The 111,042-nt window shown below is 42.5% G+C and overlaps 1 protein-coding gene across 2 annotated transcripts; it reads left to right on the top strand.

Annotated features, from left to right (window-relative positions):
* The first annotated feature begins 11,774 nt into the window (after nt 1-11,774).
* ssc4d (scavenger receptor cysteine rich family member with 4 domains) lies at nt 11,775-74,689 on the top strand. 2 transcript variants are annotated; one of them, XM_033045967.1, is made up of 13 exons: nt 11,775-11,929; nt 27,931-28,050; nt 38,405-38,598; nt 48,197-48,229; nt 51,623-51,652; nt 52,950-53,255; nt 54,749-54,811; nt 55,792-56,106; nt 57,832-57,924; nt 61,525-61,584; nt 66,233-66,544; nt 68,553-68,642; nt 70,282-74,689. In XM_033045967.1, the coding sequence occupies exons 3-13, from the start codon at nt 38,484-38,486 to the stop codon at nt 70,596-70,598; spliced, it is 1,734 nt and encodes a 577-aa protein (XP_032901858.1). In that variant the 5' UTR covers nt 11,775-11,929; nt 27,931-28,050; nt 38,405-38,483; the 3' UTR covers nt 70,599-74,689. The 2 variants fall into 2 exon arrangements, with proteins under 2 accessions (XP_032901858.1, XP_032901859.1); XM_033045968.1 differs by lacking the exon at nt 27,931-28,050.
* Nucleotides 74,690-111,042: the final 36,353 nt, after the last annotated feature.

The following is a 111,042-nucleotide window of genomic DNA, read 5'->3' as shown; positions in this document are numbered from 1 at the left end:
ACCGAGATGAGAAAAACATTTTTCACACAGAGAGTGGTGAATCTCTGGAACTCTCTGCCACAGAAGGTAGTTGAGGCCAGTTCATTGGCTTTATTTAAGAGGGAGTTAGATGTGGCCCTTGTGGCTAAAGGGATCAGGGGTTATGGAGAGAAGGCAGGTACAGGATACTGAGTTGGATGATCAGCCATGATCAGGCTCGAAGTGCCGAATGGCTTACTCCTGCACCTATTTTCTATGTTTCTATGTTTCTATGATCCGTGTTTAATTGCAATAACTTTACCCCTACATTCAAATCCTCTTATAATAAAGGCCAACATACCATTTGCCCTTCAAATCCCTTACTCCACCTGCATATTGGCTTTCATGTACTTGTTTACAAGGACATTGAAATCCCTTTGACCAGCAGCTTTACTCAAACTATCACCCATCTAGTTTTGCATCATTTGCAAACTTGGAAATGTAGCAATTGGCCCATTTGGCCAAAATGATGACATATATTTAGGTTGCAATTATCCATAATGGATAGGGGAACAGACATTCCATGGTTAACAAAGAACGTGAATACTCCTGAAGCTTTCTCTTATGTACCTAATATGCCCCCTTAATTCAATGTATTCAATGTATAGATATTTCCATTAGAGTTAGTTATGAAATCACAAGGTGTAAGATTTAGAGATACAGCTTGGAAACATGAATTTTGGACCATCGATTCCACGTTGACCATTGATCACCTGTTCACACTAGTTCTATGTTATGCCACTTTCTCATCCACTCTCTACACACTGGGGGCAATTTTACAGAGGCCAATTAATCTACAAACCTGCGCATATGGGAGGAAACTGGAACACCCTGAAGAAACCCACGTGGTCCTAGGGAGAACATGCAAACTCCACATTGACAGCATCCATGGTCAGGATCAAAATTGAGTCTCTGGCACAGCAGCTCTACCGCTGTGCCACCCTTGTGTAAACAAAGACCATTTTCTATTAGAACAGTGGCTGCCATGTTTCACAAGCAGGGAGCCACTAGACATAAGTGCTCTGGGGACTAGTCACAGCGACTCTCCACTGAAGACATCAAGTTTATTTTGTTCATTGAATCGCATTTAAAAAAAAGGGAATGTTTACATTTGTATGCGTTCCAACTCATTTGGAAGCATTCCCAATTTTTTATGGAGGGGCTCATAGTTTCTGAAAATATTCAAGATGTACCCTGGCAGAGACCTGGGAAACTTTGGAATAAAAGTCAAGTCAAGTGGTCCAGTTAATTATCATATGAACAAGTGCAGTGAGGTACAGTACAATGAAATTATTGCTTGCAGTAGCGTCGCAGGCACATAGACAGACAACACAGTAATTATAAATTATATATCAAACAAATAATTGTCCAAGACAGCACAAATAAAGACTGCTCAAAAACACAATTACAAAACCAGTCTATGATCGTGCCAGAGGTGATCATGATGTTGTGATGTTGAGGTAGGGTTAGGGTTGTGCAGGTTGGTTAAAGAATCTTACAGATCCATGTACAGACAATTGATGCATTATGAGTGTAGATTTAAATAGCTGGAGCCCAAGCATTGATCCCTGCAGTACCCCGAAACTCAGCTTGTCAACCTGAGAAAGATTAACCTGTTCCCACTCTTTATCTTCTGTCTATTAACAATTCTCAATCCACGGCTGTAGATTTCGCCCTACTCCATATGTTCTGGCCTTGTATAGCAACCTCTTTTGTGAGACACATCAAAAGCTTTGGAAACCCAAATACATTATGTCCATTGATTGCTCTTTATCTATTCTACTAGTCAGATCAATTCAAATAGATTAATGAAACATGACATCAATTTCAAACACTAATGTTACTAAATCAAGTTATTCTTTTCAAGATGCTCTGTTAATAGATCTTTTTGTACAAATGCCAGTACTATCCCTACCACTGAGAGGCTAAACCATCAGTTGTTTCATGTTTTTCTCTCTCCATCTTTTCTTAAATAATGTGGTTGCATTTGCTTTTCTTCCATCCACAGGAAAAATTCACAACCTATCAAATTTTAAAAGGCAATAATCAGCTGCTATCTCTTTAACCTCTTTCAACATTTTGGGAGAGAGATCAATGGGCCGTCAGGATTTATCATCTTTTATTCTCTTCGGCTTCTCTGTGCTTCAGAGTTTAGATATGGTGGTTAGGAGGGCATGTCAAGGGAGCAAGCACAGACCAGCTGGCCAAATGGGATTTTTCTGTATTGAATATCAGATGTAATTGATATACTCTCACATTAGGCTGCTGTCATGGGATTCTCAGCTACACTTCAAATAATAAGAACACCCTCCCAATTACCATGCTGCCAAAGCATCCAGCTGCACACCTACGTCAGAATCCTATCTGTTTCAATGAGAACACGTCTCATTCTTTCAACTCTAGTCTACTAAACCTATCCTCAGATAGAAATCTCTTCTCTTCCCCTCCCCCTCACAATCCCACCCATTCCAGGAATCAATCTTTGTTGCGCTTTCTCTATTGCAAGCATGTTTTTCACGTTGTAGGGAGACTAGACTAGAATGTTTAGTAACTGCTGTAGATTTGGGAGCAACAGCAGCAGGAGTTTAGCAAGAGATACGACTGATTGGCTCTAGCCCGAGTGGGAGGAGAGAAGTGAGTCAGAGGGGTGAAAACAGTTGAAAAGTAGAAGCCAAGCACAGGCAGACTTTACTCAGAACTGCTGTAGTTATGGGAGCAACAGCAGCAGGAGTTTAGCAAGAGATACGACTGATTGGCTCTAGCCCGAGTGGGAGGAGAGAAGTGAGTCAGTGCCGGGAAACCAGTTGAAAACTGAGGAATTTGTAAACTGAGGTTTGTAAATCAGGCAATTTATCAGTCAATTTAAGCAAGACGGCTCTTAGCGAGCGGCAGTGAGTGAGCGGCCTTCTGAGGGGAGTTCCCTGTGAGAAAAGTGTGAGTCTTTGGCTTGAGAGTCTTCGGAGAGGAGACCACGCAATACGCTTGAGAGGTAGAGACGAAAGAAGGAGATGTCAGGCAAGCTGATTCAGTGCGATGCTTGCAGTATGTGGGAGGTCAAGGACACCGCTGGTGCCTCTGGCTGCTACAAATGCGAGAAGTGCACCCAGGTAGAGCTCCTGAAGGGCCGTGTTGGGGAACTGGTGAAGCAAGTGGATGACCTCCGGTTCGTCCGAGAAACTGAGTCGTTCCTTGACAAGTCCTACAGTACGATTGTTACACCTAAGGTACTGGAAGAGAGAAGGTGGGAGACAGTGAGAAAGGGAGGGAAGCATGGAATGCCAACGTCCCCGGGTGTTGTACCTCTTGTGAACAGGTTCGCCCACTTAGAAGCTGTCGGGACAGAAGACGTGTTTACACTGGGCGGCGGACTGGCTTGTGATGCGAATAGGGCTGTTGAGCCAAAACCAAAAAGGCCTAAGGCAGGCAACGCCATTGTAGTGGGAGACTCCATTGTGAGAGGTACGGACAGGGGTTTCTGCGGCAACAGACGGGATGCGAGGATGGTGTGCTGCCTTCCTGGTGCCAGGATCCAGGATGTCACGGACAGAGTGCAGAAAATCCTCAAGGGCGAAGGTGAACATCCGGAAGTGGTAGTGCATGTCGGCACAAACGATGTCGGAAAGAAGGGGATGAATATTCTGCAGCGTGACTTTAGAGAGCTCGGAAAAATGCTGAAAAGCAGGACCTCCAGGGTTGTTATCTCCGGTTTGCTTCCAGTTCCTCGTGCTGGCGAGAGCAGGAACAGGGAGATACGGGACCTGAACGTGTGGCTGAGGAACTGGTGCACGGGGTAGGGATTTAGATTCTTAGATCACTGGGATCTGTTTTGGGGTAAGGGGGAACTGTACAAAAGGGACGGATTGCATCTTAACAGGTGTGGGACCAGCATTCTGGCAGGCAGGTTTGCCACTGCTACACGGGTGGTTTTAAACTGAATAAGGGGGGTGGGGTGTCGAATGGGATAGTGGAGGATGGAGTTAAAGGGAAAGGGCTTCTTAAATGTGTGAGCGTAGAGACAGAGGGGTGTAAAATGAGGGTAGAAGCAATAGGTAGCAAGGTGAAAAGTAAAAGTGGCAGACCAGCAAATCCAGGGCAAAAATCAAAAAGGGCCACTTTTCAGCATAATAGTATAAGGGGTAAGAGTGTTGTAAAAACAAGCCTGAAGGCTTTGTGTCTCAATGCAAGGAGCATTCGTAATAAGGTGGATGAGTTGAATGTGCAGATAGCTATTAACGGCTATGATATAGTTGGGATCACAGAGACATGGCTCCAGGATGACCAAGGCTGGGAGCTCAACATCCAGGGATATTCAATATTCAGGAGGGATAGACAGAAAGGGAAAGGAGGTGGGGTAGCGTTGCTGGTTAGAGAGCAGATTAACGGAATAGAAAGGAAGGACATTAGCTTTGAGGATGTGGAATCGATATGGGTAGAGCTGCGAAACACTAAGGGGCAGAAAACGCTAGTGGGAGTTGTGTACAGGCCACCTAACAGTAGTAGTGGAGTTGGGGATGGTATCAAACAGGAAATTAGAAATGCGTGCAACAAAGGTAAAACAGTTATAATGGGTGACTTCAATCTACATATAGATTGGGTGAATCAAATTGGCAAGGGTGCTGAGGAAGAGGATTTCTTGGAATGTATGCGGGATAGTTTTCTAAACCAACATGTAGAGGAACCAACGAGAGAGCAGGCTATTCTAGACTGGGTTTTGAGTAATGAGGAAGGGTTAGTTAGCAGTCTTGTTGTGCGTGGCCCCTTGGGCAAGAGTGACCATAATATGGTTGAGTTCTTCATTAGGATGGAGAGTGACATTGTTAATTCAGAAACAAGGGTCCTGAACTTAAAGGTAACTTTGAGGGTATGAGACGTGAATTGGCCAAGATAGACTGGCGATTGATTCTTAATGGGTTGACGGTGGATATGCAATGGAAGGCATTTAAAGACTGCATGGATGAACTACAAAAATTGTTCATCCCAGTTTGGCAAAAAAATAAATCAGGGAAGGTAGTGCATCCGTGGATAACAAGGGAAATCAGGGATAGTATCAAAACAAAAGATGAAGTGTACAAATTAGCCAGAAAAAGCAGCCTACCAGAGGACTGGGAGAAATTCAGAGACCAGCAGAGGAGGACAAAGGGCTTAATTAGGAAAGGGAAAATAGATTATGAAAGAAAACTGGCAGGGAACATAAAAACTGATTGCAAAAGCTTTTATAGATATGTGACGAGAAAAAGATTAGTTAAAACAAATGTAGGTCCCTTGCAGTCAGAAACGGGTGAATTGATCATGGGGAACAAGGACATGGCAGACCAATTGAATAACTACTTTGGTTCTGTCTTCACTGAGGAAGACATAAATAATCTGCCGGAAATAGCAGGGGACCGGGAGTCAAATGAGATGGAGGAACTGAGTGAAATCCAGGTTAGCCGGGAAGTGGTGTTAGGTAAATTGAATGGATTAAAGGCCGATAAATCCCCAGGGCCAGATAGACTGCATCCCAGAGTACTTAAGGAAGTAGCCCCAGAAATAGTGGATGCATTAGTGATAATTTTTCAAAACTCTTTAGATTCTGGAGTAGTTCCTGAGGATTGGAGGGTATGTAATGTAACACCACTTTTTAAAAAGGGAGGGAGAGAGAAAACGGGGAATTACAGATCAGTTAGTCTAATGTCGGTAGTGGGGAAACTGCTAGAATCAGTTATTAAAGATGGGATAGCAGCACATTTGGAAAGTGGTGAAATCATTGGACAAAGTCAGCATGGATTTATGAAGGGTAAATCATGTCTGACGAATCTTATAGAATTTTTCGAGGATGTAACTAGCAGAGTGGATAAGGGAGAACCAGTGGATGTGTTATATCTGGACTTTCAGAAGGCTTTCGACAAGGTCCCACATAAGAGATTAGTATACAAACTTAAAGCATACGGTATTGGGGGTTCAGTATTGATGTGGATAGAGAACTGGCTGGCAGACAGGAAGCAAAGAGTAGGAGTAAACGGGTCCTTTTCACAATGGCAGGCAGTGACTAGTGGGGTACCACAAGGCTCAGTTCTGGGACCCCAGCTATTTACGATATATATTAATGATTTGGACGAGGGAATTGAATGCAACATCTCCAAGTTAGCGGATGACACGAAGCTGGGGGGCAGTGTTAGCTGTGAGGAGGATGCTAGGAGGCTGCAAGGTGACTTGGATAGGCTGGGTGAGTGGGCAAATGCATGGCAGATGCAGTATAATGTGGATAAATGTGAGGTTATCCACTTTGGTGGCAAAAACAGGAAAGTAGATTATTATCTGAATGGTGGCCGATTAGGAAAGGGGGAGATGCAACGAGACCTGGGTGTCATGGTACACCAGTCATTAAAAGTAGGCATGCAGGTGCAGCAGGCAGTGAAGAAGGCGAATGGTATGTTAGCATTCATAGCAAAAGGATTTGAGTATAGGAGCAGGGAGGTTCTACTGCAGTTGTACAGGGTCTTGGTGAGACCACACCTGGAGTAATGCGTACAGTTTTGGTCTCCTAATCTGAGGAAAGACATTCTTGCCATAGAGGGAGTACAGACAAGGTTCACCAGACTGATTCCTGGGATGTCAGGACTTTCATATGAAGAAAGACTGGATAGACTCGGTTTGTACTCGCTAGAATTTAGAAGATTGAGGGGGGATCTTATAGAAACTTACAAAATTCTTAAGGGGTTGGACAGGCTAGATGCAGGAAGATTGTTCCCGATGTTGGGGAAGTCCAGAACAAGGGGTCACAGTTTAAGGATAAAGGGGAAATCTTTTAGGACCGAGATGAGGAAAACTTTTTTCACACAGAGAGTGGTGAATCTGTGGAATTCTCTCCCGCAGAAGGTAGTTGAGGCCAGTTCATTGGCTATATTTAAGAGGGAGTTAGATGTGGCCCTTGTGGCTAAAGGGATCAGGGGGTATGGAGAGAAGGCAGGTACAGGATACTGAGTTGGATGATCAGCCATGATCATATTGAATGGTGGTGCAGGCTCGAAGGGCCGAATGGCCTACTCCTGCACCTATTTTCTATGTTTCTATGTTTCTATGTTTCATCATTCTAATCTAATCTTCCTACATATTTATTTTTCATAATAATTTTTATAGAGATATGCTGGTTTTTCCCAGCATACCTCGATAAAAAAGAACATACACCTTTAGTCCTATATTCAAATCCTCTTACAATAAAGGCCAGCATAGTTGTTACCTTCCTAATCACTTGATGTGCCTACATGTTAACATACAGCGATTTCTGTACAAGGACACTCGTGTCCCTTTGAACACTATATTTGAAAAAATGAACCACTTTTCTATTTTTTCTCTACTAAAGTGGATGATCACTTGTTTGTTCCACATTATATTCTGTCTGCCATGTACTTGTGCACTCCTTAAACCCCAAAGACTCCTTGCATCCTCCTCACAACCCACACTGAGTACACTATTCCCCATTCCGCTGTAATTAACTACTTTACATTTGAAACTATCCATTACTTGCAGTGCAAAAGAGAATATGTGATGTGCAGTGTAAGTGCAGAATGCCATCAATCAGGGTATCATATTGCCATTATAACACAGAACATTTTCTCAAAGTCAATATAAATCTGAGTAAGTGAAGATGATAGCCTTGTGGACAAAGTAATACATGTATATATAGAATGCCATATTAAAGCATGACGACATCTGTAGATCTCCCCTGGGATGGAAAGCAAGAGCTATTCACAATAGGTTTCAGATACAGGTTTCAATAACTGTGCAAAATCCACTTGTTTTGTGTTTTGCTGTGTTTAAAATAATTAATTGTCCTGTTCAAAAGTAAACAAAGGATTTGTGCGTTTAGATTTATCTTCTTCCTTTCTATATCCACGTTTGCTTGAAAAAGGGTAAATGGACAAGGATAAGATCATGTTGGTTGGTGAATGTGAGGAAGGTGTGAGAATTGGGACTTCATATTTTGCCAAATGCAAACATTAAAAATAATATTTTTTGAAAGAAATTCCAAAAGAAATAAACAAATTTTGTCCTTTACAATCCAGTCGTGATACTTGTAGAGTTTGGCCGTATGCTAAAGCCAGAATTGTATGCTAATTTTAAAAGTTAAATGCAGTAAATTCTGTTAATTGAAGTTTGAAAGAGATATTTTTTATATTCAAAGCTAATGTACAATATCAAAGGATCTGTTGTTAAGTAGGTCAAGAAGACTGCTTTTCAAGTCTTTTATTGAATGACATCAAGGCTTTAGGTGATGCTATTCTTATTTATTGGATAAGTATCATATGTCACAGGTTTATCACGTAACATGATATTAAAGTAGATTTCTAGACTTAATCTCAGGCACCACCTTTAAAAATCATGTCAGCTGATTTTACATGATCTCTGTTTCATCTTTTCCTCCGTTCCAAAGTTAAAATGAATCCTGTGGCAGCAAGTATTTAAGCTAGATGCTTGGGCCAGTTATGAATGACAGTGGGTTATTTCCTTGCAGGTATATCATAGTTGAGCTCAATTCTCTTGCCTCGCACTCCAAATGTGAGCACCGAGTGGAATAGTCACTAAGTAAACCAATCGGATATTCCCATCTAAATGACTAGCCTGGTTATCAAATGAATAATATCATTTCCATTGCCATTATTCTGCCCAAATTGAGGCTTCATGGTTTATTGACTCATTTTACTTTTTGGCTTTATCAATATAGAATATGTGATCTTTGAGTCCGTAGAAGGGTCTCGTCCCGAAACATCGCCTCTCCATGTTCTCCAGAGATGCTACCAGGTCAAATGAGTCAATCCAGCACTTTGTGCACTTTAATCTGATCTTTCAACCACTTCCTGGTCCCCAGAATAATTACTGATTCTCAATATATTAAGGAATACATTATTTATTTTAGGAAGCATCCCTTCTATTTTCCATTGCATTAGACTTGTTGCCAAATTAGCCGTCGGGAAGCCCTCAGGAAGCTTGGGGGCAACAGTATTTGTGCCCCCCACAGGTCTGGTTCCCTTCTAACCTATTCAGTTAATCAGCTGCCCAACGGCTCAGTGGTGGGGTTGCTGCCTTTCAGCACCAGAGATCAGGTTTCAATTCTGACTACGGGTGCTGTCTGTACGAAATTTGCACATTCTCCTTGTGACCGTGTGGGTTTTCTACAGGTGCTCTGGTTTCCTCCCACATTCCAAAGACGTGCGGGTTTGTAGATTAATTGGCTTCTGTAAAATTGTCCCTAGTGTGTAGGATGGAACTAGTGTACACGTGATCATTGGTCGGCGTATACCGGGTGAACCGAAAGGGCTGTGTCCATGCTATGTCTCTCTAAACTAAAACCACCACCTGTTTGTTAACGGTGCTATAGGATCTACATCATTTATCTAGATAAGATAGTAAATGTTTAATTTTAATCAAATTTTCAAGGTCATTATTGTGCTAAAGTATTGTTCTGAATTATGAACTCAGGATTTCAAAGAAACAAGAGTCTTGCCGCAGAACAGTGACTGGCAGCTCAGTGGTCTGTTTCAATCCTTACTAATTCCAGACTGGCTTGCTGTGATTGTTCCTTTGACGCCAACACGAATGGCACCAAGGGTGATTAGTTCCACCGTCTCCACTGTCGGTAAATTCATTTTCTTGTCAGTGAAATAATTAGTTTGGTTTCAATGTCATTTTTTGCTGCAGAGGTACGTAGCAGTGAAAATATAACGCTGCTCAATTTTTCATCAAGGTTTTTATGTTATTTCAGGATCACAGTGACGGTGGATGGTTATTTTTCAGACTGGAAGAACATAGACAGTGGTGTATCCTAAGAATTGTGATTAGGACCTTCTTCTTAGTCAGTCCCTGAGGATTGAAGACTTAATTACTCCATTTGTTTTTTTGTGAACTCCCAACTGCTTAATGTAGACAATGTGGTAACTGGAGACTCTTCCATAGACAGCCAGGTAGTGACCAATGGGTGGCAGGTGGATGGGTTATGGGGACTGTTCTGTATATCTGAAAGGTTGGTGTAAACATATACAATAGCATTAATTGATAAGACCGGTGAAAAATACAGTCCCGTGGAAGAATGAGGGATGTGAGATTAAGTGGATCGAAGTAATTTCTAGAATTTTTCCAACACTAAGCTGAAGGGTCTCCTTAACGTTGGTTCATTTTTTTTGATTCTATGGTAGAAATCAGTGTTTCCCAGCCCTCATTTATGGTGGATGAACAAGGGAATGTTGATGTAAATGACATGAGAGTGAGGGGGAGAAAGTCGGAAAGAGAGGTGAGGGCAGGACAAAACGTCCAGCAGATAGATGGATACATGTGAGGAGGTTTTAATTGACAGATGGGTGGAGTAAGAGACTGGAAGTACAAAGGAGACAAATGAGTGTCCAATAAGGAGAGATATGAGTGAAATGTAATGCTGGAGGGTGAGATATGGATGGAAGGTGACTGGTGGGAAGGCGAAAGAGAGGGTATAACTAGGTTAATTCCCGGGATGGCTGGACTGACATATGATGAAAGAATGGGTTGACTGGACTTGTATTCACTGGAATTTAGAAAGATCTTGTAAAAACATATAAAATTCTTGAAGGATTGAACAAGCTAGATGTAGGAAAAATGTTCCCAATGTTGGGGGAATCCAGAACCGGGGGTCATAGTTTAAGAATTAGGGGTAGGTAATTTAGGATTGAGATGAGGAAAAACGTTTTCACCCAGAGGGTTGTGAATCTGTGGAATTCTCTGTCACAGAAGGCATTGGAGGCCACTTCACTGGAAGCTTTCTAGGGAGAGTTAGACTTAGTTTAGGGCTAAAGGAATCAAGGGTTATGGGGAAAAAGCAGGAAAGGGGTACTGATTTTAGATGATCAGCCATGATCATATTGGCTCGAAGGGCCGAATGGCCTACAGCTATGTTTCACATCAGATGTGACCCTCAAGTTGTTGAGAATGTGAGATTTGATGAGGTTAGACTATATTTCACGTTTTAAATTGTCTGCCAGATTACTAATTCGGTACTCCTGCAGACATCGTCTTAATCTCACTCACAAACTGGGCTCTGCCATCTTCAAGCATTAAGTACTGTATGGTAGCATTATTCGGTCCTCCTACTGCTGATATGTTTTATTGTCCATCACCATTCATCACAGGAGGTGACTCAGATCAAGAATCTGCAGTTCTACTACTAGTTGTGGAATCATTTAATCTTTTACATACTGCATCCATGAGTAGGCTGGCATGTAACCTCTTATTGTTGGCCTACCAGGTCTACCTTATTTTTAGATGCAGTTGGTGTTGGGGGGTCCCGAACCAAAACATCACTTGTCCATGTACTCCAATGTGACCCGCCAAGTTATTCCAACTCTGTGTCTTTTTTTGTAAACCAGCATCTGCAGTTCCTAATGTCTGCATATTCTCTGCTTTTGCTGTCCTAGGCCAACTGATTTCCTCAGCTGCTGTAGATTGCCACTGCTTTGATCTGTTTTATTCTTTATTTTTAACCAAATCTGCTCCACCCTAAAAATCGAGTAATTGTTATAAAACTTCTGCACTTAATTGTTTCGAAATTCAAAGATAATCCATGAAAGGTGTGTCTAATATATAGGATAACGATTTTAATGTTGACCTGATATCATGTTTCAGAAAGACAAAAACATATGTTAATCAGATGTTTTTAAAGTTCAGACTGATATTGTAGGAGGGGATGAGGATATCAGGTCTTGGCTCTTTACGTTGCCGGATGTTACTCTCCTTTAGAGTGCATTAAGTTACCCGTCAGTCCTTCTCTGGAACTGGATCACCGAACAGCTTCTCCATGTAAATCCGTCATTTGACTTCAATAAGTGTCATTTTAAATCAATTGGATACATTTTGGTGAATCAACAATAAATGGTCTAGGGGACGTTGAAATTAAATTCAAATTCAGGTATGTGGATCTCTACAATGATCTCTTCTATAGCTATGAAAAAGTTTAAGAGTAAATGTTTGGTTAGAATATTACGTTGGATAAAAATTTAACAAAGAAAGTAAAGAATACCTTCATTCTTTAACTCTGTGATGTTTTGCTTTCTCAATAGCTGAAAATCAGAACTTAACACAAATTTGGTAAATTGAAAGGTTACATTTATTGTGTGACTAGGATTTAGTATTCAAAGTAAACCTGAGGTATTAAGATACTGCTTTATATCGTGACGGAGTAGCAGCAATCCAATTTCATATGGTTGTATTTTGAACCGCAAAAATCCTTAGCAAAGGTCTCCACTCACTTTTTCCCTTTTTCCCCATTTAGATCACAAAGGTCCAAGATTAATACATTTCATTTATTATTATTTTTTTCAATTTAAAAAAAATTGTTTTCAATTTGTTTCATTTTGAAGTTTCATGTCCTTCAACTGGCATTCTATAATATTCTGCACCATGTTCAGAAGCATCAAATTATAATTGTACTAAACGTTTAAGGAGCAGTTCCGCATCAAACCACCTTGTGATGAGTGAAAAGTAAATGAACTTTCAAAACTTTTTGTGCAAAATAGATGTGGAAGTATTGTTTGCAGAGCAATAAAGTTTAGTTTTTAGACTTTGTTCATCCGTAAGCAGAATGCTAAATCACTCTGCGGCATGATATAGTTTCCATTCGAGTGCAAATTGGACTGTTGGGGTATAACACTATGGGTACAATTATTTAAGATGTCATAGTTTTGGTGTGCATTCTATATAGAGCTGACGAGAAGCCAACAATAAAGTAAAACTGAACCTTGAGAACATCAGACATTGTTAGTTTTGATTATCATTTCTTTTTTGTGAAAAATGGGTTTTTTTTGCACTTATTTATCTATTTAAGTACTATTTCTGGTTGTCTGGAAGCCTGTGGGTATCTCCTTCAGCCTTTCAGACATTCTTAGCTAAAGATTTTGGTCGTGGCAGAAAGAAAAGGGTGGGGAAGCTACAAAACACAAAAGAGAACATTATTCCCCCCAGGAGTCCTGCTACAAGACATATGAATGGAGTATTGAAAAGTGCAGCAATTGAGACCAGATTAATTTTCATCCTTCATAACTAAGCCATTTGTGTATCAGAGCCCAAAGAGTTTGTTAAAATCAGTTGCAAATGTGAAGGGTTTGCTTGGCTTCTGTTGTCCATCAAGTAACACATTTCTCAGAGTACAGTGCTAATCCTATCTCTTTCTGATTTGGAATGATCACATCTGATTAAATATTATAATAAATGCTGATGTCATGGTGATCCAATAATCTGCTACACATAACCTGCCTGCCTTTCCCATTTCTTCTGCATGTTTTTATTATGAAGTGGCCTGATGCGGACAAACAGATTGATCCAGGAATGACAGATTAACCCTGCAAATAGGACAAATGTAAAAATGGGCACTGAGCAAATTTAAGTATTGGATAATATATTTGATTTACATACCTATTAATCAATCAATATCATTATACAGAGACAGAAAAATCTACATGATTTATTAACACTACTCAGTATAATTATGTTCCGTCTGTATTCGTACCAAAGATAATCACATGCTACGTGTGACTTAATTAACAAGTCGGTACTTAATTACTATCTGAAACTGAACCAATGGCCATGTAATTCCCCCACTCCTTTCAAAATTAGGATTGCAGGTGTCTAATTCATCAAGAATGCCAAGTTTTCCTCAATATATAATCTTTTGAAAATTTGTGCTTCAAATTCCCAGGATGATTGATCTCAATCTCTACACTTATGTTGTCCATCTCCCAACCGGAGCAACTACTCTACAACTCTCACTTTTATGCTGACTGACCTGTGGTGACTCCTCGCTCTTATATTCTGACCCCTCTGTGTTTATGCTATCCTTATCTCTTAACTTCTTCCAGATTTACAAATTTACCAAGTACACAATGAACGACTATTTTGCCCATCTCCCACTTTTTCACACTGTTGATAGCTGTGCTGTCAATGGCCCACACCTAAGTTCTGGAATTGCTTCCTTAAACATCATGTGATCTCTCTACTTTGAAACCACTGTCATCTTTATCTGGCCTGTACAATCCACTAAGGTAATCTAATTTTACGACCAAATTTTAGGTTGTATGTCCGAATGTCTGCTTCTGTGAGTTAACGTCCATTATAATCTGAATTAATTGATATGATGCACTTTGGGAAATTTTACCACTTTAAGTTAAAGGAAAACGGAATTTATCATTGATGTTATCTGTGGTGAATAGGGGGTATGGGAGGAGATTATCATCTTCTTCTTCTTAAGCCCTTTGCTCCTCTTGGGAGCATAGGTCATTGACAAATGTCCTCCACCTCACTCGGTTGTTGGCAGTTCTTTCGAGACTTCCCCAGTTGAGCCCACTCTCAGACATTTCTGTCTGGACACCTCTTCTCCAGCTGTTCCAGGGGCAACCTCTTTTCCTTATTCCTTGAGGGTTCCATTTCAGGGCTTGCCGGGTGATGTTTGTGGCAGGTTTCCTGAGGGTGTGTCCAATCCAACTCCATTTTCTCCTTTGAATTTGTCAGTCAATGGGCTCCTGGCTTGTTCTTTTCCACGGGTCCACATTGCTTACTTTGTCTCTCCAGCAGATGTTAAGTTTTCTCCTGGCAATTGTTAATGAATGTTTGCAGCCTGTTTGTAGTGCATTTTGTTGTTTTCCCATGTCTCTGATCCATACAGCGTCACCTGTTTCACATTTGAGTTAAAGATGCGCATTTTGGTGTTGATTGAGATGTGTTTTGAGCTCCCTTGAGATCTTCCTGAGCATGTTAAACACCACCGTAGCCTTATGTATTATGGTAATTTATAGAAATGATTTCGAAGAGATTTTACTACCTGTTGTTTTAAGAACACTCTATTCAAAGAGATTGAGTGGTCTTGGAAGTTAGAGCACTCCTTCAGTAGCAGGTAGATTGTGGTGATTTAGGATAGGAATTTGAAAAATATGCATTCTAAACAGAAAAAGTTTGAAATGCTGAGCAGGTCAGGAAGCAACAGAGTTAAGGTTTCAGAGCAGCAACCATTCCTGAGAGCGTGCAGGACATCCATATTGTTACTGGATGAGATTTCATCGGCTGATTGTTTTGTGCATGGGCAATGGAAGGGAACAAAGAGTGTAATGATTGCGAGGGTCTAAATGCTGAAATGTGTGCCACCATTTGCATAGATTATAGTCAACAGGTTGAATGGCCTAATTTTGCTCCCATGGCTTATGGTCTTATTATAGTCTGGCAAGTTACATAATATCATAATGAGGAGCTCCAAGCAATGGGTTTGAGCATAAACAGCTAATGTAATAAGGGGTGAATGTTCTGTTTAAGTGATGATAGTTGAGGGAAAACTATTGAGGTGACATGATTCTCAATATAGCATGTGCTTTGTGTTCACTTCCCATTGTAACTGCACTTATTTTTGATGCCTGCTTGCCTTCCAATGCCCTGGAGGTCTCGCTGCTATAGCTGTTTCGTGAAACAAAGCAGTGTGAAAGTGATAGGGAGGCCACAAGCTGCGGAGGCTACATCCACATATCACTTAATGAGTTGATAACTCTGAGCTGTCAAAATAACCTTTCTACTGTTCACGGCTCCTCCATCTTGAAAAACACTTGGGGTGAAGAAAACCCACTGAACATAGCAAGGGTACAGAATATACCCTAAGGAAGGTGGGGAATCTTCAATGTCCATCACAAGAAGTAGCTTGTTAGCACCTTAAATGAGTGAACCAAAATGAAGGACAAAACAATTTGACCTTGTTTTCATCAACCTACCTTTGTTAGAAGTGACCACTGAATAGACTTTTTGGAGACAAGGTTTGCAATAAGGACCCTCCATTGTGTGTGTAAAGGTACAAATATGCTAAATGGGATAGTCAGAATGGATCTAACAGCTCTAAATTGTACATTTGTGAAGCGCTGTGGACCATTAGCATCAGAAGACATGTATGCAAGCACAATCTGTAACCTCATGTACATCCCTTACTCAAACTTGGGTATCAATGGGTATCAATGGAGAGTGCATATATAACACCCATGAGATAGATAGTGATACATGTCGTCTTCAACAGTGCTATTACATGCATGCTAAACAGTAAAAACAACGTGATGAACAGAGATAACTGATCAGATCAAAGCTCTCCAATTGTTCCACATTAGGTTATGATTGGTGATGGATAATTAGACAGCTAATGAAAAGAGGAGGGTCCATCTTTAATGATGGTTGAGCCTAGCGTATGTTTGCTAAAGAAAAGATGTGCAACCCCATATTGTGCCAGAAGGGCTGAGTGGATGATCCATCTCATCTTGCTCCTGAGATCTCCACCATCACATATGCCAATCTCCTGCAAATTAGATTTAGTGCAGTTGATACTGAGAAATGGTTGAAAGCATTGGATACAGCAAAGATTGCAGGGTCAGGCAAAAGCTCCAGAACAAGCTGTAAGCTCTTCCATTACTGTTGCAAGACTGGTGTCTACCAAAGTCATATCCAATCTGATTATTTATTGCCCATTCAGCCAACAACAAAGTGATAGATGCCATTTTTCAACACTGCTATTATCCACCTTTTCTCACCTAAATCTGCTCACCAACCCAGCTAAGTCTACCAGTACTACTCCGCAGCAGACTTTCACTCAGCCTTGGTCTGAGCGTGCATCAAAGAACTGAATTCCAGAGTTGAGATGAGGGAGACTGCGCTTGACATCAAGACACTATTTAACCAAAGCAAGGAATCCCAGTAACATCCTAATCAGTAGGCAACAAAGGGTTGGAATCATACCTTACACAGAGGAAGTCAAATAAGGACAAGGAAACAAATAGCTATCTGCATTTATTCATCCCATCACTGCATGTCCTTGACCCAACCATCTTTAGTTGCTTTTTCACTGAACTTCCTTCCATCAGAAGTAGGCATGACAGCGTGTTTAAGAAGGAACTGCAGATGCTGGAAAATCGAAGGTACACAAAAAAGCTGGAGAAACTCAGCGGGTACAGCAGAATCTATGGAGCGAAGGAAATAGGCAACATTTCGGGCCGAAACGTCTGAGGAAGGGTTTCGGCCCGAAACGTTGCCTATTTCCTTTGCTCCATAGATGCTGCTGCACCCGTTGAGTTTCTCCAGCGTTTTTGTGTACCGTAGGCATGACAGCACAAGATTCAATTCCATTCACCACTCCGGAGTGAATGAAGCAGTCAGTGTCTGCTTCCTCCCCAGGTTGCTCCCATTCCAGTTCACAGCCAATCCAATTTACTCGGTTATCAAAGTATGGGTATTGGTATACGTGTACCAATACAGTGGAAAATGTTGTTTTGGGTGCTATGCAGGCCAATCATACTATACATGAGTACAACAGGAAGTGCAAAAAAGAGAAAGGAAACAGAGTGTAGAATATAATGTTACAGTTACAGGGAAAATGCAGATTAAAAAAATGCAAGGACAGCAACAAGGTAGATTGAATGATCAGAAATATTATTTATTGATGAACAATTAGAAGAACAAATATGCCGGGAGATTACAGGTAGCTGCAAGATGAGTATTGTCATAGTAGGGGATTTTAACTTTCACAATATTGACTGGGGATTCATAGTACTGCCGTGTTAACTGCCCTTGAATAATCTGTGCTCCTCTAAATGCTGGTTGATGTTGTTCCTCGGATCCGGTGTTAGGTTGAGGGGAGACTCAGTGTAACCATTCCTCCTTTTATTCAAAAGATCATTAATAGTTTTCTAGTCCTTCATAACCATACCCTTAGGTGAAGAAGATACAAAAGTGGAAATTAGAGACAATATTATTTCTTTTCTTGTTACTTTTACAAGCCTGAGTCGTACTGTATTATAGCACAGGATGTGTCTCATTCAGGTTTGGTGTTTTATCAATGTTCAAGGTACTGGACTTTATAATGTGTCATCCCTCATTTTCACATTCCTTAACATCAACATTTATTATACCATTTTCCTTTTTCATCAAGGCAGATGCCACTTAGAATCCACTTAGAATTATATTCATGTCTTTGGATCACTTTTTTGGTATCTAATAGGACCTATTCTTTACTCTTTTCTTTTTTTTAATTTATGTAAGTATTTACTAAACAATGAGACTATTCATTGATCTACCTCCCAATAATTTTCCACACAGACTCTATTCTCTTCACTTTGTGAAGTTCCTTTGTGAATTTCACCTGGGCATCTCCAGATAGAGTCATACAGCATGGAAACAGGCCCTTCGGGCCAACGTCCATGCAGACTAAGATGCCTCATCTAAGCTAGTCCTAAATGCATGGGTTGGGCCCATATCCCTTTATTCCTTATCTATCCATGTACATATCCAACTATCTTTAAAATGTTGTTATTCACCTGCCTCCATTACTTTGTCTGGCCGCTCGTTCCATATACCCACTACTGTCTGTGTCATAAAGTTGCCCCTCAGGTTTATATTAAATCTTTCCCCTCTCACTTTAAACCTATGCCCTCTAGTTTTCGGTTACCCTGGGAGAAAGACTCTGTGCATTCACCCTATCTATTCCCCTGATGGTTGTATACATCTGTATAAAATCATCCCTCAGACTCCTGAGCTCCAAGGATGAAAGTCCTAGTCTGCCACACCCTGTAGCGCAGGCCCTTGTATTCTGGCAACATCCTTGTAAATCTTATCTGCACTCTTTCCAGCTTAATGCCATATTTCCTATAGCAGCATGAGCAAATCTGAACACAATACGAATATCACTGTAATACGAATATCACTGCACCTTAATTGGTGCACGTGGCAATAAAAGACCTCTGAAACGTTGAATACTCCTCATGTCCCCACCGACGTCTTGTGCAACTTTGTACCAAAATTGATTTTTCCTAGACCTTTCAGTATTTATCAAAACGTGTTTTTTAGGCTTACCGTACCTTGTTTAGTTCTTGACATCTACATATCTGATATCTCACTCTGATAAAATTAACCTTCCTCAGATTATAACCTTTATGCTTGACCTTTCTTTATCTAATTCCTTTACTATACCAAATCTAATGGAATTATCATTACTATCCCCAAAACACCCTCCAACAATCATGCTTCCTATTTACCCAGGTTCATTCCCAATAAACCCAATACTGTCCCATGTTTAGTGTGGCTTGTTACGTACTGATTAAAACATGTTCAAAACATATTTCAAGAACCCCACTCTTTCCATACCCTTTACTCTATTACTGTGTCAGGTAGTTTAGATGGCTTATTATTATTCTTTTGCTTGGTCTCCCTCACCAGGTCACATAGTAAATTCCCAGCAATACATTTTTTAAATTCAACTCATCTGGCCTCATTTGTTATAGAAAGGGATAATGCTATAAACACTCTGTCAGTCGGACAACATCTGTGAATAGAGAATGAGAGTTAACATCTCAGGTCAGTGACCTGTCATCAGAACAGCTAAATGTAGCAATCAAACATATTTTATGCTGCAGAGAAATGGGGAGAGTAGAGAGAACAAGGGGAATCACTGACAGAGTGGAGACCAACAGTGAGTGATTGACGAAAATGGTAGTCGTGAAAGCTGAGAGAAGCTTGTTAATTGCAGCTGATCTATCTGGAGGTGACACAGAAAGAAAGAGAGAAACGAGAAGTGATCAGTCTGAATGCTGGAACAGTGAGATACAAAACACTGCAGTTGCTGAAAATCCGAACTAAAAAAGAATGCAGCAAATATTAAGCAGGTTGGGCAGGATTTATGTAGAGAGTAAAATGATGTTAACATTGTAAGTTGATGACCTTTCCTTCAGACTGAGAGGTTCTGATATGAACTCTGGTTGTTTGAAATTGTGGAATTCAATATTGAGTCCCAAAGGCTGTAACACGCCCAGAGGGAAAATTAAATCTGATTTCTTGAGCTCATCAGAGCCTCGTTATCGTCACTAGTTGATCTTTCTAGGAACCAAGGTAATCTCCAAAGTCCTGGACCTGGAGTTCAGCAGCCCCATCTGCCACAGGATTCTTGATTTCCTGACCCATAGACCGCAATCAGGGAGGATAAGTGACAAAACATTTCCCACGTTAATTCTCAATACCTTGCCCTGAAGGATGCATCTTACAACTGTGCAGTCAAATTCTGTGCTGACTCCACTTACTAGTCTGCAGATGACATCACGATAGAGAGCTGGATCTTGAACCATGACAAGATGGCGTACAGGAAGGAGATAGAGAGCTCAGTAACAAGATGTCAAGACAAAAACCTCTTCCTCAATATTAGAAAGACGAAGGAGCTATAATTGACTTAAGAAAACAACATGGAGTACATGCACCAGCTGCTAAAGTGGAGATGGTGATGGTTTCTAGTTCCAAGGTGTAAATATCACCAATTTGTTCTGGACCAAGCACATAAAGCTACTACTTAATCACACCAACGCCTTTATTTCCCAAGATGGCTAAGTAAGTTTGGCAAAAGAATCCTATTGGGATGTGGCATTGGAATGGGTTCCATGTTTTGTCGATTTAGTGGCACCTACTTACAACTTATTCCTGTGAAGTGGAAGACATCCTGCGTGGTTCCTGTAGCAAACAGGACGAATGCCAGCTCCTCCGATGATTGCAGACCGGTGGTGCTGACTTCACACATCATGAAGTCCCTGGAGAGGCTGGTGCTCACTCACCTGTAACCCCTGGTTAAACCCTACATGGACCCCCTGCAGTTCGCTTAGCAATCAAAATGGGTGTTGGGGATGCAATCATCCACCTGCTCCATCGTTCCAATGCTCACCTGGATAAGCTGGGAAGCACTGTGACAGTCATGTTTTTGGACTTCTCCAGTGCTTTTAACACCATCCAGCCTGCACTGCGGAGCAAACCGATGAAGATTTGGGTGGATGCTCCATTGGTGACTTGGATTATCAACTACCTGACTAGACAACATCAATATGTCATGGTATAGAACTATGTCTCGGACATGGTAGTGAGCGACACAGGGGCACGACTGGGGACGGTCCTCTCTCCCATCCTGTTCACCATCTACACCTCGGACTTCAGATTTAACTCGGACTCCTGCAACCTGCAGAAGTTTTCAGATGGCTCTGCAATTGTGGGCTGCATCAGTGAGGAGAGGGAAGCTGAATACAGACATGTTGTCAACGACTTTGTTGAGTGTTGTGGGTTGAATCACCTGCAGTTCAACAGCGACAAGATTAAGGAGTTAATGGTGGACTTTAGGAGGAATGGAACACCTCTGTCCCCTGTCCACATCAATGGTGTGAATGTGCAGTTTGCCAAGGACTACAAATACCTTGGAGTGTACTTGGACTAAACGACAAGCGACAGAGCCAGCTGTACTTTATGAGAAGGCTCCGCTCCTTCAACATCTGCAGTAAGATGCTGCAGATGTTTTACTAATCGGTGGTAGCCCGTGCCATCTTCTTTGCTGTCATGTGCTGGGGCAGCAGGGCAATGGCCACAGACGGCAACAGGATTAATAAAATCATCATGAAGGCTGGCTCTCTCCTGGCAGTGGAGTTGGATTCATGGAAGGTGGTCTTGGGGGGAGAATGCTCTTCAAACTACGGAGCATCTTGGATGATACAGCTCACCCACTCCATGAACACTAGTCAACCTGCGGAGTACCTTCAGTAACAGATTGGTTCCACCAAGATGCAGTACAGAATGCCACAGGAGATCCTTCTTCCCTGTGGCTATCAAACTGTGCAACTCTTTCCCCCTTCTGTCATGAGGTAAACTGATTCCCCTCCCCCCTCCCCTCCCCAAATCTTTGCACATCCCCAATCCTTTCCACTCGTCACTTTAATTTCATGTTTCATGTCTCTTGTGTTTCAATACTGTTGGCAGATCAATTTCTCTCCTTGGATAAATAAAGCTCTAGCATATCATATCGTATCATATTCTGTTTTGTGTCTTTAGAATATTTCTGTAATATAATGATTTGTAGCAATATTATTGGAATGGATTTCCTAAAGTGCTGATTTGGAGCATAACCTTAAATGAATTCCAAGCTTTATTGAGATTGAGTATTGTGACAAGAATGAATAACACACAGATTTATGCAAGAGTACTTGAACGATTCTATAGTAGTGAATTCAACACCGTGTAAAACCTTTCTAGTTACACCGCTCTGAAGCACCACTCTTTCCGTGATGTGTGAAAACCATGACATCAGTTTTGATTCTTGAAGGCAATGCTCCCCAAATTCTACCAGCATGTTAAATGTGCTACAAGAGGAGCTAACACACTGGACAAGGTCTACTCCAACATCAAGCTGGGCTACAGGGCTAGACCACTACCACACCTGGGCCAGTCTGACCATATGTCCCTGCTTTTAATTCCTGCATATGTCCCCCTCAGGAAAATTGCTCCTACCATCACAAAGACCATCACAACTTGGCCTGATGGTGCCTCTCAGCAGCTGCAGGACTGCTTCGACAGGACCAACTGGGATGTGTTTGAACACCAGGACCTGGAGGTGTTCACAGACAGTGTACTGTGTTACATTAAAAACTGCATGGACACTGTCACAGTGGACAAACGCATCCGGGTCTACCCCAACCAGAAGCCCTGGATGGCCCGGGAGGTCCAGCGGCTGTTAAAAGAGAGGAACTGGTGATAGGGCTTTATACAGCACGGCCCGAGCTAACCTGAAGAGAGGCATCAGAGAGGCCATATTAGACTACAGGAGGAGGATAGAGGAGCACCTGGACAGTAATAACAGCAGGCAGGTGTGGCAGGGGATGCAGTATCTCACCAACTACAAGACCAACCTTGGAGCTGCTGAAGGTGACGCCTCGTTGGTAGAGGAGCTGAACCTCTTCTTTGCTCGCTTTGAAGTGGAGCCACCAGAGACAGCCACATCACACCACATGGTCCACAGCAGCTTAACCCTCAAAATAGAGGAGCATGAGGTGAGGCGCACGCTGCGGGCCATCAATCCGAGGAAGGCTACTGGACCCGACGGCGTCTCTGGACGCGTGCTGAAGGACTGCGCAGACTAGCTGGCTGGAGTCTTTACGAGGATTTTCAACCAGTCTCTGGCCCAGTCCACTGTCCCACCCTGTCTGAAGTCCTCCATCATAGTCCCCTTGCCCAAAAAAACCCACATCTCCAGCCTCACCGACTACCGGCCAGTCGCACTCACACCAGTGGTGATGAAGTGCTTTGAAAAACTGGTCCGGGGTCACATCACATCACTCCTGCCCCGAAGCTTTGACCCCCACCAGTTTGCGTACAGAGCGAACAGATCCACAGAGGACGCTGTAGCCACAGCTCTCCATGCTGCACTGTCCCACCTGGAGCAGCGGGGGAGCTACGTGCGGATGCTCTTTGTGGACCACAGCTCTGCTTTTAACACCATCCTTCCCCACAAACTGGTGGACAAACTGGGGGGACTTGGGACTTCCACACTCCACCTGCATGTGGATAAATAGCTTCCTGTCGGGTCGCAGCCAGAGAGTCAGAGTGGGCCATCACACATCCACGGCCCTCAGCCTCAGTACCGGCTCTCCACAGGGCTGCGTGCTGAGCCCCCTGCTCTACACCATCTACACATATGACTGCACCCCTGCCCACCACAGTAACACCATTGTCAAATTCGTGGATGACACCACGGTGGTGGGGCTCATCTCTGGGGGGGATGAGTACGCCTACAGGGATGAGGTGGAGCAGCTGACAGTGTGGTGTGGAGAGAATAACCTGCTCCTCAACACCTCAAAGACCAAGGAGCTCATAATAGACTACAGGAAGAAGAAAACGGACATTACACCATTAATCATCAGAGGGGACTGTGTGGAGAGGGTGGCGGATTTCCGCTTCCTGGGAATCCACATTGAGGAGGACCTGACATGGAGCGTGAACACCTCTGCGCTGCTGAAAAAGGTCCAGCAGAGACTGCACTTCCTGAGGGTGCTCAGGAAGAACAACATCACTCAGAGACTGCTGCTGTCCTTTTATCGGTGCTCCATAGAGAGCATCCTAACATACTGTGTATGCGTGTGGTACACCAGCTGCACAGCGGCCAAGAGGAAAGCGCTCCAGAGGGCTATTGACAACGCCCAGAGGATTGTCGGCTGCCCTCTCCTCACCTTGGAGGACCTACACAGTTCCCACTGTCTCAAGAAATCCCAGAACATTATAAAGGACATTTCCCACCCCGGACACTCCCTGTTTGAACTGTTGCCGTCAGGCAGACGGTACAGATCAATGAGGACAAGGACAAACAGACTCAAAAACAGTTTTTATCCCACAGCAATAACTACACTTAATATAGCCACCAAATGAGAGCAGGTGCGCTACATACCAAAGGGATTGTGCAATCGACAGAAGAATGTATGGTTGTGTGTTTATGCTTGTTTTTTTCATGTTATTATTTTAGTTGTTTATTTCAGATATTCTCTTTTACGTATCGTTAGCTTTTAGATAATGTGTGAATGGTGCACTGACTGGTTGGCATTTTTAATTTTTAATTTTGTTGTACATGTTTACATGTTATAATGAAAATAAAGAACCTATCTTACATCTAAAGCTATGACTTATCATAGTGTTATTAGAATAGAGGCTGTAGTGTGATGATTTCAAGCAATATTATTAGAATGGACCTGATGGTTATGCCGGTTCGAGACAAATCACTACAATGAATTCTCTGGACAGGTCTCTTTGATCTGTATTGTTGAGGTGATTTACCATTGTGATGAGTCGTGTGGGTATAATGGATTATGTAGTATGAAGATAGACAGCAATCTCACAAGAATGGACTCCAAAGATTGATGGTTTAGAGCAGTATTATTACATTGGAATCCTGATTCAGTGAAGTAGGAATCAAAATGATTCCATACTTGGATTTAACCATGAATGATTGTCTGATATGTTCCACTAATCCAGGTGTCATTAGAATGAATTATTTTTAGTTGTAATTACAAACATGGTCATTGGAATGAATCAGTAATTTGATGAATGAAAGCAATGTAATTAGAAGAAATTCCATGGTGCGATAATTTCCAATTGTAGCATGAAAATGAATTCTTCAAATTGATGATTTTGAGCAGGATCATAATTATGGATTCTGAATCATGCTAAACAGACAGTTGTTAGTGAGTTTGAGCGGTATCAATAAATTGGATTCTGCACTGTGAGTTTAAGCATTTCCATTTGAATTATTGGAGAGGATGCTACACTGTGGTATATCAAAGAGTTTATATTTGAAGGGTTTAAAATGTGATGAGTTGGAACAATGTCAGGAATGTTTCTTCATTTGAACTGTCACTAGTGAATTGATTCTATGCAGCTCCGATTTGGAGCTGTGGCTTTCGAAAAGATTTAGTTGTTATGTTGAGAGTTATAGTCAAACAATGCTGTTTGGTGTGCATATATTGCAAATTCATCAGGTTAGCACCTAATTTTAAGTCTGCCATGTGTACTCCCTTCATTAGCTTCCAAACTCAGTTTACTTAAAACATTGTCATTTGAATGGATTGTATTATTTGACAACATAGCGCACTAGCATTGAAATAGTCTGCATTGTATGAAATTAGAATTTTGATTTTTGAAAGTATTTCATCACGTGATTCTTTAGAACGGATCCTACTATGTAATGTAGAACTCTTGTGTAAGAATATATATTTTAAAGTAACTGGAATACTTAATGTGCGATTTACAACCTAGTCAAAAGTGTGGTGAATTAGATTGGATTCCACTGTGTTGTGGTTTAGTGCAGTGTGGTTAGAATGGACTGTACACCATAATGAACGTATTGTTTGAATGGACTCTATCATGTGATGGTTGAAAGCAGTGTGATTATCATGCATTCTGTCTTGAAATATTTGAAAGCTGAGACTTTCAAACTACAGTGCATTCAGAAAGTATTCAGACCCTTCACTTTTTCTACATTTTGTTACGTTACAACATTATTTTAAAATTGATTAAATCCTTTTTTTTTTAAATCATCAATCTACACACAATACCCCAGAATGAAGAAGCAAAATCAGGTTTAGAAATTTTTGCAAAGTAATAAAAAAAAAATAACTTAAATATCACATTCACATATGTATTCTGACCCTTTACTATGACACTAAAAATTGAGCTTAGGTTCATCCTGTTTCCATTGTTTCTCCTTGAGATGTTTCTACAACTTTGTTGCCGTCCACCAGTGGTAAATTAAATTGATTGGACATGATTTGGAAAGGCACACACCTGTCTATATGAGGTCCTACAGTTGAAACCAAGCCATGAAGATGAAGGAATTGTCCGTGGACCTCAGAGACAGGGTTGTGTTGAGGCACAGATCTGGGGAAGGGTATAAAACAATTTTTGCAGCATTGCAGGTCATTAAGAGCACAGTGGTCTCCATCATTCTTAATTGGAAGAACTTTGGAACCACCAGGACTCTTCATAGAGCTGGCCGCCCGGCCAAACTGAGCAATCGGGGGAGAAGGGCCTTGGTCAGGGAGGTGACCAAGAACCCGATGGTCACTGACAGAGCTCCAGAGTTCTTCTGTGGAGATGGGAGAACCTTCCAGAAGGACAACTTTATCTGCAGCTCTCCACCAATCGGGCCTTTATGGTAGAGTGGCCAGAAGGAAGCCACTGTTCAGTAAAGGGCACATGACAGCCCTATTGGAGTTTGCCAAAAGGCACCTAAAGGACTCTCAGAGCATGAGAAACAAGATTCTCTGGTCTGATGAAACCAAGATTGATCACTTTGGCCTGAATGTCAAGCGTCAGTCACGTCTGGAGGAAACCAGGCACCGCTCATCATCTGGCCAATACCACACCTACGGTGAAGCATGGTGGTGGCAGCATCATGCTGTGGGGATGTTTTTCAGAGGCAGGAACTGGGAGACTAGTCAGGATTGAGGGAAAGATGAACGGAGCAAAGTACAGAGAGATCCTTGATAAAAAAACCTGCTCCAGAGCATTCTGGACCTCAGACTGGGGAGGAGATTCACCTTCCAACAGGACAACGACCCTAAGCACACAGCCAAGACAATGCAAGAGTGGCTTCGTGACAAGTTTGTGAATGTCCTTGAGTGGCCCAGCCAAAGCCCGGACTTGAACCCGATTGAACATCTCTGGAGGAACCTTAAAATAGCTGTGCATCGACGCTCCCCATCCGACCTGACAGAACTTGAGAGGATCTGCAGAGAAGAATGGGAGAAATTACCCAAATACAGGTGTGCCAAGCTTGTAGCATCATACCCAAGAAGACTTGAAGCTGTAATCGCTGCCAAAGGTGCCTCAACAAATTACTGAGTAAAGGCTCTGAATACTTATGTAAATGTGATATTTCGGTTATTTATTTATAATTACTTTGCAAACATTTCTAAGCACCTGGGTTTAAATTTTTTACTATGGGGTATTGTGTGTAGATTGATGATTTAAAAAATGAATTTAATCCCTTTTAGAATAAGGCTGTAACGTAACAAAATGTGGAAAAAGTGAAGGGGTCTGAATACTTTCTGAATGCACTGTACTTCCATGATGTGGTAAGTTAAAACCTAATCATCAGGTTGAATGGCATTGTTTGATGTTTGACACACGGAACCGCTTCTACAATAGATGAGGGAAGTATTGCAGAAAAGTGTTATCTTGACACCATACTAAATCATGTTATTATCCCAAATTAGTAGTTATCAATTCCACATCATCACAAGCCCTTACTTAACAAAATGTGTAGATTCACCAATGTACAGAATCTATTGGCAGTGTTTTAACTCACTTAAGCCTATGTGCTCTGATTCATTAAAAGTCTTGCGACAATACCTTGCTAAACTTACCCTAATCTCTTCTAATGACAGTATTCCAACTCATCACATACCAAAACCTCTTTCACCACCCCAATCACCAGAAACTTTTCTCAACAGTCTTAATGTGCAGTCCCTTCTAAAGATAACGATCACCTTAATCCTCTCCGAATAGTGCTCAAAATGGCTCCATCTCACTCATTATAATTTTTTTTATGCACTCTTTCAGGATTCAGGATTATGTCTTATTTCATCCATGATATTCTGGGTTCTGAAGTAGCCAATGAGGCCAATATGGGAATTGCAGACTCTTTTACAGAGGGGACAGGGTGAGTGTGCAGTTTGTGAGGTAAGACTCATTCTGTCATGTGTGCTTCCAATGCACGGACTTGCCAAAGCTCCCGATTGCTCCTTCCTTACTTTGAGTGGTAATGGTTCAGAGATAACCAGGGGTCAGAGAATTTGAGCACATCCTTGAATCTTTTCATTCACTTGGATGGTATCTGTTTTCTAAGAAAACAACATGATCTTCATCCTCCAACTCCCCATAACCCCAAGACTAATAATGGTGTTCATACTAACCACAATGTTCTGACAACAATGCTCTGACTCACTATAAAATCCATTCCATGCAGCACTCTAAGTCACCACAAACCCCTTCCTCATGACATCACAAATTCTCTTCTAATGATACTCCTCCAATTTGCCACAAATGCCTTATGCTCTTAAATTCAATTATCTGCAGTATTGTCTTATTCTTCCATTTATACTGTTCTAGATCACCAAGTGATTCTAAATTGATTAGAAACCAATTCAATAACATGCTCTATTGAATCCATTCCAATAATACTTCTTAAAATCCCATTATGGAATCCATTCCAGACTCAGAGAGCAAAGAGCAACATTCCATAATCCATTTTAATAAAGCTATTCAATGTCACTACAATATCACATCCATTCTGAGAACACCGCTCTCATCGCTACATTTTTTATTCTACTTTTACCATAATCTGCTTTTTCATAAATTATGAGAACTTTTCTAATGACATAATTCTAATTCCTTACACTGAAACCAAATCTAATGGCAATACTCTGAATCACCACTGTATACAAGTCAAGAGAGGGAGAGAGTCTAGATTGTTTTATTGTCATTTGCCCGAACAATGAAATTCTTACTTTCAGCAGCGCAACAGAATATGTAAATATAGTAAACAATATTATAAACTAGAGAGAGAAAAGTTCAGTGCACACACACGCACGCGCACACACACACACACACACACTATATATATGTATGTATATATGTATGTATGTATGTATGTATGTATGTATGTATACATACAAACATACATACATACATACATACATACATACATACATATATATATATATATATATATATATATATATATATATATATATATATGCATGTATGAGTGTGTATATATATATGTGTATATATATATATATATATATATATATATACATACTCATACATACATACATACATACACACAAAAACAAACAATAATAGTGCAATAATAACAATAATAGTCTATGTAGTTCAGAGCTTATTTGAGGTTGCAATGTTTAATAGCCGAATGGCTGTAAGGGAGTAGTTGTTCCTGAACCTGTACAACCCATTCAAATAAAAGTGCTCTAAGTAATGACCTTGTGAATTAATGAAAGTGTTTAAATAATGAAAGTGCTTTAAAACACTACCCTATTGTATCCGTTCAATTGATGTTTCTAGATCTCACCACATTCGAGGATCCCTTGTTTGACAAAATTCTAGAACAGATCCATTTTAAAACTTCTAAATCGCCACAGTGTGGAAGACATTCTAATCATATTCTGCAACTCATCACCCTAGCAAATACATTCAAATGATAATACTTTAAATCACCAAAATGTGGAATCTATTCTAAACAGACTCTGACGAGCCGCATTACAGAGTTCATTTTACAGTCAGTGCTCACTATTCCACAATACATAATACATTCTGACAACAATGCTCCAATTCATTATGGCCTCGATTCTAATCATACTGCTCCAACCTTTCCCCTTTGGAATCCATTTTATTGACAGTCTCTAACACACTTTATTAACGGCAACCTCATCATTCTGGAATCAATTCTAATATTGCTGGCATCAATGCACTAATTCACACAATACATTCCAGTCACACTACTCCAGATCACTTAAACTATGAAATCCAGTCAAATTACATTCTGCAACATCCGCACTCTATGAAAAATATTGTAAAGACACTCCTCAAAATATTCACAATAAGTAATACAAAAAAATTAAAATGTTCCTAAGCACCTGACTACAGACTCCTGATTGATATCTGAAATGGGTGGAATGCTTTATGAGGAACAAAGAAACATACTGAAGGAATTCAGTGAACATGTCTCTCCATTGATGCTGCCTGACCTGCTGAATTCCTCCAGCAGTCTCTTTATTGTGCTAAATTCCAACATCTTGTGTCTCTGCTTTATGAGGAACTTGGGACAGGATATGTTTGTATCTGCTGGAACTTAGAACAGTAAAGGATGATATAATTTAAACATTTAAGTTCCTGTGGAGTCTCAATAGTGGGAATGTGAAGGGAATGTTTCATCATGTAGGAGAATCATAACTAGGGATCACATTACTAGTGATTAAAGTAAGAGGTATATTATTTTATAGAGATAAGGCAAGTATTTTTCTCTCGGGCTCATGAGCATTCGGCATTCTCTTTCTCAGGTTTGAATATATTGAAGGCAGAGGTGGATTGTTTCTTGATAAGTAAGGCAGCGAAATGTTATCACAGGGAGATGGAATGCAGAGTGGGGTTGCAATCAGGTCTAACAATGAAAGCAAAATTGTTGATCTGGCACCACTCAACCAGACTGTCAAACTCCCTCCTGCTTTCCAACTCATAGTTACCCATTATTTGTCCAATGACTGTGGTATCGTCGACAAATCTAAAGATGGCTTTGGAGCTGTGTCTGGCTACACAAATCATAGGTATAGAGAGAGTAGAGCTGGGGAATGAGCACACAGACATGAGTTGCCCCAATGCTGATGGTCTGTGAGGAGTCGGTGTAGTTGCCAATCGATACACTTTGAGGTTTGCCGATGATAAAGTCGAGGATTCATTGGTATCAGGAGGAGCAGAGACCTACGTAGTTCCCCAAGTCTGGCGTTATGATTGATGTGATTGTCACCAAATTGTGCTTCTAATCTATTGGGTTTCATGACGTTCAATGTTTTTCAGCACCCCTGTCTTGGTTTGTTTAGAGAGCAGGTTCCTATTGAGCAGGAAACCAGGTGTTAGAAGAGAATTGTGATGAATCAATGCACTCGTTGGAAGAGAATTATCCTGAGTTGGAGAAATAAAGTTTGAAACTATTTGCGGTGAGCTAGAGCACTGTCATTAGCAGAAGGCAAGTTGGAGCATTGGCTTGAGCCAAGTTAAGTCAAGAATGCACTTCATTTCGTATCAACCACTGTCATTAGTAATAGATTTTGCAGTAATTGTGCGGGTATAGTACCACAGTTTCACTTGACAAGTTTGTACTGAGGAAAGTATAAACATCAGAACAGGGAGTGTGCTGAATTAGAAGGTGCAATTTTGAGGGATTTGTGGTGAGCTGAAGCACTGTCAATAGAACTACATTTATGGTGATTTGGTAAACCTTCGTAAGGATGGGTTAATGGTGAGTTAGAACACTATTCATTCGAAGCACATTGTGGTCAACTCAAGTACTGTCATCAATGCGATTTGTCATAGAATCACAGTGTGGAAACAGGCCCTTCGTCCCAACTTGCCCACACTGGCCAACTACACTAGCCTCACCTGCCTGCACTTGGTCCATATCCCTTCAAACCTGTCCTATCCATGTGCCTGTCTAACTGTTTCTTAAACGCTGGGATAGTCCCAGCCTCAACTACCTCATCTGGCAGCTTGTTCCATACACCCACCACCCCTTCTGTGAAAAAGTTACCCCTCAGATTCCAATTAAATCTTTCTTCTTCACCTTGAATCTATATCCTCTGGTCCTCGATTCCCCTACCCTGGGCAAGAGATTATGTGCATCTACCCAATCTATTCCTCTCATGATTTTATACACCTCTATAAAATCACCCCTCATCCTCCTGCCCTCCAATAGAAACCCAGCCTACTCAACCTCTCCTTATAGCTCAGACCTTCTAGTCCTGGCAACATCCTCATAAATCTTCTCTGAACCCTTTCAAGCTTGACATTATCTTTCCTATAACATGGTGCCCAGAACAGGACATAATACTCTAAATGTGGTCTCACCAACATCTTATACAACTGCAACATGACCTCCCAACTTCTATACTCAATACTCTGAAATATGAAGGCCAATGTGCCAAATGCCTTTCTGACCACCTTATCTAGCTGCAACTCGACCTTACACCTGCACTCCAGGATCCCTCTGCTCTACAACGCTCCCCAGAGGCCTACCATTCACTGTGTAGGTCCTGCCCCTGTTAGACATCCCAAAATGCAACACCTCACACTTCTCTGTATTAAATTCCATCAACCAATCCTCAGCCCACCTGGCCAATCGATCCAGATCCTGCTGCAATCTTTCACAACCATCTTCATTATCTGCAAAACCACTCATGTTTGTATCAGTTTTGTATCACTTTTGTTTCACTTTTGTATCACTTTTGTACTGCAAAATCTACCCACTTTTGCATCATCAGCAAACTTGCTAATCTTGCCCTGTATGTTCTCATCCTGGTGAAAGATGGCAGTCATTAGAAGAGATTCATAGTGAGTTGGAGCCTTGTGATTAAATCAGAGCCTGTGGGGAATTGACTCCACATCATGAAGAGGAATTTGTAGAGTTTGTGTTAGAACATCTCATTCAAACTCATTTGTGGTGATTTAAAACATCATCATTAGAAGGAAGTTATGGTGAGCTAAAGAGTTATGATTAGAAGGGATTTCTGGTGAAATGAGACATTGTTTTTCGAAGAGGAAGTAATTAGTCAGTTAGAACACCATCATTCAGAAATGTTAATGGTGAGCTGGAGCTGTGATTAGGAGGGATTTGTTGTGAATTAGTGTATTGGCATGACAAGACATTTAGAGTGCTGAAGTTTAGTCTTCTGCATAAATAAAGTTTTTCCATTAGGCATCGTTTGTGGTGAGTTAGACCACAGTTCATAGAAAGTGTTTATCGTCAATAAATACAAGTAGAGCAGTTTTTGGAGAATTATTATAATTAAAAGATGAATTCAACGTGAATCATAATCCTGCCATTCAAAATTATTTTTGGTCAGAAGGAATCCTAGAAAGGGTTAGTGATTAATAGCATTGTCGTTAGACAGGTACAGTAATGGGTTTGCAGTGATTGACATATTGTCATTGGAGGACAATTGTGAATCTGAGGCTCAAAGTTCAGAGCTGTTTATGATAAGTGAGAGCACAGGCTTTAGAAGATTTTGCATGGAGGTAGCACACTGTCACCGGAAGGCCTTGTGTTAAATTGAAGCAATCATTATAAGGAAATCTAGAACAATTATGATTTTAATAGCTGGAGTTTGTGGTGTGAAAGAGGTGTGATTATAACTGCTTTGTGGTGAACTGGGGCACTGATATCAGAAAGAGTTTTGTAGTGTTTGAACACTGTCAATTGAAGGGATATTGTGATGAGTCTAAAGAAGGGTCCCAACCCAAAACGTCACCTATCCATGTTTTCCAGAGATGTTGCCTCACTCACTAAGCCACTCCAACACTTTGTGAATTTTTTTGAAAAAAAATCAGCATCTATTCCGTGTTTCTACAGCTAACGTTAAATGTGTTTGGCGTGAATTGAAATAATCATTAGAGAGGATTTGTAGTGAGTTATTGAAAGGGTGCCATGGCCAGTTAAATAAATGCCATCGGATGTGTTTTGTGCAGAGTTGGAACATGTTATTTAGGCTGGTTTTGAGGCAAACTAGATCATTGTCATTTGAAGGTGTTTTTTTGTATTTAGTGTTTTTTGGGAATTTACAGTGAGTTAGGGAGCTGTTGCACGAGGCTGTCTGGTGATGTAGTGAGCTGACATTGAAAGGGGATTTGGAGCACTGTAATTGGAAGAAAATTGTCATGATTTTGCTGAAAATCAGACCAGGTTTTGGTGAGTTGGAGGAATGATATTAGAAAATATTTGTGGAGAGTAAGCGCATTGTCATTAGGAAGAGTTTGTGTTGAATTACAACACTGTTACTAGACATACTCTGCAATGAGTTAGAAAACTGTCCTTAAAAATGAAATTTACATTCCACTTGGGAGCAGTCGTTAAATTTAAACCCCCCAGTAATTTAGAGAAGTGAAATTAGAAGTTATTTGTGATGTCATCTGTCTCCTCAGATTCTGGTGAACTTCTACCGCTGCACCATCGAGAGCATCCTTACCAACTGTATCACAGTATGGTATGGCAATTGCTCTGTCTCGACCGGAAAGCACTGCAGAGGGTGGTGAAAATTACCCAAAGCCTCACCGGTTCCTCACTCCCCTCCATTGAGTCTGTCCAAAGCAAGCGATGTCTGTGAAGGGCGCGCAGCATCGTCAAGGACTGCTCTCACCCCAGCCACAGTCTGTTTACCCTCCTACCATCCGGGAGTCACTACAGGTCTCTCCGTTGCCAGACCAGCAGGTCCAGGAACAGCTTCTTCCCTGCGGCTGTTACATTACTTAACTCTGTACCTCGGTGATTGCCAGTCACCCCCCCCCCCCCCGGATACTCCTTCCCCCGAAAAAAATTTGCACTGTATGTACGTATATATATTTATTGCTCATATTCTATGTTCGCTCTTCTGGGGAGATGCTAACTGCATTTCGTTGCCTCTGTACTGTACACTGCACAATGACAATAAAGTTTGAATCTGATGAGAGAGCTCAGTCTTTTGCTAGGCTTTGTTGTGAACTCAGTCAGAAGGGAGCATAGAGAGAGAGAGAGCATTGACTTTAAAAAAGGTTTGTGATCAGATAGAACACTATCATTAGAAGTGCAGTGTGATGCGTTGTTGAACCATCACCAGAAATAGATTGTCAGGATTTTTAAAACTGAAATTAGAAGTTCTTCCTGGTGAGTTAGAACAGTGATATTAGAAAGGGTTTATAGTGAGTTAGACCACTCTCATCATGAGGGAGTTTTGGTGAAATCGAACTTTCCTTAGAGCAAATTTATGATGATTAAGTGTACTATCATTAGGAGGGAATTTACTAGATAGAAAACAATAATTAGAACGTTTTATGGTGAATCAGAACCATGTCATCAGAGAACAGCTGTGGTAAGTTGGAACGTTGTGATTTGGAGAGCTGGAATATTGTTATTGGAGGGGAAATTACAATGATCAAGGGATTAGCTTGATTTTCCGGTGAGTTTGCAAGCTGACATTAAATGAGGTTTAAGAAAAGCTGCCATTATAAGGGATCCAAGTGGAATATAGCTCTGTCATTCAAACCCGTATTGCGGTGAGATGAAGCACAAACATGAGTTGAAGTTGCTGGTGAGTTGGTCAGTTTCAATTAGCCGTGAGAATGAATGATATTTGTGGCAAGTTGAACCCATGACAGGACAGTGAATGTGTACGTTCTGAGTTGGAATTGGGGCCACAGGAAGATAGGTTGATAAACTAGAAGCCAGATATCTGGATCATTATTGAAAGACACATATGTCAATACAGTAGCCAGTAATTATATTGTTATAAACCAATATAGCCTGTAACTACTTGAGCTGTGGCACCTAACCCCACACCCCACTCCCCTCCTGCCCCAATCACTTATTCCCACCAAGAAAATTACCCCTCTTTCTTTTTGGCTAAGGAAGTAGTAATGGGGCATTTAGAAAATAATATCTTAATATATGCCTCCATTGAGGAAAAGGCATGTAAGTATGAGTCAGCATGGATTGAGTGATGGGCAAGCCACATTTGACATGCTGCCTGACCTGTTAAATGTTTTGAATTATATATATTTCTTTCTTGGTCTAACTCTATGGTTAGGTTACATTAATTAGATGTTAGAGGCTGTCCTTAGCAAAATAGATAGGGTCAAAGCAGTTGAAGTGATAGATTTTTGGACTCTCAGAATGCCACAAGAGGAGTTACTTAATGAAATTTGAAGATTCAGTAATGAGAGTAATAGACTTTTAGGGATTGGGAGTTCGCTAGCAGACAGAATGCTGGGAGTAGGAATGCTCTGGTCCTTTCCCCGTTGGGAGGCTGGTACCAAAGAGATCATTGCCCTAACCCCATTCTATACCCATGATTTGGAAGAGGGAATCATGTGTGACATATCCAAGTTTGTTAATGAGACAAGGCTGGGTGGCAGTCACAGCTGTGAGGAGGATTCAGAGAGACTTAAGATAGATGAGCTAAATGAATCAGTGAAGATATGATGGATAGAATACAAGATCTAAAATAGTGAGTTTACTAATACAGACAATGAAGTAGGAATACAAGTAGGCATTTTTTTAAATGTTAGATTAAAAGTATTTAGAGTGTTTCGGATATCCTACTACATGAACCACTGAAAGCTAGCCTGCATCTTTAGCAACCAGTGTGGTTAGGAAGGTATGTTGGTCTTTATTGAAATGGTTTGAATGCAAGAGCAGGAATGTCCTGCTTTAACTATATAGCACACCACTTGGAATACTGCCAACAGAACTGGTCTCTCTACTTAAGGAATAATAATACAAATCATGCAAAGGTTCACTAAATTGATTCCAGGGATGGTAGTCTTGTCAGATGAGGAGAGATGAATTTCATTTGACCTATACTGCATTGTGTTTAGAAGAAAGGGAGATGATTTTTATTGAAAGGTATAATGCTTGTATGGGGCTCTCAGGGTTGATGCAGTTTGATGTTTTCGCTGGTTTGGCTATTCACGTCAAAGTCTCAAAATAAAGGGTCAGGATAGAGACAAGAAGACATTTCTTCACTCAGAGGATGGTGAACCTTTGGAATTCTCTACGCAGGAAATCAGTGGAGACTGTTCAAGACAGACATCAATAGAGTTTTAGATATGAAGTGAATGAAATGATTGAGTGTTAGTTGGGGAAAGTGGAGATGAGGTATAAAACCAGCCATGGTGTTATTGAATGACAGTCAAATGGCCTACACCTTTTTCTATTTCTTATGTTTCTGTATGAAATGGTCTGAGGGCATGCCCACGTCTACCCAGCAAATTATCGCCACATTGCAATGTACCTAGGCTAAAGCAGCTGAGAGGTTCTGATATCAGTTTAGTTACTGAGGTTTAAATACTCCCACCTCAACGTGTGAAATTTCATCATTGCTTTTCAAATTGAAATAAAACTCAAATCCAGCATAAAACAAGCAAGCTAACATGTGTCGGGTCCGAAATGGCAATGGGTCAAATAAATGTGAATCCTTTACACCCTTTGCTGTTTTGCTCCAGCCTCCGGCTACTTTTTTTTTGGCCTCACAAACTTTACGATTCCATTTAAAATCAGACATTTGCATCACGGACTAGTCTTTTCTCTTATATCTCAGCTGGGAATCTCTATTCAGAAGGTTTCATTCAATGTAAAAGCACAGATTTCACTTCAGACTCCACACACCTTTTTATTGTCTCATTCAGAGGCTTCTGAAGAAGGAGCTTTTTCAATGCATTGCCAATGAATCACATTTAATTGGAAGAACTGTTAGGAAGGCAGCAGCACAATGTTTCAGCATACTAAATGTGGGTGGCATTCTTAATAACAAAGCCCCTATTGGTTATAAAATGCTTTGTGTTCAGTTGCTTGAATGCTTCCTGAATGAACCACACAAGGAAACACCAAAGACACAAGGAATACAAACTCCTAATTGCTGACAACTGTATGGGATCAAAACTGAAAGCTTCTGAGAAAAAGTAACAATTTTTAAGAAATATACTTCACAAACCTGTCAGTGTGTTTCATTTAAACCCCTTTCATATATATAAAATTTAGATTAGTTTTTCTCAGTAGCTATCAGTATATACAAATATATACATACACATATTAAATCACTGTCCAATGGGCCAAACAGAGGTGTCCAACAGGTCTGATAATGGAAAACTATGTTCAGATTCCTTGAAATGCAGGCAATATTTTAAGCTTAAGAAAGACATATCTCAATACGTTACCCAGTAATGATGTTGTGATAAGCCAATGAATGGTTATGGAAACAAAATGGGTCGATGGATGGCAGTCTTGGCTCCATAAGCTAAAGAACTGGCTGGATTGCTTCTGTAGACCCCCTCATTCAAACTCACACCCACTCAATTTCTCAACTTGTAAATTGGATTTCTGTACTAGGTGTAACAGATTCATGGCAACTCTGCAGAGACCTTTGCAAGAGCATGTTCTTCATATGTGCAATGTCAGGGCGAAGCAAGCTATCCCCCTCCTCATCCCCACCCCATTGTCATTCATTTTCTCCCATCCATGAACCAATCATGTTACACACTATTCCTCGAGGGGAGGCAGCAGGCCAAAAGCCGGCCATTCACAGTGAAACCCATTGTAAAGAGAACATGTACCTAACATGAGGTTGATTCTCCACTGATGAGGAGCTCAAGTGACTTCCTCTGTGTGATAACCTGTACCAAGATATTGCCATATAAGAATACATAGTGACAAGAACATATTAAAGAGTATATCCCCACCACACTTCAAAAATTAGCAGTTTGTGTTTGTTTTCAGTGCAGGCGAAGTTGCCCTGTGAGAAGTTGACTGCAGTGTATAATCAAGAGGAGAACTACTTCTAATTCAACTGAACAAAATGACTCCAAGGCACTGTGTATTTGCTCAACAAAGAAGATGGATACTTTCTCTCTTCCTACTAAGTGCCCTAATCACCTCTCTAACTCTTCTGATGATTCTGGTTGGCATCCACGGTGAGTTTGCGGTTCAGCATTATGGTGCTGTAAGAAACAATTTATTTTGAACCTTTAATTGGAATTTCTAGATAAGAAAGAGGTAGCTGTGCAATAGATCAACATCTCATGGCTTGCTCCAGCTGCCTTTCCAATCTTTCACGTAAAAGGGTGAAGCAGGCCATAGTTCATGTGGACACGAACTGCAGATGCTGGAATCCGGCGAGGACCACAAATTGCGAGCACTAGGTAGCATCTTTGGAGGACGTGGATAGGAGATATTTTGGGTCGAGACCCTTCTTCAGACTGGTTGAAGTGGGGGAGAGAAAACTGTAAAAGACTTGGGGACAGGACAAAGTGATAGGTGGATATAGGTGAATGTGTTTTTTTGAATGGCAGATAGGTGGACAAAGGCTAGAGAGGAACAAGGTGACCAAGGGGGACTAATGCAATCAAAAACAGGACACAAGGACAAAGGGTGTTGATAAAGAGAAAAGAGGAGTGATATGTAAAGACGGTGGTGGTGGTGGTGGGGGGGGGGGTGGGGGGGGGGGGGGGGGGGGGGGGGGAGATATAGGTGGAAGGGGAAGTTCATGTGGTGCTAGGGTAACTGAAAAGAGTCAAATAAAAACAGGATCTTGACAGCAATCATGTCCTATTCTTTGAGTATTAAGAACAAAGTGTGGGTGACCCACAATGGAGTTCATTACTATGCTAGTGGAGGATTAAGTTGAAAGTGGTTGGGCAGCAGAAGAGAACATGAAGAAATGGGAGTTACAGATAGCATAAGAACAGGAAGCACACTATCAGACAAGAGCACATGGTGAGTCTACTTGAAGACCATTGCCTGGTTGAGAATGTATGTATCAGAAAGTATAAAGTGTGATGAAAGAGGGTTTAAATATTCATGAAATGACTGGAACTGAAATATGGTTCAAACATTAGGGGAGGACTGGAAATTTAACATTGTTGAATGCAGGTGGTCAGAAAAAGAGGGCAGGGTGGTGTACTGGCAAGGGAAGATGTCATAGTGTCATAGAAGATATCCTTGATGGCACAAGGACAGGATCAATTTGGTTAGAGTTGTGTCATAGGTAGGTAATTTTAATGCTACACATTCAAATAGTGAAAGGGATGTAGAAGAGAAAAGCTGTAAGAAAATTGCAGGAAGACCTGCAGTTTGATGAAAGCAAGCGACACCACAAAAAATGAAGCAACGCTAATTTGACTGATATTCTAGCCCTGTATTGTGGTGGCAAAGTTGTGTTCTCCTCGAAGTGGCCAACAACAGTTGTCCCCCAGACAATGCGCTCCAAGTTCCTCAGCACCGGTCCAGATGGAGTAACACACATGGAGTGGCATTATTCCATAACACAAAGATCATGTCATGGCATGTGAGTGACATGGAGTAGGGAGTGTCTGGTTAAAGTCCCAGAATGTGGTGAAATGACCTGGAAATATCACATTTCACGCTTTGAGGATGAGAAGCAACAGATTTGTGCAATTGATTTATTAGGAACTACAGGCTAAATGACGCAGTTTTAAAGCATATGAAGAAACAGTAAAGCCTGGGTGTAGGTATGCATAAATCTTTGAAAAGTGGCATGTTATCTTGACGGAGCAGTTAGTGGAGCACGTACGGTTCTGGCCATGGGCTTCATCAATAGAAGTGTAGAGTACAGAATCAAGAAGATTATATTGAACCTATATAAAATTGGGATATTGTGTCCAATTATTACCATCGCACTATATAAAGGATGGGAAGGAGTTGGACAAGGAGCAGAAAAGCTTTATGAGAGAGATAAGAGATTACAACTCAGGGATTACACTGGAGAAGATGTGATAGTTCTACTTGGATCAGGGAAGGTTGTGAGAAAAGTGTGGGAAGGAACTGCAGATGCTGGTTTAAACCGAAGATAGACACAAAAAGCTGGAATAACTCAGCAGGACAGGCAGTATCGTTGGAGAGAAGGAATGAGTGATGTTTCTTGTTGAGGCCCTTCTTCAAACTAGTTAGGGATAAGGGGAACGAGAGCTATAGAGTAGAGAGATATAGAACAATGAATGAAAGATATGCAAAAACGTAACAAAGATAAAGGAAACAGGCCTTTGTTAGCTGTTTGTTGGGTGAAAACGAGAAGCTGGTGCAATGGGTGGGGGAGGGATAGAGAGAGAGGAAATAATGGGGTTACTTAAAGTTAGAGAAATCAATATTCATACCACTGGGCTGTAAGCAAAATATGAGATGCTATTCCTCCAATTTGCATTTAGCCTTACTCTGACAATGGAGGAGACCCAGGACAGAATGGTCAGTGTGGGAATGGGAAGAAGAATTAAAGTATTTAACAACAGGCAGATCAGGTAGGTTCATGCAGACTGAGCGAAGGTGTTCAGCAAAACGATCTCCCAGACTACGCTTGGTCTCGCCAATGTATAAGAGTCCACATCTTAAACAACAGATATAGTAGATGAGGTTGGAGGAGGTGCAAGTGAACCTGTGCCTAACCTGAAAGGTCTGTTGGGGTCCGATTTGGTCAGGATACACCAGATCATCATGTATTCAGACTGGATAAACAGTGAGAAACCATTGCCATTAATAGCTGTAAGGGACACGGATATAATATTTTGGTCATAAGATGCAATATTTTGATATCTTTCTTTTAATGCGAATGGCCACTGTGTCCTGGAACACTAATTGAAGGGATGGTTAAAAACAGAATGACATGTTGGCCTTCATTACAAAAGTAGTGAGTATAGGAGCAAAGAGGTTCTCCTGTAGTTGTACAGGGCCCTAGTGAGACCACACCTGGGGTAATGTGTGCAGTTTTGGTCTCCAAACTTGAGGAAGGATATTCTGGCTATTGAGGGAGTGCAGAGTAGGTTCACGAGGGTAATTCCCAGGATGGTGGGACTGTCATATGTTGATAGATTGGTGCGGCTGGGCTTGTATACTCTGGAATTTAGAAGAACGAGAGGGGATCTTATTGAAACATATAAGATTATTAAGGGTTTGGATATGCTAGAGGCAGGAAACATTTTCCCAATGTTGGGGGAGTCCAGAACCAGGGGCCATAGTTTAAGAATAAGCGGTAAGCTATTTAGAACGGAGATGAGGGAAAACTTTTTCACACAGAGAGTTGTGAGTGTGTGGAATTTTCTGCCTCAAAGGGTGGTGGAGGCTGGTTCTCTGGATGCTTTCAAGAGAGAGTTAGATAGAGCTCTTAGGGATTGCGGAGTTAAGGGATATGGAGAGAAGGCAGGAACCGGGTACTGATTGTGGATGATTAGCCATGATCACATTGAATGGCAGTGCTGGCTCGAAGGGCCAAATGGCCTACTCCTGCACCTATTGTCTATTGCCTATTGTCTATAATCAGAGCTTTCTAAATAGAATTGGATAGGTACTTGGGAGAAAACGTCGCCTTGAAGAAAGACCAGGAACCGAATCGATTATTCAACAAGGAGTTAGCATATGATGACTGAATGGTGTCCTTCTATGCTATAATAATTCCACAATTCTTGCTCACCCACTGGGAGCTAGATAGTTTTTCATTTTCAGGGTGTAAGAATCAAAGGAAATGGTAACAGTTATTGCCTCCCTAACACCTGTACAGTTTGCTGTGCCAGTTCATTAGAACATTACGATTCAATGATATTGGTAGGACTTTCCAATCACAAATGGACTAGTCGGGATAAGAATAGTAAACAATCTTAATTAAACCAGTTGAGTTTTTACAACCAGTCTCACCTGCGTAGGCACTTTTACAAATTACAGAGTTTTATTGTGTTTAAATTCACTTCTTGATAATGTGAGATTTGATCTCTCACTCCCTGGATTATTAGCCCTAAATGGACCTCATGACCATACTCTGGCTACAATGACTACCAATTATGAGATTTGAGTGGTGAGTAAATGTTCATTCTTTGCTGAACTCTTTTCCATTTCCTGGTGAACTATTAAAAAAAAAAAATCTTTGGCCTTCATAGAGCTCCTTACCTTGTGCTGTTTCCCTATTTGCCCCATTTTTTATTTCCATCTGCATATATTTCATGACATACAAGCTCCAGTGTTGTTATCTCTCTATAGTTTTGTGTCCCTTTCTGTGTAATCTCCAATTTTACAAACATCTGAGATCTCAGCAATCCTACATCATATGCTCTTGATCGTGTCCTTATTTAATCGTTTCAATGAAGCAGACATGCCTTCAGCTTAAAAAAGCATAAGCTCTGGAACTCCCCTCCAAACTCCTCTCTCTGTCTCTATCGTTCATTTCTTATTTAAGTTACCCCTACGTTATTAACCATAATTTCAACAATCTGCCCTACTATTACCCCAAATATTATTTCCAAACCTTCCCCAAGAAAATTTCCCTTGGGACCAATAAGGCAACATATTGTTGATGTGAAAGGTAGCAAATTTAACTGCTTTGTTCAGGAAAGGAAGAAGTGGGAAAACAGGGAATCGTAGACCATCGAACCATGAGCTTGATGTCAGCGGTGGGAACATGTAGATATTGAGGCCATAGATGCAAGGCATGTGAAAAACCACAACACAATTAGACATAGACAATATGGTTTAATGTAAGACACATTATGATTGAAACATAGAAACATAGAAAATATATGCAGGAGTAGGCCATTCGGCCCTTCAAGCCAGCACAGCCATTCAATATGATCATGGCTGATCATCAAAACCTGTACCCCGTTCCTACTTTCTCCCCATATCCCTTGATTCCGTTAGCCCTAAGAGCTATACTTAACTCTCTCTTGAAAACATCCAGTGAATTGGCCTCCAATGTCTTCTGTGGCAGAGAATTCCACAGATTCACTGAGTGAAAGATCTACTGAGCTTTTAGGCAATTATGACAAGCAGGAAACATAAAGGTGGATATTGTAAATTTGGATTTCAGTGAACATTCAGTAAAGTGCCACAAAAGTTGCTGCACCAGATTAGTGCTCATGCAACCGTGGATAATGTATTGATGTAATGATTGGATTAAAGACTGGCTGACAGCCAGAAATAAATGGATCATTTTCAGGATGGCATGCATCGAATGACTCATTGAATGACGGAAGGATTAGTGCATGGACTATGACTTTTTTCAATCTACGTTAGTAATGTAGCCAAGGGCATGACATTTGTTATATTCAAGTCTGTTAATACAAAGCATGGTGCCAAAGTAAGCCTTGAGGAGAATATAAGAATGCTGCAAAGTGTTGAAGCTCATTTGAGTGAGTAGGTTAAAAGCTAGCAGATGGAGTATAATGGAGACACAAGAAACTGCAGATACTAACATTTAAATCAAAATACCGTGTTGGAGGAACTCAGAGGGTCGAGCAGCATCTGTGAAGGAAGATAGGTAGGCGGCATTTTGGGTAGAAACCATTGGATTGATAGGAGTAGGGAAGAGAAAGCTGGAAAAGTGAAGTTGAGTTGGGACAAAGATTGGCAGATGGGTGGAGTAAATGACAAAGGTTAGAGGAAAAAAGGAGAAAAAAGATGACGAATATGGAGAGGATAGGAAGAGTGAAATACAAATATAATATGTGGATGGATAGGGACAGGAAAGTGGAGTGGATGAAAGGAATATGGGGGACAGGGATGGGAGATGAGGGTATGTAGGGAAAGGAGCAGGGTGGCAATATGGGGAAATGGGAATATAAAAATAGTCCAGGTTTTATAAGGTTAGTGACTTCAACATGTTTGGATTTGGATGTCCTTTTAGATGCTTAACGTACTTACATGAAGAATTTAAGTCAAAGGGTGTGTTAGCCTTTTATGGCAAGGAATTGATTTGAGACAGCACTTTGATGAGAGCACAGCTGTGAAAACAGAGTTTAGATTCCTTGCCTCAGGAATAATATACTTAACTGAAACCTTTGGTGCAGGAATGGTTCATTAGATTGATTGCCTGATAAAAGAGACAGCGGAAGAAAAGTTGTAGACAATGTGCCAGTATTATCTGGACTTTTAAAACATGAGAGATGGAGACAAGGAAAAGTGTCAGAGAACTTAATAAATGGAGAGGGTGGATGGTATGAGACCTTTTCCCTGGATTGGGGAGTTTATAACTAGGAGTACAAATGTTCCCCAATTACATTGACATATTGGTATTGGAATGCCATTACCATATAAAAACCATATAACAATTACAGCACGGAAACAGGCCATCTCGACCCTTCTAGTCCGTGCCGAACACGTATTCTCCCCTAGTCCCATATACCTGCGCTCAGACCATAACCCTCCATTCCTTTCCCGTCCATATAACTATCCAATTTATTTTTTATTTTATTTATTTATTTTTTTATTTTTTTACCTTCCATAAATTACTGTAGATTAGCCATAAGGGCACTAACACATGCAACTCTGAATAAAATGATATGAATATTTGAATCAAAGCATATATTTACTTGTCTTTAATGTCAATAGCTTAATTTATTAGGAAATCCGAAATACAAACTAAAGCTGTTAGAGTGGGTTAGTTAAAGAGAAGTGGATGTGGGTATGATTACTAAAGATTACAATAAGCCTATTGATCTATTGTAGTCTTATTGATCATGACCTCCTTGACCATCCTCAAGGAGGATGATCCTTTGAACATCCTCCACCAGTTAGCAAGGTCATAGCTGAATGTTTGCATCAGGTCTTAGCATAGGGGTGAATAATGTAAAAACAGGTTTATTTCTCATTGGTTTCTTAATAAAGTAAAATGTTCAGCGAAACCTTTTAGTCCTAGAATGATACAGTATAGAAACAAGCCCTTCAGACCACCATGTCCATGTCAACCATCAAGTGGAGCAGATTGAAGAAGGGCCTCCATTCCTTTTCTCCACAGATGCTACCTGTCCCGCTGAGTTACTCCAGCAATCTACCTTCGACCATCAAGTGCCTGTCCATTGCTAATCCCATTTACCAGCACATGGTTCAAAGTCCACTATGCCTTCGCCATTCATTTACACATCCAGATTTGTTTTAAATGTTGTGACAGTCCACCGCCTTGTCAGACCCTGTGTTTGGATTTCAACCACGCTCAGGTGAAAACATTGTCCTCAGATTTCCTCTTTCATCTTAACTCCTCATCTTAAATCAATTCCCACTAGTGTTAGTGGCCTCCATTATGTGGAAAAGTTTCTCACTATCCACCCCATCTCTGCCTCCTAATTTTGTAATCCTCTTTCAGAAATCTACCTCAGCCTCCACTGCTGCAATGGAAAGGAAATAAAACCTGCTCCATCCCAGACAACATCCTGGTGGATCTCCTCCACATCCCCTCCACTGCATTCATATCCTGCCGACAAGTATAGTAACCACACTGAGCACAGTCATCCATTTGTTTCATAATGGATAGCAAATTGGCTTCATGGAAGGAAGCAGAGGGTGACGGTGGAAGGTTTCTTCTCGTACTGGAAGCCTGTGACTAGTGGTGTGCCTCAGGGTACGGTGCTGGGCCCATTACTGTTTGTCTTCAACATCAATGATTTGGATGAGAACATACAGGGCAAGATTAGCAAGTTTGCTGATGATACAAAAGTGGATGGTTTTGCAGATAGTGAAGATGGTTGTGAAAGATTGCAGCAGGATCTGGTTCGATTGGCCAGGTGGGCTGAGGAATGGTTGATGGAGTTTAATACAGAGAAGTGTGAGGTGTTGCATTTTGGGATGTCTAACAGGGGCTGGACCTACACAGTGAAGGGTAGGCCTCTGGGGAGTGTTGTAGAGCAGAGGGGTCCAGGAGTGCAGGTGCAAGTTCAAGTCGCAGCTGGATAAGGTGGTCAGAAAGGCTTTTGGCACATTGGCCTTCATCTATCAAAGTATTGAATTTAAAAGTTGGGAGGTCATGGTGCAGTTGTATAAGATGTTGGTGAGACCACATTTGGAGTATTATGTTCAGTTCTGGGCACCATGTTATAGGAAAGATATTGTCAAGCTTGAAAGGGTTCAGAGAAGATTTATGAGGATGTTGCCAGGACTAGAAGGTCTGAGCTGTAAGGAGAGGTTGAGTAGGCTGGGTCTCTATTCCTTGGAGCGCAGGAGGATGAGGGGTGATTTTATAGAGGTGTATAAAATAATGAGAGGAATAGATCGGGTAGATGCACAGAATCTCTTGCCCAGAGTAGGGGAATCGAGGATCAGAGGATATAGATTCAAGGTAAAGGGGAAAGATTTAATAAGAATCTGAGTGGTAGCTTTATCACACAAATGGTGGTGGGTATATGGAACAAGCTGCCAGATGAGGTAGTTGAGGCTCGTACTATCCCAACGTTTAAGAAACAGTTAGACAGGTGCATGGATAGGACAAGTTTGGAGGGATATGGACCAGGTGCAGGCAGGTGGGACTAGTGTAGCTGGGACATGTTGGCCGGTGCGGGCAAGTTGGGTTGAGGGGCCTGTTTCCACACTGTATCACTCTACGACTTTAATGTCTTACTCAGTTATAAATTGACACAAAATGCTGGGATAACTGGTAGCATCTCTGGGGGAAAAGGATGGGTGACATTTCCAGTCACCACTCCGGCCCTGATTTGTCGTGGTCTTTTCTTGCTTCCAGCCCACCCCCCACTATAATCGGCCTCAAGAAGGGTCCCGACTGGAAAAGTCACCTATCCATTTTCTCTTGAGATGCTGCTGGATCCGCTGGGTTACTCCAGCATTTTGTGTCTATCCGCAGACAATTTTACCTCATTGAATTTTCATAAGGGGAAGGGGAACAGTGATGTGGACTGTGCAGATAGTGGTTTCAGAGGAATGGGTGAAAAATCACTCAAGAGGCCAAGATGAGCTCTGGATTTTAAAGCCTACAGTGTCCTCTGCTGTCTCTAACGGAAACTGCAGTCCCACAGCGAGTTTGATGGAGGCAGTGAAATGTCAAAAAGATGACCTTGAAAGATAAAAGCCCACAACTCTTAGGAATTGTGAGAAAAATAGTGATTTAATACAGGATTTTAGAATCCTACAACTTATTATGATGCTATTTGACCCATTGTGCCTGTGTTGGACCTTTGAAATAACTACCCAATCAGTTATATATAAACCCATTCTTAGTCATGTGTCTTGTAATCTCTATAATGTTTTTAATGTTCTGGGTGGCCATTTCAGGTTATTGAATCAACCTTGCAAAAGGCATGAGGGACAAATAATGTGAGCATAAGATTGGTAGCCAAGAATTAAGGAGAGCAACACAAAGCTGGCCTGGTGTGTGTATGTATATCTGTGTGTGTTGGTGCGTCTGTGTGTATGTATGTCTCAATGTGTTTCTGTTTTTGTGTGTGTGTGTGTGTCTGTGTGCATCTGTGTGTTTCTGTGTGTGTGCGTCTGTGTACATCTGTGTGTTTCTGTGTGTGTGTGTGTCTGTTAGTATCTGTGTGTCTGCGTGCGTCTGTGTGTATGTATGTCTGTGTGTGTGTGGCTGTGTGTGTGCGTCTGTGTGCAACTGTGTATGTGTGTGTGTGTGTGTGTGTGTGTCTGTGTGCGTGTGTCTGTCGTCTGTATCCTATAATGACGCTGTCATGATAATTAGATTGGGGAGAGCTCATTGACATTTAACATCAGCATTTTATGGAGTGCTGTTGTCAAATTGTTCTCCTCACAGATTTACATCTCGGCTTTCCTTTCTTTCAGAAACTGAACATGTTTCAAAGCGTGAAGTCAGAAGTAAGTAGGTTGGCTTGGAACCAAACGTTGAATCTTTTAATGAATATGGGCACACACATTACTGTATAAACTCACTCATACACATCCAGGCACATTGACATTCAAATACAAATCTCTACAATGAATTATGCATACCTATGTACACATAGTCACAAAAACCAAGCTCACAGATGATTAGGGATCAACATTTACTAGAATTGGATTGATATAAGATATAAATTAAGTGAACGGACTGGGTGGGTAGTTTTTAATATTCAGCATTCACACCACCTCTCTCATGCTCTGACATAAGGAAAACGAGGAGTCCCAGTCTCCAGAAAGAACTACAGTTTATTTTATTTTACCTGAAAGACACAGCATGGACACAGGCCCTTTGTAGCAATGTTACAACATTTTGAGATTTTAAAAATCAAGTCTTTAATTTATCCCATCAGATAAAGCATAAAAATAAGTTTAATTTGACACCTAATTCACTTTCATATCTTCAGTATTAAAAAAATTATGGCCATTTTCATACTCGGAAATTGGCATCTTGTTCCCTATTGCTTTTTCATTGACTTAACACAAAAGATCGAGAACATTTAAAAGCCGATAACTTTCTTAAAATTTAAGAGAACTGAAAGAAATGTTCAGTTATTATAGATTGAAGCATTCTGAAACAAATATGAAACAATCTTACTTAGATGACTTGAAATTAAAGCATATAATTAGTTACCTAATTGTAGCTAATTACAAAATTCAATTACTAGATCTAAACATCTATCCATTTCTTAAGAATAGATTAACATTTTTAAATAGCCTAAGTGTCCAAATAACATTCACACAATAATTCAGAATATAACATAATTTTTAAATCACATTGTCATGGGTTTATAGGCCAAATGGAAGGAATTTAATGTTTAATACCTGTAAATTAATGGCCATTTAAATCAGCTTGCGAGTGGGATTTTCTGGAACGGGACCATTTGGAACGTTCAGGATGCGGTGATTTTAGTCCCCCATATCTGCAGCAAAAACACTGCCAGTTCTTCGGGGGGGGAAATCACCGTTTCGCAACTTAAAATGTGAATTAAATACATCTTAAGAAACACTTTTATACATAAAAATAAACTACTTTCTTTTACCTGGTCCTCCATAAAATCCGTCCCAGTTGTCGGCATTGACGGCTTCAGAAGCTGATTTTAAAATCATTCCAGTGATTAGCTTTTCGGGTGAATTTTTTAAAAAAACGCACAGAACGGCCGTAGGAACGATTCTTTAGCAACATCTTGCACTCCAATAAATATAATTCAGGACCAGGTCGGAAAAAAACCCATTTTAACCCCGCCCCCCCTCAAACGCGCCAAAATCGCGCACACGGCCAGTGGCAGAATTACAGCGTCGCTGAAGGTAAGTTTTGTAACATACCTACCCTTTGGCCCACCAATTCTGTGCCGACCAGCAATCACCCTGTACATTAGCACTATCCTACGCACAAGGGAGAATTTACAATTTACAAAAGCCAATTAACCTACAAACCTGGATGTTTTTGGAGTATGGAAGGAAACCGGGGAAAGCCCACATAGTCACAAGGCGAACGTACAAATTCCAGACAGACAGCACCTGTAGTCCGGATCGAACCAGGGTCTCTGGCACTGTAAGGCAGCAACTACCATTGTGCCACCCACAGTTCAAGATTAAAAATTAAAAATATATTGCTCCCATCTTCAATAAATTGCTGGTACAAATGTGTTAATCTGATCAACATGAGAATGTCTGTTGGAATAACTAATTACCCTATGAATAAAGAATATCAATTTAAGCAGATGAATTGATGTCTTTGTTAGGCAAGGCAATCTGAAGAATACATTATCCAATGGATACCTCATGTGTGTGGTCAATGTATTGATCTAATTCTTGGGGGAGCCTTCTATGCTGGGTGTAGACCTCTAATTTATGAAGCCACACCCAAGAGTTTGTTACTTACAATACTCTTGAGTTAAGTTTCTTTGACAAGCTTCTCCACATCTTTTGTTTCTGCCTTGAACAGACTTTTCTGAACAGGCAATCAATCCGATGAGGTTCAAATGAGAATATTTTTGTATTATCAAAACCCTGGAGTGATGATGTTCATTTCAACTGCATGACTATGAAGCTGAGAGGCCTTCTGCCTATTCCTTGCTTGTAAGCGACAGAAAAATTCAGGCATTAGAAAATGTCCCCTTTCCTACCACAGGACATCCCTCCCCCACCAACAGGCAAAAGCCTTGGTAAACTTAGAAGTTTACTTTCAAAGTACAATGATATCTGAAGTATGGTAGATTAACACCCCCCCCCCCCACCCCCCAGTAGCTGAAAACCCTGGTCATTGTTCCAAGACCAACACTGAATCCATTGACAGATGCTGCTTGTGTTGGTCATAGGAAGACCTATGGGAAGACTTGACTGTTCATTGTCATTTCTTCTCTGTTGCCATTCTCTTTTGTTATTTTTATTTCTGCTCTCTGTGAGAGGCATGTTGTCCCAAGCAGGAGGAACACTCATACAGACATTGCTACCCAAATAGCTTCTTCATTGTTGTTAGGCGCTTCCCCCTCCTGGGGAGTCGTAACAATTGTCCAAACCTCCCAACTTTCAGTTTGAATCCCAAATGTCTTCAGAGAGGCATTGACAGTGTCCCCTCTGATATTATTTTTAAGCTCTACCTGTTCATTGGTTTTGATTGAATTTGAACATAAAGCTTGCTTGGGGAGGTGCTTTTCTGAGATGTGCACAAGGTGACTGATGTAGGATGTAAATGTCATGTTCTACCATGCCATGAGATACCTAATGCCCGTTGGGACACTATGATCCTCACCAAGGGCTGAACCACTGTAAAGTACAACCACCGTAGACCCAATCTCAGGACAGACTGGGGTCAAGAGTCATAGAAAGTCTATTGCATAGAAACAGGCACTTAAGCCCATAAAATCTACGCCATCAATCACTCATTTACACCTATCCTACATTAATCACCTTTTTTTATTTTCACCACATTCCTATAAACTTTCTCCAGATTCTACCACTCACCTACACGCTGGCATGAACTGAGAGCAGGCAATTAACCTTCCCACCCACATTTCTTGAGGATACAAGTTTTCATTGGTCTAGAATAATTTTTTACTTTTATTTTTACTCCACTACTCCACATTCCAACAAAATGGTAGCTGAAATTACTGTCAAAGATTTCTGTATTTCCATACGCATTTTAATTATTTTTATTGTTTGTCTGATCTTTTAAATATGAATGTTTTATATTGAGAGCCAAACTGCAATGTGGATGTTGACAGGTATTTCAATCACGCATCATTTGTAGACAATTTAAGATCTTGTTTATATGTATCTCAAAACTAACCTAGTGCTTTTCCACTTTAGGTGAGCCTACACCAACGCCATCTTCCATAGGTAAGAGAAATGCATTGGATAAACACCTCTCTTTATTTCTAAACTTCCTTCTCAGGTTGTGGGTGTTAATGGCTGGCCAGCCCATCTCTAATTGCCCTTCAGAAGTCGGTGGAGAGCCGCCTTCTTGAACTGCTGCAGTTAGTGGGTGGTTAAGACCTTCATAATAGGTACAACTGGTAGGGAATTATGTTATTTCGACTCAATGATGAAAGAAACCAATACACTTCTACATCAGTTTGTTGAATGACTTGGAGCTGTGGTGGAGTTCCACCCGCCATGGTCTTTGGGAGGTGCTGTTTGAGAATCCATGGGAAGTAAGTGTGTCGCATCTTGCATGTGGTTCAGAAGGCAGCCATCGGGTGCTAATAGTGGAGGGAGTTAATGTTTAAAGCCCTTTGTTCCAGACATTACTTCTCAAGTTCTGGAGCATGTTGCGAATGATACATAAGCCTTTAGCGTTGACATGTTGGATAGGGTTCAGAGGTCAGAAGATGAGTCATTACTCCTGTAGCTAGTGCAGTTAATGATCTGATGAATAAGTGCTAGGGAGTGGTAAGTTAGGACTAATTGGAGCTGGCCACTGCTCAGCAGTGAAAAGTCCAAATGCCACATGCAACCTTTTAGTCAACCTAAGTTTACAGTATGGTCAATATGTATCCCTCATTCAACTTTACACATCTTCAGATTATATGGTCAGTATCACCTTCCAGTTTGTGGAGTTTGCAGTATGTATTTCAGCTGCTGTGTTTCAATGGCTATGCTTAAAATACATGTAATTCACTCTAGAGAACTTTGGGATGGTCTAAGAGAGTGAAGTACCCTCTAACCTCTAAAGGGCCTGTCCCACTTAGGCGACTGCCGGAGACTAAGCTGTCGCCACACGTTCATAGGCTGTCTTCTCCTGACGTAGGTGCTGTAGTAGGTTGTCGCCAGGATGGCGTAGGTTGTCGCCGGTACTGACCGGTGAATTCCATTGTCGTAGACGCCGGCAGTCGCCTAAAAAATCGCCTAAGTGGGACAGGCCCTTTAGTCCAGTCGCCGTTTTTTCAGCGACCTGCTACGACTATGACAGTCGCCAGCAGTCACCTAATTGGGACAGGCCCTTAACTCATCTTTCTAATTTTTATTTCCTACTCTCCTCCCCTTTGCTTCTTTTTTGATGTCTTTCCTTTACATTTATTTAGTGCACATTGATGGGGAAGGAGAGCCTGAAAGCTCAAGGAAAAAAATGATTCTATTTTTTTTAAGAGAAAATCAGCAGTTTTCACACTTTTTGATGCCTTTATTTCAATCCCAGATGTCCGCTTGGTGAATGGGAGAAATCCGTGCCAAGGGCTTTTGGAAGTCCTTTACAATGGTACCTGGGGAACAGTGTGTGATGATGACTGGGACATCGTTGATGCCAGAGTGGTGTGCCACCAACTCGGATGTGGCCGTGCTCTCTCCATGGGAGGAAATCTGCCCTTTGGCAGGGGAACGGGGATTATTCTGCTGGACAATGTGGACTGCAAAGGGACGGAGTCATCACTGATCGACTGCGGTAACCTGGGGTGGACTATCCACAACTGCAACCATTACGAAGATGTGGCCGTCATGTGCAATGGTACAAATTTTGATTTTCATCTTAGATCTGTGAAATACACATAGTTATTTTTGACCCATATGGTCAGGGGGACATGACCTTTTGCTGCATAGAACATAACCCATCAACAACTCCACAATGTACAAATGAGCTGCATTGAAACTTTAACTGATAGTACAGCAGGACAATATTTAAAAACTTATTTCCTGGATGTACAATGAATCCCAGAATGTAACCATGGAAGTTTATATCAGTGCATAAAGTCATTCAGTTCATTGTGTCCATGACAGCCAAAGTAATGACTTTTAGTGGCATAATCCAGAGCTTTGAAATGATGTTTTCCATTCCCAGGAAACAAGTTGTACATCCAAATGAACATCATCATTCAAATATTTATTTGGAGATATAGCATGACACTAATGGAACTCCTGCAGAGTGGTAGGCTGAATACTCAAAACATATCCCTGAATGCACACTTTAACTCCCCCTCCCATTCCCACACTGATCTTTCTGTCCTGCACCTCCTCCATTGTCAGAGTGAAGCCCAGCGCAAATTGGAGGACCAGCAAGTCATATTTTGCTTGGGTGGCTTACACCCCAGCGGTATGAACATTGACTTCTCTATCTTCAAGTAGCCGTTGCTTCCCTTCTATCTCCATCCCCTCTCCCTTCCCAGTCCTCCTATCATTCTACTGTCTCCGACTACATTTTACCTCTGTACCGCCCACTCCGCTGACATCAGTCTGAAGAAGGGACCCGACCCGAAACGTCACCTATACCTTCTCTCCAGAGATGCTGCCTGTTCCGCTGAGTCACTCTAGCATTTTGTGTCTGTTCCTGAATGGAGATTTGGGATGAGGTGACTTGCAGGGCCTGGAGATGGCTGGGAAATGTCACAGCTGCAAGAGGAGCATAGAAGTATGTTCCAGTTCTGTATTCACCTCTCTCCCACATTGTGTCCCAATGTCAGGAGGGAAGCAGGGTCATCAACTATCAGTATTTCCACTGCCTGCTTTTGCTTTCATCAGCCTGGGTATGGGCAAATTCAACACTGGGAAAATAGTATTAACTGTAAAGTAATGAGTGCAAGTTGGGTGAAAAGCAGTTTCTCCTTCCAATTATTGTGATCCCGATATCTGTAGAATAGTTTGAAACATGCTCTATAATTAGGCCATCAGAACTCTTTGGTGAAGTCAGGATGACTCCTTCGTGTACCTCCAAGTGCCCATGGGGTTTCCCCCTCCTCTCTTCATACTCTAAATTTCTGCTCCTTCCCAACAAGCATCTGAGAGATACTGTAAGAATCCACCCTAACTATTTAAGTAACATTCTATTTCCACTCAGTCAGGAATGCAAATCATGGGAGAATTGTGATTCTTATTTCATTGTTCTCTGTCACATCTCCACAAAGTACACAAGGATCATTATGATAAATGGTATTTACCTCCAAGTCAAACCTTGTTTTCAATGAATGATCAATAATATAATATTAAATTATCTTTTTGCCTTTTTAGATTTTAGTGCAGCTCCTAAAAACAGGATAAATGAAACCAAACTATCTATGTGGGAATACCAAGGTAATTATTAGAAATTTACAATGGCACCTAAGTTACCGTTATGTTGAATACCATGAGTAGTTACACAAATGCAGAATGAGTGTGCAAAGTGGTCTCTATTGTGAGAAGGTGGATGAGAACCCATAGCCTTTATGAAGGGAAAGTGCATGTATGATCCATATAAGGGAATGAATGGGACACATTGAGCCATAGAGCGGGAGCAGGGTTGGCAATGACAACCTACAGTAAATTGTCATTTCTTGTTGCTCTGATAAATTTGGCTAGCACTCATCACCTGCTTTGCTTCTCTTCCATGGTTAGATCATTTTGTGTTATGAAACATTAGAGTGGGATACTGCAAGAAAGGTTTGTTTGTGGGCTGTAGTCTAGAATGTTCAATCTCTTCAAACAACTGTAGCATTGATTAAAGTTCCTGCGCTTTGCTCTGTAAAGATCCCGGCAGCTGACGAGGGTAAACCACATTAGCCAAATTCCAGAATTCCCATTCTAGTTGATGACAAAGTAAACATGTTGTGTAACATTCAGTGGCTGTACGTTAGGTTTAGGTGGCGACAACGTCTCTCTAATGTGGTGGAGGCCCATCACACAACATACTTAGCTTTACCACTGTAGATTTCTCCCATCTGCAAATGTTGGAGGCAGAATTGCATGATGGAATGTAAGATGCTCATTCACTTACGGCCCAATGGGGAATAAGTCAATGCTGATGAAGGGTTTTCTCCATGATAGTCACGGTTCCCTTATCAGGCATCAACAAGTACAGAACGGATAGAAAAAATGGCGTGGATTTGGAGCATCAGAGATCCTTTTATTCCTCAGTATAATGTTGTTAATACGTAGAGTACTACATTTATTATCCTGTTAAAATATATTTAATAAAACAATTAAGCCCATCATGTGAAGATTAGTGTGGCAGTTGATAAAATATTTCCTATCAAAAGATATACCTTTAAAGATATTACTGATTTGTCTTCTTACAGGAGAGGGCAACATTCGATTAGTCAATGGCCACAACTCATGTCAAGGCAGGGTGGAGATTAAGCACAGAGGACATTGGGGAACAATTTGTGATGATGACTGGAGCATGGACGATGCCAAGGTTGTGTGCCGGCAGATCGGCTGTGGTACAGCGATCTCCTACACCACCAATTCCTACTTTGGATATGGAAAAGGGATGATTCTAATGGACAACGTCAACTGTGAAGGGAGTGAGTTGTCACTGTTGAGTTGTCACAGTCTGGGCTGGGGTATCCACAACTGTGGGCATCACGAAGATGCAGGGGTCATCTGTGCAGGTAATGTTTTCACCAAAAGAATCCAGGTTTTAGTCTTTTATATCACAAATGTCAATTCATCCGTCATCCTCACGTGTTTTATCTATTTCCAACACCGTTCAGTTGCACTGACACTGTATAGGTGTATGTATCGCAGGAGCACTACATATGCTACGTTCAGTGTCAGGTTCCAAGGACTAAATATATTGTAATCTAAGATTTGATGATTTCCAGCTCTTCCTGTTTTAAACCCTGCACATTCAATCCTGTTTATAATAGACACCATGGCGCAGCAGTAGAGTTGCTGCTTCCGCCCCCTTCTGCCCACCGAGTCTGCACCGACCAGCGATCACCCCGTACACTATCACTATCCTGGGGACAATTTTCAATTTTTACCAATGCCAATTAACCTGCAAACTTGTATGCCTTTGGCGTGTGGGAGGAAACCGGAGCACCTAGATAAAACCCTCACGGTCAAGGGGAAAACGTACAAATTCCATACATACAGCAGCACATGGAAATCAACCCGCAAGAGTCTGTGAAGGCACAATCAATGTCCCAGCTGAGACCTTTATTCCATGTTTAGTTCCCATCATCCTGCTGGACAGTCTGCTATAGTCTTTCGATGCAATTTGTCTGAAATATATATTTATGGTGCCACCTCTAGCATGAAAACTGCAGAGAAATAATACCACATGTGGGTGAATTGTGAAAGGAAGTGTTAACAGAAGTGCTAGCAGAAGTGCCACATTCTCCGTGGGTGAGATTTCTGCTGAAAATGGGCACAAACACTTCAAAATATTCACCAAGGGCCCAAATATTCACAGTCTTGTTGCCAAGAAGATAAAACTGTTAAAAATTGTTAAAAATAATAGAAATTAGGATTGGTGTAATGAAACCTTGTAAAACTAAATGTAAAATGGATCAAAATCAAGTCCCTTCATTTCCACATCAATGTTCAGCTGGCCCTCCCCTTCCGCTGCCCATTGTCATCACAATTACCTCACTGCTGCTGCATGTTATGTTCCACTTTAAATAAAATGAACAAAATATAGTTTCCTCCACCTCGACTTTATGAAGACCAGGTTCACTGTTTCAGACCCATGTCATAAAGTCCAACACTCAGCTACTGACTCATCTCCAGCCTAGGCTAAGCCAGCCATTTGTGGCCATGGCACTAAGTTGAAATACAGCTCAGCTCCATCCCCTACAGGATGTCATTTAGGTGGATCTCCGCCTCCATGTCATACGTGGCCCTGTCCAATTTCCAACATTGAAACCATCAGTCATGTTTTTACAGCTTTGCAGCTCAAATTGCCCAGTGTTCTCTAAATGGGCGACTCTCATCCTGTCCCCAGAACTCTAACATCCAGGCTCAGTCTTTCACTAACCTTTGCTGATATTTCCCCTTCTTCACTGACCTAAATTGGATCCCTATTCCTCATGATTAAATTAAAAATCACTGTTCACATCTTCAATGCTGTCCCCATCATGCTATCTCTTTGACTTTCATAAGCACCTTGTTTCAATCTGTAAACCAGTGTCTGAATCATTATCTCCTCGATTTACCTTATTCCAGATATCTAAATCTGCCTTTCCACATGTAAAGTATCTGAGCATGTCTTATAATTAAAAAATAATATTTCAATGCGAGTTTAACCCCTGCTGTCCGGTAATAATGTAGCAAAGCTCTCTGTTGTTCATCATTTTAACATTATATAAGCTTTCTTCTTTATTTCCTTCAAGATTCATGGACTCCCACGGCAGCTCCAGATGTTACAACCACTGGAATTTCTACATCACTCATGGGCACGGATTCTACTCCAACTACCAATCACAGTAAGGAGAGTTTGTATAAACTTACCCACTGTAGATACTGAATTTAAATCGGACAAAATGAAGTTGTCTGTGACATCCAAGCAGTGCTGTCCACCAGTTTACCCAAGCAAAGAATGAAACTGGAAAATCACCCCCGCTGCCTGAACTTGTCAGAACCATTATAGTTTACCGTCTCTGAAAGGTGATGGAGGAAATATCAGCGGTTGAACAGGCAGCTGATATTTATAGAGTTGTATTCTTGTCAAGAACCTGGATGTTGGATGTACACAAACTGTGAAAGATTGGCTTCCCCGAACACTCTGGTTTTTAGCTGAAGACATTGGGAATTTTATTTTGCCAGTTTTCTGGCAGATAGCTATCTCCCTGAGAGATACAAAAAGGCAACAGCACATTTAGAATTGGATGAGTGAAGGGTAGAGAAAAAAGGGGAGCAGCAACATTGCTGAGGGAAACTGGGATGCTCTGCATTTGGGGGAAGAATTGTGTTCTGTGTTGAGGTTATCAGGAAGAGGTTTGGGAGATCAGAGAGTTGAGTGGTAATGATGGGGGTGGAGTTTGTGGAAGATTGTAGAAGTGAAGTCTGAAAAATGGTCTTGACCTGAAACGTCACCCATTCCTTCTCTCCAGAGATGCTACCTGTCCCGCTGAGTTACTCCAGCATTTTGTGTCTATCTTTGGTTTAAACCAGCATCTGAAGTTCCTTCATACACATTGTAGAAGTATGGTTGGTTTGTGAAAGCAGTTATAGAGATAGTGTCCTTGACCCAAAAACATTTCCTGTAGTTCCAATGGAAAATGTAGCAGGTAAAAATCAAACCATGCATCCTCTGTAGAATAATGTAACCTTATCTGCCTCATGAACTCCATCTGTAAATTCCTCCCACTACCCCCCACCATTCGTAACCTTCTATCCTGCCTCATTGCATCTGTCTCAGTCATGGAACTGCAGAGAATAGTCAACACAGAAGCAGGTTTTATACTGATGGCTTTTAGTCAGAAACTGAAGGATCTTTTCAACATCCATTCTATCAAAACTAGATCATCTGTTAGAATTTCATTGTTCCGTTGCTGATACATATAGCAATTGACAATTAAACGTTCTTGACTCCTAGCACTTGACTCTTGAGTCTTAAGAAAAGCCATCCAGTTTGTTCAACGTCTCTTGGTATGTGTACCCGTCATTTCTGGAATCATCCTTGCTACTCTTGCCAGTACCCTCTCTAAGCCTCCATATCTATTTTGTTATATTGTGGCCAGAATTGTCCACTGTAAGATTAAATACAGGTTTAACATAATTTTCCATAGTTTGACAAGGCCAAGGGGAAGGAGAGGTGCAGGCTGGTCCAGGAGGAAGTGAGGGCAGTGGTTGAGGAGGAGAGGTCTACCAGAGCAGTTGGATTGAGGCAGCAGGGAGCCTGGACAAGGTGGGAGCAGGCCATGGACCGAAAAGTCACATGGACTGAGCTCTGGCAGGCTGAACCACAGCGCATCAAGTTTCTGGTCCAGGCAGTATATGATGTCCTGCCCAGTCCATCGAACCTCTTCATCTGGGGCAAAGCGGAATCTCCAGATTGCCCGCAATGCTCAGGCAAGGGGACGTTGGAGCACATCCTGAGCTGTTGCCCAAAGGCTCTTGGACAGGGCCGGTACACATGGCGTCACGACCAGGTTCTGAAACCCATTGCAGAAGCCATCAGCATGGGAATCAGCAGCTGTAGACGAGAACGCCCCACCACCCAGATGATCATCTTCGTGAAGGCCGGAGTGCAGCTGCCAAGAACCACAGCAGCCAGGAATCAGTCAGGAATCCTGGCAACTGCGCAGGACTGGCAGCTTTCTGTAGACCTGGTGAAACAGCTGAAGTTCCCACGGCACATTGCCACAACCACCCTGAGGCCCGATATCCTCCTGGTCTCAGATGCGACCAAAAATATCGTCTTGTTGGAACTGACAGTGCCGTGGGAGGACCGTCTGGAGGAGGCCCACGAGAGGAAGATGGCCAAGTATGAAGAGCTGGTCATAGACTGCCGCAAGCAAGGCTGGAAGGTAAGGTGTATGCCCATCGGGGTTGGCTGCAGAAGTTTTGCAGGGCAATCGCTCTACAAAGCCTTGAGTGCACTGGGCATCAACGGAGTGGCGAGGAGAAAGGCCATCAAGAACACCACAGAGGCAGCGGAGAAGGCCTCGAGATGGCTCTGGATCAGGAGAGGAGGTCCATGGGGAGGAGCGAATGCCACCTGAACACAAGTCGTGGTCTGATCAACCACGGCTGGGTCGCCTGGGTGAGGGTGTCTGATGTTGAAAGACCCGAAACACCCAATGACCCCAGGTTACATCACTGATGATGTGTTCAGGAGCATCTATCGATGTATTTCTATCAATCCTACTTTTCAATTCCATCCCTGTAGAATCAAACTTTAGTGTATAGTTTGGATCTTATATGGATTTTCTAACCTGTGCCTTATCTTTAGGCATTTTAGTGTATTTTAGTTCAGGACTCGTTTCTCAATTCCATCTCGTTTTGCATCTTCAAACAAAAGATATATCTAGTCTTTCTACTAAAACGTATTACCTCACAATCATTTGTGTTGAACTTCATTTGCTATTGATGTGTCCATGTTAATTATTAATTTTTCCTCTAATTTGTTGTTTCTTTTCAATTCGGACTATCACTTCACCATCTCCCCACTACTCTACTGCTAGGTCTCAGCCAAGTATGTTTCATCTATGAGGTTAGAAAGCATACATTTGATCGCTGAATCTATTCATTAGTATAAACTATAAACAGTGGTTATCCCAGCACTAATCTTTGAGGATGAGAAGAACACAAGAGCAGGAGTAGGCTCCGAGTCCCCTTGTCTGCCCCACAATTCAATATAATCATGGCAAATCTGTGCAGGTCTAATCCCCTCTTCTGTGCCTTCTTCTCATCACCCTCAATTCCAATATTAGATATTTCAAATATTTATCTATCTCCACCTTAAATAAATACAATGATCTGGCCTCTGCCTTCCTCAGGAAATGAGAAATCCAAAGATTCACTAACATCAGAGACAATACATTTCCATCCACCTCAGTTTTAAATGACTGTCCTCCTATTTTACAACGATGTCTCTTTTCATGACTGCCCCAGCAACGTAAACTCAGTGATTCCACCACTTTCTTCTGTCTGCTATAGCCATGCTTTGCTCCCATCCTGAAGCCGACGAACAATACTGCTATTGTCCCTTGACTCTAAATTTCTTAACCTTATTCATCGGTATACTCTGGGACACCTTATCAAAGACTTTTATGAAGATCAAAATACTCCAAACCTTTCTTCATATATGATTGCCAGTTGGTTTGGGTTTGGATTAGATTTTTTTTTCAACGATTCTACTTCGAACCCAAACCCAGCCCATCTTATTTTGCGGATTACAGTTATCCCAGATACTGGGAAACTGACCATCTGGGCAAAGTACATGATGAAACAGTTCAGACCAGGGAATCTAGTGAGCATCTGAGGAGAAATCTAGAAATTTATGATGAAAGAACATGATAATGCCAAAGAGGTATTTGCAAGGTCCACGATTGACGATCATTCCTTATATTTGGTTACAGATGATATGAAACAATCTTTTGAACAGATTACAACAACAAAGCGAACAACATCTCAAAGGGGTAAGCTTAATTAGTTTTCATTCAATTAAGCTTTAATGGTGTTTGGTAAATAATCAATTATGAATTCAATCCAAGCTATTATCTATCTATCTATCTATCTATCTATCTATCTATCTATCTATCTATCTATCTATCTATCTATCTATCTATCTATCTATCTATCTATCTATCTAATCTAATATTATATAAAGGTCTGTGGCTGCCGCCTGCCGTCCGTCCGGCTGCCGGCTGCCTTTCTTCCTTTTGATTCGTTCCATCGTGTGATGTCACAATGCCCAATGTTCACATATGTCCAATCGGAATGGATCCATTTACATATGCCTTTGCAGGAGCCCCAGCCCATGGTGAACGTTCCATTGTGTGATGTCACAATGCCCAATGCTCAAAGACATTCTTGCCATAGAGGGAGTACAGAGAAGGTTCACCAGACTGATTCCTGAGATGTCAGGACTTTCATATGAAGAAAGACTGGACAGACTCGGCTTGTACTCGCTAGATTTTAGAAGATTGAGGGGGGGATCTTATAGAAACCGATGTTGGGGAAGTCCAGAACAAGGGGTCACAGTTTAAGGATAAGGGGGAAATCTTCTAGGACCGAGATGAGAAAAATATTTTTCACACAGAGAGTGGTGAATCTCTGGAATTCACTGCCACAGAATTCACTGCCACAGCACCCCTCTCTCTCCCCTCTCTCTCCCCCTCCCTTCCCTCCCCTCTCTCCCCCCACCCCTTCCCCCTACCCCTCTGACCCTCCCCACTCTTCCACCTCTCCCCCCTCCCACTATCCCTCCCCACTCTTTCCCCCCTCTCCCCCCCACCTCTCTCCCCCTCCCTCCACACTCTTCCCCCTCCCTCCACACTCTTACCCATCCCTCCCCCCCACATCTCTCTCCCCTCCCCATCCCTCTCTCCTCCCTCTCTTCCACTTCACTTCTCTCCCCCCTTCCCCCTCCACTCTCCCTCCCCACTCTTTCCCCTCTCTCCACCCACCCCCTCCCCTTCCCTCCCTCCTCCCCTCCCTCCCCATACCCCCCCTCACCCACATCTCTCTCCCCATCCCCCTCTCTCACCCCCTACCCCGCTCTCCTTTCCCTCCCAAATCTGTCCCGTTTCCTCCTCCTCCTCTCCCCTCCCTCCCCTCTTCTCACCCTCCCTCCCCCCACCTGTGTGTTTGGGGGGTGGTTAATGTGAGTGTGATGCCTCAGCCCCCCCCCCCCCCCGCAAACGCCGTTGGGGAAACAGACCCAACGGGTCTGCACTTGGTCTAGTTATTATATAAAAGTCTGTGGCTGCCGCCTGCCGTCCGCCCGGCTGCCTGTCTGCCTTTTGATTCATTTCCATCGTGTGATGTCACAGTGCCCAATGCTCGCAGATGTCCAATCACAATGCCCAATGCTCGCAGATGTCCAATCGGAATGGATCCATTTACATGTACGGCTGCCGGCTGCATTTCTTCCTTTGATTCACTGCAACTCCGAAACCAGACGCAGAATCGCCGACATCTTTTCCATTTCGGTAGAGATTTCACTTTTCTTTCTAAGTATCCGCTCCTCATTACATTTCGTCGTGTTTAAGTACACGTTTTTAATCAAATCCTTCTCCCCCCCCAATAATTCAAAAATAAACTGGCTTCTCACCCATAGAATCAGCACCAGCACCAGCCCCAGCCCCAGCCCCAGCCCCTGGTGAACGTTCCATCGTGTGATATCACAATGCCCGATGCTCACAGATGTCCAATCGGAATGGATCATTTACATATGCCTTTGCAGGAGCACCAGCACCTGGTGAATGTTCCATCGTGTGATGTCACAATGCCCAATGCTCAAAGACATCGTTGCCATAGAGGGAGTACACAGAAGGTTCACCAGACTGATTCCTGGGATGTCAGGACTTTCATATGAAGAAAGACTGGATAGACTCGGCTTGTACACGCTAGAATTTAGAAGATTGAGGGCGGATCTTATAGAAACGTACAAAATTCTTAAGGGGTTGGACAGGCTAGATGCAGGAAGATTGTTCCAGATGTTGGGGAAGTCCAGAACAAGGGGTCACAGTTTAAGGATAAGGGGTAAATCTTTTATGACCGAGATGAGAAAAACATTTTTCACACAGATAGTGGTGAATCTCTGGAATTCACTGGCACAGAAGGTAGTTGAGGCCAGTTCATTGGCTATATTTAAGAGGGAGTTAGATGTGCCCCTTGTGGCTAAAGGGATCAGGGAGTATGGAGAGAAGGCAGGTACAGGATACTGAGTTGAATGATCAGCCATGATCATATTGAATGGTTGTGCAGCCTCAAAGGGCCGAATGGCCTACTCCTGCACTTAATTTCTATGTTTCTATGTTTCCCTCTCTCCACCCCTCTCCCTCTCCCACCCATCCCTCTCTCCCCACCCCCCTTCCCTCTCTACCCCACCCCCTTCCCTCTCTCCACCCGCCCCCTTCCTCCTACCCCTCTGTCCCTCTTCCATCACTCCCCCTACCCCTCTCCTCCTCCCTCCCCACTATTCCACCTCTCCCCCTTTCTCCCCCCACCCCTCTCCCCCTCCCTCCCTCCTCCCCTCCCTCCCCATCCCCCCCTCCCTCACATCTCTCTCCCCATCCCCCTCTCTCACCCCCTACTCCGCTCTCCTTTCCCTCCCAAATCTGTCCCGTTTCCTCCTCCTCCTCCTCCTCCTCTCCGCTCCCTCCCTCTTCTCATCCCCCTCCCCCCACCTGTGTGTTTGGGGGGTGGTTAATGTGAGTGTGATGCCGCAGCCCCCCCCCCCGCATACGCCGTTGGGGATACAGACCCAACGGGTCTGCACTTGGTCTAGTATATATTTAAAAATACAAGAAAACATTGTGCAGTTTCAAAATACCATATATGCTCTGCCTAACTCTAGTCAAACTCTGTTCAATTTTCCATGAAAAGGATAACATAAATGCTTCCTAACTCTAGAAATAAGTTGAGCAATATTATGAAATATCCATCATCTTCAGCGTTTAGTTTAGTTCAGAGATACAACGTGGAAACAGGCCCTGTGACCCACCGAGTGCATGCTGACCAGCGATCCCTGCACACTAACATTATCCTACACACACTGGGGACAATTTACAATTTTATCAAGCCAATTAGCCTACAAACCTGTACGTCTTTGGAGTGTGGTAGGAAACCGGAGCACCCGGAGAAAACCCACGTAAGTCTCAGAGAGAACATATAAACTCCATACAGACAACACGCATGGTCAGAATCGAACCGAGGTCTCTGGCACTGTAAAGCAGCAACTCAATCGCTGTGCCACCGTGCCGCCCTTATCTGCACCATTTGGTTCATCTGTACCCCCATCCATGTCACAGTGTCTCAAGTGAAGAGAGATCAAATCCAAAATCAACTTTCAGTTCTCGAGCGAGATTTGGTATCGTTTAAACAAACACATTCTTTACAGAGGAGCCCAAATCTGAACCTTAAACTTCACCTGCACCATTTACTGCCATCCGTGTAACACCACAGTCAGCTCACCCAGCTGGAAAAACTAGTATTAAACTGTTGCACACAGTCCTTGGGTAAGTGCCAGAAGGGATATTAGATCTGATAGTAATGGGGCCAGTTGGCCGCTCCGCTATAGGATCTTTGGTTGGCAGGACAGCAACAACCAACTCACCAGCCTAATCACCTGGATTCTGCCAGTGAGAGACTTGATCAGCAGACAATGAGAAGGCTGATCTCCCACACCTGTAACAAAGAGGCGGCCAGTTGTTGGTAATGTTACAATATGGATGCTAATCACCAGGGCTACGGCAACAAGCACACCGGGGATCAGCAGCCAGATGCTTGATCACCAGGCTTGTAGCATCCAGGGAACCAATTGCCCATGTGGTAGCAGTGAGCAGACCAATTGCCAGGACTGTGTGATTGAGATGTCTGTTCATTAGTCTGCCGCAAAGAGGGATTAGCCATAATGCTGCTTGGGGAGGTACTTTGTGCTCTGTGCTCTGTGCAAAGGGTTTCCTCAAAAATACTGCTAGAGGAACATGAGTGGGAAGTGATCTCTTAAAGCACTCTAAAGAACCTTATTAGTATCATCAGATAGTACGTTGCTTATTGGGAACACATATAACATGGTTTCAACAACTCTAACAGTCGAACTAATCCCTAGTTGCAATCAGCCCCTTTACTAAATTGTTATATCCTTTAGTCTTAGTTTAGTTTAGAGATACAGTATGGAAACAGGCCCCTTGGCCCACCGAGTCGACGCCAATCAACAATCACCCATACACTATATACTAGGGGCAATTTCACAGAGGCCAATTAGAATCCTAGAAACGTGTATAACTTTGGAATGTGGGAGGAAACCGGAGCATCCAGAGAGAATTGATACAGTCACAGGGAGAACGTGCAAACTCTGTTCAGACAGCACCCATAGTCAGGATCAAACCCTGTGTCTCTAGTGGTGTAAGGCAGCAACTCTACCACTGAGCCACGATGCTTCCCTAACCTGTGCCTGTTTTCTGCTTGTATGTCATTTTGAGTTGGCCGTGAGGTAGGGTCTCACCTTCTCCTTGCCTGCAGTAAAGGGACATAGATTGCTTGTTAAACAATTTAAAAGTACCATGTGTATCATAAATGAAGGTAGAAAATGTAATAACTGTGTTAATATTTTTCCAGCCAGATCCATTCGTCTGATGAATGGTAACAACAGCTGTCAAGGCAGAGTGGAGATATTTTACGGCAATAATTGGGGAACCGTGTGTGACGATGACTGGAATATCATAAACGTGGCAGTGGTTTGCAGGCAGCTGGGATGCGGTGGTGCCATCACGGCGAAAGAACTAAGTTACTTTGGATATGGCAGTGGACCTATATTGTTGGATAATGTGAACTGCAAAGGCACAGAATCCTCCCTGTCTGAATGCTTTAACCTTGGATGGGGAAAACACAACTGTAGACACCATGAGGATGCAGGCGCTATTTGTGTAGGTAAGATCAACATCAACCGCAATGGAGTTTGATGCAGAAGATAACTGTTTGAATGTTATTTGTACCATGTAATGTCAGTATATATTCGGCAACCAGACAGCATCACTCTGAATGGACAGAAAATCTGCTATGTTGGTGTTTGAGACTGTGTTTGAACAGAACACAATGCGGCTACTCTGCAAAACTGGGGCAATAGAGTATCTGGAATAGCACGGAGGCACAGCTGGTAGACCTACTGCCTCACAACGCCAGAGACCCGGGTTTGATCCTGACCTCCGGTGCTGTCTGTGTGGAGTTTGCACATTCAACATGTGACCGCATGGGTTCCCTACGGGTGCTCCGGTTTCCTCCCACATCCCAAAGGCATGCAGGTTTGTAGGTTCATTGGCCTCTTTATACTTTGCCCCTAGAGTGTATGGAGTGGATGCAAAAGTGAGATAACATGGAACTACTATGAATGGGTGATCGATGGTCAGCATGGACTCGATGGGTGGAAGGGCCTGTCTCCATGCTGTAGCTTTAAATCAATCAATCAATCAATCAAAAATTGTGCCATGGTTATTTTTGTATATTCACTTGGATGAGCCTCATTTTACTTTCTAATCTTCAAAGTGACTTTTCCAATAGTGCTGCACTCCATTGATGATATTATGTTGTCGACTCTCTTAATTGTCACCTAAAACTTCCAACTCAGGCAAGAGATTGGTTTAACTGAGTCAAAAATACCAAATATGCTTCATACATAAAGTTTGGGAAGAAATCTGAACCTGACAGATTAGGAAACAGAATAGACAAAAGAACACATAGTGCTGGAGTAACCCAGCAGGTCTTGCAGCATCTCTGGAGAACATGGCTAGATGGCATTTCATGTCAGTCTGCATTTGATTTCGCCGATGTATAAGAGCCCACATCTTGAACAATGGATACAGTAGATGAGTTTGGAGGAGGTGCAAGTGAACCTCTGCTTAACCTTAAGGGACTGTTGGGGTCCCTGGACAGAGTCGAGGAAGGAGGTATAGCGACAGGTGTTGCATATTCTGCGGTTGCAGGGGAAGGCACCTGGGGAGGGGATGGTTTGGGTGGGAAGGGATGAGTTAACTTGGGAGTTGCGGAGGGAACGGTCTCTGCAGAAGGCAGAAAGGGGTGGAGGGAAAATGTGGCTAGTGTTGGGATCCCGTTGGAGGTGGCGGAAATTTCGGAGGATAATGCGTTGTACGCGCCAGCTGATGGGGTGGAAGATAAGGACTAGGGGGACTCTGTCTCTATAGGCTCGGCGATTGTTTCACTGAACAACTCTGCTCAGTCCACCTACGCCTACCTGATCTTCTGGTTGCTCAGCACTTTAATTCCCCCTCACATTCCCTATCTGACCTTTCTGTCCTGGGCCTCCTCCATTGTCAGAGTGAGGCCCAGCACAAATTGGAGGAACAGCACCTCATATTTCGTTTGGGTAGCTTACACCCCAGCGGTATGAACATTGACTTCTCCAACTTCAAATAGCCTTTGTTTTCCCTCTCTCTCCCTCCGCTCCCCCTTCCCAGTTCTCCCACCATTCTTGCTGTCTCTGATTACATTCTATCTCTGTCCCGCTCACTCCCCTGACATCAGTCTGAAGAAGTGTCTCGACCCGAATCGCTATCCATTCCATCTCTCCAGAGATGCTGCCTGTCCCGCTGAGTTACTGCAGCATTTTGTGTCTGCAGACATCAATGTAACGAGATAGAGTTTGGGGATAGGGCCAGCGTACTCCTGGACAGGAAATGTTCAACGTACCCTATAAGGTGGCAGGCATATATTTTTAAATGTTTAATACTTTAATGTTTAGAAAGTTTAGAAAGATTTTTTTGTTGTCCTAGGCTTTCCATTGCAAAAAACAAGCGCACTCAAAACCATAAGATTTATTTCCATTTCAATATTCCTGATGAATAAGCATAACTATTTTAACAGCAATTAAGAAAGCCAAAATTATGTGCTTCTAAGACTGCCTGCTCTTGCATTCTTATTTTAGAATATAAAGCTCATGAGGCAAGTGGTTCTGGTAAACAAGCACCAATAATGACCACGATGAGAACAACAGAAGCATTAAGGGTGCCTGAAGGTAGGTGCTCTAAAGCCAACTTTAACAAATATTCTGAACTATATGAATGTACAATAGGCTTTTGAGACCATGGGGATGTAGATGCAATTTGGCCACGGTTTGAATAAGGTGAAAAACATTTCAGCATTGACTTGAATTTTGTGCCAAGTTGGTTATTTTCACTGAATTATTGATGACAACAATTCCTCCGCTGTGTGCCTCTATTGATCATGCTTTAACTCTGCCTCCAGTGTGGACTGCATTCTTACTGAAAACCCATATTGTAGCTTGAAAACCATAAGCATATTTTTCGATACATTTTTTACACATTTGCATGCTGCACATATCTTAGGGTTGTTAAGCCACTACTTTTATTCACATGCCTTTTATTTAAAGCTTTAAAGTTTATGCACAGACTTAATGGAATGTTATTCATGAATTTTAGTCCATTTTTTTGAAATGTTACAGGGTAAATGAGCCACAAGAGGAGGAAATGTCATCAGTTGGGGGAGCAATATGGTACTAGGTTTTTGAGCTTTAGTTTCGTCAGTGCAGTCCATCCATGAGGATGAACACTTCATAGATAGAACATTTCAGGAGGTGACCGCACAAGTGGAATGAGAGATTTGTAACATTGTTGTAAGGAGAGTGGGGGAGGGGACGAGGAGCAGATTGTTGTTTAATGTTATTTAAACAGATAGAGGGAGAGGAGGGGGTAGGGCGGGGAGAGGGGTTATGGAAGGAGGGAGGGAGTGACTGATGGTAGGGGAAAGGAGAGGGAGGGAGGGGAGGAGAGGGGAAAGAAGAGGGACCGTGAAGAGGAGGGGGAGGGAGTGCTGGAGGATGAGGGGAAATGAGCCACGCCTGCGCAATTGGGGGCTATGGGTGAGTGGTGGAATATTAAAGGTTAACAGAAAATTTGTCCCCTAATCTGCTGAGACACAGCCCACAGTGCCAGTGTGTCAATCACCAGACGATTTGCAGAGGTAGTTGACTAGCTCTCACTTCCTTCATTCTCCTCTAACTCAGCTCAGCCTGAGCAGTGTCTGTTCGCGATGGAGAAGTGTCCTAAATCAGGGCATATCTCAGAGCTCCTGGGGGTGAAGTGTGAGATCCTGAGCAGCGCATTTCTGCTTCCATGGGAGCACAGCCTGATTCTGAATGTCAAGTCTCTGTTTTTGCAGAGGAGTGCGCTGCTGACAAGCATCATCTCTCTGTCCTGGAATACTCCTAACTGCTGATGTGTAGCATCTATCTCTTTGCTCTTGGAGAACAGCAAACAGTTAAATGAGAACAATGAGTGCATTATCCAATTTTCTTTTGGATGTAGCAAAATATCAATATATTAATGAGGCCTGGATTTGCTGCAGCAGCATGTTTTCCCCCAACCCCTTCATCTCAAATTTGAAGTCCTATTTACTGCACAAATGCACCAACTTTGATATTTATGGAGATTATTGATTGGCTTCTGCAAAGCTAGTGCAAACGGTTCTGCATTTTGTGCCAATTACAATTAAAGACTTAGATACTCCTATCATCAGATGGTGTGCAGATTTAGCTAGCTATAACTATCCTGGAAATGTTTGGCCTGCCTCCAGTTAAGATACAGGATTATCTCTTGGTATCATTAGGCTTGATTCTTTTTTCCGTTGCCCTTCAGAGTCGCAGATCCGACTTGTGGATGGACGGAACCGCTGTGAAGGCCGAGTGGAGATCTTCCTGACATCGCAGTGGGGGACAGTGTGCGATGACGCCTGGGACATAAGGGCTGCTAGAGTGGTCTGTAGGCAGCTAGGCTGTGGCAACCCTCTGGCCGCTAAGGTGGAGGCGTATTTCGGGCAAGGCACTGGCATCATTCACCTCGACAATTTAAAATGCAGTGGGAACGAGAGTTTGCTCACCCAGTGCTCACACATCGGCTGGGATGTCCACAACTGCGACCACAGGGAAGATGCGAGTGTGATGTGCTCCCTATGAACAATCTCACAACAAGTGCCCGCCCCTAGTTGTTGGAAAGGGGGCACGCTGAATATATGTAAATCTATAAATGTGTAAATAGCTCAGAACTACCAAACCAAAATTCCCATATAATGTGCACTTTATATATTTTAATTACTATCTCCTGTCACAGATTTAATTCCCAAATTATGAAAAGCAACCATTTGCCTCCCCAACAAGGCTTGTGCTATTGAGGGAAGCCCATATGGAAAAAGCAACTGAGAGCCCATATGAGCTTTCAGAAGGGGATGGGTCAAAGGCATAGCCCTTGACACACCTTTTTAATTTGAGAATGAAGTTAGCTCTAACTCTGGGAGAAAAAAATGGTAGAGTAATTCAGGAAATCAGGAACTCTCATCCACATATAGCTCAATTAATTCAACATTTCAAAACTGGGATGGATTGCTTTGTTGACAAGGCCAAGATTATTATAGATTAGATGGGGGTACTTATGCTGCCTGAGTTACTCCAGCATATTGTGTACCTCTGGGGTACGACACAGACTGACTACAGTCTAAGTGAGTGCTTCCTGCTGCTGTATTCCTGAGCTAATGAACAGCTTGTTTTGCAGCAAGCTTCAGGCATTGTTGAAAATCATAAACAGCAAATGTTGGAAATCTGAACTAAAAAAAAGAAAGTGCTAGAAACTCTCTGACTCAGGCAGCAGCTACAGAGAGAAGCAGTTAGTGTTTCAGAGGGAAGAGAAGATAAGAATCTTCGAACAAAAGCATTAACCATGCTTCTTTTCCTTCAGATGCTACCTGACTTGGTGAGTGTTTTGATTTTTGCTATTGGTTGAGACCTTTCCCTCCAATGCTGCATCGTAAAACCAATTGCATGCATCAACAGCAAGATGACATGAAACGTACCTTAACCACCAGAGTTGGGAGAATTAATAGCATTGGAGGAGGGAGTGTCAGTTAAAAATGGCTAGTATTGCACTCAAACAGTTTAATATTACTTTTAGCTCATTCATCTGAAAGATGCACCAATGGCTATGGATGGAGATAATCACCAAACAGATCTCAGATGCTTTAATGATCTGTAACTAAGGTAAAAGTGTGAAAGAGTTCCCATCATTGTCCTGTTGGATGTAAGGGAGTGAAGATCAGGTTGTGTACCTGCTATACTCACTGCTCCAGCCCATTGAAGAGGCGTAAGTAACTAGGTCCATTGAATGTAACTGCCCGACCTCAGCTGGTGCCTGTAGGTTATTACCCCAAAATGAGTCAGCACCTCTGGCTCTGGTCTGTTCCACAAGGGGTGATAGAAAGAGCTTGACTTCTGATGCAATCTGTTACTTTTGATTCTGTTTTCTCAAATGCTGGGAAACTTCCATTCAGCTCTGCAACTTCCAGTAGACCCTGCAACAATCATTAAACTGCAATTTCAGTAAACACTGCAACAACTGGTTATCTAAAGTTGGTTATCAAAAAATGCAGCAGGCTCTTGATTAGCTGTGCAAGTGGACTTGGAAATGGGTAATGCACTGTTCCAAAAGTGCAAGCCAAGAGAGAGAGAGAGGAAGTGGAGGACTATTGTTAATCAAGGAAAGTATCCAAGTGGTATTGAGTCATGATGTCGAGGCAGTGGATAATGATGTGGAATCAGTTTCAGTTGAAATTATGAATGGCAGGGGGAAGAAGATATGGATGGGTTTAGTGAATGGCCCCAAAATGTGACCTTTTGATTGGGCGGAGCATAAAAATGAAAATATCTTGGGCACATTTGAATAAAACTGCAATCGGCATGGGAGATTTTAATCTCTATTGATTGGGCCAAACTGCCAAGGATATCAGAGAAGAAGAATATGTGGAGCGTGTTATGGATTACTTCTTAGAACTGTATGTTATGGATCCTATCCTAGAACAGGATATATTAGATTTGGTCATGATTAGTGAGGAAGGATTAATAAGAGATCTTGTGGTTTAAGATCCCCTTGCAGGTAGTGATCACAAGGTGATAGTGTTCCATATGCAGTTTGACCGTGACGTCCACAGAGCCAAAACCATTGTCTTCGGGTCGGGTACTTTTCGGCGCCGCTGTTTCGGCACCTCCGTTTATAATATCTGTACTCATCAGAACCTTAACCCTAACCCTAACTTCTGTAAATACCTCCAGATAAATAAAAGTGTTCCATGCGTCACAATACTCCGGGATGGTGAATTCCAGAGATTCATCACCCTCTGCAAGAAGTTCTTATGCCAAGGATATTGCAAGTGAGATCAGCTTTATGTTAACAAGTTTGGAAATTGGTTTCCACTGGCCCACCGCTGTGGCACCCTAACCCTAACCCTAACCCTAACCCTAACCCTAACCCTAACCCTAACTCTAACACCCCAAAACGGAGGCGCCAATAAGGGCTCAATAAGGGCAGTTAAAATGGCGTGAGGGTGGTGATGAACTGAGAAATAAGCTAAGAAACAGGCCAGTAGACGAATAATGACATATATTCAGTCCATAACAATCAACAGGAATTGATTCTAATTAAAAAGGATTCTATGAGAAAGAGGCACAATCTGTGGTTAGAAAGGAAGTCAAGGAAAATATTACATTGAAAAGTAGGGCATGTAAATTAGCAGTGGCGAGTGGAAGGCCAGAGAGAAGTCCTGGGAATTTTTCAGGATCCAGCAATTAAACCCAAAAATTAAAAAGATGATACGAAAGAGAAAAACTGATTTTGAGAGAAAACTTTCAGATAATATCAAACCAAACAATAAGAGTTTCTATGAATATATAAATCAGAAGAAGGAAGCTGAGAGAGGTGTGGGACCTCGAGAGAATGAGGCTGGTGAATTATAATAGAAAACAAATATATGTTACATCTCTTTCTTGCATCAGTCTGCACTGTGGAGGATACTGCAAATATCCCTCACATAACAGATGGGCTTCTTTCAAATAACAGGGAGCTACTTGTAAATTTCCAAATGACAAGAGATAAAGTATTAGAGAAATGCAGTGGGCTCGAGGCAGATAAATCTGGTATCCAATGCACCTAAGAAGTTTAAATGGAGCTGCAGAGCTGGTGAATATCTGAAGAAGGGTCTCGACCCGAAACATCACCCATTCCTTCTCTCCAGAGATGCTGCCTGTCCCGCTGAGTTACTCCAACATTTTGTGTCTACCTTTGAGATGGTGGATACAATGTTTGAAATTTTTCAAAATTCATTAAATTCTAGAGATTGGAAAACAGTGAATGTAACTTCCATGTTCAAAATGAGAGGAAAGCAGAAGCAGGGAACTACAGCGTTAGTTTGACATCTGTTTTTGGCCATTTACTGTAAGGTTATAAAGTTTGCTGATGATACGAAAATAGATGGCAAGGCATGTTGTGATGGAACATAGATAGATTGAGTGACAGGTGAAAACCTGGTAAATGGAGTTTAATGTGGGTGAGCGTGAGGCCATCTAAGTGGAATCAAAAGGTGGATTATTATCTCATTGGTGAGAGACAGCCCATGAATGAAGTTCAGAGGGACTTAGATGTCCTGGTGCATGAATCACAGAAAGTTAGCAGACAGGTGCAAGTAGTTAATAAGGCAAACGCATTGCAAAGGAGTAGTGTTTAAGAATAGGGAGGTTATGGCACAGTTATACAGGATGATGGTGAGGCTGCTCCTGGAATACTGTAGGTCTTGGGGAACTGGCACAGAAACTAAGTTGGGATCAGCATGGACCAGGCCATGATCATATTGGATGGCAAGGCAGGCTTGATGGGGCTTGTGGCCTACTCCTGCTCCTATCTCCTTGTGTTCTTATAAACGGATCAATGAATCACAAAAGGACATTGCTTTCCTTTTCTCCAAATGCCCTCATTTCACAACTTTTCAATCCCTTTGGGATGACGATAGGAGAGGGAAGATGTGTCTGGTGATAGGATCTCTCATTAAAGATGGCAAAAATTACAAGGGATAATCTGGCTTGAAGAGATGCTCAATGTACCTGGATTGCAGGCCATCTTTGGAGATTGATAGATTTTGTAGTTTAGTTTAGTTTAGAGATACAATGTGTAAATAGGCCCTTCAGCACCACCATGTCCGCACCGACCAATGATCACCCATACACACTAGGGACAATTTACAGAAGCCAATTAACCTGCATGTCTTTGGAATGTGGGAGAAAACCAGATCACCTGGAAAAAACCCATGCAGTCACAGGGAGAACGTCCAATCTCCGTACAGACAGCACCTGTAGTCAGGATCAAATCCAGGTCACTGGCTCTGTAAGGTAGCAACCTTAACCCACAATGCCATGGGGGTTCTAGGAAGAGAAATGGTCAGGTTGTGTGACAGGATGTAGGATGGAAGATATCCAGGTATTTTAAGAAACAAATGATGTTTCAGGCCTTAAGTTTGACTGACTGGTTGGGCATTTGGTTATTGATAAACTGTGAAATAATATGTGTTCTATAGACAAATCTAACACTGCCTTGGTAAAAAGCAATTGAGTGGTAATCATACTAAATTAGAGGGTTAAATATTTATCTGATGGACTAGAGCACTACTTTTGTGCATGTGTTAAATACCTTTTCTCATGGGTGTGGATTCTTTGTTAGTCATTGTAATATTTATTGATTAGTGTGTATATATCCAAGATAGATACAGTAGCCATGAAAGAAAGTGAAATAGCACCCGGACACCTCTTGTACCTTGTCATTCTCTTTCTTTACTCCTGATTATCCAGAGACACAATAAAATATGAGCAATAAGAACACAGTTATTAATGTGACTTTGCATGCTAGGTCAGAAGTAGAGCAGCCTGCTGCCTAAGTGTGAATGTGGTAGAAAAAGTCACAGTAACCCCTACTTTCTGTCATGGGAATTAACAAGACTAATTTTGTTGCTGCTTGGGTTCACAAGACACAGTTTGTGTGCTTTAGCTCCTCACAAATGACATTTGTGGAAAAGTAGCATGGAGAATGTAAATGAGGCCTTAATTGTGGGAGCATAGGAAAAGTAATGAAATATTTGACCAAATAACAATGATAGTCACTGAGTTTAGCTTGTATTTTTAATTGCTCCATAAGGACTGTGATCCTTTTTCAGATTGTTTGAGTTGCAGGACATGAGATGTTTCATTTACTGGATGGAGTAAGAAGTGACTTGCATTTCTTTAACACTTTAGCCTCATAATGTTTTAAAACTGATGATTTTAAAGTTGTTATAACCAATGCTAACTTTCCAAATACAGTTGCTGTTATTATATGTTAGCAAATGCAAGCCACAGTAACAGCCTTGTTCTACATGAATGAAAATATACTATTAAAGCTTTGTGATTGGTGTGGATTCAAGATAAGATCTATGATTGCTCAGTTAGTTACCACCAGTTAGGCCAGCAGAGAGTGGAAGAACATAAGAACTAGAAGGAGGAGTAGGCCATTGATTCCCTCTTGCTTGCTACACCATTCAACAAGATCAAGACTGATATTTTACCCAATTGTCATTTTCCTGTACCAACCTTTTATCTCATCACTTCCTTAATATCAGAAATCAAACTAAGATCTATTTCTTTATTTAGATTGACGTCCATTGTGCAAATGTCCCTTGCCTGTTCATAAAAGATGAATTGAAACTTCCAAACAAGACTGCAAGCCTTGTACAATCTGACAATCCCAGACTGGTGCTGCAATTGCCACCGGTAAGGCAGATGGCAGCTCTGTTACATAGACCAGAATCGGATTATTGCTCGAAAATTCGTATTTTTGAATAATAGGAGCAGTGAGAAGAAAACAGTAGGATGGGTCACTCGTGGTGCAAATAAATTGTGTGTGTGTGTAAGATTGAAAGATCCTGTGACAGGAAAATAAATCGACATAAATCCAAGTGGTAAACCTAGGCTTTGACAGTGATTGACTTGAACTTTGATTTAATTTAATTGTATAACTCACCAATTGGATTGGTTCAAGGGATATGTGTGCCCTCTGCTTTATGTTGAGGTAACTGATCAGCCAGAAGCATCTTGCAGCATTAAAATCAAGCTCAATATCGCAGAGTTACAGGGAAAGACAATAGGGCAGAGACTGCTCCTGCAGCAGAGAAGTCGAGAGAAGTCAAATGAACACCAGAACTGCAGCTTAAAACAATGTTCAGAATACAGATCCTGCTTTGATATATAGTTTATTCAACGTGCAGTTCTCAAATCACTGCAACACTTGACCATTGTTAATAATCCTGTGGCTTCATTATTGCCACAGTGCTGTTCTTTAAGTTTCTTTTCATGAGCATTTTATATCCCAGCTGCTACATTCAAACGTTCTGCCATAGGAAACATTAGCAGCTGGGAGCTTCCAGAAATCAACTTGACTTACATTGACAATGCAGTCACTCTTGCTGTATGATTATGTATTTTGTATGCTCTGTGCTTTTGTTTGTTATATTTCAAAATTACACCAAATAAAAGAAACATGAAAATGTTCTGAACTGTTTTGATGGAAACATTTCATTTTATTTATTTGTTCCTACTTATTTATACTATGAGACATCTCATCAATGTTATCACCTAATTATCTCTCCCTTAATTTAAAATGTTGTCTCATCATAAGTGCAAGGGCACAGAATGTACTTTGTTGGAGGATTTGCATGTTCATCATGGGGAATGACTTACTAGCATCACCATCAATCAGCATACTCATGCTCCTACCCAGTGTAGAGAATAAAAAGCAAGAGGACATATGTTAAAGGTGAGGGGGACAGGATTTAATATGAAACCGAGGGGCAACATTTTCACTCAGAGCGTGGTGGGTATATGGAACGAGCTGCTAGCGCAGGTTGTTGTGGCAGATACTCTAACACTATTTAAAAGACACTTGGACAGGTACGAGGATAGGAAAGGTTTAGAAGGATGTGGGCCAAACACAGGCAAATGGGTCTAGCTTAGATGGGGCATCTTGGTCGGCATTGAACGAGTTGGGCCGAAGGGCCTGTTTCCATGCTCTATCACTCCATGATGATCATAGCGGGCAGACTGAGTTGTGAGTGAACCAACACTTAGGGATAAACATGACATGTGGAGAATTGCCCAGTTCCAATAAGTAGGAAAAATCTAATCCATCTGATTACTGCCCAACTGACACTCTACAATCTACAGTCTACATTCAATCATCAGCAAGGTGGTGGAATTGAGCAAGCAGCACTCGTCTCCAATAGCCAGATCAGTGATGCATAACTTTCATTCTATCAGGCCACTGAGGTCCAGACACAATTACAATGTTGTTCCAAACATGGATCAACAAGCTGAATTCCAGAGGTGAGATAAAGGTGACTGCCCTTGACAACAAGACAGTATTAGACCAAATGTAGCATCAAGAAGCCATGGTAAAACTGAAGTCAATGGTTGGAGCCATATATGGCACAAAGGAAGATGTCTGTCATGGTTGAAGGTCAATCATCCCAGCCCAGAACATCCTCAGGGCAATGCATAGTGTTCAATTCCATTCACAATTCTTCAGCATGTGAAGCTTGCATGCAGCAAGATGTGGACAGCAATCAGGCTTGGGCAGATGCAACAAGTAATATTCACATTACAAAGGTGCCATGCAATGATATCCTACCCAATAACAGGTCTAACAACCATATTAAATGGTATTGCCTTTGGTGAGTTCCCCACATCAACAGCTGGAGGTTCACCACTGAAAAGAAGCTCATCTGGACCAGCCAAATAAATATAATGGATGCAAAAGCAGGCGAGAAACTTGATATCCTGTAGTTAGTGATTCACCACCTGATACCCTAAAGTCTTTTCAGTATCTTGAGACACAGATGAATGCAGCTCCAATGACATTCAGTGCTTAACACCATGAAAATGAAGCAGACCACTTTATCTCCTCTGTCACACATTGGTTATGCTGTATTCTGCCTAGAAAATCTAATGCAGTTGTTCAACCCAGCTACCCTGACCACTTCTCTTTCACCTGCATCTACTACCATCTAGACAGACAAAGGTATGTGACTTGGCAAGCATACTGGGTTTCCCTCTGAGTCACAAACCATGCTGATTCAAAAATATATCCTTTGTCATGGCTTGAAGCTCATTCCTGGACCTCCCCAACGGCACTGTGGGAGAATCTTCACTCGTGGTTCAACAATGCGTCACTTTATCACCTTCTCGTGGAGGATTAGGGAACATGCAATAAATGCTGACATCAAAAATGCCCACATTTCCCCCCAAAATGAAATATATTAAAAATAAGAAAAGTATCTAGTGACTTCAGGCCTGTCATTAGCACTCATTGTTGAAGGTTGCAACTTAATTTCCAACCTCAGTGGAGTTCCCAATATGTTGCCTCAGTCTTGTGGCCTTCCTGTGAGATAATTAGACATCAGGACCAGTCTGCGCTAGTTTATAAGTAGCTACCAATCCTCTCTTTATGGAGCAGAGAATTGTGATTAAAAGCCTGGACTTTTGACCTTGAGATACAAGTTTAGATTTTGAATTGAATCCGAAATTATGATTGTTATCAGCAATGACGAGCAAGAAATTACTGTGTTGACCTCAATTAACCTACCAACCTGCACATTTTTTGAGAAAAGGAAACCCACGGAAAGAACACACAAACTCCGCACTAACAGCACCAAAGGCCGGGGTTGAACCCAGACACTTGTGCTGAAGCAGCAACTCTAGTTTCTGTGTCATTGAGCCACCCCCTAATATGATTGCTTACATTTAATAGATCCATTAATATCAGCAACAAGACAGAGTAACAAGGCCAAAAAATGTTTTAGGAGAAATAATTTGGATTAATCAGTCACTTATTATCTTAAAGCAAAATATCTAATTGATTAATTCAGCTTTTTCTTCTTGAATTTTTCATGGAGGAGACAGAATTCATTTATTTTCTGCAGTCAAACCAATTCCACCGTGCATCAAACAAAATGCAACTTTGCTGAGAGGACAGTGCATCAACAGAGGAAGCCTGATGAGCAACTCCACCTAGCTCAGGAACTCAGGAATATCTGTGCCAGGAGTCTTAGAGAGATGAGAAAATAGTTAGTGTCATGTTATTTTAAAAAGATACCTAAGCTAAGGACAGCTATCATCGAATTGAAGTTAGGATAGAAATTGGAATAATGTTACAGTCTAGAAAATAAAAAGGCATTGTATGATATTTTTGATTAGGTTTTGCTGGGCTTAAATAATCCAGTCTGAAGAATATGAAAAACATCACCTGTCTGTTCTCTCCACAGATGCTGCATGACTGCTGAGTTCCTCCAGTATTTAGTGTTTTGTTCCATATTCCAGCATCTGCAGTTCCTTGTGTCTCTCAAATAAGCCTTGTAAGATAATAACCTGAGTATTTCCTAAAGTTGGCTTTCAGCAGAGTAGGTGAACTAGTGGTGAGAGGAACCTCTCCTGCTCAGGTGCAGAAAGCAGTTACAGGACACCTGGCTTATGGATCAAACCCTTTTCACCTTTACAGGCAAATTCTGCCAACATGGGTTAAATTTGGAAATCTTCTAAAAGCGCCACTAAAGAAGCTTTAGTGCGAAGAACAGATAGCATGTCTAGGATCTGCATGCTCAATGAGCACAAACTTAATTGATCTTACTGTGCAAATGGTGGCTTAGTTCCACCTTGTTCAACATCAGATCTTAAAACGGCATTCAAGACCCCAAGATTAGATGAGAATTGATTTTATAGAAATCTGCAATAGTCTTAAATAGTAATTTGAGAGTTTGTGGTACATTACTGGCCAAAGGTTCTTGGTATCTGGTAAATTGGCATCTGATGGTCCAAACAATGATACAGCAAATGCAAACAATACCCCCAATCATAAGAAGGTGCCACTTCTAGGTGGTTTATTGCCATGTTCTTCACACTGTGTTTTCGATTTTCTGTTTTTGGATTGAATTCTGTTTTTAATTTGTGTGTCTTTTTTACATGTTCTATTCCGATTATATGTTTTTATTCCGATTACTATGTAAGGTGTCCTTGAGATGTCTGAAAGGCGCCCATTAAATAAAATGTATTATTATTATTATTATTATGTTGCTGGGTATTGCAGTGACATCAGTAACAAAATGGACAATAGGGTGCAGGAGTAGGCCATTCGGCCCTTCTCTCGGCACAAGACAAACTGCACAGTCTCACTTTTATTCCAGTTTGACAAGTCTGACCTTCAAATCCACCTGCAACAATCAGCCTGAAGCACGCATTGATCACTTGACAGATACATTGAGTGGGACAACAGTGGGACATCCAGCATCAACTTTGGCACTTCTCCTCCTGGCCACCAGGTGGTAGTCCATGCATGAAGTACATGCTGCATAACAAGGACATGGAGAGAGCTGGCAGAACCAGCCAGCACCTGCCAGGTGACCCTGCTGCTACATACTGAACAGCACTGAATGCGTCCATGGGCAAACTGGCAGCCCAGTCGTAGAGGATTAAATGACAAGGCTTGTCAGAGAAAAGATGCACTTGGCAGCATATGTCAAAACCTGAATGACTTTATGAAATGTTGTAAGTCCACTCTCCGTCTGATCAAGCCACAGGTTCCTGCTGCTGCAATTACAACAGCTACCATTCACTCACCACCTCTACGGTTTGGGGGACAGACGTGCTGAGTCTGTGGGTGGGTGTAAGGAGACTAACATTTCTAAGGTGATTTCCTGTCCTACTTCCCTGAGGAATCAGAACCTCGTTCAGTTTATTCAGATCTGGGGCTTCTGTTGTTTAGTTTGCAGGTAGTTCATGCAGATTGTGGTTTTGTCGATGCCAGACTTAAGGAACTCTGACCAAAATGGGTAATTTCAAGCGGCAAGTTAACCTACCAACCAGCACATCGTCAGGACGTGGGGAGAAACCAGAGCACCCAAGGGTGCTACACATGTTGGCAGGGAGAAAGTGTAAACTGCAGTGCCAGAGCTCAGGACTGAACCCTGGTCACTGGAGATGTATTTATATGCGCAGGTGAATGTGGAGGCAAGGAGAGTTTAAAGCACATGTAGCAGGGTTCGAGGATAAGGTGTAGAGATAAGGAACTGCGGATGCTGGTTTACAAAAATAAACTTGGTGAGTCAAGCAGCATCTCTGGAGAACACGGAGGATTTTGGATCATTACTTCAGATCCCAGCAACTGCGGTCTCTTATGGCTCAATTAAACTTGAGCAGTCAAGGCGTGATTGGGTTGGGATGGATTCCTGTAGCAATACTCACAGGAAAGGTGGTTGTGCCACGTTAATGGGCTGGAAGGCCAAGACATTAGTGATGAGTTTCCGACATATTCCAGAGGTTGGATGAGAGATTGTAGTCCCCCGTTCCATTATGCTTTGACTGAAACTAGCTTTCAGATGCCTGGGAATGGAGGTGATGTGCAGTGGCAATTAGATAGCTCTGTGGCAGTGGGGAGTTATCCATCTTCCCACCAGGGAATTGGATAGACCTGGTCTCTTCACTCTGGAGTGAAGGAGAGACTGAGAGGTGTCATGTCTGGAGGTATATAAAGTTAGCAGAGGTAATTAGCCACAGTCTGTTTCCCATAGTAGAAGTGTCTAAAACTAGAGGGCATACGTTTAAGGTGAAAGGAAGGACGTTTAAAGGAGATGTGAAAGGTAATATTTTTTCCTGTAAAGGAAAAGAAAATAATCTGGAATGAGCTGCCAAGGGAGATGCTAGAGGCTAAGAGGCATCTGGACAGGTGCTTAAATGAGCAATACGTGGAAGGATAGGGAATTAATGCAGGTAAATTGTGTCAGTATAGATGTACATGATGGTCAGCAAAGAGGCAGTGGGCTGAAGGGCCTGTTTCTATTCTGTAAAATTCTCTGACTCTATGACCTGACCAGTTCTTCAGAATACTATGGCAAAATATTTCATTGTCCGACCTCACTCTATGGTATTTGAGTTTCAGATCTATAATCTGGAGCAAGTTCCAGGGGTAAGAAGGCTGTGTACAGACATAGGCAGAAAGTGTTTTCCATTTTCCTGAAGGTGCTGCACTGCCTGCAGTCCCAACAACATGCATGGTGGTGCAGCGGTGGAGTTGCTGCCTTACAACGCCAGAGACCCGGGTTCGATCCTGATCACAGGTGCTGTCTATATGAATGTTTGTATGTTCTCCCGTGGCCATGTGGGTTTTCCCTGGGTGCTCCAGTTTCTTCCCACACTCCAAAGACGTGCATGTTTGTAGATTAATTTGGCATCTGTAAATTGTAAATTGTCCCTAGTGTGTAGGACAGTGTTAGTGTATGGGGATCGCTGCTCAGCGTGGTCTCAATGTGCCTAAGGGCCTGTTTTTGCACTGTATCTCTAAACTGGAATCACAGCTCCACCTGACATCCTCCCACTGCTCGCATCCCAAGGAAACTGTGAGGTTCGGAGGTTAAATAGGCTCCGATAGCTGTGTAGGAAATGCTGCTACCTATCAGTGGTCTAAAGGTAGCAGGCGTGAGAAGCGGTACAACAGCCTCCCTTCACTCACTGGCAGATTTTTTTTTGGGGGGGGGGAGGCAGAGTTGGATCATACAAATAAATATTTCGGCATCTGTTGGAATAGAGGCTGCTTAGAAAGAATCTGGAAACTAGGTTGCATGATTCGGATGTCATCTTGTCATTTATTATAAATTTAGTAGTGAAAGTAATAAAGCTTGTTATTATATAAACCACTCATGCATGAGTCATAGGGAAGTTGTTATCACTGGACTAACAAGGATATTATGCAGTGGTAATCACAGAAAGACTTCTCCGACAAATGGGTTCTCTTGCTTCATATCCACGGAGTTTAAGGCAGCAGTGACCGAGGCAATTCAAATCTAATTTATGTGTCTGGCATACTCAAAAGCTCTGAATTTAGTAAAGGTCTGTCTACTTTTTTAGTACTGGTTGGAGGCTAGGCTGGTGGTTGTTGTTTGGGGAGGAGGCCATCAAGATTGAGTTAAATGGGACTATGGAGTATTACAGAGAATGAAAACATTTAGTGGTAACCTTCATAATATATTCTTATTTGCCTGAATCTTAAATGGCAGAAGCCGTTTGTCTGGCCACTTTTGTTTCTTACAATATAGAAGGAATGGTAGGATAATTGGCCACTATAAATACCAGCATTACCTGCCATGGAGAACGGCAGGTCGACAGACCCGAAATAGCCCATGCCCTTCCAAATGCAAAGTAAATCCTATCCCTAAGCATCCTCTCCAATATCTTCACCACAACTGTCAGTGAGGCTTGTTGGTCTAAATTTCTTGGATTATCTCTGCATCCCTTGTTAAGCAAAGGCACAAGATTGGCTACTCCCCCACACTCCTGGACCTTGCCTGTGGCTAGAGAGACACAAGGTAAGAGTTTGATGGGTTTTTTTCTATATGTTTGGATGACCACAGCACCAACAATTCTCAAAAAGCTCAACACCATCCATGACCAAACAGCCCATTTCATTGACACATCATCAACCACACTAAACGTTCATTCCTTTCACTTAAACTGTCTACAAAAAGCAATGCAGCTACTTTCCCAGCCATTTTAGCAGAAGCCCCTTCCCACAAATACCTGGGGGAGAGGGGCTCTATCTAAAAAGGACAAAAGCAGCCGGTACTCAGAACACCAGCACTTGAAAGTTCCACTCCAGATCATACACACTTCTGACTTGGAAGTGTTTCCTTGTTCCTTCACCACCACTGTCTTGAATGCTAGAACTCCATCCTCGACAACACTGTGCGAGCACCTTCGCCAGTTTTAAGCTAAATCTCGTCACTATATTTTTGAGAGCAATGAAGTGTGGGCAATAAGTGCAAAGATCCTAAAAATGAATTAAAAAATTGTTCATCACGCATCATCCTGAAGGTGTTCCTATAAAGATCATTAAGATCAATGTGTGTGGAACCAAGTAACAGTGGATGGTCAGCTGCCTTCAAGTCACAGAGGGCAGGGAGACAGAATAACTATTTGGAGGTATGAGATGTTAAATGGTGTCTCTTGAGAATCAGAGCTGTTTTTCTATTATTAACAATCAGTTTTAACGACATATGACTCAATATGAGTCAACATGAGTTGAGTAAATATGACTAGCATTTTTTTTAAATTTACGATGGCATCATAGTGTTTGGAGTTTACAGCAGGTGCAGGGCCAGCAGTGAGAAGGACAACAACAAATTACAAGAAGATACTAATGAGCTCAAAGCATAGATAAAGAACTGACAAATTACTTAGCACAAGTGAGTCTGAGCTATTACTTTTCATTGGGTCTCATCTCATTTGGAAAATAGTCGTTTAAATGGATTAAAGGTGCAAGGAATCTCAATGTACAAGTTCACAAATCACCAAAAGGTCACCAGAAGAAAGCAAACCAAGAGCTGGGTTTATTTCCAGAGAGACAGAATGTCAAGGTAAAAATGTTATGTTAAACCTGCATCAAATTTATTAGACCACATTTGGAGCAGTGTTCATGGTTCTGGTCACCATTTTATAAAGAGGATGATATGAAGGGCATCAGGGAGGATGCAAAAATGATATAGAGGAAATGTACCAGAAATGTAATGTAATTAATAGACTTGGTGGCTCTGAAGTAAGAAAGCTAAGAAATGTTCCAATGTTTGTCTTTCAAATTCTGAGAAGTTTGATGGCACAAAAGGAACCACAAAACCCAAGGCTGCCAACCATTCAATCAACCAAACAATCACTAAGATAAATAGGACATCCAAAGAAACGTTGCCACACATACAATGGGAAAACTATGGAACTTATATCACAGGAGGTTTGAAGCAAATGGGAATTATTCATTTGTGAAGGAATGACGCAAATAAAAGCTTATGCTGAGCATAAAAGCATGAATGGAATATAAATCTCAGCAAGGACTGATGGGATGAATTGTTAGTTTCTACGTTGTGTATTGCAAGTAATGTGTCATCAGAAGTTTGGATTTGATATGTGACAAAAAAATGTACTTTTAAACTGTCATTGTTTTTTAAACATAATTCAGTCCATCGCATGTTTTAATGAAAATGGTGCTGTTGACTAATTGAAATAACTTACACCAGATCCAACATGGCTGAGGAAAGCCCAGTTTGGAAAGCTTCGGGAATGATAGGTCCCAAGTCATCTTTGTTCCATCTTACTTTAGTTTAGAGATACACTGCGGAAACTGGCCCTTCGGCCCACTGAGTCAGCACCGACCAGCGATCCCCACTACCTTACACACACTAGGGATAATTTACATTTATACCAAGCCAATGAACCTACAAACCTGTACGCCTTTGGAGTGTGGGAGGAAACCGAAGATCTCAGAGAAAACACACATGGTCACAGGGAGAACGTACAAACTCCGTACAGACGGCATTCATAGTCAGGATCGAACCTGGGTTTCTGGCACTGCAAGCACTGTAAGGCTGCAACTCTACCACTGCACCGCCATGCCGCCCTGGCTTATTTGCTTCTCTTGGCTTTTACATCAGTCAATGTCATAAAGTATCATGATCAGTCTAGAGAAGGGTCCTGACCCCAAAAGCCTACAGTTCATTCCCTGCACTGATACTGCCTGATGTGAAGCCTTTCTCCAGCAGTTTCTGAGCTTGGAGTATTAGGTTCTGGTTTGATCACCCTACTATTGTACTATAGGAAAGATGCCATTAAGCTGGAAAGAAAACAAAAAAGATTTACAAAAACATTACCAAGATTTACAAAGATGTTCGAGGGGCTGAATTATTAGAAGGGGTTGTCATTTGACAGTCTTGCCATTGACAACTTCCCACCATCAACATTGACCAGAAACTCAAGTGTTCCAGCCACAATAAAGTACTTTGGGTAACATGCAGGAGTGACTCACCTCCTGACAATCCAAAGCCTTTCCACAAGGCTACAGGCACGAGTCAGGAGTTTCCTAAACATTCACATGCGTCCTACATCACCCACAGTGTGTACCATCTGCAAAATGCAGTGCAGTTTCTTGCCTCCCAAGTAAATATGAAATCTATGGCCTCATCCACCAAGAGGACATGGACAGCAGGGTCAAGGCAACTCCACAGCCTGGGGGTTCCTGTGAAAGCTACATGCCACTGACTTGGAAATATATCAATGATGCTTTAGTTTAGTTTAGTTTAGTTTAATTTAGTTTAGTTCAGTGTCCAACCTCGTTCACACTGACGAACGATCACCCATACACTCGTTCTATCTTGCACACTAGGGACAACTTACAGAAGCCAATTAACCCACAAACCTGCATGTCTTTGGAGTGTAGGAGGAAACCGGAGCACCATGAGAAAACCCACATGGTCTCAGGAGGAACATATAAACCCCGTACAGACAGAACCCAGAGTCAGGATCGAACCAGTGTTTCTGGCACCGTAAGGCAGCAACTCTACCGCATTGACACTGTGCTGCCCTCTGGGCTGGATTATGTGGGAGCGCTTTCCTTGGAAGGACTGCTTTAATTCAAAAGAGCAGGTCACCTTCTCAAAGGCAATGAGGGATGAGCAATTAAGAAATCATATCCTGAGAAATGAGTAAAAAATAATTTCAACCTCCTGTTTACACATAATTGATTATTATTCATCTAACATAGGAAACCTGCCGAATGCACCTTTACAGCTGGTGATAACTAAGAAACCTTTCATTTCAACTTATTTTTTCAGTTACTACCCTCTGCTAACATTTTGATGACTGGAAATTCAGGTAAAGTTCCATCACCATTGAGACCCAGGTTTTTTTTTGCAAGCTCATGCTGAAAGTGTCTTACATTAAATAAATATGTAATATTATACTGCAACTTCTTTGTAAAAATCAAACAGTATTTTTCAATGTGTTGTGGTCTCAAGAGAGGATGTCGGCAGAAGGAGTACAAGAACATAATTGCTCCCATTATTATTTCTGAATGAAGTCTACAGAAACTTTAACAGCAGCTCTCCTCTGGCGATTCTTATCATAAATTCAGGAAGGATGTTATTAAGTTTAATGTTTGAAAGTACAATATTTAAACAGGTGCCGGATACCTTATAAAAGGGACTGAAAAGCAAAATAACTCAAATGGAGACCTGAAATAGTAGCAAGAATTTATCGACATTAAGACAAGAACTGCAAATGCTGAAATTTGGGGACAAAAAAAAATGAGTTTTGGAAAAACTCAGAAGATTAAGCAGCGTCTGTGGTGGTGAAAGGTGTGAGGCGATGCTTTGGATCAAGACCCTCGATCAGGACCACTGCTGGAAGTCCTCTGCAGCTCAGGCAACGTTTGTGGTGAGAAAAACAAAGTTAATGTTTCAGTTCCCTGACCTTATGACGGGCTTGGGAAAATTCTAGAATACTGGCATGGTTTGAGTTGCAGAGAAGAAGGGTAGGATGGGGAGAATGAAAAGGAAAATGGGTAATGGACTGGAAATCAAAAGAAGATGAAGGCACTGATTGGAGTCAGCAGAGGGAGGGCACAGTAGGCTTATTGATAGGAATCTGTTGAGAGATGATGCATGTAGAAGGAGAACAGAGAAGAACAGGGGGCAGAGACTCGAGATGCTGTGGCTGTTTCCCATGGAGTGAAATTGAGGGTTTATTGAAGTATTTAAAATTATGAGCGGTAAAAATAGGGAAGACTGTAACAAACCTTACCCCCTTATCAGAGTTGAATAATACTAGAGGATATCGATTTAGGGTAAGTGATAAGGGATTTAGGGTGGGGATCTGATGGGGACCTTTTTCACCAAGAAAGGTATGAGTACCCAGAGAGGGTGATGAAACAACTGCATCAACAGCATTTCAGAAGTATCGCTTATACATAGATGTACGGGCAAAGTACAGGAAAATATGATTAATATGGATGGGTGCCAGTTAATTAGCATGGATGTAGTGGTTCAATTTCCATGCAGTATGATTCCCTGACTCTAAAATCCACAAACCGAACTGTGAGGTATAGAACACAGCAACCTATGATACCTGAAGTAATGAAACATTCTGGGAAATAACTAGCCAGTCAGGCAGTATATGTGGAGAAGAAGCTGAGCTACATCAGAACTGGCAATATTTGATAACCCAAACACTTCAAATGCTGGAAATCTGAAACTAAACAGTGAAACTTTGCTCTGAGGTTTTGGACAAAGTGGATGTTTCCATGTTGAGGAGCTGGGAGGCCTGGTTACGGTAATGGAGGCAAACATATACTCCATGGAAACAGAGCCAGTTCATGTGTGAGGAGATAGTGTACTGGAGGGAGAGAGGTGCAAATGCCCTGGGGCATAGGGTAGTGAATAAAGTGACCAGGGTCAGTGCAGTGTGTAAAAGGTGAATTAAGCAAGGAATTGAGGTGGGGGTGCAGTGAGAGTGAGCTGGGATGTGGGGGAAGCAAGCAGAGGGAGTATTATCAGTGGAGGGAGAGTGAGGTTAGAACAAGGAACAGCTGAGGTGAGATTTTAGCAGAGCTGGGGTACTGGGTGAGGATGATGACGTGGGGCAGTAAAGAGGTGGTGGGTTGAGTGTGGGGTGGTATCAGTGAATGGGTTGGCTGGGACAATGAGTGGACAGTCAGTGAGTGAGGTAGGAACATCAGTGAGTGAGGTGGGGGGGAGTCAAGGAGCAGTGAATAGGGTGTGAGGGGAGTGATTGCGAGTAGGAGCTGCTACGCCAGCAAAAGGGGTTAAATCCTTTAAACAATGGACAGAGGAATAATCATACTGAAGATGGGAAGATCTTCTTCCTGGCTTTTAATTTATGGACGCATTTTATTTTCCCTAAAATGTACCAAATTTCCCAGGTCTTTCCTTTTTCTCTTATCGGAGTTCCTAATCACAGCACCACGGGGCAGATTGTTGGGATTGAGACGGACTGCAGGTACCTGCTCGTTGCTCTGATTCAGCCAACACTGGTTCTGGTTTGTTGGCATCAGTTAGTTTGTGAAGCAGATAATTCAGATAGAACAGGACTGAAGTGGAAGTGCATTACTGCTCCCATGAGGTGATGTGTGGAAGTCTCTCCTATAAGGGAAAGGGGAAATGTGCCTTCGAGTTGGTTGGGACAGTCGAGCTAAAACCTGCATTCCAGATTTGGCGGAGGCAAATGTGATAATGAGGTAGCATGACCACAGCATAATAAAATCATAAAGGCTTGCACTGTAGATGGAGGCCATTCAGCCCATTGAGAGCATGCTAGGTAAAACAGAAGCAGTGTAGATTGCCTGTACTCCACAGCTCTTAGAGGTTACACCTCTTCAAATGATTTTATCAATGAAGGTTTCTGCTGTTGCCACCTGTTCAATGCAGTAAGTCCCAGAACACACCTCCTTCTACCCCTTGATACCACTGAACATTAGTCTATGGGAGGTACACAAAAATGCTGGAGAAACTCAGCGGGTGCAGCAGCATCTATGGAGCGAAGGAGATAGGCAACGTTTCGGGCCGAAACCCTCCTTCGGCCAGGTCATCGACATCTGCAAAGGGAAACAGGCCCTTCATGATCATTCAGTGCAGGCTCCACAAATACATTATTTTAACACCTCAGTTAAATCAACACTCAGTCTTTCTTGTCCAGAGAAACCACTTGTTACCTGGTCAGTCTCTCCCCAGCCGGGCTGCAGTTCTCCAGTCCTGGCTACTTCCTCATAAGTCTCCTCCGTGCCACATCTACTCCACACCTCATCATCAGCTGTGGGTTGGAGCTTCAGCAGCAGTTTTTACATTGAAACGTTAGAGTGTTCCAGTGACGGTCTTGATGGAGATGGGCCTTTTTGCTCAGCGCAGTGCAATCTAAGATCACTGGTGATCTTATCCAGTGATCCGGTGATCACTTCATCTGATCTGGTGACAACTTCAGTGAGATTGGCAATAAATAATTTTGCAGTATTTGTGGCTCACAAAGAACAAAGCAGAACAAATATAAGTGCATGGTTGTTTTATTTATTTTTCCAAAATCGCAGAGGCACATATTCTGAATTGTGACTTGAAAGCCCACAAAATAAAATCTATATTCCATGTCTCAAAGACAATGAGAAGATTTGAGTGTAAAAAACCCAGAACATTCTGGAATAGCTCAGCAGGTCAGGCAGCTTCTGTGGAGGGAGAAAGAGAGTTAAAGTTTCAGATCAAAGAGTTAACATTTCATCATTTTCTATCATAGACCAATGGACCTCACAAGCTACTGCTTCCATGGCAACAGTGCTCAAGAGCTCCAAGTGAAATTCTTCCATTATTCTGCTTCACTGTTCTTTTAATATAACTGTTCTGTGGCCCCATTTGATGCAGGCCTGATATGTAGAAAGTTCATAATGACTGTGATGGAAATGTTTCATATTCTCATTTGAACATGCGTCCAAACTGTGCAACCGAATATGCTCACATACTGGGTCTGTTTGCACCAATACTGCTACCTCTACCACGAAAAGAAAAACACTCTCTACTGCCTACAGGGTATATATTACTTTATCTTTGTTTAAATCAATGTTTTCGTGAGGTAGTCTTGAAAATGCACCTGGTCTCGCTTTCTGTATAAATGTTCGATAAACATTGTTATAACAGCATGGGTGGCACAGTGGCGCAGCGGTAGACTTGCTGCCTTACAGCACTTGCAGCGTCAGAGACCCCGGTTCGATCCCGACTATGGGTGCTGCCTGAATGGAGTTTGTACGTTCACCCCATGACCTGCTTGGGTTTTCTCCGAGATCTTCAGTTTCCTCCCTCACTCCAAAGATGTACAGGTTTGTAGGTTAATTGGCTTGGTATGTGTAAATTGCCCCTAGTGTGTGTAGGATAGTGATAATGTGTGGAGATCGCTGGTCGGTGCAGACTCCGTGGGCTGAAGGGCCTGTTTCTGCGCTGTATCTCTAAAACTAAAACAAAAGCATTGGAATTGAAGAGTGTCTCTCCATTTGTCTTTGTGTGGTATCCACTGTGTGGTATCCACTGTGGGGGGATGATTTTTCTGTGTGTAAGTTAACATGTTAGTCTGTGTCCAAGATGGCTGTCGGAAGGGAGAGTGGACACTGGCGCGTTTTAGCTGCCGCTGCTCTCTCTTCACATTGTGTTTTTTGATTTTTTGATTTTGTGTCTTTGGAGCGATTTCTATCTTTAATTTGTGTATTGATGATGTCCTTATTATTTATTTTTCTCCGACTATATGTTTTTTTTCCTTTTTTTTTTTCTCTTCTGTTAATTTTTGTAAGGTGTCCTTGAGACTTTGAAAGGCACCCGAATATAAAATTATTTTTTATTATTATTATTATTATTATTATTATTATTATTATTATTATTATTATTATTATTATTATTATTATTATTATTATTATTATTTGTGGGAAATAAGATGCCAAATGTGTGCCATGCCTCATTTCTATCTGGCAATCTCACTCACTCTCGATTAGTGTGTGTGAGAAAAAGGGCAAGCACCTTGTCTATGCCTGACCCTTGTCTATTATTTGGTTTATAATGGCCACCTCCACAACTGAAGCTTCACATCCCAGATTTAGTGTGCAAGTGTTCGCACCGTGCAACAGGAGAGCTCACTACCAAGACTTCTGTTGCAAAAGTTGTTTTCCTTCCGCTAACTAGAGAGCAGCCTGAGCTACCATCTACCTCTTTGGAGACCCTCGGACTATCTTTGATCAGACCTTACTGGATTTTACCTTGCACTAAACGTTATTCCCTTCATCTTATATCTGTACTTGTGGACGGCTCGATTGTAATCGTGGATAGTCTTTCCGCTGATTGGATAGCACGCAACAAAAAGCTTTTCACTGTACCTCAGTACACGTGACAATAAACTAAATTAACTAATAGTACGGTGGTTGCGGCACGGTGGCGCAGGGGTAGAGTTGCTGTCTTACTACGACTAACATGCCGACCTACTACGACTAAACCTACGAGTAAAAAAAGTATTGTTTTTTTTCCATGGCGACCTTTTTTTACTCGCAGGCATTTTTCAACATGTCAAAAAATACGCCGCGACCTAGCTGAGGCCTCGAGTACACAGGGACTACTCTCGAGTATGAAGGAGAGTTACAAAGACCTCCTAGGACCTCGTGTCGACCATGCTGCATGAGTCGAGGGCAAACTCCCCGGAACTCGCGGATTAAGTCGCCCAAGTGGGACAGCCCCTCAAATTTGCTGCGTATCTTTTCTCCTTAAACAAACTCAAGTTGGGGGATGACTAGGGATACTTTCCCTTCACTTGGGGGCAATGTACCACTTTCTGCATATAACCAGCATCCTGCTGCAAATTACAGTCATTAATAAAGGTCAAATGATTCATCAATTTTTGTTTAGTAAATTTACAACATTTCTTCAAGCACATCACTGTGCAGCACAAACAGCAAATTACTATGTAAGAAAGAGGCTAATGTTCATTTGCTCTTATCAACTGATTATATCCATCTAATTATCACTGCAGCTAAAAGATTTCCACCGAGCAGGCATTTGCTGTATTTTGGTATGTGGGCGTCGAACGTCCAGTATTCCCAAATTAAAGTGTGAATGTGGAGGTTCTCTACACGTAATAAACCTGGTCATATCAGACTTCACCTGTGTGTATGTTTGTGTTCGTGTCCATGCCGCACAGGGTGACACAATGGCGCAGTTAGTGGTGGAGACCAGAGTTCTATCCTGACCCTGGGTGCTGTGTGTGTGTGGAGTTTGGGCATTCCCCCTGTGACCGTACAGATACTCGTGAGCTCCCCATCCCAAAGTTTTGAGGTTGGTGGGTAAATTAGCCTCTGTATATTTGACCCTTGCGTGTAGGTGTGTGGTGGAATCTGGGGGAAGTAGGGGAGAATGTGGGAAGAATTAAAAATGACATTAATGAGGATTAGTGGGAACGGGTGATGATGGTTAGCAGGGACTCGATGGGCCAAAGGGCTGAATAGCAAGTTCCATAAGGAACTTGGCCTCTAGTTATCTTGGATGCATTTGCCATTAGGCCTTGCTCTGACAAATCCATGTGGCGACTGGTATTTGTGCAATGCTAGTGCATGTCAGAAGTAGTCACATTCAGGCATCTTTCCCCTCTCTTGCCTGCAAAGACAGAGCCCTGTTTCCTCACTTGGTCAGTCAGGAGCCCACAAGTGTTCTCCTCAGGAATACTGTAAGTGTTCCTGCTTTCCCATGTCCTGCAGGAGAAGCACACCAGTACCCAAACGGCCATCCCTGCAGCGCTAAGACCAAGATAGAGTTACAAATCAAAACAGATCTTATCTTACTTTGTCATCATCTGACATTCAGCCTTCCTGCCTAAACCTCACGAGGCAAAGTCTCAGCACATACCCTCAAACACAGCACTTGGACCACAACACACAGCCTCTCCAAAAATGGCTGCTCCCAAATGGCCACTCCATTAGTGTCTGCCTTTTATTCACCACCAGGCGCAGATACTTGGAACGCTAATGGATGATCAGCCATGATCATATTGAATAGCGGTGCTGGCTCGAATGGCCAAATGGCCTACTCCTTGCACCTATTTTCTATGTTTCTATAATGGCTGCTTTTTAAATCTCCCGCATTGGTCCTCCTCTCAGCTACTCACTCACAAGTGAATTTAACCTGACCTCACACTAACAGCTACTCTTTAGATTTATATGTGACTACAGATTCACAGCTATGTGATTGGAGTCCCAATGCTTTGAAATGGTCTTGCAAACAGAGAGAATCAACAATACAAGCAGACCTTGCCATTTGTCAACCGTGTCCCGTGAATAAATAAATAGAGGAAAACTGATGCATGGAAGGAGAGAGACAAAAAGGTCAGCATCAAAATAACTTTAATCGCACAGCCTTCATTATCATGGACCAGCTATGGAAATTTATTTCTAAACTTCTTTCTCTTGGATCAAACTTTATAGAAGTCTCTTCTTAATCACCTTGGTGTCATGTTTTGTTTGATAACTGTGACAATATCCATGTAATTTATGCATATGAGCTGTACTCATTCTTGCACATGCTCAGTAAATCAGTCAGTGACCTTTGACTTGGAAATAAATCATTCCTATTTTTGATTCCAACACGAGTGTGTGTGCAGCCATCTTTCTCTGTATATTATATGCTAGTTTACTTATTTTACAAGTAGACAGATATTAAAACAATAACACTGTTCTGCAGCTCTCCAGTACACGGAAAAGGTACTACATAGATACACATTGGTGCTGGTGAATTTTGATACAGGTTTCAAGGACCAGAATCAAGGGATATGGGGAAAAAGCAGGAACAGGGTACTGATTTTGGATGATCAGCTATGATCATATTGAATGGCAGTGCTGGCTCGAAGGGCCATATGGCCTACTCCTGCACCTATTTTCTATGTTTCTATGTTTGCTAACTTCATTAAATTAGCCAGGTGGATTATCCAGCATTTGTTTCCCTGTACAAAGTACTTGAGTAAAGGGTTTACTCAAATACAAATACTCAGTATCTGTGCACTAAGGTGATGTTTGACCAAATCTTGCATTGGGAACAATATTCAACATGACACTGTGTAGCTTCAAAGTTCTTTCCTGTAAACATACCGCACTTCTGTTACATTTAATTGATGAAAATACATCTATTGATGCTCCTGAACACATCATCAGTGATGTAACCTGGGATCATTGGGTGTTTAGGGTCTTTCAACATCAGAAACCCTCGCCCAGGCGACCCAGCTGTGGTTGATCAGACCACGACTTGTGTTCAAGTGGCATTCGCTCCTCCCCATGGACCTTCTCTCCTGATCCAGAGCCATCTCGAGGCCTTCTCCGCTGTCTCTGTGGTGTTCTTGATGGCTCTTCTCCTCGTCACTCCGTTGATGCCCAGTGCACTCAAGGCGTTGTAGAGCGATTGCCCTGAAAACCTCTGCAGCCAACCTCGATGGGCATACACCTTGCCTTCCAGCCTTGCTTACGGCAGTCTATGACCAGCTCTTCATACTTGGCCATCTTCCTCTCGTGGGCCTCCTCCAGATGGTCCTCCCACAGCACTGTCAGTTCCAACAAGACAATGTTTTTGGTCGCCTCTGAGACCAGGAGGATATCTGGCCTCAGGGTGGTCGTGGCAATGTGCTGTGGGAACTTCAGCTGGTTCACCAGGTCTACGGAAAGCTGCCAGTCCTGCGCAGTCGCCCGGATTCCTGACGGATTCCAGGCTGCTGTGGTTCTTGGCAGCTGCAATCTGGCCTTCACGAAGGTGATCATCTGGGTGGTGGGGCGTTCTCGTCTGCAGCTGCTGATTCCCATGCTGATGGCTTCTGCAATGAAATGGGTTTAAGAACCTGGTCGTGCCGCCAGGTGTACTGGCCAGGGCTCTGCCCAAGAGCCTTTGGGCAGCAGCTCAGGATGTGTTCCAACGTCCCCTTGCCTGAGCATTGCGGGCAATCTGGAGATTTCGCTTTGCCCCAGATGAAGAGGTTCGATGGGCTGGGCAGGAAATCATACACTGCCTGGACCAGGAACTTGATGCGCTGTGGTTCAGCCTGCCAGAGCTCAGTCCATGTGACTTCTCGGTCCATGGCCTGCTCCCACCTTGTCCAGGCTCCCTGCTGCCTCAATCCAACTGCTCTGGTACACCTCTCCTCCTCCCTCACTTCCTCCTGGAACAGCCTGCGCCTCTCCTTCCCCTTGGCCTTGTCAAACTGGGAAGTTGGGAAGATTCCCAGACCAGCTCTTCCCCGAGTCACTGCTCCCACCAGGACTCTGTGGCGTATCCGGGAATCTGCTTGCAGCACGGCTTCGCCGGCTCTCCACTTCCTCCCAGTTTTCACCTCCACCCCTGCTTGAGCCACCTTGGGGTCGCTGGAGTCCCTGTACATCATCACCTCTCTGGCCCGAGTCACCTTGAACTCCTCCTCCAGGGACTTCAGGGGCAGCTGAAGCTTGGTGTTATTTCCATAAAGGGCAATGCTGCTAAGGCTCCTGGGCAGTCCCAGCCACCTCTTGAGAAAGCTGCTGACTTTCCTCTCCAATCTCTCTAGGATGGATATTGGGACTTCGTAGACAAGCAGTGGCCAGAGGATCCTTGGCAGGATACCATGCTGGTAAATCCATGCCTTGAACTTGCCGGGAAGCCCAGACACCGGTCTCAACCAGCTCTCCAGCTCCTGACAGGTTGCCTGGACAGATGCTGTATCCTTCAGGCTGCTGTTAAACACCTTGCCAAGACTCTTCACTGGCCTTTCGGAGACAGTTGGGATTGGTGACCCTTCGATGCTGAAGCGGAACCTGTCCATGACTTTGCCCTTCTTCAGCACCAGTGACCTTGATTTTCCTGGCTTAAACCTCATCCTTGCCGATCCAACCAGTTCCTCCAACCCCTGCAGGATCCACCTGCCTCCTGACACTGACTCAGTGGTGACAGTCAGGTCCTCCATGAAGGCTCTGATTGGTGGTTGGCGCATTCTTGACTTGGTCCGAGGGCCCTGGCACGCAGGCTCAGCAGACTTAATAATAATAATGGATGGGATTTATATAGCGCCTTTCTAATACTCAAGGCGCTTTACATCGCATTATTCATTCACTCCTCAGTCACACTCGGTGGTGGTAAGCCACAGCTGCCCTGGGGCAGACTGACGGAAGCGTGGCTGCCAATCTGCGCCTATGGCCCCTCCGACCACCACCAATCACTCACACACATTCACACACATTCACACACAGGCAAAGGTGGGTGAAGTGTCTTGCCCAAGGACACAACGACAGTATGCACTCCAAGCGGGATTCGAACCGGCTACCTTCCGGTTGCCAGCCGAACACTTAGCCCATTGTGCCATCTGTCGACTTGACGATCATGTACATCGCCAAGGCAAAAAGGATCACAGAAATCGTGCAGCCTGTGATGATCCCAACCTCCAGTCTGTGCCATTCTGATGTTACTGACCCTGATGAGACCCTCATGCTGAACTGGTTGTAATAGTCCAGGATGTGATCTGCCACTTGGCCCGGCACATGATGCTTGGTTTGGTATAACTTCCAAATATTTAAATGTAGTCTCTTTTCAGGTAACAAAATACAATAATTCTCCAGGAAGCACTCTCAAATGCACCTCTCTAATATTCCAAAATCTGACAGGGAATTAATGATTTAAGTTTCTGTATTTGCAAATTCATTTATTTAGTATTTATTTTAAATTATCAGGGAAATCCTAGAAATAAAATTTGATACAATACATCTTGATTCCAATTTGTTCCCGGCGAAAAATAAAATTCAAACTACACTGACACATTTTAAGGATTAAAATATTCACGTTTTCCAATGTATTTGATTGCCATGAAACTTGCTATCTATCCACACAAGTGCTGAACTTCCAAAAGTCTAGACCCAAAGTAATTTAATCAAACGTCAGCTTTTACGAACTTGGCATCGACCTACCTTGATTTCTTTGTTTATCTTGCCTTCTATTAGCCAAAGGCTCGTGTGCAGTCTACATAATTGTCTGTCAATGGTTTGCTGATGTCAGATTCTGTTTAATGATAGCTCTAAGACAAGATTGTGAATGTTTGCTGTAAGATGTTGGGCTTAATTTCTTTTTTATTTGAATTCCCCAGCTGCGTGGTGAGAATCGAGCTCATCTCCCAATCAGTAGCCCAGGCCTCTAGCACAAATTCATAATTTAACGTCGATAAACTGGAGAGATTAACGGGAATTTAACTGGAAAGTCCACTCCTGTTCCAATTGGAACAACACTCAAATAGCCAACTTGAATGAACAAATCTACAGACCTGTGATTGAGTGTTGGTTTGTGTGGATGCTGTTCCATTCATTTTGGCAGGAGCTGGCTGTGTTATTTGACCACAACATTCACCTGAGGAGGAAAACAATAGCAATATATATTTGTTTAAGAAGGAACTGCAGATGCTGGAAAATCGAAGGTACACAAAAAAGCTGGAGAAACTCAGCGGGTGCAGCAGCATCTATGGAGCGAAGGAAATATGCAACGTTTCGGGCCGAAACCCTTCTTCCGACTGATCTCTACAAAGCTGAAACCACGCGCCAACTCTCGGACACCTCCTCCTACTTACCCCTGGACCATGACCCCACTGATGAGCACCAGGCCACCATCTCCAGCACCATCACCGACTTCATCAACTTCAATGCCCTACCCGACCGAGCCTCCAATCTCATCATTCCCCAGCCCCGCACGGCCCAATTTTACCTTCTTCCCAAAATCCACAAACCTGACTGTCCCGGAAGACCCATTGTCTCTGCCTGTTCGTGCCCCACCGAACTCATTTCCAAATACCTTGACTCCATCCTATCCCCCTTGGTTAAATCCCTCCCTACCTATGTTCAAGACACCTCAGACACTCTCCATCGTCTCCGCGCATTCCATTCTCTAGGCCCTCACCCCCTCATCTTCACCATGGACGTCCAGTCACTCTACACCTCCATCCCCCACCAGGATGGTCTCAAAGCCCTCCGGTTCTTCCTCGACCAGAGAAGCAACCTATACCCAGCCACTGACACTCTCCTCCGCATAGCGGAGCTGGTCCTTACCCTCAATAACTTCACGTTCGACTCCTCCCATTTCCTCCAAATACAAGGCGTAGCTATGGGCACACGCATGGGCCCCAGCTATGCCTGCCTATTTGTCGGTTACGTCGAGCAAACCTTGTTCAATACATACCAGGGCCCCATCCCCGACCTCTACCTCCGCTACATCGACGACTGCTTTGGTGCCACCTCCTGCACCCGCACACAACTGACTGACTTCATCCACTTCACCACTAACTTCCATCCGGCACTCAAATACACCTGGACCATTTCTGACACTTCCCTACCATTCCTTGACCTCACTATCTCCATTGCAGGTGATAGACTTCTGACCGACATCCACTATAAACCCTCTGACTCCCATGGCTATCTGGACTACACTTCTTCCCACCCTGCTTCCTGTAAGAACTCCATCCCCTACTCCCAATTCCTCCGTCTACGCCGCATCTGCTCCACGGATGAGGCACTCCACACCAGGACATCTGAAATGTCCTCATTATTCAGGGAACGGGGGTTCCCCTCCTCCACCATAGATGAGGCTCGCACCAGGGTCTCTTCCATACCCCGCAACACTGCTCTCTCTCCCCATCCCCCCACTCGCAACAAGGGCAGAGTCCCCCTAGTCCTCACCTTTCACCCCACCAGCCGTCACATACAAAAAGTAATCCTCCGTCAGTTTCGCCACCTCCAATGTGACCCCACCACTCGCCACATCTTCCCATCTCCCCCCATATCTGCCTTCCGCAAAGACCGCTCCCTCCATAACTCCCTTGTCAATTCTTCTCTTCACACATCAACTCTCTTATAAAGGGTGCAGGAGCATGGAGAGAAGATCACTGAGATGAGCGCTTTAAGTTCTGCTGAAATTCCAAAGAAGGGGGCACCCATTAATTTGAACAACGTGGATAAAGAGGAAATTTGGCAACGTCATAAATTGGGAGATTTTAACCTTTTGATAAGTTAAATGTGAAATAAACTAATGGGAGAGACATCATTTTCAGCACCGCATCCATGAAGCAAGTCAGTAGTTTAAAAATAAAGTTATTAAAGCATGTAAAAAACAAAATGGATAATGCTTTCAAGGATTTGGCATTTGCTTCATCCTATAATTTTCTGTGATTTTTAGCCATCATTGCTTGATAAGAAGGCAGGCTATATTCCACACCCTCATCCATCTGGCTTGGTTTAAATATTTATCTCTCCAGCTGTCTCCTTTCCCAAGCCTGCTCTCCACGCTACATTCTGAAACCAAGAAGAACGTATTTTAATTTTAAAATACAAAACAAATCGTATCCAGATTATTTTGTAGCAAAATAATAAATTGTGACAAAATGCTAAAGATTGCTGGGAGCTGCATGAATAGACCACAGATGATCAGGAAATTTGCTCTAGATTCACAAATGTACAAGGGAAACATTTCACTTGCAAATTCAAATGGGAGAGATGACTGAAACAGCATCTTTAAATTTAACTCGTCAATTAAACATCAGCAAACCTCATTTACTAAATGCATGATTATGTATTTGTAGGTTGGAATGCTGACTGGGCACTATCAATGTTTTAGAGTTACCTCTCCGCTCAAAGAACAAAGTTGCCAATGAAAGAACTTCATATTTCTCTCGTATTCAGGATTCCCAATCCCTCCTCCAGCCTCTCACCTTTCCAAGTCTATTCATTACTAACTGGAGACGACCATTTTCCCACTGCTTTTACTCTCTCTGAGCTACCGATCCACCACAGAAAACTTGCAGAACTCCACTCAGTATGATCCAATCCTCACACTGTGATCAAACCCACTGACAAGGGTAGTGCTGTGGGTGTGGGTGAATCGACCCCTACTTTACAGTGATTGAATTTCAGCTGCTCCTGGCCCATGACCCCATCACTCAACATCAGGCCACCCTTTACCACATGTCTCACTTCCTATAGACACCTTCCTTTCACAGTCACCAGCTTCATTCACCCCCACTTCTGCACAGCCCACTTTTATATAGTTACTGTATATAGGCTAGTGTTAGTGTATGGGGATCACTGGTCGGCGTGGACTCAGTGGGCCGAAGGGCCTCTTTCCGCACTGTATCTCTAAACTAAACTAAACTAAACTAATGTACTACATTCGGTGCTCATGCTCTGTTCTCCTCTGGAAAAATCAAACGTGGATTGTGTGACCCCTTTGTACTACACATTGGCTCAGTCTGCAAAATCGACCCTGAACTTCCAATTTGCTTAACATTTAGTTCTCCATCCCACTTCCACAATGACATCGTGGAGAGGATGTTTCCACTAGTGGGAGAGTCTCAAACTAGAGATCATAGACTCAGAATTAAAGGACGTTCCTTTAGGAAGGAGATGAGGAGGAATTTCTTTAGTCAGAGGGTGGTGAATATGTGGAATTCTGCCAATGAAGTCCGTGGAGGCCAAGTGTATGGATATATTTAAGGCAGAGATAGATAAATTTGTGATTAGTATGGGTGTCAGGGATTATAGGGAGAAGGCAGGAGAATGGAGTTTGGAGGGAGAAATAGATCAGCCATGATTGAATGGCAGAATAGACTTGATGGGCCGAATGGCATAATTCTGCTCCTATCACTTATGACCTTACCACCACTCGCATTGCTCCATGTGCAAGTGGGAGGAACAGCATCTAATTTCCATCTGCCACATTGCAGTTTTCAGCACTCAACTTCAACAACCAGCCGGCGGGCTACGCTGATGCTGCTCCTCGTGGCCAAGATGGCGCCGCGGGACTCGGGCAGGCAGCGCTGGTCAGTGTTGGGACCTGGGGTCTGCAGGTGGTCGAGTCGCGGAGTGTCGGTGGAGGCTGGAGCGGCCAGGAGGCGGCCTGAAGAAGGGTTGCATATTTCCTTAGCTCCACAGATGCTGCCTCACCCGCTGAGTTTCTCCAGCATTTATGTCTACCTTCAAATAATCAGCCTTCTCAGTTTGTATAAAATCTGTCCCCTTCTGATGAAAGCTCATCAACCTATAACTTCATTTTCTCTCTCCTTTGATGCTGCCAGATAATTCGAGAGCATCCAGGATTCTCTCTTATGTCAAATTTCCAGCAATCTGGGTTTTTTCTCTCACAATGAGAGTAGAATGCCAGTACAACGCCTCTGCTTTCTGAGAAGATGACAGAGATTTGGTATGTCAGAGAGGATTCTCCTGAACTTCTAAAGGTGCACAGTATAGAGGGTATTGACTGGTTGTATCGTGGACTGGTTTGGCAACTTGAATACCGAGAGCGAAAAAGGTAGGCAACATAATCAGAGACCCACACCACCCAGGCCACACACTAATTTCACCACTGGCATCGGGAAGAAGGTACAAGAGCCTGAAAACTGTATGTCCATGTTTAGGACCAGCTTCTTCCCTTCAGCCATTCGGCTATTAAACATTACAACCTCAACTAAGCTCTGAACTACATAGACTATTATTATTATGATTATTATTGCACTATTATCGTTTTTTTTGAGTATGTACGTATGTGTGTGTGAGATATATATATATATGATCTATATATGTGTGTTTTTGTGATTATGTGTGTAAATACATACGTTTACAGCGTACTATGTTTACACATTCTGTTGTGCTGTTGCAAGTAAGAATTTCATTGTTCTATCTGGGACACATGACAATAAAACACTCTTGACTCTTGAATGTTTTTGTTTTTTCTCCTCTGCTCTCACTCACTTCCGTCTGGTTACATCTCCTCCAGGTATATCAGTTGCAATCAACAAAACTGCACCACCGACTCAGCTAGCATCAGGGCGGCACAGTGACAGAGTTGCTACCTTACAGCGCCAGAGACCCGGGTTTGATCCTGAATATGGGTGCTGTCCCTGTACAGAGTTCCTATGTTTTCCATGTGAGCATCTGAGTTTTCTCGAGGTGCTCCAATGCTTCCACATTCCAAAGACGTACAGGTTTGTAGGTTAATTAATTGGCTTCTGTAAATTTTCACTAGTTGGAGGATAGAACTAGTGTACGGGTGTTCACTGGTTGGCATGGACTCGGTGGGCTGAAGGGTCTGTATCCTTGCTGTATCTCTATATCAAACCTCTATGTCATCATCAGTGTCCCTGGTCTTCACCCTAATAGGGACACTCCCATCGTTCAATTCATCTCTTCCCCATCTCTGTAATGTAAAGTATTTTATAACTTACATTTCCCACTTTGTTTGAAAGGTTATCGGCCTGAATCATTCATTCAATAGCTTTCAAGAGAGAGCTAGATAGGGCTCTTAAAGATAGCAGGGTCAAGGGATATGGGGAAAAGGCAGGAACGGGATACTGATTGTGGATGATCAGCCATGATCACATTGATCACTGTGCTGGCTCGAAGGGTCGAATGGCCTACTCCTGCGCCTATTGTCTATTGTCTATTCTGCTTCTCTCTGCACAGATGTTGTCTGGCCTAAGTATTTCCACCGTTTATCTTTCTGATTTGTGAAACGAAAGAACTGATGCAGGAAGACAGAGATGAAAATGCACACTAGAAATTCGACAATATAAAATTCAGCAGAGACTTCTTGTGTTGTAAATAATTTATTCAGCTATTCACCTGCTAACTTCTCACTTTGTCATCCATGTGAGCTCATACTGCACAAATTGGAAATTTGTGGCAATAAACTAAACTGAAAGGGTTAGGGAATTCACAATATTCTGGCCAATCACTTATTTAGTGATCGCACCTCAAATGGAATCACGTAATAGCCTCTGCACTGGCTCCACTTATGATTGCAAACTATATCTGGGCAAACCATTCTCATGTGTATGTGTGTGTCGCTGTAACAGAGGCATAATGTCAAGAATTTACATGGTGTGGAAATTCAATGCTAAAGGGAAACAAGGTTTGTGCCTCCAATATATGTTTAAGCTATTGTTTAAATTTTGAACAAAAAACAAATTACTGGAGGAATGCTGTGAGCCAGGCAGCATCTGTGGAGGGAAATGGACATATGATGTTTCCAGCCGAGACCCTTCTTCAGACTAATGGAATAGATGGGTGATAGGTCTCAGCTTCGTCCGCTGGACTGGAGGGCGGCAGCTTCGACCACCCCGGGCCGCGGAGATTGAACCGGCCCGTTCGCGGAGCGCGGTTGACCCGCGGGACTTACTTACCATCACCCGGTGGGGGTCACAACATCGGAGGCCTGGATCGCCTCAGCGCAGAGGGAGAACAAGGAGGGAAGAGACAATGACTTAAGATTTTTGCCTTCCATCACAGTGAGGAGGCGTCTGGTGAACTCACTGTGGTGGATGTTAATTTTGTGTTTATTGTGTGTTTGTTATTTTATTTTATGTATGACTGCAAGGCAACGAAATTTCGTTCAGAACGAAAGGTCTGAATGACCAAAAAGTTTCCAAGATTCAAGAAGAGGTTAGGGGAAGGATCGAGGCAGGTATAGGTGATTAGCAGATGAGGGAGAGATGGTGGAGATAGTAACCATGGGAGGCGAGAAGTGGAGAAGATAAAAGACGCAAATGGTGGAATCTGATAAGAAAGGGTGAGAGAAATGTAGAACCTGCCTAGGGGTGGGGTAGAAGGGAAAGGTGGAGGCGGGGGGAGAAGGTAGAAACATTGGGGGTCCAGAGTAAGAAGAGGTGAGTGATGAATGAATGGATGGATGAAGTGCAGGAAGGGAAAGGACCTGGGATCACAGAGACAGATGGAGTGGGGAAAAAAGGTTGCACAAGATGAAGGTGGGGAGGTTTACCTGAAATTGTGGAATTTAAGGCTCATGCAATGCTGTTCGTCCAGTTTGCATGTGGCCTCACCCAGGCAGTGGAAGAGGTCGAGGCCAGACAGGTCAGTGTAGGAATGGGAAGTGAAATTTAAATGGTTAGAAACCAGCAGCTCCAGCTGGCCCAGGCAGACAGAGTGTCTCCAGTGTTTAAATTATGCTGGAGTTTAATGGAAATCAGTGCGTACATTTTCAAAGCAACTTTCACAAATCTAAAAGTTAATAGTTGCAGGTCATATATTCTGATTGTTTATTATGACCTAATTCATTAAAAATTAATGAAACATAAAATGAACTGAAATGGCAACTAAATTAATATATTTAGAAAAACCATTAACTGATGCCTGAAAACGTGGTGTGTTATAGCTGCTGCACATTTGTGAAAACCAGTGTGGTCCCAACATAGAAACATAGAAAATAGGTGCAGGAGTAGGCCATTCGGCCCTTCGAGCCTGCACCGCCATTCAATATGATCATGGCTGATCATCCAACTCAGTATCCCGTACCTGCCTTCTCTCCATACCCCCTGATCCCTTTAGCCACAAGGGCCACATCTAACTCCCTCTTAAATATAGCCAATGAACTAGCTCAACTACCTTCTGTGGCAGAGAGTTCCAGAGATTCACCACTCTCTGTGTGAAAACCAACAACCACATCCATCCTATAGAAGGACTTAGGATCAGTGCTGTTGAATGGAATATCAACTATGGACATGAGGGGAAGGTTTACCTAGCTAGCTTGATTCACAAGACACCCTTAATCTGGCAGTAGCCAAGATTTAGGCAGTGGTCAGGATCAGAGGATGCATTTGTGAGTCTGATGGCACTCAGTGGCTCCGAATGTAATATTATACAGAACTTCATCTATCCCCTTGGCCAACAGATAAAATTAATTTGTTGGCTGTAAACAAAAAGAGGATATTTCACGAAGAGGATAAAGTCATAGTATACAGCACGGAACAGACCCAATTTAGCCACGTCGACCAAATTGCTTAATCAAGCTGATCTCGTTTGCTTGCCTCTGGCCCAAATCCCTCCAAACCTTCCCTATCCATATATCTGTCTATCCCTCCATAAGGTAACTCCTCAGCCTCCTGCACTTCAAGGAAAAAAAGACCCAGCCTATCCTTGTAACTCAAACTTCCAGACCCAGTAACATCCTTGTAAATCATTTTTGGGCCCTTTCGGTTTAACAACATAAATCCGATAGCGCAGCGACCAGAACTGTAAACAGTACTCCACATGTATTTACAATGTCCTGTACAGCTGTGGCATGATGTTCCAGCTCCTGCGCTCAATACCCTGACTAGTGATAGCAAATGTGCCAAAAGCCTTTTTCACCTCCCAATCCACTTGTGTTGCCACTTTCATGGGACTATGTACTGCACCCCTGGGGCTATCTAGGTCACCCTTTGTTCTCCACCCACTTTCCCCATTTATCTCCTCCCCACCTGCCTCAATCTCTTCTGTATCCTCTACAAAACACACACAACTTCTAAAATGTGGTCTCCAAACAAGAGATAATACTCCAGTGATGGCAAACTTATCTTTTTATAAAGGCTCATCGTGTTTCCGTATTCTTCTCCTCTAATCCTCTATTTATAAAGCCCAGGATCCATTTGTTTTCAATCACCTTTTAAAACTGGCCCACCACCTTCAAAGAACTATGCATATAATTTAGCTCGGTTTGTCTACTGCACCCAAGTGAAAAGTCTACCTGCTGACATTACTTACGTTATCCCCTTACACATTTGCTTTGTCCATATCTCACATGACGTTCCTAGCTAAAATTAACAGTATCCGCACACAGGGGTAACAGCAGACAATGGGCTAGTGATCCAATGCAGTAAAACAAAGTTTGGCTTGGAAGTTAAAAGATGGCAGGGTGACGCAGCAGTAGAGTTGCAGCGCAAGAGACCCGGGTTCGATCCTGACTACGGGTGCTGTCTGTGTGGAGTTTGTGCGTTCTCCCCGTCACTGCGTGGGTTTTCTCCGAGATCTTCGGTTTCCTCCCACACTCCAAGGAGGTACAGGTTTGCAGGTTAATTGGTTTGTATACTTGGTATAAGTGTAAATTGTCCCTTGTGTGTGCGGGTTTGTGTTACTGTGTGGGGATCGCTGATCAGTGCGGACTCACTGCGCCGAAGGGCCTGTTTCCATGCTGTATCTCTAAACGATACTAAAAACTAAAAAACACCTATACAGTAAACTATACTGGCCAAGGATTAGCGATGCTCCTCCGATCATCTGGCACTCTCTCTATATCACATTGACCTATCATCCTAAATGATGTGCTCCAGACATTGAAGTGATGTTTGAACACATGGGGTCTGACTCACAGACACAATAAGTATCACTGAGACAAGGCTGATACATTATCACTCATCCAAGAACCTATCAAACCCATTTTATTGCAGCCTTGATTTTTAAATTACTTTGAACCATGTATTTTTGTTTGGTATGTGGAACTGAGCTATGAATATCAACACAAAGAAAGTAAAGGTAGAAATTAGATATATTTGTGTACAATTTTCAGATGCAAATCACAATTAAAATGTTACCTGGATTAGATCAAGCTTGCAATCATTTTTGGATCAAAATGCTGCCATTTAGAAACACTTCAGGCTTGGTGTTTGATCAGTTTAGTCCGGCTGACAATTTCCTGACGCTGCCATGCACCTAATACCATCCCAAATCATGTACCATGCCCACCTGCTCTTACCAACATAGATTAGAGTTGTTGGGTGCACCTTCCAATCTTGCACTGAAAGGAAAAGCATATCACCGTGACTGCCACAAGGCGTCTTACACTTGCCATCTGCCAGCCTGTTTTTAGATACAAAATGCTGGAGTAAATCAGAGGGTCAGACAGCATCTCTGGACAAAAGGAATAAGCTGAAGAAGGATCTTGACCCGAAACATCACCGACTCCTTATCTCCAGAGATGTTGCCTGACTCGCTGAGTTACTCCAGCATTTTGTGTCCGTCTTCTGTGTCAACCAGCACCTGCAGTTCCTTCCTTCACAGCCCGTTTTTAGAGTTCAATATTATAGAAATCCTATCCGTGGTTTGCCCGTTCGTGTTCATAGCCTTCCTGTATAATTCTAATCAGAGCTACAGGCTGCTAACTCTGCTCCATTAATCACCACAGTGGGCCACTGCTACCATTGGACCCAGAAGTGAAGATTATCAGGTGGAGGAATTTAGGGTTACCCGTGCATGCAGGTGCTCGCCAAGTCCTCCCCTTCCCTTTCCCCACTTAGGCTGATTTGTTGCAATCCCTGGACGAGCTTCCAGTTCAATTCCTGGTGACTGGAATGTCACTAATGTGGCAGTTGCAAGTTCTTCTTGTGGTTCCCAACAAAAGCCACGTGGGTCGTAACAAAGCGAGATGAAAAAGCAGTAAGATAAGATTTGGAGGTGACTTTGGTATCCAATAGCTGACCTAATACTATCACGCTGCTTAGTAAGGGTGTCAGAGATTATGGGGAGAAGGCAGGGGAATAGGGTTGCGAGGCAATGATACACCAGTCTTGATTTAATGGCGGAGTAGACTTGATGGGCTGAATGGCCTAATTCTGCTCCAATAACTTATGAATTTAGGGACACTGAAGCCTGCAAGTCACAAACAAACCGACCTTAGTCAATAATTTTTGCTGGGAATTGCAGCACTGTGTGTTTAATGAGAGACTGTAATTACTTCTGAAATGGCAAATTTTTCTTGGAGAATAATCAGATCAAAAAACTGAACTTAGAATTAGGGATTTGCTCAGGGAAGTTTACAAAAATGGCGTTGTATTGGTGACAATCCGATAAACACCAGGCACTGCCATTTGCCGTTGTTCTCAGCCCCATCGCTAAAATTGCCACCTCACTTCTTGGCAAAACTTTTACATTTGCCAACCGATTTTATTCCAATGCGCACCTCCTCCCGGGTGACAACAGTAGTAGTGCAATGCCTGAAAATTTGTCATCAGTATGATTTGAATGTAAAAATAACAAACTGTTGTTTATTCACAGGCCAACCACATTTTATTAACAAAGGCAAAGAATGTTGGAAGCGCTCAACAGGTCAATGAGCATCAGTTGGAGAGAAGCAGTCTATGTCAAGACTCTTGACCAGAAGTGTTAAAGAAGGAACTGCAGATGCTGGAAAATCGAAGGTAGACAAAAATGCTGGAGAAGGGTTTCGGCTCGAAACGTTGCCTATCTCCTTCGCTCCATAGATGCTGCTATACCCACTGAGTTTCTCCAGCATTTTTGTGTACCTCTTGACCAGAATCTTTACTCACTTGACTAGTTGGCCTAATGCATATTACCTTATACACACAATGCCAACTTAAATCCCAGCTTTTCTCAAATTTCTGCTACCTTTTCTTAAAGCAAGGCTGATTTAAGATGGTGATTTGTCATTCTCCTCTACCACTCTACTTGATTGATGTTACTGAGCGCTGAAGATGAGCAGATCATAGGAGACCTTGGAAAGCTCATCTACAGAGACAATGTTCACCACAGACCACTGGGTCTACAGGGAGCTGAGCTGGATATTCTCCATCACCTTACCACATCAATCCCAGCCGATCAGCATCAACTTCATAAGGCAGCTAACCATATTCTTCTGAAGAAGAATTAGCTATTTGCTATCATTGGCAGCCTTCAACAAAGGAATGAAAAAAATCAACAATTCCTGTTGAGAACTACCTCTTCCTTCGGCAGGAGATTACAGAGAAAATTTGATGTTAAACGTGCCATTCTCAACGTTGTGCATAGTTATAACCGCACGCTTACATAGAGCACAGAATTAGCTCTACTCTTATATTCTTTGCATGTAAGAAAATTGCTACTGCAGAAGAAAATGGTAAAGGTCCTCTCCTTAATACCAATTTTGTGTACTACAGCTTCCAGACTATTTCTATAATGACCTGAAGAATTTTACATCACCACTAATTGATACGCCTTTTAATACTTTACCTATAACGCAGAATGTAAATCATGACTCAACTGCCTTTCAGATTAATTGTTTAGCATCATATAGGTCAAGCTCTTTTGTAAGAGCTCTCCAATTAACTATACTACTGTATTCTGCTCTTTCCCCACAGCAGAATTTCATTTCTTTGTCAAATTAAATAACCATTTTTTTTGGCAATGTTGCTAAATAATCTGTTTCCATTATCATTTCAGGCAGGGCATTTGAGATTTTTTTTCCTTCCCTGTGGGTCTTTGCAAACCATCTTAAATCAGCATCCTTCTTACCTAGGAAAGAAAATGCCTTTGTATGTTCTCTATTAAAAAAATGATTTCTATTAAATCCCAGGCATAATTTTAACTATCATCTACTATCAGGTGAGAGCTCGTTGGGATGGGTTTGCCCGGCATATTCTTAAGAAACTGGCCAATCTTGCAAGTACTTTATGTACTTCTCCATCTCCAGCCACCATCGCCTTTTTTCCTCTCCCCCTTTCTCCCTCCCCTTACTCCATCATCTTTTATTTCCTTTCCTCACTTCCCCTTCTCTTCCATTGGCCTCCCCTTCGTCCCACACCAACCCTCACTCACTCACTCCCAAACCCCTCCCCCAAACCACCTCTCCTCCCTCCTTGTCCATTGCCTCTCCAACCACCATTCCCATTCTCCCCACCCATTTCTTACCACGATAACCGCACATCCACCCTCCTCCCAGAAATGTCACCCATTTCTTCTCTCCAGAGATGCTGCCTTTCCCACTGAGTTACTCTAACATTTAGCACTTGCCTTCCTGAAACTGGGTGTGGTAGCGACTCGTTTCAATTTCTTCCCGCCAAATGTGTTTGACTGAGGTCTCCCTGGACTCGCATGTTCAGTTCACTTTAGTTTATTGTCACATGTACCAGGGTACAATGAAAAGCTTTTATCGTGTGCTAATCAGCCAGCGGAAAGACTATACATGATTACAATCGAGCCATTTACAGTGTGCAGATACAATGACGCTAGACTAAACTGCTGGAGAAACTCAGCGGGTGCGGCAGCATCTATGGAGCGAAGGAAATAGGCAACGTTTCGGGCCGAAACATTGCCTATTTCCTTCGCTCCATAGATGCTGCCGCACCAGCGGAGTTTCTCCAGCAATTTTGTCTACCTTCGATTCTCCAGCATCTGCAGTTCCTTCTTGAACGCAGATACATTGATACGGGAATGTGTCGAAAGGAACTGCAGATGCTGGTTTAAACCGTAGACACAAAATCTGAAGTCTGAAAAAGGGTCTTGATCGAAAATATCATCCATTCCTTCTCTCTAGAGATGCTGCCCGTCCCGCTGAGTTACTCCAGTTTTTTTGTGTCTATCATGATAAGGGAAGAACGT

The sequence above is a fragment of the Amblyraja radiata genome, chromosome 28 (assembly GCF_010909765.2).
Source record: "Amblyraja radiata isolate CabotCenter1 chromosome 28, sAmbRad1.1.pri, whole genome shotgun sequence".
NCBI lineage: Eukaryota > Metazoa > Chordata > Chondrichthyes > Rajiformes > Rajidae > Amblyraja > Amblyraja radiata.
The sequence above is the reverse complement of the archived record's forward strand: the minus strand, read 5'-3'. Positions and strand labels throughout refer to the sequence as shown.

Excerpts from the sequence above, each read along its gene's own strand:
- ssc4d (XM_033045968.1), top strand. The coding sequence starts at position 38,484 with ATGACTCCAAGGCACTGTGTATTTGCTCAACAAAGAAGATGGATACTT. Across the intron at positions 38,599-48,196 it reads GATTCTGGTTGGCATCCACG|AAACTGAACATGTTTCAAAG; the intron begins GTGAGTTTGCGG and ends CCTTTCTTTCAG. Across the intron at positions 56,107-57,831 it reads TGCAGGGGTCATCTGTGCAG|ATTCATGGACTCCCACGGCA; the intron begins GTAATGTTTTCA and ends ATTTCCTTCAAG.